General features: G+C 42.5%; 5 protein-coding genes and 1 long non-coding RNA gene across 8 annotated transcripts; 3 read left to right on the top strand and 3 right to left on the bottom strand.

Annotated features, from left to right (window-relative positions):
- On the top strand, positions 61,753-66,317 carry LOC110435151. The gene is made up of 4 exons (XM_021460573.1): positions 61,753-62,246; positions 63,305-63,454; positions 63,559-63,668; positions 65,848-66,317. Exons 1-4 carry the CDS (start codon positions 61,833-61,835, stop codon positions 66,074-66,076), a joined length of 903 nt encoding a protein of 300 aa, XP_021316248.1. The 5' UTR covers positions 61,753-61,832; the 3' UTR covers positions 66,077-66,317.
- On the top strand, positions 73,661-77,879 carry LOC8059054 (50S ribosomal protein L21, chloroplastic). The gene is made up of 5 exons (XM_002453592.2): positions 73,661-73,969; positions 74,364-74,444; positions 77,122-77,223; positions 77,310-77,384; positions 77,517-77,879. The coding sequence occupies exons 1-5, from the start codon at positions 73,682-73,684 to the stop codon at positions 77,598-77,600; spliced, it is 630 nt and encodes a 209-aa protein (XP_002453637.1). The 5' UTR covers positions 73,661-73,681; the 3' UTR covers positions 77,601-77,879.
- LOC110434393 lies at positions 80,699-82,279 on the bottom strand. Its single transcript, XR_002451885.1, has 3 exons — positions 82,138-82,279; positions 81,906-82,059; positions 80,699-80,843 (listed from the first exon to the last, which is right to left on the bottom strand). It is a non-coding gene; the product is annotated as an uncharacterized LOC110434393 (long non-coding RNA).
- On the top strand, positions 85,297-90,632 carry LOC8078359. Of its 2 annotated transcripts, none has more exons than XM_002453591.2 (3): positions 85,297-85,482; positions 86,970-87,039; positions 88,146-90,632. In XM_002453591.2, exon 3 carries the CDS (start codon positions 88,415-88,417, stop codon positions 90,299-90,301), a length of 1,887 nt encoding a protein of 628 aa, XP_002453636.1. In that variant the 5' UTR covers positions 85,297-85,482; positions 86,970-87,039; positions 88,146-88,414; the 3' UTR covers positions 90,302-90,632. The 2 variants fall into 2 exon arrangements, with proteins under 2 accessions (XP_002453636.1, XP_021314981.1); XM_021459306.1 differs by lacking the exon at positions 85,297-85,482 and adding an exon at positions 85,543-85,794.
- LOC8078358 lies at positions 96,844-97,641 on the bottom strand. Its single transcript, XM_021460080.1, has 2 exons — positions 97,230-97,641; positions 96,844-97,203 (listed from the first exon to the last, which is right to left on the bottom strand). The coding sequence occupies exon 1, from the start codon at positions 97,538-97,540 to the stop codon at positions 97,241-97,243; it is 300 nt and encodes a 99-aa protein (XP_021315755.1). The 5' UTR covers positions 97,541-97,641; the 3' UTR covers positions 96,844-97,203; positions 97,230-97,240.
- Positions 101,199-104,392, bottom strand: LOC8059053. 2 transcript variants are annotated; one of them, XM_021458225.1, is made up of 8 exons: positions 104,092-104,392; positions 103,730-104,024; positions 103,578-103,647; positions 103,158-103,213; positions 102,493-102,568; positions 102,389-102,425; positions 101,996-102,110; positions 101,199-101,593 (listed from the first exon to the last, which is right to left on the bottom strand). In XM_021458225.1, the coding sequence occupies exons 2-8, from the start codon at positions 104,011-104,013 to the stop codon at positions 101,392-101,394; spliced, it is 840 nt and encodes a 279-aa protein (XP_021313900.1). In that variant the 5' UTR covers positions 104,014-104,024; positions 104,092-104,392; the 3' UTR covers positions 101,199-101,391. The 2 variants fall into 2 exon arrangements, with proteins under 2 accessions (XP_021313900.1, XP_021313899.1); XM_021458224.1 differs by having other exon boundaries at positions 103,730-104,014; positions 104,092-104,391.

Here is a 144,179-nt window from a genome sequence, read left to right as displayed (position 1 = left end):
TCTTGGTGCTTGCACGCACTATTGTTGTACTTGGCGGGGCTTGTAATCTTACGAGATCACACCAACCGCGCTTGTGGTGTGGCCGCCACTGTGTACCAAAGGAAACAAAGCCCGCGACGATTCAGTCAGAAGCTTGATAGTGAAGACGACAGAGAGCGTTCTAGGAGAGGCTTGGTGGAAGGCACATTGGAGACCCACTTGCGTGTGGGGAATGCCCGAGGCTATCCACAGAGTTACATGACTTGAAGCTTGGCCCTTGCGAGAGATTTCTTGTGAGTGGCTCCAACGAGGACTAAAGAGAAGTTTGAGCGCTTCTCAATACCTCTATAAAAATACTAGTCATCAACGAGAATTTGCAATTCTACATCATCTTTAACTTCTGCACTTACTGAAAGGTCCTTGTTTAGTTTTGGTAATTGAGTGACAACTTAGGTGGACTAATAGTGTTTATGTGAGATACACAGGAGATTAGTCCACAGGTGATTATGTGACGATGGAGGAGCTCATTGCATATGAGACATGACATGGAGTTATGTGACCAAGGTGGAGAAGATCAAGATGAGGCTTGGCTTGATGGACCGGTTGCAAGAGTGAAGGGCAAATCAGAGGCTTTGAAGCGAGGGACCGCGTGTGACGGTGAAGCTTGAGCAAGACTTGGCGCTGATGGACCAAGGCAACGGTGAAGAGCAAGTGAGGTCAAGATCGATGAACCAATACGGTCATGTGATGATATGAAGTGGATCATATCATTTGGTGATTGTTTGGTGCATGTGTTGCATCAACATTAGAGGAGATGGAATGGAAAGCGCAAGGCAAAGGTATAACCTAGGGAATTTCTGTTTCATCGGTCATAGGTGTGTAGAGAAATTTACGACCGGATTTAGGATCGATGACCATACTATCAAGAGGGGCAAACTTGTTTGCATATCAGTCATCTAGTGCCACTTGAGTGATCTAACTTTGCATACGTGTTAAGATCGAGTGGCATGGAAAATTTGAGAGTCTAGCTCCTTCAAAGAAAATGTTTGTGAAAATGCTAACACACTTGCACATGTTGGTACACACATGGTGGTGTTGGCACACTTTAAGAAGGAGGTGGAGTTTGAAGGGTAGAGAGGGGTTTGGGTTCATTCGACGCTTTTGAGAAAATGATATGCATATTTTCTATTGCGCCAATGGAAAGTTTGGAGAAGTCGCGGGAGTGTTTTTCACACCGGACGCTGGCCTCGGAGGCACCGGACGCTGCACCTGCGTGTTCGGTGCGCTCTCGATTTCTAGCACAGGTGAACAGCGAGCATCGGATGTTGGTGTCGGATGCAAGCCAGACACTATTCACGCGTCCGGTGGTGCATAACGTGAGCAGTAAGTTTGCGAGTGTTTCTGATAGAGAGCATCAGACGCCCAGGAGAGTGTCTGGTGGCTGCGTTTGGTGACCCTGGGTGAAATACACCCTCTCTGCATATGGGTCCGGTGTGCACCGCACGCGCCTAGTGTGGACCAGCAGAGCGTCCGGTGCTACTGCTTCAGGCGTGAGTGCGAGTTAGCTATTGGCGGCAACGGTCGAGTTCAAACGGCTAGTGACACGTGGCTGTCGTCTGAGCATCGGACACTGGGTTTGAGCGTCCGGTGGCTCATTGCAACGCGTTCGGTGCCCACGTGTTTTGCCCAGTGAAGGGGCAACGACTATTTTAGCCCTTGGGGCTATAAATAGTAGTGGTGGCTGGCCTTTGGCTGGTGCTTGGCACCCTTGGGACTTAGTATTCATGCTTAGGGAGTGCTAGTGAAGCCTCTAACTCACATATGCTTGATAGTGATCATCCGATTGTGTGAGTGAGTGATTCTAGTGCGAATGCATCAAGAGATTACATCGAGTGGCACTAGGTATTCGTGTTGCAAGCCGGTGGTGCTTGTTACTCTTGGAGGTTGCCACCACCTAGATGGCTTGGTGGCTTGTGACTCCGTCGAAGCACGCAAGGAGATTATGCGGTGCTCCAGAGAAGAGATTGTGAGGGATATGGTGCTCACCCCGCGGGGATCATGAAGAGCAATTCTATTGGATTGTGCGTGTCATTGAGCTACCTCACTTGTGGGTAGGTTCTTGTGGTGTCCTAGTGAGGACGAGGTTCATGTACCTTTTAGCCACCGAACCACCAAGTGTTGGTCGACACAACGGGAATGTAGCTTGGTGGCAACCAAGTGAACCTTGGGAGAAAATCTTTATGTCAACATTGTTCTTCCCTTGGTTTGCAAGTCCCTAACACAAGCTTGTTCTTACATTCATATACTTTTGCTTGTGTAGTTGCTCTTGTAATAAGTTAGCTTGTGTAGCTTTCTAGTTACCTTCTTGCTTGTGTAGCTAGAAGTAGTTCCCCTTGCGTGACTAATTTGGTTTATGTAACCTTGTTAGTCACATTGCTTAGTTTGTGTAGCTATGTAATTTGCGCTCTCTAATTTGGCATTGGTTGCCTTGTTATTGAGCACTGCTAGTGAGCTTAGGAGCTTTGTGCTTTTGCTTACTAGTTGTGTAGGAGCTCCCTGGTTTGCAAAGTACTAGTGTCATAGGTTTATGTGACCTTGCTCCTAAAACTGGTTAGGTGAGCTCTTGCTAAGGTAGCACCTTGTTTGCTTGTTTAGGATCTTTTTTTACAAGGTGATAGAGAATTTAGATAGAGGGGTGTAGTCTTGGCTAGACCGATAGTTTTAATTCCGTATTTGTTTCAGTTAGCCAGTATAAAAAGTTTTTAGAAAGGACTATTCACCCCCCCCTCTAGTCCGCCATCTCGACCCTTCACTTACATTGCTACCTTGGTTGTGTGCTTTACTTTCCTATTTAGATGATAGGCTAGTTGATAGGATTGGAACCTAGGTTGCATAGATAAAGATAGCAACACACCTAGCAAAACCTTAGTTGCACATTTAGATAGACGACTTTCTTGCATAGGTTTTGACTAGGTGGAATTAGAGGCCTTAGTTAGAAGCAAAATTTTAAGTTGCCTAATTCATCCCCCTCTTAAGCGTCAGACATTCCCTACACACACTGTCAAGTACAAGTACAATTACATATGGTTCCCATCTACCACATGTGGGACCCATAATCAACCATACACACATCTTCCGCTTCTGCAACCCCTCATCTTCCTCCAATCTTTCCCATCATATAGCTAGCCATATAGCCTTGCATTGTGATGGAGATGGAATGCTATGCCAACTGGCCTCGCCACACCACCACTATCACACCGCTTCAACCCACATATCCTCGCACGTGTCATGTTGTGTCCATTCTTGCCGACATCGAGCTAAGCCGCCATTAGGTCAGGCCTCCCCTTGCTATGAATGGCTTCATCCTTGCTCCATGTCAGGCATAGTGGCTCGCTCTTACCGGTGTTGCTTGTAGCCACAGTTAGCAAAGGGTTAGCAGATGTGGACGCTGAGGTGGCGAAGGAGTGGTAAGAGGAGTGGAGGTGTGCTGATAGGCAAAGAAGGGGTGATGAGAAGGGGCAAAGAGTAGACAATCACTAACACTATGTGGTGGGGACGATCATGTCCCTTTGATTTCGACTGACCTTTATATAATAATATGTTCTGAAAAGAGATCTTCCTATCCTAGGTGACTCCAAACCACATATCACACCATGCTCATCCTTGTCCATGCCAACCTAAATCGCTCTCAAGTTGGACCTTTCCTTGCTGTGAACAACATCATCTGCACCCCACATCGGGCTATAGCGCAGCTTGCCCTTGCCGGCTCTTTCTTGTGGCTAAAGGCGGTGGAGGGGCTAGGGGCTAAGGCCAAGGAGGAGCAATGAGAGGAATGGAGGCTTGCTGAGAGGTGATGGAGCAGTGTGCAAGAAGGATACAGTCACCACAGTCTATGAAGGGAACAAGCTTATTGGTAAGTCTTGAATCTTTCAAGAATATTCTCTTAAGAGAATGAATGACTCCAAACTAAATAACACAAAAAAATATCACTCCAACACATCTCTTTTCATCCTTGGATACAATCGCATGATTAAGATATAAAAAACAATGTTCTATATTTCACATGGAAAATAACAATGAAGAAACATGGATTGATTGGAGAGGAGTTTTTTTTTCTTTTGGGAGGTTTATTTTTTCTTTGGTTCAGTTGTCCGTGCACAAGAGAATTTTTTTCAAAATATACCTATAGCTTACATGCATTGAAGAAAAAAATGATGAATAACAAGTTCTTTGAAGATTTAGGACGAGATGGGACGTGTTGATTCCAACACTATTATTTTGGATTGTCATCAGGAGTAACAAGTGGTGTCGTAGCTCATAGTAAAAAACTAAGAAAATCTTAAGGGTCACGTGGTGACGGAGCAGCCCATTAACATCTCAGAGATCACACAAGTCATGTCATCTGACATGGAGCGTTGGATTTGGGGTCTGAAAACATCTTCCGAAGACCGCACGCGATTATGTGAGGTTAAGATGAAACTGATGGTAAGAGAGCACAACATGTAAGATATGTATGGTCCTCATCTATCATACTAGTTTTTTAGGTTGAGTTAGGTTCAAGGTCTTATGTTGTGGGCTCTAAGTGGACCTGGACCTAAGGGGCAGCGACTCGTGGGTACTGCAAGTTAGGTCTGATTCACTGTGCACTATAACACGAAGGAGCTATTGGAATAAAGACATGCTTAGAGGCAGCAAAGGAGTGCATGAGAAGAAGATGGCCAACTGATACCATGTGGATAGTGTTAGCGTATGACATATCTGCCCAATGTCTAGGTTCATTGTACCTTGTGTCGTATAAGGTTGTTGCTAGATTGTAGATAGATATGTATAATTATGTTGTAACTTATCCAGGTGTAAGCCACCGTCAAGGGGTTGTTCCTTGACATCTATTTAACATGGAATCGAGTGCCAGGGTGAGGCATCTTGTTAACCCATCTTTACATGGTAATAAGGGCATTCTTCCCAATGAAGTTCATCGATCATGGCGCTTCCGCCTTCCTCCACCGCGCCATTCGCTGCATACTCTCTGCTCAGCTTCCTTCCGGTGACAAAGAAGCTGACCAAGAACAACTTCCCTATGTGGGAAGAGCAGATCATGTCTGCACTACATGGCGCTCAAGTCGCGCACTTCATCAGCTCTGTGTCAAAGCAGCCCGAGCAGTTCCTTGCTCCGAAGGGCGGCAAGAAGTCTGATGGTGACGACGTCGAGCCCCCCGTCGAGAACCTAGAGTTCGAGAAGTGGGTCGCCAAGGACCAACAAGTGCTCAGCTTCTTGCTGACGTCGCTTGGGAAAGAGATTGGATCTCAAGTCACATACGTGAAGACGACGGTCGAGGCATGGAAGGCCATCACGTCGTTGCATGCCTCTTAGTCCAGGGCACGCGTCATCAGTACAAGAATGGCACTCGCCACAGCCTCTAAAGGTTCATCGACCATAAGTGAGTATGTCACCAAGATGAAATCACTTGGAGATAAGATGGCTTCTGCAGGAAGGTGACTAGAAGATGAGGAACTCGTTTCCTACATCTTGACTGGTCTAGACCGCGACTTCGACTCGGTGGTGACTGCGGTCTCTAACCGGGTGGAGCCCATCACCGTCAACAACCTCTACGCTCAACTTGTTGCTCATGAGCAACGCATCGAGGCTCGGAATGCCTCAGAACCCACCGCCAATGCCATCACCAAACATACACGCAACATCTCCAACAATGGTGGGCGTGGTGGCGGGTGTGGCAACCGTGGCGGATTCCATCGAGGGTCCTAGAAGGGGAACCATGAAACACGGTTCTAGGCCGGCGTCTTCTGCTAGCTTTGCGGCAAGGAAGGACATGCCACCATAGATTGCTTCAAGAGGTTCGACCATTCTTTTACAGGGCCTCCACAGAAGAACGCTTCAGCAGCAACTCACTCCTCTGGGGTGGATACAAACTGGTATATGGATACCGGTGCCACGGACCATATTACTGGAGAACTGGATAGGCTGACGGTTCGTGATTGCTATCATGGTGGAGAACAAGTCCATGCCGCCAATAGGACAGGTATGGAGATAGCAAACATTGGTCATAGTTTTTTGCACAACCCTAATCTCCATCTCAAACATGTCCTTCATGTTCCACAAGCTCACAAAAGTCTATGTTCTGTAAATCGTCTCACCCGAGATAACCATGTGTTCCTTGAATTTCACCCTACATATTTTTCCGTCAAGGATCAGGAAACGGAGAAAACACTTCACAGCGCCCGATGTGAAGGAGGTCTGTACCCGTTGCGTCCCCTTTTGAATAAGCACGTTCTGAGTGCCATCAAGCCGTCCGCGTCGCTTTGGCATCATCGACTGGGCCATGCCTCGTCGTGCGTCGTCCAGCAAGTCCTGCTTCGCCATAATCTTCCGTTCAGTCAAGAGTCCAATAATTCTAGGGTGTGTGATGCATGTCAGCAAGGCAAGAGTCACCAATTGCCTTACCCTAGGTCTACCAGTTTGTCAAGTCATCTTATGGATCCTATTTTCTCCAATGTATGGGGACATGTGCCATCTTCTGTTGGCTGTTATAGCTATTATGTTAGTTTTATTGATGATCATTCCATTTTTTTTGTTTTATTTACTTCGACACAAATCTGAGGTGTTCCAGTGCTTCTGTGACTTTCATAACCTAGCTGAACATTAGTGTGGCCACAAGATACGCGCTATTCAGACATAATGGGGAGGGGAATATCAACTATTAAATTCCTTTTTCAAGCGTATAGGCATTGATCATCATGTTTCTTGCCCTCATGCTCATCAGCAAAATGGGTCAGCTGAGCGGAAACATCGCCACATTGCTGAAATGGGCTTACTCTCCTCGCCCATGCCTCCATGCCACTAAAATTTTGGGACGAAGCCTTTAGCACTGTTGTCTTTATTATAAACCGACTCCCTTCCAAGGTCATTAGTAACTCAACACCATTTGAGCGTCTCTTTGGAACTGCACCAGACTATAGCTTTCTTCACACCTTTGGGTGTGCCGTGTGGCTGAATCTCAGACCCTACAACACAAGAGAACTTCAATTTAGGTCTAAATAGTGTGTATTCCTTGGGTACAACAATATGCACAAAGGTTTCAAGTGCCTTGACCCCCAGGAAGGGCGCATCTATGTTTCCTGAGATGTGGTGTTTGATGAATCTCTTTTTCCCTTTGCCAAACTCCACCCAAACGCTGGAGCTCGCCTCAGATCCGAGCTTGACCTCCTTCCTGATATTCTCAAAAATTCTCCTTTCACTACTTTTGGTGATGCCAATTTACATGACCAAAATATGCTGTCTTCTAACGCTACTAATGCTTTGCCAAGTTCTGGTGATGCTGTGCTTGACTCAGGAACAAACACGGATGAAAACACTGCCGACATGCACTTGCATCAGAGGGGCTTCAGGTGTCACCCACGGGGGGACAACTCCGATCCCGAAGCTGCTCCTCCTCGTACCTCTGACGATCAGACCGACAGACCCGGCGTATCTGCTCCGGGTTCTGCGCCCTCGTCGCCGCAACCGCGTGATCCCACGCGCAACTCAGTGCCTTCCTCTGGATCTTCTACACCGCCCTGCGTCTTAGCTTCACCAGCTGCTGCACGCAGCCAGCCACAGACGGATCCCATCGAGGGGGAGTCTGCGCGGGCGCTCCAGCCCATGAAGATTGAGTCTCTGGGATCATCTGCGGCTCATGATCCGGTGGCTCCACCTGTGCAGCGACCGTCTACATGACTACATCATGGGATCTAGAAACCCAAGCAGTACACCGATGGAACAGTATGGTGGTGCATGTCTGCTATGACTAAGACCTTGACTGAGGAACCTGTAACTCTTGCAGATGAAATGGCTGATAAAAATTGGGTTGAGGCGATGAACAGCGAGCATCACGCCTTGATGAGAAACCAGACTTGGCACCTCGTGCCACAGCCACGTGGGAGAAATATAATTGGCTACAAGTGGGTGTATAAAGTGAAGCGCAAGGCAGATGGTTCTATTGATCGGTATAAGGCTCGGTTGGTTGCTAAGGGTTTCAAGCAACAATATGGCATCGACTATGAGGACTTTTAGTCCGGTAGTGAAAGCGACCACAATACGATTGATCTTGTCTTTGCAGTCTCGAGGGGATGGTGTCTTCACCAGTTGGATGTGCAAAATGCGTTCCTTCATGGAGTATTAGAAGAGGAGGTTTATATGCAGCAACCACCTGGGTATGTTGACAAGAGGCGTCCTAATTATGTTTGCAAGTTGGACAAAGTGCTATATGGGCTAAAACAAGCACCGCGGGCATGGTACGCAAGGCTTTGCAACAGATTAGAGCAGCTCAGCTTCACTCCTTCAAAGTCAGATACCTCTCTCTTCTTCTATAACAGAGGTCGACATACTATGTTTGTGTTAGTCTATGTGGACAACATAATTGTTGCCAGCTCTTCGTCTGAGGCTATGACAGCACTACTCAGGGACCTGCAACAAGACTTTGCTCTCAAAGATTTGGGAGAGCTACACTACTTCTTGGGGATTGAGGTCAAGAGGGATGCAGATGGTCTAGTGCTTAGTCAAGGGCGCTATGCAACAGATGTATTGGCCCGATCAGGGATGGATAAGGCAAAAGTGATTGATACCCCCTTGTCAACTTCTGAAAAATTGACTGCCTTGGCTGGATCATGACTTGGAGAAGCAGATTCCACAAAATATCAAAGTGTAGTTGGAGCATTACAATACCTGAACTTGACACGGCCTGATATATGTTTTGCAGTGAACAAAGTATGTCAGTACCTACATGCTCCAACCACTATGCACTGGAGTGCTGTTAAGCGGATTCTGAGGTATGTCTGGGGTACAACAAAGTTTGGACTCAAAATCAGGAAATCAGATTCCATGATGGTTAGTGCTTTTTCGGATGCCTATTGGGCAGGCTGTCTGGATGACCGCCGTTCAACAGGAGGCTTCGCAGTTTTTCTCGGAGGAAATCTCATCTCTTAGACGACACAGAAGCAGGCTACTGTATCACGGTCGAGTACAGAGGCTGAATACAAAGCACTGGCCAATGCCACAACAGAGATGATGTGGGTTCAGAAGTTGTTAACTGAGCTAAAGGTTCATCACCCTCGTGCAGCTCGGCTATGGTGTGACAATCTAGGTGCTAAGTACCTATCAGCCAATCCTATGTTCCATGCCACGACTAAGCACATCGAAATTGATTTTCACTTTGTTAGAGAACAGGTGGCAAACAAGTTACTTGATATTCGCTTCATTAATTCTGGAGATCAGGTAGTAGATGGGTTCAGTAAGGCGATCTCAGCAATGAAGCTTCGGCAATTTAGGCACAATCTTAACCTTGTTAGTGGCTAAGATTGAGGGAGTGTGTTAGCGTATGAAATATCTGCCCAATGTCTAGGTTCATTGTACCTTATGCCGTATAAGGTTGTTGCTAGATTGTAGATAGATATGTATAATTCTGTTGTAACTTATTCAGATGTAAGGCACCGTCAAAGGGCTGTTCCTTGACATCTATTTACACACGGAACCGAGTGCCAGGGTGAGGCATCTCGTTAACCCATCTTTACAGATAGGATGAGCCCATACCTTTGATTTGGTAGATGGATCTGTTTAGACTATTTTGCATTTATTACGTGATATTTCTTTAAGGCCTTGTTTAGTTACCACCTAAAAAATTTTCACCCATCGCATCGAATCTTCAGACATATGCATGGAATATTAAATATAGATAAAAAAATAAACTAATTACACAGTTTAGTTGAAAATCACGAGATAAATCTTTTAAGCCTAGTTAGACCATGATTAGCCTTAAAATGCTACAGTAACCTATATGTGCTAATGATGAATTAATTAGGCTTAATAAATTCGTCTCACAGTTTCCAAGCGAGTCTTGTAATTAGTTTTTTTATTAGTATCCAAATACTCCTTCCGACATCCTACAAAACATTCGATGTGACATCTAAAAACTTTTCATACTCCAACTAAACAAGGCCTAAAGGGTCCTGTCGCAGGTGACTCCAGACCAAACATCATTGGAAAACAGGATCGGCTCAATCCATCTCTTGTTCGTACCTTTTCGTTCTTGGAAACTAACAAATAATCAGAGAGAAAAAAATATGTTATACTTTTCATGGTAAGTATAAACCCCTTTGAAACGACGAATTTTTTTATGTGTTTCTTGCATTTTTTATGTGAGAAGGAATCGATTCCTGTGAAATTTTTTGTTCTAAAGGGGACTAATAATAATGAGCATGGATTAATTAAAGGGCACATGTCCGTTATGCACAGGCACACCCAAAAAAAAATTTCAAATTTCATAGCACTTAACATCTATTTTTGCAGAAAAAAGGAGAGAATAAATAATGGGTCAATGGACACGAAATTGAACTTGTGTTCGGCGTCAGCCTGCTGTACATGTCCATCATCCAAAAACCTCACTGTTGTATCTATCAATAGTCACGCCTCACCACTTTTTACTTTCTTATTAGGGATGTAGATTTTCAGGAAAACGATGTTAAGTACTGTTGACTGATTTTGTTGTAAGAAAAAAATACTGTTAAATAGCTGATAGATTTAGCTGATAAGCGAATAAAACATTTCCCTAGTCGAGGGGGCCAACATCTGCGAAGAATAGCAACGGCCATCCTTGAGTTCAACTGTGCAGACAGAGAAAATACAAATATTCAAATTTAACGCATGAGCAGGTAGAGCAAATATTGAGATAGCAACGGCCATCCTAGAGCAAATAGAGACGAAAGACTCCAAGAATCCAGTTTGGCAGGTAGAGCAAATGGTTTGGAAAATCAACATAACAGTAGTAACGCATGAGCGAAGAAGATGAATGAATTATCAGCACGTAGGCCCTGTTTGGATACTCTAACTAAGTTAGAGGTTAGAGTTATTCTCTAGCTCATGACTAGCTCTCAACTAACTTTAACCAAAGAGATGTTTGGATGCAAGGGTTAGATTGACAATAAATGTACTTTCTCATTCATTTGGCTCCTTCATAGCTAGATTTGGTGTGGCCGACTGTTGTGTGGTATCCCCTCGCTCACAAATGACATTGCTCCACATAGTACCTTGTATGTCGTTTTGCCATTGCTAGCGGCGAGTCATTTTGCCATTGCTCCATATGGTACCTTGCGGGCTGTTTTGCCATTATTGAGAGGTGGCGACACGGTTGGAAGGCGGCGACACAGCTTGGAGGTGGCGGTGCGGTTGAGAGGCGGCGGCAAGGCGAGCTGGGAGGCGGCAGTGCTGGTAACCGGACGGGGTCGTGGCCGGGAGGCATCGCGAGTAGGGATCCCGTGTGACATAGCCGATCCCTTTCCCTGTGTGCCCCGCCTCAAATAGCCCCAAATAGCCCAAATAAGCACCTCTTTGGGGATAGTTTTTTGGGTGAGTTAGATGCAAATAATCTCAATCTAACCCTTGTATTTAGATACTTTAGAGCTTTTAAGTTCTAAATAGCTAAATCTAACTCTAACTCATGGATCGCCATAGAAGATGAATTAATTAATTTTCATAGCCGTACACTTATCCAGATAAACAGATAATCTCGACAACTGCAGCGGTACCAGCAGGCGCTACTTGAGCTGGACTGGAGGGCCTCCACACTTTTGGGAAACCTGGATGATGGTCCACAGGGTTCGGTCAGTTTGGGTATTTTACACTTGTAGCGAGAGCACGCAGGGATGGCATGAATTGCTGACAATGTGCTGATGAGTGTGTTCCAACGACAGGATATCTTATGATTTGGCCATGCCCTCACCATCTTTTCTCAAGTTCCTCTCTGTTTTTTTCCCTATTCATACACATGCTTGCCTGAACCAATAAACAAGATAAGTGCAGACACTGCAGAGACCATCATCATTTGGGTGGTTCTTTTCTCCAGGGAGGTAGTAGGTAGCATGAATGCAGACTTTTGCTTTGACCTGCATCTGCAATCTTGCATGTACTCTGTAGGATGAATTTCAAATACATTTATGTTCAAGTTCTAGGCCCTGCAAAAAGTCGATTGGCCACCTTACTACTAGCCATATACATGATTTAGCGATTAATTGCCGAACCATATACATGATTTAGAGATTAATTGCCATGCTGGCTTGGTGCCTGCCTGGTGGCATGACAATTTACTGAACTACAGGCTGCAGGATGCTAGAGATACATACCCCTTTGGAAACATCTGTAGCACATAGCAAGAATCACTTCAACAGGTCAATTGGCTAAGTATAAGGATATGGCTGAAAAAGACGCACATAGATATAGGCCTTGTTTAGTTCACCCCGAAATCCAAAAAGTTTTCAAAATTTTCTGTCACATCGAATCTTGCGGCACATGCATGAAGCATTAAATATAGACGAAAATAAAAACTAATCACACAGTTTAACTGTAAATCGCGAGACGAATCTTTTGACCTTAGTTAGTCTATGATTGGATAATATTTACCACAAACAAACAAAAGTGCTACGGTAGCGAAATCCAAATTTTTTTCACATCTAAACAAGGCCTAAGAAAATGCAAAACAAGTTGATCAAGTACACAGTAGAACCTAACAAGCCCAGCTGCCACTCCGATGCCGACTTTCCTGCAGAAAGCGAAATGCAGTGAGCAGACAAAATGAAAACAACACACAGAAGCTATATATGCCATTCTTCACCCACATATTGTGGCGTAAGCTACAAACCTCTATATGTAGTAGAACAGGCACTGCGTCCGTGAAGGAGCTTTCTTCATATCTGCACCAGTGCCAAAATCCTCTAGGAAAGCTTTGCACAACACTGCTTGTATCTGTACAATGTAGTGCAACACTAGCACATTATCTCACCAGTTTCAGATTATGCAAATTAATTAAAACCTGATATGTAGATTTGTATACTGACCCTTTAACATTTGTTCCAATCAATTGCCCACAAAACACTAGATCAAGTCGGATGCATTATACACAAACACAAAATACAGAACATGCCACACCTTGTGTTGTCCAAAACAAAGCATAGTGCCATAACATGGCTGTACATGCAAATACAACATGGACACAAGAAGTAACATGGGATCCATACAACATAACCTCAAACCTTAAGATTATCCTTCCTTTCAGTGGACTTTGGCAGTCACATGCCCGGACGGCCTGTGCACCCTCACCTTTGGCCTCTTCTTGCGTGCCAGCTTCCGCTCGAGCGCCTTAACCTTCTCACTTAGGTCTGTGATGACCCCCATCTGATCATTGCCGGATGCGAGAAGCTTTTGAAGAAGCTCTTTCAGCTTCTGGTTTTCTTCTGCCAGCTTCTCCTTGTCACTGACCTTTGGATCTTCAGGAGCTGGGGAGGCAGAAGGCTTGTTGTCTGTCTGCACAGTGATGTCTTCTTTCAGGGAAGCTTCGTCTTCAGCAGGATTTGCTCCTGTTGCATGTGCTGGAGCTTCCTTCGGCATCTCATTGCATTTGTCCATCTCAGACACCTGCACATCAGAATCTTCAGCAGAATTTTCTCCCTGTGTGCCTACTGGAGGGACTTTCTGAGTCTTAGTGCATTCATCTGTCTGAGAGACATCTGAATGGATGTTTTCTTTCTGAGCATCAGTTTGGTTCTCTGATGACACCGTCTCAGATCCCTCGTATACTGTCATGCCACCATCGTGTGGACATGATAAATCACAACTAACTGAATCAGGGAAGACTGTTCCACCTGTTGTGATTGTGACGTCTACCTCTTCTCCAAGGCTAGTGTGACTCTCTTGAATGTCAGGTTCCGTCCTTGATGACTCACAAAGAAGATCCTCGCAGTTTGCAGAACCTCCGGTTACCTTGTCAACAGTAGTTTCGGTTTTCTCATCCACATGTGGTACCTCATCCTTGCCAGAAACACCACATTGCATTTTATCATCAGACTCATCCAAGACAGACAATTCTGGGGCAGAAACAGACTCCAATCTTGGTTCCAGCAAGTTAGGTTGATCATGCTTTTCTACATCTGCAGTACCCAGTTCTAAATCATCATCGGTTGAAGCCTCTATGGTTCCATCTGGTACTTTGCCTGAATCTTCCATGGAATCCACATCTTGTACCTGCAAGCGGATATCCCTGGCTTCTTGTTGATCTTCTGTGTTAGATACGACAAAGTCCTTTGCGGGAGTTAGATCATGCTTTTCTACATCCTTCAAAGGTACTAGTGGATCCTCCAAATGAACAGGGCTGCCCGATTTGTTATGCTCATTTTCAGCACAAGAAACATCATCTTTCAGTTCCACATTTTCTAAAGCTGCAGTTTCATGCACCTGACTGTCAACTGGGCCATCCTGTTTTCATATATACAGCATAAATTTGTTGTTCAAAAAATATAATCACTATAGAGCTTATCATCAAAATAAATAACTTACTTTCTCAGTTGCCACTTCACTTTCCACAGATGCAGTCAGAGCACTTATGTTAATGTCCTCAGTGGATGCAGGAGATTCAGCATAGAGATTCTGATGGGTCGAAGCTGTGTATTGTTTCAGCCCACTCGAATCCTCTAATGAAGCTGCATAATACAATGGTGCCATGGAGTTCACTAATGGCGACTCTTTCACTTCATCCGCTGCTGCTGGTTTCTCCTGTTGACACTGACACAACAGCAATTATGTTAGTACCCATTTGCAAGGTAAGGTATCTTCTTAAACTATGATCAGTAATATGAAAGGAAACTACTTACTTCTTCAGTCACTTGTTCCACTGAATTAACATTTGATTCTCCAATTCCGTGCTCCTGGTTGTCAGTTAGTGACTCTTTTACTTCATCCTCTGCTGCTGGTTTCTCCTGTTGACACAACAGCAATTCTATCAGTACCCATTTGCAAGGTAAGGTATCTTCTTAAACTATGATCGGTAGAATGAAAGGAAAATACTTCTTCAGTCACTTGTTCCACTGAATTAACATTTGATTCTCGAATTCCGTGCTCCTGGTTGTCAGTGGGATGTTCTATAAAAACTTCATCACTTGTCATATCCATTGATGATGCTACCTGAAATTCAATCTGTTCCTCAGCTTTCCCCCGTTGAACATGAATAGTTAAATCCTACTTGTCAATTAAAGTCAATTTTCATGAATAAATCAGATGCAAACAACTAAGACAATGATGATTACTTTACTTTTTCTTTCTTCTGGGTTAGTACTACTTTGAAGGTATTATTACTTCTTTAAACATAGTGGATTACGTCTACACAACACTTCAAAACTAATGCAATTTTATTTTATCCATAACACTTCATAACTAATGCAATTTTCTTTTATCCAACACACAGTCTGCGTACCAATACATTAGGACAAAATAATATAAGAATGCAACACACACACACACACACACAAACCCAAGGAAAAGAAGTTAAAGCACTAGTTATAGACTAAAACGACCCTACAACAAGTTGGCCTAGATCATGCAGCAAGCAGCTGAATCCCCCTGGCACCAGCCAATCCCCACAGCTGTGCCTCTTCTCTAGCAAGCATGAAGCATGAAAGCCCGCTGAACGCCTAATGCAAATTGCTTATAATGGAAAAATGTAAGCACATACTCCCATGCTTAACAAAGCAAACCAAGATTCAGAAGCGAAAGCTGCTAGTCGGAGTTGTACAACTGAGAGCCCCCCCCGCCCCCGCGGCGGCCGGCCCAGATCCGCCGCCGTAGCCCAACCTCCAGCCTCCCCACCGGTCATGCCCACCCTCCCGTGCCACGACGCCTCGCCTCACGGTCCTCGCGACCCTCGAGGCCCCGCCCTTCCTCCCCGCGCCGGTCGGTCGCCGGATGAGCCAGCGCGGCAGCCGCGTCTGAGCTCCATCGTGGTGGGCTCGATCCCCATCCCAATCGACGTGACGGCCTCCCCGCTGCGCCCCTATGCTACTCCGCGTCGCGTCTCCTTCGTCTGCGCCCCCCAGGTCAGCCTCCCCCCTCTGCGACGCCATTACTCCCCTCCTCCAGCTCGCCACCAACCCAGATCCTGCCTCAAATCCCCCTCTGCTGCCTCTGTTGGGGGCAGATCTGGCCGTTGCAGGGCCGTTGCGAGCTCCAGCACCTACAATAATGGCGACATCCCATCCCGAAGCTCTGCTGATAGGACGCCTATTCAAGTCGACGTGCAAGATGAAGCGGGTTGGTCTCCGGTTCGCCCCAAGTACTGGTGGCGCCGCGCGGACTTCACTCCTCAGACAAAGGTACGCCCCCTGCCGTCTCGCGTTCCGTCGCCTCGACCTGCCATGGTAGATCGCCTCCGGGGTAAATGCCTGCGCTGCCTGGCTGGAGGGCACTCCGCAGCTGCTTGCCGAGACCCGGTACGCTGTCTTCGCTGCGGGCGCTCCGGCCATAAATCTTACGAGTGCAAGGCCCCTTCTCAACGACGACACCAGGGTCTGCTAGCCTCGCCCCCTCCGGCTCGGCCTCCGAGGTCCAACTCCTTCTACCCCCACTGCCTACCCAGCTCGGTCATGGCGTTGGCCGGCGATCCGGAGTTGCGCCCCCAGGAGACCTCGGCCGTGGCGGCTTCCAATAGCGCCATGGATGATGCTCTGGCGCACTTCTCCACACACGCCGTGGTGGCGTGTCTGTGCCGGGACAACGACGACATCGGGCCAGATCAAGTCAAGAGGGCCCTCTGTTCGCGGCTGTGCATCCGCGAGGCTGACATCAAGGTGGTTCGCCACAAGCCAGAGGACTTCTTCATCGTGTTCGAGCACCCTCACCACCGCGACGCAGCGTTGGACCTGCATCGCCTTCCCGCAGGCAACATCGTCATCAGGATCCTGCCTTGGCGCGTCCTCCCCTACGGCGACCACTGCGACCTCCGGCACCACGTCCGCATCTGCCTCGAGGGCATCCCCGTCCATGCCTGGAACGAAAGCATCGCCAAGCGTGCGGTGCCAAGATCATGTGACCTCGACTACGTCGACCCGCGCTCGCTGCGACGCGACAGCAGAGCCCTTTGCCCAGATGACACCAGAGCTCTGTGTCTTTGGGCATGGACCTACAATCCGTCCGACATTCCAAAGGTAACATGGCTGACGTTAACTGGCGATGTAGTGACGGCACATGACGGACCGTCTCCACCAAAGGGGCGGCGTGGGCTCACCTTCCGAGTCCTAGTCCACCTCGACCTCATCGAGTCCCCGGTGGACGGCCACGGCACAACCTCGACTCGGGAACTCACGTGGCACTACGGGGTCGTCGACGGCGAACGACGACCTCGGGAGCGGCACGCCTCACCACCACCACCCGACGCCAGGCATAGGCGCCATAGGGATGATGAGGACGACGACGACCACCGTGGACGGCGCCGCGACAGCAGCCGCAACTGGGGGTCCCGACTCCTTCGCAGCCTATCCCGCGCCCCTGCAAGAGAGCGGGAGCGCTCCGAATCAAGGCATGGACGGCGCCATGACGACCGGTCCCATGGGGGCCACCGGAGGCGCGACCTCCTGGAGGTGGCGAATGGGGTCGCCGCCGCACATCTACACCGACCTCGGGACACGAACGACTACGCGGCTTCCCCGACAACGCGCGGCCGCAGCCGTGAGCGCAGCAACCGTCGACGCAAGGAAGGACAGCGCCGCTCCCCGGCACGCCTAGAGCCTAGAGAGCCATCGTCACAGAACCGCCGCCAGACCTGCAACCCAAGGTGCTCTCCTGGAAGCACGAACAGGCACAACGATGGCTCACCGAGCCCGCCGACCGTGACAGAGTCTCCGCCACGCGCGATTCCACCATCACCTGACAATTCTCCGATGCGCAGGGACGTGTTGCTGACTCCTGACGGGACCCTGACGCAGCCGGCGCACCCGCCTCCTCTCGTACAGCCGGCTTTGCCTCAAAGGCCTGCTGTCATCGGATGCTCCCCTGCACGGCGGTTCAGGCCCGGCGTCGTTTACGTCAGACGCCGGCCCAACCAGACTGCGTCGCGCCAGCCGCGTGACACGCAGTCTTCCCCACCAACCGAGCTGGACGGATCGCGCCTGGAAGAGGGGAGCAGCATGGACCCTGCAACACTGACCTTTGTCCGTGCTGTCTCACGCCCTCTCCCTCCGGCGCTGCTGCAAGCGCCCCCACGCACAGCTGCCCAAGCAAGGGGCCTCCCAAGGAGGACAGTACCAGCGACCCGCAAGAGCACACGCATTGCAGCCAAGAACTGGCCTAGGGGAGATGCCCACGCCAAGGCTCGACAGGTCCTGATGAAGAAACTGGGTGTCCCGGAAGACAAGGCGCTGTCCCCAGATGATCGCTTCCTGCAGTACCTGGGCCTCTTCCAGGGTCCCCTGACCAACGAGGCCATCCAAGCGATGACGGCGCTATGCGGTCTCGACGGCGACGACGGCATAGTCACGGCGTCCCAAGCCTAATCAGCTTAAAGTCTCCAAGGGCTCCTCTCCCTACAATTATGTTATGCTGCATGTTGCCCCTGTCTACCTGTAAAAGCTGCAGTGTTCGTTTGTCTCCCTGCTCATCGTTTGTAAGGTCCGTCGGGGTGAAGGCCAGGGGCCCAAAGTCACCACCGCAACCTCCCAATGAGCTGGAGCGTCTAGATGTGAGTCATCCGTCGTCGGGAAGCTTAACTTCCTCGTGTCAACACCTCCTGCTGGCAGCCTTCGGCATTCAGTCAAGCTGGCTAGGAGTCCAACTTTGTATGGGTTTTGCTGCAGCTCAATCTCTTTTGCTATCATCTTTGCAACATGGGCCTTTAGTCGTTTTTTTATGGCACAAATTAATTGTCAGCTTCTGAATTGGAATGTGCGAGGGTTAAACGACGATGCTAGAAAGGATGCTGTGAATGAACTTGTGAGAGACACCCGCGCCACCATAGTCTGCCTCCAAGAAACAAAACTGCAGCTTGTGGACCAGCATACTGTGACCCGCACGATCGGTGCTAAATTCGCCAACTCCTTTACAGTTCTGCCGGCTCAACAGACTAGAGGTGGCATCTTGCTTGCAGTGAACGAGGACTTCTTTGACCTCTCAAATATCCTGCTATCTTCACATGCTGTTACGGCAACAATCACCATGAGAGCTGACGGCCTTCAATGGCAAATTACAGTGGTGTATGGCCCCCAAGGAGATGCCCAGAAACTGCAGTTTTTGCAGGATCTCCAAAACATTCCACGCCCAGATCATGACAGATGGCTCATCCTCGGTGATTTCAATCTAATTTACCAAGCGGAAGATAAAAATAACTCAAATCTTAATCGTCAGCTGATGGGCTCCTTCAAGTCAACATTAGATGTCCTTGGCCTCAAAGAAATTAGATTAAATGGTCGGCGTTTCACCTGGAGTAACGAGCAGGATGCTCCCACCATGACCCGAATTGACCGAGTCTTCTGTACCCCAGATTGGGAGCTGCTGTTTCTGTAGAGTTACGAGGACGCTACGCTAGCCAGAAAATCAAAATTTTCGCCCCATAATCCAGGATCTACTGCTAGAGATAGGTTACGGATATACCACTCGACGTGTAGATGCAGCGGAAGACGACTCGATGTAGTCGAACACGTCGTAGCAGTGCCGTGCAGTTGCGTGGTCGTCCAGCAAGTCCTCCCACCACTTGCGGTTCGTCCTCGTGCTCCAGATGCAGCACCTCCGAGGTGTCCCACACGTACGGGGAAGAAGCGATGCGCCTCCGGACTGCTAGGTCCGCGAGAAGCGAAGGCGCGAGCGTGGAGGGCGACGGCGGCTGCCAAAAGGCGTGGATCAAGTCTGGCCGCGCCCCTCCCTCTACTTATATAGGCGTCCCTAATGTGCTCCCGAGTTGGAGGCCCATTAGTAACCCTAAGCCTTGTCTAATTCGGGTCCAACCCGAATTAGGCTTCCAGCCCCTTAAGCGTGCGACCCTATGGGTTCACGTACACATAGACATGGGCCGAGTACTCCTACTCGCTCAATAGTTGACAGCGGCCTCTAGCAAGGCGTGACAACTCCTATATGCACGCAAATGATCATATCAGACGAACCACTACACCACATACATGTTGCTCCCTTGCCTCATGATATTTGGTTCAACTCGTGGGTTAACACTTAACCCAAGCACGGCCATGCATTTGTTGATCCAATCACTTGAGTGATCCAGTGATATCTCTCTCAATCAAGAGGGGCAAATTCCATCTTGATTGACTATGCCTCGCAGCATGTTTCCTGACAAACCTGAAGACTACCTTTATAGCTACCCAGTTACGGAGTAGCGTTTGATAGTCTCTAAGTAGGTCGTTTCACATCTCGAATGCATACGACAATCTCAGGTCTAAGGACATAACATATATGATGTGAATAGAGACTATAACATCTCACGTTGGGTCTATCCAGCCCTATGTCATACATGTGCCCACAATATTAGTTTGACATCTCTATGTCCATGACCTGTGAAACATGGTCATCAACTAATATTGTGCTGATCTAATATACTTGTATGTCTCACACACATTGATCAGGGACAACTTTAGAATAACCATACAAGTAAAAGAGTTTCACAAAACAATTCACATAATTGTCAATCGATACAAGTTGCCTTTCAATGGATATTCAATATACTCATAATATGTCATGGATATAATGTAATACAATCATCTCTATGATTACCTCTAGGGCATATTACCAACAGTCTCCCACTTGCACTAGAGTTAATCTCTAAGATGTCTAATACCCATAGACCTCTTGTGCGCCTCATGCTTAGGCTGTGGAAGGGCCTTTGTCAACGGATCTGCTACATTCAAATCCGTGTGTATCTTGCACATTTTAATTTCACCTCTTTTGATGAACTGACGAATGAGGTGAAATTTCCGAAGTACATGTTTGTTCTTCTGGTGATTCCTTGGCTCCTTAGCCTGCGCTATGGCCCCATTGTTGTCACAATGTAGATTCAATGGGCTAGCCGCATTAGGAAACACACCAAGCTCAATGAGGAACCGTCTCATCCAAACACCTTCTTTTGCAGCTTCAGAAGCTGCAATGTACTCGGCTTCTGCTGTAGAATCAGACACTGTCTCCTGCTTGGAACTTTTCCAGCTAACTGCACCACCATTTATTGTGAACACAAAACCTGATTGAGATTGTGAATCATCTACATCAGTTTGGAAGCTAGCATCGGTGTAACCATTTACAACGAGCTCCTCCTCACCTCCATAGATTAGGAACTCATCCTTAGTCCTTCTCAAGTACTTAAGAATGTTTTTAACAAGCGTCCAGTGACTCTCACCAGGATTAGCTTGGTACCTGCTCGCAACACTTAGAGCATATGAGACATCTGGGCGAGTACATATCATGGCATACATGATGGAACCAACTGCTGAAGCATATGGAACCTTACTCATGCGTTTGCGCTCTTCATCTGATGAAGGACACTGCTTGTCGCTAAAACGCATACCATGTGACATAGGCAAGAACCCTTTCTTGGACTGCTCCATGTTGAACCGTTTCAACACCTTGTCAATGTACGTATCTTGGCATAATCCTATTAGCCTCTTCGACCTATCTCTATAGATCTTAATACCCAAGATGTATGCTGCATCTCCTAAATCCTTCATAGAAAAACTATTATTCATTGAAGTCTTTACAGATTGCAACATAGAAATGTCATTCCCAATCAATAGTATGTCATCCACATACAAGATCAGAAACACAACAGCGCTCCCACTAGCCTTTTGATAAACGCAAGGCTCTTCTTCATTCTGACGGAAGCCAAACCCTTTGACAACCTCATCAAAACGAATGTTCCAACTCCGAGATGCTTGCTTTAACCCATAAATAGATTTTTTTAGCTTGCATATTTTTCTAGCATTATTTGGATCAACAAAACCTTCGGGCTGTATCATATACACGTCCTCTTCTAAATTTCCATTTAGAAAGGCTGTTTTAACATCCATCTGCCAAATCTCATAATCGAAATAAGCAGCTATTGCTAGAATGATCCGGATAGATTTAAGCATCGCTACTGGAGAGAATGTCTCATCGTAGTCAATTCCTTGAACTTGCCGGAAACCCTTTGCGACAAGTCGAGCTTTATAGACTTGAACATTTCCATCCATATCCCTTTTCTTTTTATAGATCCATTTGCACTCGATGGGTCTAACACCATCAGGTGGATCAACCAAGTTCCAAACTTGATTGGCATCCATGGAATCTATCTCGGATCTCATGGCACTTTGCCATCTCTCAGAATCTGGGCCCATCACTGCTCCCGCATAAGTCGCTGGCTCGTCATTGTCTAACAACAACAGCTCCCCTCGTGCTTCACGAAGTCTTACCGATGGGGTTATGACTCTTGTAGACCTTCGTGGTTGTGGTGGTGCCACAGGTATCTCATCTTGTTCTGCTACATTAGCATCACTTTTGGAGTCGTTTCCTGTCGGCTCATCTTGAACTTCTTCAAGATACACCTTTTGTCCACTTTTCTCTCTTTTGAGAAACTCTTTCTCTAAGAAAACACCATTCCGAGCAACAAACACTTTGCCCTCTGATCGGTTATAGAAGTAATACCCTAAAGTTTCCTTTGGGTATCCCACGAAGAAGCACTTGTCCGATTTGGGTGTTAACTTATCTGACATAAGTCGTTTAACATAAACTTCACAACCCCAAATTTTTAGAAAAGACAAACTGGGACTCTTACCAGTCCACATCTCATATGGTGTCTTAACTACGGACTTAGACGGTACCCTATTTAGTGTGAAAGCGGCTGTTTCTAGAGCGTATCCCCAAAACGATAGTGGAAGGTCTGTCTGGCTCATCATAGACCGAACCATGTCTAACAAAGTCCGATTACGTCGCTCGGACACACCGTTTCTCTGTGGCGTTCCAGGCGGCGTAAGCTGTGGAACAATTCCGCAACTCTTTAGATGATTGCTAAATTCGTGGCTCAAATATTCACCTCCACGATCAGATCGTAAAGCTTTAATTTTCTTGCCACGTTGATTCTCTACTTCGTTCTGAAATTCCTTGAACTTTTCGAAGGTTTCAGACTTGTGTTTCATTAGGTAGACATAACCATATCTACTAAAATCATCAGTGAAGGTTACAAAGTATTCGAATCCGCCTCTAGCTGTCGTGCTCATTGGTCCACACACATCACTATGTATAAGTTCCAACAAGTCAATCGCCCTCTCAGGAAAACCTGTGAAAGGCGTTTTAGTCATCTTTCCAAGCAAGCAAGCCTCACATGTCTCGTAAGATTCGAAATCAAACGAAGTTAGAAGTCCATCATTATGGAGCCTCTTCATGCGATTCTCACTAATATGACCTAAACGACAATGCCACATATAGGTAGGACTTAACTCATTAAGCCGAGGCTTTTTAGCACTTATATTACAGATAGGTGAATCATCAAGATTTAAAATAAATAACCCATTCACAATGGAAGCAGAAGCCACAAACATGCCATTACGAGATATTACACAACCATTGTCTTTACTCGCGAATGTATAACCATCCTCCATCAAACATGAAGGCGACACAATGTTTCGACTCAAGCTAGGAATAAAATAACAATTATTCAACTCCAAAATAAATCCTGAAGGAAGGTGAAGCTGCTTTATCCCGACGTTCAACGCAGCAACTCTTGCATTGTTGCCCACGCGGAAATCAACTTCTCCCTTTTCCACGCTCCTACTTCTTATCATCCCCTGCATCGTATTGCAAATATGAGCAACCGATCCGGTATCAAATACCCAAGAATTGATATAAGATTGAGCGAGAAAAATATCTGTAATATAAACAACAAATGTACGAGTGGAAGTACCTTTACTGCCACGATCCTTTATGGACTCCAAGTACACCTTGCAGTTTCTCTTCCAGTGACCTTCCCCACCACAGTGAAAGCACTTGGTGCTCGCAGTTGGTCCAGCCTTAGGTGCAGGTGGGTTTGGCTTAGAGGTCTCACCTTTAGCCTTGCCCTTTTTCTTCCTCCACGCATTGCCCTTCTTCTTAAAGTTAGGCTTGTTCTGGATTGCCATCACATGGCTACTGCTAGCACCCTTCTTGATGTCTGCCTCTGCTTGCTTAAGCATCCCACACAGCTCATTCAAGCCCTTCTCGGCCCCATGCATATGGTAGTTCGAGATGAAGTTCCCATAGCTAGGCGGAAGCGATGCAAGAATGAAATCAGTGGCTAACTCATCGCCAATTGGGAAGCCTAGCTTCTCCAACCTGTTTGTGTAACCAACTAACTTGATCACGTGTGGTCCAACCGCTGCGCCTTCTGCTAGCTTAGTTTCAACCAAAGCCTTGGAAACATTGAACCTTTCAGTCCTGGCTTGAGTTTGGAACATTTCCTCAAGCGCCACGATCATATCGTTCGCCGAGTGACCATCAAACTGCATTTGTAGGTCTGGTTCCATGGAAGCAAGCATGAGGCAACTCACTTCAAGATCAGCATCAGATGCTTTCTTGTAAGCGTTTCTCTCAGCAGCGGGTGCATTTTCAGCAGGCTCATCAGGAAGTGGGGTGTCTAGAACATCTTCCTTTTTCTCAGCCCTGAGAACAATTCTCAGGTTGCGGATCCAATCCGCGTAGTTTGTTCCATTTAACTTATCTTTCTCAAGAATTGAACGCAATGAAAACGGTTGCTTGTTAGCGGCAGCCATTGATCTACAACAAAAGTATGCAAAATACTAAGACAATATATCCAAGACGGAGTAAAACAAAATAAACAATTTATTAATCTACTCCCACTAAAATCAATATCCCTCTATTGATACTTAGTGATTCAAGATCCACATCTAACATGTCTACTAGTGAGCTTTAGCATCACCGCTAGCAGGCATGGTAAATCGGTAAGCAACTCCTTGCTAATCATATCTCATATGACTCTTGTTGTTGGGTAGCATCTCTATGCCTCACGCCCAACTCTCATGCTTCAAAGTCCCTAACCGTTAGGATGACTTTGTCTAAGCAACCAACCCTTATGCAGTAAGTATCCGATACAAACCTGTCTAGTCAAAGAAAATTAGTGGTACCCTAATTTCATAGACCCACCACCAATTGTACAAGACCGGTGACAGTGCAAGGTTTGGGGAAGCATTTCCACTTAGACATTGCTGAGGGATCGTTCTACTTCACTACCGCGCTTATGTAGACAAAAACATCATCGCATATGAAAGTAGAATGTAGTAAGAACGGCATTAAACACGTATGACTTGGTATAGCCCATGGTTCCTTTTGGGGATCTCTATCTCCATCTTTCTGTTCACCATGGCGATCTCCATCTCCATGATTTACGTATGCCATCCTTCATGTGATGAATCCGCCATGATTAATCAATCACTAACGCAAGGCAGTGAAATAAAATTACATAATCGCGGATTGTATCATCACAGATTGGCACGCAGGCCATTACATTAATTTTGACAATATCAAAAGGCTCCTGCCATATTGTCCTCATGACGTGCAAACCATGAATTAATTACACACATGCATCACATACACATAAGGGCTATACCAGTCATGAATTCCTGCAAAACAGAGTTATGCGATTCTGACACATAAACTTGCAGGGGCAAAAACTCTATTTTCCAAGAGGTTTTTCGCGATTCTAAAATCGGCGATCACGGCGAAGCGGTGCGAAATCCCGACTAAAATTTCGTTTCCTATGCGGCAACGCGGGAATCGTCTCAATCCGAGTTACGGTTTAAGAGTTATGGCTGTTTTACCGAACAGCGGTAACCCGGCGTCCAGCAGTAGATCCCATCTACCACCGCCGCGCATCATATGCGCCCGGCACTTGACCTAGGGTTCAATTCAATCAATCTAATTGATCTCTAACTCGACATGATTGGATTTACATGTATCACTTAACTCGGATGGCGGAATTCCGACCGGTACGAGTAGATCGTTACATGACCAATCACGGCAAGATGATGAACCAAGATCAGAGACTCATCAACGACCGCACAAATCATCATATGAACAAAACCGAACCTATAACGAGGCAGTAATAGCTCTGATACCACTGTAGAGTTACGAGGACGCTACGCTAGCCAGAAAATCAAAATTTTCGCCCCATAATCCAGGATCTACTGCTAGAGATAGGTTACGGATATACCACTCGACGTGTAGATGCAGCGGAAGACGACTCGATGTAGTCGAACACGTCGTAGCAGTGCCGTGCAGTTGCGTGGTCGTCCAGCAAGTCCTCCCACCACTTGCGGTTCGTCCTCGTGCTCCAGATGCAGCACCTCCGAGGTGTCCCACACGTACGGGGAAGAAGCGATGCGCCTCCGGACTGCTAGGTCCGCGAGAAGCGAAGGCGCGAGCGTGGAGGGCGACGGCGGCTGCCAAAAGGCGTGGATCAAGTCTGGCCGCGCCCCTCCCTCTACTTATATAGGCGTCCCTAATGTGCTCCCGAGTTGGAGGCCCATTAGTAACCCTAAGCCTTGTCTAATTCGGGTCCAACCCGAATTAGGCTTCCAGCCCCTTAAGCGTGCGACCCTATGGGTTCACGTACACATAGACATGGGCCGAGTACTCCTACTCGCTCAATAGTTGACAGCGGCCTCTAGCAAGGCGTGACAACTCCTATATGCACGCAAATGATCATATCAGACGAACCACTACACCACATACATGTTGCTCCCTTGCCTCATGATATTTGGTTCAACTCGTGGGTTAACACTTAACCCAAGCACGGCCATGCATTTGTTGATCCAATCACTTGAGTGATCCAGTGATATCTCTCTCAATCAAGAGGGGCAAATTCCATCTTGATTGACTATGCCTCGCAGCATGTTTCCTGACAAACCTGAAGACTACCTTTATAGCTACCCAGTTACGGAGTAGCGTTTGATAGTCTCTAAGTAGGTCGTTTCACATCTCGAATGCATACGACAATCTCAGGTCTAAGGACATAACATATATGATGTGAATAGAGACTATAACATCTCACGTTGGGTCTATCCAGCCCTATGTCATACATGTGCCCACAATATTAGTTTGACATCTCTATGTCCATGACCTGTGAAACATGGTCATCAACTAATATTGTGCTGATCTAATATACTTGTATGTCTCACACACATTGATCAGGGACAACTTTAGAATAACCATACAAGTAAAAGAGTTTCACAAAACAATTCACATAATTGTCAATCGATACAAGTTGCCTTTCAATGGATATTCAATATACTCATAATATGTCATGGATATAATGTAATACAATCATCTCTATGATTACCTCTAGGGCATATTACCAACAGTTTCCCACCTGTTACCTTCACTCCCTTCCTTCCCTAATGTCAGATCACACCCCACTACTTCTCCAAGGCGAGCTTGATTATCGACACGCCCCGTCCTTCAAATTTGAAAATTTCTGGACAGCAATGCAGGGCTTCCAAGAAACAGTCCATGAAGCCTGGAACAAGGAGGTCTTTTCAGCACTGCCTCTAAAGCGCTTGCACATCAAATTGTCTAGAACAGCAAAAGCTATCAATCGATGGCGCAAGGATAAAGTGGGGGACACCAAATTGCAGCTAGCCATAGTTAAAGAAATCTTGTTACAGCTTGAGGCTGCTCAGGAGTTCAGAGCACTCTCGGATCAGGAACTCCAACTTCGGCGTCAGCTAAAAACGCGAAGCATCGGACTGGCTGCCATAGAGAAAGCAAGAATCAGACAAAAATCGAGACTCACCTACATCCGTTGTGGGGACGCAAACACAAAATACTTCCACATACGCGCAAGCTCTCGGCGCAGGAAAAACTATATTCATTGTCTGCACACAGATGAAGGAATGGTCTTCGCTCATGAAGACAAGGAAAAAGTGATCCAAGACTACTTCTCTAGCCATATTGGTTCGTCCATGCCAAGACAGTCAAGCCTGGATTGGCACTCCCTTGGATACACGCCGAGAGACCTCTCGGACCTGGAGCTTCCCTTCACAATGGAGGAGGTCAAGAGCATTATAGATTCTATGCCACCTGATAAGGCGCCAGGGCCTGACGGGTTCACTGGTGCATTCTTCAAAGCCTCCTGGGAGATCATAAAATTCGACATCATGGCCGCCTTAAACAGCCTATATGCAATGAACTCCCAAAGCTTCCACTTACTAAACTCGGCAAACATCGTCCTCCTGCCCAAGAAAAGTGATGCACGCAAGGTCACAGACTACAGACCCATTAGCCTCATCCACAGCATTGCAAAGATCTTCTCCAAACTCCTAGCCAATAGATTGGCAAACAAGCTGGACTCCATGGTCTCTAATTGCCAAAGTGCGTTCATCAGAAAGAGGAGCATTCATGATAATTTCCTATATGTGCAAAACACTGTCAGGAAAATGCACAAGCTCAAAATGCCGGCCCTCTTTCTCAAACTTGACATACATAAGGCCTTTGACACGGTGAATTGGAGCTACCTCTTGGAGGTCATGCAGGCATTGGGCTTTGGACAAAGGTGGCGGGAATGGATGTCTATCCTTTTTAACACAGCCAAATCAGCAGCCTTGCTCAATGGACATCGTGGCCCAACCTTCTGCCATGGCAGAGGGGTTCGCCAAGGTGACCCGCTATCCCCCATGCTCTTCATCCTCGCCATGGACCCCTTGCAACGGCTGCTTGACCTCGCCACCGAGCATGGAGTCCTTTCCCCGCTTCCACCAGCGGCTGCGAGATGGAGAATCTCCATGTATGCGGACGACGCAGCCATTTTCACCAATCCGTCCAGAGATGATATTCAAGCACTCAAAGTGATTCTCCAAATCTTCGGTTCATCCTCAGGATTACACATAAACCTGTAGGTGCAATGAGGTTGACTTGGAGCAAGTTCTCTCCTGCTTCCCTGGGGTCAGAGGCTCCTTCCCCTGCCCTTACCTAGGCTTGCAACTCCACACTAGGAAGCTCCAAAAAGTCCATGTACAACCGCTCATCGAGCGTATTGGCAAAAGACTCCCCGGTTGGAAGGGAAAGTGGCTTAACAGAGCGGGCCGGCTAACGTTGGTTTCCTCCGTCCTATCATCCATGCCAACCTATCACCTCACAGTTTTCCCGCTGGCCGCATGGGCCAAGAAGAAAATTGATAAAATCAGGAGATCTTTTCTTTGGAAAGGGGAGGAAAATGCAAATGGCGGGCACTGCCTAGTCAATTGGCCAACAGTGGCTAGGCCAAAAGACCTAGGTGGCCTAGGAATCCTTGACCTTCAGAAATTTGGAAGGGCTCTCCATCTGCGGTGGCTTTGGCAGGATTGGACCAATGAATCCAAACCATGGGTTGGCTCAGAAATCCCATGTAACGAAGAAGACCGCCTCCTCTTTAAAGCCTCAACCTCGATAACAATTGGGGACGGGGCCAAGGCCCGCTTCTGGCATGATAACTGGCTTGATGGCGAGGCACCCAAAAACCTCGCCCCACACTTGTTTCAGCTAGCTGCAAGAAAAAACAGATCAGTGCAGCAAGAGCTGGACAATGACAGATGGATACACTTCCTAAATAACCGTATCAACACCACGGAGCACTTGGAAGAATTTGTTTCACTTTGGATAAGAATCCAAGCCATACAACTGCAGCCGGGCGTAAAGGACTCCATCATTTGGCGATGGACCGCAGATGGATGCTACTCTACCCGCTCTGCGTACAGGATTCAATTCAGAGGGTCTTATGCCACTTTCAAAAGTGACCTCATTTGGAAAGCCCGAGCAGAAAATAAGTGCAAAGTATACACTTGGATTCTAGTGCAAGGCAAGATACTAACGGCGGATAACCTTCAGAGAAGAGGTTGGCCTCATCAGGATCGCTGCGTTCTGTGCAACGGCCCTTTAGAAACATGCTTACACCTTTCCCTTCTATGCCCGTACGCCAAGGCGGTGTGGAATCATATCCTAAACTGGGAGCACTTCGACACCCAGTTAACCCAATTCCACCAAGACCCTTCTAGCATCAAGTCATGGTGGGAGGATGCTGTAACGAAAATCCCAAGGGAACAAAGAAGGCGCTTCAACGGCTTGGTCATCTATACTTGCTGGAATCTTTGGAAGGAGAGAAATCGTAGAATTTTCAACAATGCATATGAGGCGGCGCTGCAGGTTGCTTCAAAGATTAAAGAGGACATAGCGCAAAGAGAAAGGGCTATTCAGAGAGCAGGCTAGCTTTTTTCTGGTTTTTGTTTCTTCTTCTCTGAGTGCTCTGCTTTTAAGCAGCTGTTTACTCAAGCTGTACATAAAACTTCCTCTTTTCTAACTTAATAGAGAGGCAGAGCTCCTGCCATTCCTTTCAAAAAAAAAAAAAAGCAAACCAAAATCTTACCAAGGTTGCAACAGCAGAGTGCTGACAATAGGAATCAAAATTGACTTACCTCTTCATGTGCTTCGTCCACTGTGGGGCTACATGACTCTTGTTTTTCACTCCTCTCACTGAAGTCTGCATCTGGCCTCACCTCCCAGGAAACTTCAGATGGAACTGTGTTGCATGGCTCCATGCTCACTGAAGATGGTTCTTCTACCTTACCCATTTCAACAGCTCTCTCCTGCTGAGATGTCTTTTAGGTAGAATTAGTACATTAAGAAATTTGTGGCATCATCATGCGCAAATACGGCTTACTGAACAATTGCAAAATAAGGCTGAAAAACCTTATTAATACAAGCAACACTTACTCTATCAGAAGCTTCAGTTGTTACAGTAGGAGCTGCAGTTTGGATAATGCTCTTGGTCCTCTCAGACTCACCATCATCATTACTATTTGTGTGATCCAAGTCCCCAAATGGCGCTTTGCATAGAGTATCAAGCTTCTCCTGCAAGCATATCAGTTCTCGAGCAACAGATTTCCTAGCTTCCCTTACATTTGGATGCAAGCCCTGTGTCAATACTACCAAGGTCTTAGAACCAACCCAACTAGTACCAAAAGAGTTTACCAAAAAAGAAACAGCCTATGCCGTTCATAGAAAAAGCAGGCTGGAATGAAAAACATACCTGGATTGTGTCAAGCTTCAGGAGTAAATTCATGATAGTTTCACCAATGGCCACTTGCTCTTTTTGTGTTGGCTTATTGCAAGAATCTTCAAGGCATTGAAGCTGCTTCTTCACACCTTGCATCTGTTCATGCACATGCCTGATCTTCCGGAGCTTATCCAAAGGTTGCCATCTTCGAACATCATACCCTCTGTATGCAGACTGAATACGAACTGCAGCATCTGGTTCTGACAAATTAACTCTATATGTCCTGGCGTCATCTTTTGCACTTTCAATCACCGTCCCATCTTCATTTTTGCTTTTGTCATCTTTTGCAGCTTCACTTTCAATCACTGTCCCATCTTCATTTTTGCTTTTGTCACATCCATTCAAGCTCCCTGCACCAACATTTTCTTGCACAGCACCTCCCTGTATGCTCTTCGTGCCTGTATTTTCTTGAGTACCCACCATAGTGCTACCAGCTTGGACATTCTGGTGATCTTCACTTGTGGGAGCTTCTTCATCCTGTGAATGTTCAACAGCAGAAGCTTGTACTGTTTCATTTCTAAACCCAATTTCCTTCTTCATTTCATAAGGCGACTTTTCTTTCACCTCTGACACAGCGATATGATTACTTGTACCAGACTGTTTAGGCTCCAGGTTCTGGTTCTGCGGGTTCTTCATGTCCTTTGCGCTGTCAGCATCCTTCCTTGTTGGTGGGCTAGGAGACCTAGAAGAACCATTTCCAGGTTTCTTTCTTGGCAAGGGATCCACACGTAAGCATACTGGGGGCAATTTTGAATGCTTAGCTATTGATGAGTCACTGTGTTTTGTTTTCCTGTTCTCTTCTACCTTTTCAACACTGTTCGTCTCCTTTGCCTCTTTCTTTTCCTTCATGCCAATCTTCTTCTCATCACTTCCTTTCATGACTGGAATGGTTCTGCAAGTACTGGCCTTCTTTTCATTAATCTCTTTCTCTGGCACAACTGGAATGGTCTTGCAGCTTTCCCTTAGAGGTTTCTTCTCATCATTTATGCTCTTGGGCACAGCTGAAGTAGTTTTAGGGTTTCCTTCCAGTGTCATGCTATCTTCATCTTCATTATTAGTAAGCACAGGTTGGTTCTTTACTGCTGATCTTTTGTTGTGGTCTCCAGAGTCATTTTTGGCAGCCAGTTTCTGATCATGATGATGACCATTCTCAAACCAAGACAGGGGAATGATCTTGATCTTGGGTGATTGAGGAGACTCTTCAGAAATCTTTGGGGATTTTGGGGTCCCTTCCGTGTCATTCATCTCTTTAGCTTTTTGCTTCGGCGCATCATATCCTGCTGGCATCCAAACCATTGGCCACTGGAATTGTTTCCCCTTCTGATTATCTTGCTCTTGTTGCTTCACATCCCCTAACCTCTTGCTACTCAATGGAGCCCATTCATTGAAAATCTGAGGTGACAATTCATAATGCTCTCCATTCTCCTTGCCTTTCATATTGCCTGGTGGTAGCCATATGAAAGGATACTTGCTGTTTGGGTGTTGAATTATACTGCCGCTATCAGCATTCTTGTGTTCACTCTCAAGCTTGACATCAGGCCTTTCTTCCTCAATTTTCACATTGCTCTTCTCAGCCCCAGGGCACACATGATTTGGACATCCACAACAATGGCCCTTGAACTTGTCATAACCATATGGTGTATGATCAACAGGGTAGGGATGTGATGGGACAAAGTAAGAAGGCCATGCATTTGGATGCTGTGGAAATGGCCCATGATAATATAAATGAGGGGGTGGAAGTTCTTGAGGGAATGGGGGTCTGAAACTGTAGTAACCAGGAGGATATGTTTGGTTGCAGCAACAATGGAGCTCAGAAGGATGTGAGTGATGCATATCATGATTGTATGGCCAAGTTCCACAGCTTGGTGGCCGATAATAATAAGATGAGTCCATTGCCCGTGGGTGACCGGATGGGATTTCCCATCTAGGAGGAGGATAGTATGGGTAAGGAGCATGATTTCTGTAGTGCGAGTGGTATGGATCCATGTAGTGGTTTGCTGGATACATATTAGGTACTATTAGTCTATCTATAATTCTATATGTACTGGTAGGATAAATGCCTAGACCTGTGAACAGGTATTATGGCTGTGATACCTGCAACAGTGGAGAAGAGACATGTAAGCGTGAATATAGTTTGTGGAGCTACGAATACAACTAGGCAACTGATCAACAGTGAAACAACATGCTATTCGGAAATCATAACTGAAATAACTATTTTTTTGCTAGCATATGTAGGTAGTCAACGTCCACCAATGATGTTAAATTCGTGGACGAACATGGAACATTTCTAGATCAATAAACCAATAGATTCACACTCAGTTTGAACACTGAAGTGGAGTATTATTATTACAAGCAAGTGCCAAGAAATTGAGTTCCTTGTTGTATACCCATAGCAACAGTTTATGGAATAGGAGGCACAAAAGGGGAAGACACTTTGTGAACAATACTAATTTCAGTTGATGCTCTGTTTTGCAATTTTTCTGTGCATGAGCATATTATTGTTTTTCCCTAAACGACTGACATAGGTGCACCCAAAATTCACAATTGTTCACAAAACATCTGGATTATTCCTCTGAAAAAGTATCTTAAGTTTAGAAGGCACTACGCCTAAAAAGTATGCTGTTCCTCCTACAGTACTTAGTAAATGGAGGGCCAAACACACAACTAACACAACCAAAAAATAGGGCAGCTTAATTAGGCAGTGAGTGAATAAAGAACGGGCTTAAGTAGCAGCAGAGCTTTTCAAGACTGCAGGTAAGCATGAACCGCGGACACACGCATTCTGATAGCTTCCATAATCCATACTGTCCTGTGTCCTAAAGAAACGCAGGGAACAGCAACATCGATCACCCGGACCAACCCAGTACAGTACTAGCTACCCTACCCTAACCAGACGCATCAAAACCAGGCAATCTAGAATTTTCCAGAAAGGTGTAAATAGGAGAAGGCTAGGCGAGGAGGGGGGCACACTTACAGTGCGGCGGGCGGAGAAAAAGCAGCAGAGCGCGGATCAGACAGACGAGCCACCACCAGAGCTTGAAAAATCCACGGGGCCGAGTGACGTCAGCTACCGGCGAGCGATGCGGTCCGCAGGTCCCAAGGCCGTCGTCGTCCTCTCTCTCTCTTCCCTTCCTTCTCGCGAGCGCTTCTTTGTTCCTTGCGTGTTCTTCCTTTTCTGAGTGCCGCGGCGCGGGGCAGACGCGCGGTATTTATGCGGAGAACGGCGGCAGAGGGGGACCTCCGAGGAGAGAAGAAGGTGGAAGAGGCCGTTGGGGGTTCGTTCCAGAGGGTTCGCGACGTGGCGCGGTCGCATTTCTTCGGGACGGTTCCACCACTTGCACGAGAGTCTCCCTCCCTCTTCTACTGTTCCCGCGCTAAATGTCTATCGATTAAGGCCCTGTTTAGTTAAAAAAAATTTGCAAAACTTTTTTTAGATTTCTCATTATATTGGATCTTGCGGCATAAAATATTAAATATAGATAAAAAATAACTAATTACATAATTTAGCTGTAATTTACGAGATGAATCTTTTAAGTCTAGTTAGTCTATAATTAGACAATATTTGTTAAATACTAACGGAAGTACAACATTGTTATTTTTTAAAAAAAAAATAGAACTAAGCAAGACCTAACTAATCGTAATCCATGGACTAGAAATATCACTACTACACCACACCGTACTTAATTGCTCCCTTGTTGTAGTAAATCGTAATTGTGTCTTGAAAAAAAAAGACAAAAACAACTTATAATTTAGTTTGATGGAACGTATTTAAACTGGCCAACTAGTTGCAAACTAGATATCGTGTATCAAATTTTAGGCTAGCTAGATTATGTTTGTTTGGTTTGGCAGCAGCAGCGCGTGCCACGACTGATTGTGTAAACACCAAATAGTATAGCTACATTGCTACAATGCTTCTGAAATAGCTAGTCGAATATAACACCCTAAATTTTTCAAGTTTCCACAATAGAAAAATTTGATTTAATTTTATATTTATGTGCTCATGAAAATATAGGAAAATAATATTTTTCATTAAAATAAAATTTATCATATAGGACTTAGCAACTGGTTTGTGCATCCATACTTGTGCATTCGTTTTATTGAGATGAGTGGTTTTGGCTAAAAACTTAAAATGAACTTAAACTAAATTTAAAATGGTTTTCAAATGGCATAGAAACAAAATTGGAAAAGAAAATTAAAAAAAAGAGAAACCATCTCCCTCTCTGTTTTGGGCCAAAGGCCCCAAACTTTTCTCTCTTGGCCCGTTCCTTCACTCTCTCCCGCAGCCCGCACCAGCACCGGTCCAGCAAGCCCATGCGGACGCCCTCTCTTTTCCTCCCTGTAGAAGCCGCACCCTCCCGCCTTTTTCCTTTGGGCTGAAGCCTAGCCTCTTCTCTTTTTCCTTTCGGCCCATCCCACATCCCACGCCCGAGCCGCAAGCAGGCCCATTTCTGCAGTGGATCTTGTCTCCTCCTTTCCCCTCTCACTGACCAACCAGGCCCACTAGTTAGCCACACCCCTTTCTTCTACCTCGCGCCGTGTGGGAGCAAGACTCCATCCAGGCATCAAATCTGCCTAATCCCGATTTTTGCGGGATTCATCACGTGGGAGCGAGCCCAGCTGCCCTTTTAAAGCATCGCGACCCCACTGCATCCTCCTTTTTGTCTACACATCGCCTTGCCCTAGCCCTAGCTGAGTTCACAGCACCGTCGTTGGATCTCGCCGAGCCGTTTTTGTCCACCGCCGTGGGGAACTTTGCTCGTTGCCGTGCCAGCGAATCCGAGACACTACCGAGCTTAGGTAACGAAGCCTTTAAGCCCTCACCTATACTTTTTCTCCTCCTCTTTGATGCTCACGCTCTCGCCAAACTTGACAGGACCTCCATCGCTGCCATCTCGAGCTGCTAGCCAACTTTGGCAATTCCCCGACCCAAAAAAGCCCCGACGTAAGTTCGCAGTGAGTTTCCCTACCTCACTGTGCTTTTGTTTTGAGTTTTGGTGTTCGGAACATCGAAGACGATGAACTCTGGCAAGCCTAATTATAGTTTTATTTGCTTCGTGTATGTTTGGCTCCGATTGCTTGTGTGTTGATGTTTGGTGATCGGGTATATATGGTGATCAGTACTTCGGTGATCAAGACCAGTACCTTGACGACCAGCAAAATCAACAGGAGCAACAAAGAAATTTTGATCAGGGCAAGTATAGTTTGAGTTTTTTCTATAACCATGATCTTATGACTTGATTAATGTTTAAGCAACAAACGATAAAAATAACTTTTTAGTAACTTGAAGACTTAGCTGTACGTGATCACCCAGGATCGACGGTATAACCATGAGGGCTATATGGCTCTGGCTTTAGCTCAGCATAAGGACCTTTTTAGCTTGTTAGCGGTTACCTTAAATGGCGTAAGAATGGCTTGACACATTGGGTATAGTGCAACATTTGTCTTTGTGTATAGGCTGCGTGTTATGTGCCATGGAAGGGGGCTCTATATTTGCCTGTCGAGTGAATCCAATGGTCTTAACTTCTTAGATGAACTTTTGAAAGGCTTCATAGTGAACTCTGCCGACCTTCCTTGGTAGTGGGTTAAGAGGTCGATAGGCCTCAGCCAAAAGGGTAAATCATGACTCATGGGTAAAGATGTACAACCTCTGTAGAGTATTTAATAAACTAGTATACTAGTCGTGCTCACGGACACGAGCGACCTTAGGGACATCTACATTAAAGATGATGATTCTTGTTATGCTAATATGCTCATTGATTACCATTTAGTGCTCTACATTATTTATGTTACATTGATTATGATTTTTTGGGATCTATACAACCTTCTTGCTATATTTGCGGAGTTCAACATGGACTCACTCTTGCTATTTTCCACACGCTTCAGGAGAAACTTTAGGCTTGTGATCAACCAGTCAATTTGGATCCTGTAGAGTGGAGTTAATACTCGAAGTTTAGAGTTATCTTCTGTTGTTTGCTGCCTAAGGTTATCTTTGATATACTAAGTACGTTATATAATTTATATATTGTCTTTTGATATTACCTCTCTTTGTAGCTATATGTGAGATTTGGCTTTTCTAAAACTCATATATGATGCATATCTGGTTTGTCTATAAAATCAGGTATTACATCAAATAGGAGCATCCATGATTGACCAAAAAGTGGCATACAAGATTTGACCAATGAAATTTTTACTATGACCTAAACAATATGCTTGCACACTGTGGTGTCTAAAATAAAACTTTTGCAGTGGTTTAGTAAACTAACGCTAAGATAGGGAGATTGAAAGCCCAAGTTTGGTTTTGGTAATTAATGACACCAAATTGCTAATGCCTTGTGTTTAAGTGATTTGAGTTAGGCATAGCAACACATGTGATGAAGGTGCATGGTGGCATGGAAAGGTGGCCACATTATCACAAAGGGATGAAGCTTGATGTGGAGATCATGATGATAGACGAGGAGCAAAGTTATCAAGACAAAGGTATAAACATAGGGTTTTACTTTTGCCGGTCTAAGTTGAGTAGAGAAGTGATTGACCGGGTTTAGGATAGACAGCCGACTATCAAGAGGGGAAATCACGATTATCTCTCGAATCAAGTGCTACTAGGTCTACATCTTGAGCATATGCATTAGGATCTAGTAAAGTGCTAACTTAACTCCTTTGGTGAAAATGTTTGTGAAAAGCTAACACACATGCACTTTGGTGGTGGACACTTGTTGGTGTTAGCACATTTGCAAAGGAGGTGGAGTTCCTAAGGTTGAGAGGGGTTTGGGTAGCTCGGCGGGATTCAGCGCTTTTGAGAAAAATAAGTGTATATTTTCTATTGCGCCGGTGGGAAATTTGGAGAAGTCGCGGGAGTGTTTTCTCTCTGAGAAACACTCACCGGACGCTGAGTGCGTAGGCACCGGACGCTAGCCCAAGAGTCCGGTGCGCTTGACCTTGCTAGGGTTGAGCACCGGACGCTCTCTGAGTGCGTCCGGTGGTCAGCGTCCGATGTGAAGGCGTTTTGCAACCCTCTATGCGCATGGGTCCGGTGAGCACCGGACGCTACCGGTGCTTAGCGTCCGGTGACCCGCAAGTTTGCGAAACTCTCTGCGCTTGAGTCCGGTGTGCACCGGACGCGTTCGGTGTGGACCTGCAGAGCGTCCGGTGATCCGCAGGTGACCGTTAGGATCTGACACGCGAGATTCAAGAAGGACGCGTGGCCTACCCCTGAGCACCGGACGCTGGGGGTCGAGCGTCCGGTGATCACTTAGTTGCGTCCGGTGCCCCCGATTTCAGCCCAGTGAAAGTGGCCAACGGCTAGTTTCTTTGAGGGGCTTATAAATTGAGGGTGGCCGACTTTGGGAGGCTCACTCTTGCACTTTTGAATACTTGAGGCATACTTTGAGCTAGAGAACACTCCCTCCACTCATCTCCTTGCTTGATTGCTAATCCTAGTGAGATTGAGTGAGATTCAAGTGCATTGCTTTGGGAGTTGCATTTAGTGGCACTTGATTCTTGAGTTTGCTGCGGATTTCTTGTTACTCTTGGGTGTTTCTCGATGCCCTAGACGGCTTGGAGCAGCGGTGGTGTTGAGCTCGTGATTGGAGATTGTTTCGAGCCTCACCAAGTGATTTGTGAGGGGTTCTTGAGCCTTCCCCGCGGGAGATCGCAATTGGCTACTCTAGTGGATTGCTCGTGGCTTGGAGGATCCCCATCTTGTGAGTAGATGTGCGGCACCCACTGAGGGTTTGGCTTTGGATTGCCAATTAGCTCGTGATCCATCAAGTGGGTGTATCGCCACAACGAGGACTAGCTTGCCGGGAAGCAAGTGAACCTCGGTAAAAATTTTGTGTCATCTCTTGCCGAGGATTCTCTTATGATTATGAGTGATTGGTTGGATATATCTCTCTCTACAACGTTGGTATAACAATCACTCTCCACTCCTTACTTACTTGTTTACCTTGATAGTTGTTTAGCTTGCTTAGTTTAGCTTTCTTGTTTAGGAGTGTAACTAGCCTTCTCTTGTTGTTGTGCTTTAGTGTTTAGCCTTGTACTAGTTTGTATAGGTGGCTTGCATAGCTTAGTTGAGCCAGTGCTAGATTTGCTTCGCCATTTGTTTTACTAATCAACTTGTCTAGTTGAAGTTTGTAGTAAATTTAAATAGGCTATTTACCCCCCCTCTAGCCATTTGGACCTTTCAGCATGGCTGTTGGGATTCGTCCAGATTCTCAATAAAAGTAATTTTTGGTATTTCTTGGATTTTATGTTGTGTGTTCTGATTCTCTAAAATCTGTTTCCATGGGATTCTAGGATTTCGAGATTTGTTTATTCAAATTATTCAAAATCTCTAGAGATCAAACATTAGCATAGTGTTATAGCCTGGTATGTTGTCCCCAGTGCAAATTTTCCCCACCATTTATTTAATCCCTAAGAAGGGGACATACAACACAAGTAGTGCTCTCTATGTGTGTTTGAGCTCTAGTGTCTCCTCCCCTCTCATAATATCCTATTCTTCTCTAGCACCTCCTACAGAATAGAAATTAGAATAAAACCAAAGAGAAAAATAGAACCAAGTTGTGGTGTACATTGGGTGATTGATTTTTTCCATATTTTTGTTGCTCCCATAAGATTGGACAAACTCTAGGTGAGATTAATCATCTTTTAATCTTGGTAACTCACATGCTAGATGTTTCTTGGTCTTTGGATTTACCGTTTAGAGGAGGTTACAGCTAAAGTGGTAATGTAGGTTATGTTGTTTGCTAGCCTAACTGGCGTGTATGTCTATGATTTTGATTTTTCCTCCAAAGATGGATAATAAGAATGTTATAGGTAATTTTGGCATCTTTCTTTGCTAAAAGATTTAGGCTCTCGAGCACAATAGATATTCACATATGTAACATTGAATTAGATGATGTATTTGAATATTCAAAATTATTAATGGAAGATATAAACCCTATTTTAATCTTAGTAATGAAATCTCTAAAGAATTACAACTACAAAGTTGTTGTTTACCTAAATATAGATGTTCTAACAAAGTTTTAAAATTTTTTTGGAGAAGTGGTTTAGGAGATATGATTTTTTTTGTCCTTGGTTCCTTCAAATTTTTAAAAAGATTATATAGTTTGTTTTTTCACTATAATTTGCATCTTGTAGCATCTAAAGGCCTATTTGGCAAGGCTCCTCATGAGGGGCTCCTTTACTTTTTACTCAAAAACGGCTTCTCCAGAAAAATATTGGGTAGGGCTCCTTTGGAGGAGCTAGAGCCGGAGCTGAAGAGGAGCCTTGCCAAACAGGCCCAAAAACTTGAATAGAGTATCTAAACAAAAGATGTAGGCTATGTCTATAGATTTCTAATATGTATTTTTCTCTATCATAATTATTAAAAATTATGATAATACACTACCAAAATGGTGGAGTTCTCCTAGTGTTTTTAGTTAGTAATAAAACACTACCACTAGTCAAACACTAGGGAATCCTTACTAGGAGACATTTACTAGGGAAAGTTTATACTAAATTTTAAATGCTAAAACACTAGGAGAACCCCACATTACTAGGAGAAATTAAAAATTCTGGTTGTGAAAAAGCCTTATTGCAATTAGCATAAGTTTCTTGGAGAGATGGGCCGTATGATCGCTTTGGTGTGTTTATATACTTGTTTTATATATGTGTAGTGGTATTGTGGTTAATAATCAGGTAGTGGTACCATGGATTGTGCTTAGTGATTTTCTTGTGTGGCTTCGACATTCGAGTCAAATAGATATTGCAATGGTTTTGTTACAATGTTTGACATGTTATTTTAAATTATCTCTAACCTTCCAATGCAAAACCACACCAACTTTAATTTACTTGTTAGTATATGGACTTGATTGTTGGTATAAATTAACTGTACTCTATTTAAGTAGGATTATCCGCAAGCGCACAGATATCATATCAGTGTCACATTTTACCTGGAGGTTTTAAATATCGAATCCACATAGAACAATTGTGATGATGACATAGTATATAGACTTAACCTACAATTAGGCTAGATCATATCAAGAAAAAGGAAATAATTAATGCACTCTGGTTCCGACTACGGTAAACTTTGTATAATACCATCTTATCGGGCAAGTAACCCGAATAGGGGAAGAATCAGAGTAATCCCTATCAGGCACCTATAAGCCTATCAGTCCTATCAATGGGAAGTGGGCTACAGAGGAATCAACACAGCTATAAAGTCACCTACGCGAACTACCACTGTCCGGCTGATTAGGGGACATTCACAAGTAAACCTAGCCTAGGCACCACGCCTACACTACGAAATACTACTTCAACCAAGTTACGACCAAGACCAAAGCACTCAATATGAGTTGTGAACCAAAGAACAAATAAGAACAAGATGCTTACTTAAATCAGAAGGATAATTACAAAAGTACCTCAGAATGCAGCTCCGGGCGAGGGAACCGAATCCACAAGAATACAGCCACGAAGAAGCACCGATAGCCCGGAACTCCTCCAAAATCTCTACTCCTCTACTTAATCTCTTTAATCTCTAAACAAGACTAGATCTAGAAGAACTAGTCTCTCCTAATTGCTACATCTAAATGAACTAGATCTAGATGAACTAGAACTAGATCAACTAGAGGGACTCTAAACCTAATTATGTGGAGAATATAAAGCTTCGGGGTATATAATGCCTCTTGGGGGGAGCCTTGGGCGTCATTATATAGGCCGAGGTGGAGTAGGGGGCAACGAACCGCCACGTCAGCGATCCGCATCTTCATCTTGTGTGCATCGTCGGATTAAACTGACTTAAAATCGACGGAGGGATACTTTGCTTGGCTTCTAAGGATGCATGAGAGGAAGACTCCAGAAGGCGGCGGTCATTGGGCAAAGTAGGGCGCCGACCGGCCCCAGGGTGGAGCTGGCCGGCCCCACTTTATTTCCTTCACGGTTCTCGTTTCTTTGAGTGTCTTCTAGACCCTTCCTGAGTCTTCTCATGATGTTTTCCAGTGCGGATGAGTTTCGTGGTAAATATGCACTAGAATCCCTCTTTTTAGCTCTCTGTGAAATAAACCCTGGAAAATACAGAATATGCAAAACTCGTGGAAATTGTCAGATTAAACCCTAGACTAATGTGTTTTCATGTGTTCCCTTGTGTCTAAAGTTCTAATAAATATTGACGTTATTGACCGTCAACAATTCCCCCAAACTTACCTTTTGCCAGTCCCTTGGCAAACAACCCAAAGTCTAATTAATAAACTTGGATCAGAAGTTGCTACGATACTTTCATTTCCTTTAAGTACACTTGCTTTTAAACATATATTTTCCTCCTGGTCTAACTTTCAAACTTACCCATTTTACCTTTAACCATGGAGCTTTACAGCTTTTGCATAAGTCTTGAGTAATTGAAAGATAGAACAATCAAGTCAAGCACTATGTCTCAAATTCTTCACAGTACCAATATTCCAGAGTTTTACAAGTTTTTGAAATAAAGCTCAGAGCATGATTGTATGACACCCTCAAGTCTCTTACAATGTAGTATTTATGGATCTCGCTGTGGCATTAATGAGGTTACGCCCTCCTACAACTAAGAATATATATAGTGGAGCTTATAGGAGTGGCAATAACAAGGATGAGCATACTTGCAATTCATATATTGTAAAGTCAAACAATGGATCCACAGAGAATCGAAACATACAATCAAATCAAGATGTGTGTATGTATGGAATATGGTGGATAGGTGTATATATAGTATTTAGTGGCTAATCCTAATTCTACTTTTGCTCTTTGAAAATTACTCCCTCCTTAGAACTTTTCACATGAAAACATGGACTATCTTTATTCTCTCTCTCTCTCTCTCTCTCTCTCTTTTCATTACGGGAGGCGGGCATTGATGTACCCATTGTTTTAATTGCTGGGACACTTGTCCATCTTTTACTCCCTTTTTTTATTTTTATTTTTTTTAAAATACTTTTGCATAGCCACATGCATCCTTTGAATATAAATAATTAGAGAGATAATGATAAGAACTTAGAGCAATTAAATGGGGGCTGTCCTATAGGGTATATTGTTGGGTGTTTACTCCTAGTATAGGAGAAAACATTTTTTTAAAGTGGATCTATTTGAAAATGGAAATAATTGTGCTTACATCCCAGAGTAGGAGTAATGCATATGTGGGTGGAGTGCGTAAGTGATCTTGATTTTAAAAGCATGACAAGACTCTCATAAGGTATACAACAAAGGTTGATAAACTCAATGCAAAGCAAGCAGCATGAATGTGCAAAGGCTTTTCTAACTCTAAATGTATCATATATAGCTTTGGTAGGAATTTAAACTTTATCATACAAGAGCTCATCATGTAAGATTTTGAGTTTTTGAAAATAAATCTCCAGAACTTAGTAATGCTATGAGTAAGATAAACAACAGCTTGATCCTTCATGTATAATATCAATTACCTAGACTTAGCTTAAACATATGCCTCCACAAATTTTAGGTTCAGAGTAAATTCTTAAAGTGGTCATGTCTAAAACTCAGGAGAATTCATGGTTGAAAACTAGGCACTTGAAAGGAATTACTGTAGAGCAACTATTCATCATGTCCAAGATAAAACTTTAGTATTCTCTAATTTTTATTTGACTCTAAACTAGACTAACTGTAGACACACTCTATAATCATACCTTAATATATAGATAAGTATTTTGTTTGTTTTTTATTCATTTCTATTGGACTCAAAAGACTCTAAAGATATGGACCTTCATGTGCCCATATATTTTTGGTATTTTTTTATATTTTCTTATGATACTATTATGAACCTTCTTGTGCTCACATATTTTTGGTATTTTATGACTATATAAAATAGACTCGATAATTGTCTAGGTATAGTTACCTGATAACTAGGGGATGCTCCTCTCCCAAGCTAGATGTTTGCAATAGTTGGTGTTGATGATCTTCAGAGTGAGCTAACCGACAGCGACCATGTGGGTGCCAATAATAGACTCTCTTCTTGTCATAATATTGTTCTTGCATAATTACACTCCAAAAAGAAAACCAAAACTTGAGGCTCGAATTTAATAATGGGTTAGCAGTCATCTAGTAAGTGATTGATTGTTCTTTGAGTTGATTTGAATTGACAGATTCTAGCAGGATTCCCCTTTTTTAGGATTTTCTAGTTTAATTATGTAGAAATTAAATATGTGTGCATGATATATATATATATATATATATATATATATATATATATATATATAACTGTATTTTTGTGCCTCCACAGAGAATATTTATTCTTATGGGGCTTAGGATTTTCATAATGCAAGAAAGTAAATACAGAAGCTATTATTATTGTTATTTATGTCACCACAGTAAATATTCCTACAGGGTTACCATAAGTTTATTTATGTGGAGCTTTTAATATTTTATGATGTAGTAAATGAAGCCATAAAGATTTATTTTATTTTATTTTTTATATTTATGCAGATGAAATTATTAAAGTGAAATTATTAATGTAGACAAGTGTTGGTATAAATTAACTGCACCCTAATAATGATTATAATCAGATTATCTGCAAGCGCACAGATATATATTGATCAACACTTCACCAAGATTAATTCAGTTTTAATATCGAACCTAAAGGAACGGTAGGTGATTTATGACTTAGCCTATAATTTCTTAATCTAAAAGGGGCACAAACAATCTAGAAACTATTGAGGATGAGAAAATACTAATGTACTCTTGTTCCAATAATCGGTAAACTTTGTATAGTATCGTTTTATCGGACAAGTAACCCAAATAGGAGAACTAGAGTAACCCCCTACCAGACCCCTATAAGCCTATCAATCCTACAAACGGGAAGTGGACTACAGAGGAATCAACGCAGCTATAAAGTCACCTACGCGAACTACCACTGTCCGGCTGATCAGGGGACATTCACAAGCAACCATAGCCCAGACACCATGTCTACGCTATGAATCACTACTCCGACCTAGGAGCTACCCAAATCGTAGTACTCAACATAATATGAGTTGCAAACCAAAGAACAAATACAAACAAGTTGCTTACTTGAATCAGAAGTGTAAATAAAAAAGTACCTAAGAACGCGGTTCTAGGCGAGGGAGCCGAATCCCGAAGAATACAACCACGAAGAAGCACTGACAGGCCTGAGGACACATGGCAGCATTCGATAGCTACTGTCAGAGCAGTGTTGGACGTTAGGCTGCGTTTGATGCCCCTGTTTTCACTGTAGTGAGAGAGCCAACAGCTCTATTTGTTGGGGACACTTATAAATACATGTTTGCCGACTTGGGTACTCTCTCTTGGTCATTTTTTCATTGACATAGGAACCTTATGAGCCTAGACAATGTTGACACAAGCTAACACCACTTAAATACTAGGTTGTCATCCCCAGCATGGTGCCAGAGTGTACAAAGGTATTTATAAATGTAAAGGCTCTCTAGAAAATAATCTATTCTATCCACAAGCGCACAGATAAAACACCTCATTGTAGCATTTCACCAGGATAAGTATTCCAGGTATCGTTATTTATAATTTTGCTCAAGGGATCTAAGGAGATTAAATTAAGGGCAAAAATCTATCAAGGCATAGACTAGAGATAAACTTGCAAGAACATGATTACTAATGAGAAACTCGTCACACAGTCACTTACTATGGTAGGGGTAAACCATAAAGATAATGATAATGAATTATAAGTTCAAGGGATAAATAACACAGCGATTAGAAAATAGACTACTCCTCATATATGTAGGTGATGTCAGATTAGCTAGAGAATAGATTCTAAGTTATCTACTAACTACTAAGTCATAATCTACTCTAGTTATCTACAAGATCATGTATAGCATAAAAGACTCTTCATTCATGTATAAGGAACATTGTCAAAGTAAATCAGAGCATCGCACGACTTACTCCACAATACCGGTTCTGCCTGTCCTATCAACGGAGGGTGGACTATATAAGAATCAACGAAGCTGTCACTATCGCGAACTACCACACAACCCGGCCAATAGGATACATTTGCAGATAAATAACATCTAAGCACCACGCTCACATGTGATCTATCACCTAACTCCCTCGCGTCAAGAGCTAAGCGCTTTGCAAACTTATACATAAACTCATTATCAATCATAACTATATCAAATATAGAACTAGAGCAAACTAAGAACATAATAATTAGAGACATAATGCAATTAGAACAATAGAATTAGAGAAAGATATAAATAATACCAATCTTTATTACCGAAGATCCGAATCCAGAGCGTAGTGCTCTACTTCTCTAATTGCTATCTAATCAAACCTCTAAACTTGAAGGATTAGGGAGTAGCTAATTCTAATTCTCTGTGGGAGAGAAGCTCTAAACCCTAACTTTGATGGCTACCTCTGAATAATGATTTCTTCTCTTCTCCTCTCTCTCCTCCAGGGGCCAGGAGGTCTGGTTTTATAGTCCCCTCAAGTGAACGTGAGCCATTGGATCAAACCGACATAGATTGTATGATTTAGATTGATCCTTTAGGTCGGTGGAGTTTAGCCCCGAAGGAGAGTCCTGATTGGACTCCTGGCCTGGGCGGGCGCCCAAGGGGGGTGGGCGGGCGCCCTGCCCTCGAGCCCGATTCCCTTCTTTGTTCCCGTGGCTTCTGGATTCTTCTAGATTGAGGAAAATTGCGCGGCACGTAATTATCTTGTTGTAAACATGACATGTGGGCCTTCTCTCCATATTCTCTGATAACCCCCTGCAGAAATAGATAAACACCAAAGCTCGTGGAATTCTGTCAGATAAAACCCTAATTCTAGATGTTTGTTTCATATTGATCCTTTTTCATGTTTATTTGATTATTAATTTTAGTACTTAAGGACCGTCAACAAACTCCCCCAAGCTTACCCTTTGCTCGTCCCTGAGCAAACAGCTAAACTCAGACGGATCAGGAGTTGCTTCGATGTTTTCTTTCCTAACAGGCACACATACTTTTACATAAAAATTCTTCCAGATTAGAGTGAAGTGTTATGGAGTTTTAGAACCTGCACTTAAGTCTTAAGTAATTGAAAGACAAAATAGTTAAGTCAAGCACTATTCCTCCTGTCTATACTTCACCTTTCTTCCAGAGTTTTTCATAAGTTTTAAAATAAAACTCAGAGTTCCTAGTAATGATTCTCTCAAATCTCTCTATATGTGGTATTTGTGGATCCTTACCAAAATATCACTTACCTATAGCTAATGGAATATTTAAGTGGAGCTCATAGGAGTGAAAAACAGCTCATACATATGTTTTCTAATCGAGCCATGGATCCAAAGGAACTCAGCATATTATTAAATCAAGATGTGCATGTGTGGTGGAGTAAATGATAGTGATGGTGAAGATATATAAGCGATAATAAAACTTAGTTCTCATTGCTCCTCATATTGCTATTTCTCCTCTTCTTTGATCTTTGCTTTGGGAGAACATGGGCTATCTCTTTTTTTTTCAGGTGGGTAGTAGACACCCCTAATTCTACTGTCGGACACTTGTCCATTTTTTCCGCTCAAGTGGGTATCTTTGTACCCCTAATTCTACTCCGGACACTTGTCCATTTTTACCTCTCGTCTCACTCTTTTTTTTCTGAGGTTCCGGGCACTTGCCCCTTTTTATTTCCTCGCATATTTTTGCATAACCCATGCCTCTTCTGCATTAAATCTTTTTAGAGAGAGAATAACAATACTTGGGACAGTGAGTGATAATATTTTTAGCAATTTTAATGAGTGGTGATGGATGGTGTAGTAGATGTGTGCAAGTGAATATCTTAATTTAACCACATGAAAAGCTCCTAAGGGTCTACACAGCTCGATCAAACTCAATGTAAATATAGTAAAAGATGTTATAGCAAGTATGGCTGTGGTAGGTAGTTTGTAATGCTAGAAACTCATCATGTGATTTGCAAGTTTTCAAAATAAATCTCCAGAACTTAGTGTAGTAGGAACAAGATAAACAACAGCTCAAACTTTATATCATGCCTTTCTCCTACCTAGACTTTAGTTTTATGCTTCCCAAAGATAGTAATTTCAGTTTTAATAATTCCTGGAAGAACTCTAATATAAAAGCTAGATACTTATAAGTAAGCAAACAGAGCAACTGTTCATCATTTCCATCATGCATTTTTTTGGTCTTTTTATTTTTCTAGAGATTAAGACTTAGCAGATAAATAAAGCACACTTATCTACACACTCTTTTTATTTTGTTTTCATGTTTATAAAATGCAGTAAATTAAAGCAAGAAAATATTTATTGGGTTTTCTAATTTTTTTTCTTAAGATAAAATACTAAAATAGAAAAGAATAAATAAGAAGTGCAAATAAAAACTTACTTGATAAATTGGGGAGGAACTCCCCCAAGCTGGATGTTGCTGTCGGTCTTACCCGATGTTCCAGAACCGCATCATGGTTGTGATGTTTTCGTTCATTGTTGTTGTATCTTGTCTCAGCTCTTCTACTGCAGCGGCATGGTCCTGGTTTCATTTTTGTTGCTCTTCCAGGAGTCGTCCATGTTCTGCTTGCGTGTTCTGGATGTCGAGGAGGGTATTGTCGGTACGAGTGAAGAAAGCACCGGCCTCTTGATAGTAGCCATTCGTGAAAGCGTAGGAGGCGTCGGAGTATCGTCCTGCATCAAATTGGGGCGGAGGTCTGGATCCTGAAGCTCCATATGGATCAGTGGAGTACCTGCCCGTACGAAAAGGAGGGTTTGTCCACTGGTGATCTTGGCTCTCCGGCCATGTCTCCTCTGTTGGCTCTTGTGGTTGCGCATGTCGAACCCATGGGTCTCGAAGGACTCGGGGGTTCTAATCGCAATAATGCAGGTGCGCTGCTTCTTCTGGTCCAGGATCAGCTCCATACTAGGTGCGTTCTCGATGGGTGGTCATCCTTTCAGATGCCACTCGCTGTGGAGCTCTCTGGTTCACTGGTGTTGCTGCAATCTCAATCAAAAGATTTTGAACAACGTAGAGGCCAAGGTTCGGGTTAGGTAACCGAATCTTGCCTTTATCATCATATAGCATATACATTATGTTCCTCTCTTTCTTTAACATCCGAGCCTGTCTAAATGTGTCATAGCCATGATAAATTCTTAACTCCTCTATGAAATCCAACGATGAGTTTTCTAGTAAGCGAAGATTAAAGGCTAGACGAGTGATAAGTGAAGTGCATCCTACTGGTCCCTGTAGACTGGTACACTAAGCCAATGAGAAATTAAAAGTGTAACAGGTGAAGTAGGTACTTTATTAATAGCAGCATATAAAAGTTGTAAATCTCCTACTCTTACTTTCCTAATATCATCACGATAGAAAAGATTGTACCCAAGCCATTTTGGAACATCCTAAGAGTGGGGTGTTCCATGTCACTGGTTCGGGCTTGACTATAAAAATTATCTCTAGATATTTCTCTCCAAAACTGGTGTCTCTCAAAATTGGGTAGGTCGGAGTCAATGTTTAGGATGCATCTTGAAGAGAAACCAAGATGGTCGCTCAGCTCTCTCCAAGACAACATAATCTCTTGTTTGAACATCCGAAAAACAATTCCCCCCTCATAGTATTGTAAGGTGCAAAGAAATTCGAGGGTGAGAAGACGAGAACCCAGCTCAGTTATGTTCCAAAAATTTATCCAACCTAACATCTAGAAAATTAAGTCAAATTCAGTGTCCATACCTGTTTCTTGTAGTAAGATTGGATCAAGAGTAGGGGTGTGAATAAAATCTTTGTTCTTCAATTGCTGATAAACTTCTTTCTCTCTTCGGGTCTTCAGTCCAAGGTCTCCTACCTTGAGAAGGACCTTGACATGCTGACGTGATGAAGATGACGGAGCTTGTGTGGGCGTCGGGTCGATGCTCATCTCTGATGGCTGTGAGGAGTGTCGGGATGAACTCCTTATACCAATGTTCTTGAGAGCCTTCCCTACATTCTTCACCTTCTTAAACATCCTGTAAACAAAAGTTGGCAAAAACACAACTAGTGGAAGCTGTGAGAGAAAATGTTAGTGGTCAGCTGTCCGGAATGTCAGTAGTCCTAGGGTTAGTCGTTCAAGATAAGTTTCTATTTTGGCAGAACCTCCCCCTAAACAACTTTTACTTCCGCTTAGACAGCGGGATCACTACTTGCTAGGTGATACTCACTCTCTATCAACTTCTTTCCCACTCTTCTCTTTCTCTCTACTCTCTTCTCTCTTCACTACAAGAGCTCTTTCTGGAAACTGATACTTGTGTGGTTTTCTGGAGTGCTTGTGTGGAGAGGATGGAGGTAGAAGGTGGCTATTTATAGGAGGAAGAGGGAGCAGGGCGGGCGCCCTTAGTAGGTGGGCGTGCACCCACTCCTGGTGTCCATCCTAGGTGTGCCTCCTCCACTTGCTTTGATCTCACGCAGAATAATGTTGTGTGGTGGTGGTTGGACGGTGGAAAGATGTCTGGTGAGTGGAAACATATTGGTGGATGAAATTATGTGATGGGATGTATGTGAGGTGTGGTGTATGACATGTGGGACCCAAGGAGTGTGGGTCATGCTTCTAGAAGGTTACTATTATTAAATATAATGCAGGAAAATCTATGAGAATTGAAACTTAATTAAAATGATAATGGAAAATATTTTTGTGCCTCCACAATAATTAATAAATATAGGTTGTTACACATCATAAATATTATTTATATGAGGCTTTTTATTATTATAATAATGCTATAAATATGACTAATGCAAGATTTAATTATGCAAGAATTTAAATATGAGAAATTAATAATGCGGATAAATACCGATTTACCTCCCGGTGAGGGTTTGGGATTTTTAGGTCCCCCAAGCTGGACCTTTAAATCTTTTAATCTTCTGAATTACCTTCCTCCGGAGATGGTGTCTCCAGTGGTTCTTCATGAACTTCCTTCACTGTAGAATCTCTCTCTGGTCTGGGTTTGAATGTGAAGTGTTCTTCTTGTCCGTTTATGTTGAACTTGATTTCTCCTTTCCTGACATCAATGTGGGCATTGGCAGTGCTCAGAAATGGCCTTCCAAGGATGATGGACACTTTTGAGTCAGGACTCATGTCCAGTACCACGAAGTCTACTGGCACAAGGAAATCTCTGATCTTGACTGGAATGTTCTCGGCGATGCCCAGCGGGTGTCGAACCGATTGATCCGCTAGTTGTAGGCACATTGATGTTGGTTCTAGGGTCGCATGCTCAAGCTTTTTGTAGACTGATGCTGGCATCACACTGACACTTGCTCCGAGATCACAAAGTGCATTGTTGAAGTGTTGGTTTCCGATCGAGCAATCAATAGTGGGACATCCTGGATCTTCCTTCTTCCTTGGTGGTATATTGAGGATGGCCGCACTACATTCTTCTGTCAGCTTGATAACCTCAGTGGTGGGCAGTGGCCTCTTCTTGTTAAGAATATCTCTGATGTACTTCGCATATGTAGGTACCTGTATGGCATCCAGCAGAGGTATGTTGACATATAATTTCTGAATGACCTCTACAAACTTACCAAACAGCTCATCCGACTGCAGTCCTCTGTTTCTTCTGGGAAATGGCAAATAGTTGGTGTCGTAAAAATATTTCCTCATTTCTCTAGTTCTTGGTGGTTGGAGCAGATCTTCTGCTTCAATTGGGCTTTCTTCTTCTATCACTGCTGGTTGCACTGGTGCTGATGTTCTTTGTTTCTCTTCTGGGTATGGGGGATCTCTGGTGGCTTTTCCTCCTCTAGTAGTTATATTCTTTACCTGCTCAATGTTAGTAGCAACAGGCAGTGCAGCAGCTATCTTTATTAATTTAAGCTCTACCCTTTTATTAAGAGTATTTTGCTCATCAAAGGCAGTTAGTAGAAAATCCATTTTATTGTGTATATCTTTTAGAGATGATTCATTTGTATCTAGCCTTTGTTTAACTTCATCATTAATTTTGGTTTGTTGAGCAATTATCTCTTTTAATGAAAGTTGCTTGAAAGTATTACCTGAATTCATACCTTTGCTATTGGGTTGACTCGAGGTTGGTTGATATTTGTATGCTGTCTCGATGGCCCTTTGATCTTCTTTGAACTTGGTCCTCTGGTCAATCCAATGGAGCAAATTTTCCATCTTAGTTGATAATGCATTTACTTCTTCTGGTATTTCTTCAGTTTGATGACATTGTTGAACTTTATCTTGGAACCAGCTTTGATTTTCTGCTATCTTATCCAAAAGTATTTCTGCTTTTCCAATTGTAAGCTCCAAGAATGATCCTTTAGCAGATGCATCTAGACACTCACGAGCCTTCTAGGTTAATCCGTGGTAGAAGGTCTGCATAAGTAACCATGTGGCCATTCTATGGTGAGGACAATCTGAAATGTATCCTTGAAAACGCTCCCATGCTTCTGAAATGGCTTCTGTCTTCTGTTGTTGAAAATATTTCCTCTTAAGGCAGTTGTTTTGCCTATAGGGAAAAACTTCGATAGAAAGGCATCTGACAAGTTCGTCCAGTTGTTGATGTTATCTTGATGAGTGTAGAACCACTTCCTCACTTTTCCTTCTAATGAGAATGGAAAAAGGCGAAGCAGTATGACGTCTTTGTCAACTCCGTTGATGTGGATTGTGCTTCCAATCTCTAAGAAATTCTGCAAGTGTGCACTAGCATCTTCATGTGCCTTTCCACTGAATTGTTTAGCTTGCACCAAATTGATGAGGCTTGACTTGAGCTCAAACTCGGGTACTCCTTCTACTGCAAATCTTGGACCAGTTGGAATGTTCTCAAGGCTCGGAGCAGAGAATTCTTGTAGGGTCTTTTGTGCCATAGCTTCAGCAATTGGTAGCTAGCTTCTTCTTCTCTTGATTGCTTTGGTTCTGATGATGAAGAGTTGAATGTACCCAAAGACAATCCTGATATACCCTGTATAAAAATATAAACATAGAAAAACAACAGGGTGAACCTGCCAAAGCAGAGGTGCCTTGTTATGATTTCTCACTTAGTAGCTGTTTTATGCAATTATTTCTCTATAGTCTAGTCTAATATTTTATATGAATAACCTTGACTGATTTTCTGACTTTCCTTACCGTTCCTATAAATTACCCTTTTGTTTCCCCGGCAACGGCGCCAGAAATACTTGTTGACACTAGCTAACACCACTTAAATACTAGGTTGTCATCCCCAGCATGGTGCCAGAGTGTACAAAGGTATTTATAAATGTAAAGGCTCTCTAGAAAATAATCTATTCTATCCGCAAGCGCACAGATAAAACACCTCATTGTAGCATTTCACGAGGATAAGTATTCCAGGTATCGTTATTTATAATTTTGCTCAAGGGATCTAAGGAGATTAAATTAAGGGCAAAAATCTATCAAGGCATAGACTAGAGATAAACTTGCAAGAACATGATTACTAATGAGAAACTCGTCACACAGTCACTTACTATGGCAGGGGGTAAACCATAAAGATAATGATAATGAATTATAAGTTCAAGGGATAAATAACACAGCGATTAGAAAATAGACTACTCCTCATATATGTAGGTGATGTCGGATTAGCTAGAGAATGGATTCTAAGTTATCTACTAACTACTAAGTCATAATCTACTCTAGTTATCTACAAGATCATGTATAGCATAAAAGACTCTTCATTCATGTATAAGGAACATTGTCAAAGTAAATCAGAGCATCGCACGACTTACTCCACAATACCGGTTCTGCCTGTCCTATCAACGGAGGGTGGACTATATAAGAATCAACGAAGCTGTCACTATCGCGAACTACCACACAACCCGGCCAATAGGATACATTTGCAGATAAATAACATCTAAGCACCACGCTCACATGTGATCTATCACCTAACTCCCTCGCGTCAAGAGCTAAGCGCTTTGCAAACTTATACATAAACTCATTATCAATCATAACTATATCAAATATAGAACTAGAGCAAACTAAGAACATAATAATTAGAGACATAATGCAATTAGAACAATAGAATTAGAGAAAGATATGAATAATACCAATATTTATTATCGAAGATCCGAATCCAGAGCGTAGTGCTCTACTTCTCTAATTGCTATCTAATTAAACCTCTAAACATGAAGGATTAGGGAGTAGCTAATTCTAATTCTCTGTGGGAGAGAAGCTCTAAACCCTAACTTTGATGGCTACCTCTGAATAATGATTTCTTCTCTTCTCCTCTCTCCTCCAGGGGCCAGGGGGTCTGGTTTTATAGTCCCCTCAAGTGAACGTGAGCCATTGGATCAAACCGACATAGATTGTATGGTTTAGATTGATCCTTTAGGTCGGTGGAGTTTAGCCCCAAAGCAGAGTCCTGATTGGACTCCTGGCCTGGGCGGGCGCCCAAGGGGGGTGGGCGGGCGCCTGCCCCCGAGCCCGATTCCCTTCTCGTTCGTTCCCGTGGCTTCTGGATTCTTCTAGATTGAGGAAAATTGCGCGGCACGTAATTATCTCGTTGTAAACATGAAATGTGGGCCTTCTCTCCATATTCTCTGATAACCCCCTGCAGAAATAGATAAACACCAAAGCTCGTGGAATTCTGTCACATAAAACCCTAATTCTAGATGTTTGTTGCATATTGATCCTTTTTCATGTTTATTTGATTATTAATTTTAGTACTTAAGGACCGTCAACAGCCAACACCCTTCCACTTAATTGCATCATTGTTTGATCATCTTTGTAGATTGGGAGAGCATTGTTGACACCCGATCCAAGGTCGCAGAAGGCGTTGTGGAAGATTTGCGGTCCGATCTCACAGGTGATGGTCGGCAGGCCTGGGTCGTCCTTCTTGGTGATGAAGGGCGAATCCAGAAGATAGCTCCAGTTGGATTGTACCGGAGGCTTACCGAACCTCGTAGTAACTAGTTTAACTCCTTCAATTGGGTCCTCAGGTTTCCCTGGGATCTTACCTTGCTCGAAGGATGGGACAGCTGCTGCTAATTGAGCTAATTGTGTTTCTAGCATTTTGTTAAAGCTCAACTGATTTTTCATAGCAGAGTTAAAGCTATCCAACTTTTCACTTAAGTTTTCAAGGATCTTATCATTAGCCATCATTTTCTTGTTAATGCTATCATTGATTTTAGATTGGCCTAAGACAAGATCTCTAAGAGAAGGTTGGTTACCAAAAGAATTATTGAAATTTTGATTGTAACTATTACCTTGATTACCTTGGTAGAAGGGGCGCGAGTTCCATTGTTGTTGTTGGGGCCGGTACCCATTGTTGTTGTTGTTGATGAAGCTCACTTCCTCCTTTGTTTCGGGACAATTGTTTCCCGAATGATCATCTCCTCCGCACACTTCGCACCATGAATCAGATTCAATGGCCCGTGCAGTGGCGTAAGGTTGAATGGTCTCTTGCTTGGAACTTTCTTCCATCTTCTTCATTAAGAGGTCCATCTTAGCAGAGAGCATGTCCACCTCATTCAAGGCATGGACACCTCTTCTCTTGGGTTGGAGGCGTTCCTCATTCCATCCTTGGTTTATAACCATCTTTTCAATGAGGTCCTTGGCATCCTTGACATTGTGTTGCAAGAATGCTCCTCCAGCGGCAGCATCAAGGTGACTACGGGCCAAACCGGTCAGGCCATGGTAGAAACCTTGGATTAGGAGCCACTCCTCTATCCCATGATGAGGACAGGCGCGAATGTACTCCTGCAGACGTTCCCATGCTTCGGGAATCGTCTCATCTGCTTGCTGTTGGAAGCTGGAAATCTTTCCACGAAGGGCGCTGGTCTTGCCCATCGGAAAGAACTTCTTGAGAAATGCATTGGCGCACCTCTCCCACGTGGTCACTTCACCCTTGTTGGCGTAGAACCATTGCTTCGCCTTCCCCAATAACGAGAATGGGAAGAGGCGAAGACGGATGGCGTCTGCGGCGACATTCTTGATGGTGAAGGTGCCGCACACCTCCAAGAAGTGTTGGAGATGGGCATTGGCATCCTCGTGTGGCTTTCCACAGAAGGGATTAGCTTGCACCATATTGATAAGCGCAGGCTTCAACTCAAAAGTCGCATCCCCCAAGTTAAGCTGCGGACCCGTGGCGACATTGTCAGCCGACGGCGCAGAGTACTTAGAGATGGTCTTCTGGGCCATAGCTTCTTTGATAACCGGTGCAGATACTCCTTCCTCTAACGGATTCAGGTTCGAGATGAACCTTTGAGGTGGAACTTGACGACGTCTAGTTCTCCTCAACAGTTGCTCAGGATCTTCAACGAAGTTTGACGGCAATTGGAAACCGCTCATACACTGTCAGGCTTCACAATAAAGGAAGACAAGACAAGTGATGGCTTATCCCTATCACTACTTGATAACTAGCAAACTCTGGATTCTCTTTTTGTTAAAACTCTTAGACAGACGCTCTCCCCGGCAACGGCGCCAGAAATGCTTGTTGACACTTCTTAACGCAACCACCGGATATCGGCGACGGCGCCAGAAGTGCCCTGGTAGGGTAACTCTATTTACTATTGGATAATTCCGCAAGCGCACAGAATGTACCGCTGTAGCACTTCACCAAGGAGTATTCCAAGGTATCGTAATTTATATTTTCCCAAGGGAGAGCGGCTAAGTGTGTTTAACAAAAAGGGGAATGAGATTCCTTGAGTTATCTAGTATCAACTAGTGAATAAGGGTGGTAAATAACGAATAGGAAGGGTAGTGGTGAATCCAAGGTCCTATGCTAAAGGTAAATGGTAGAGTTAGCTAGGTGGGAGGACAACGAGTGAGTAAAGGACTCCTATGTATCTAACTTGACTTCTGTGACTTACTTTAATAGATAATTGTCTTAACTACGATAGAGCCTTACTAACTGTGTGCGAGGGATAGCCGAGCTGGTAAGACGCTTAGAAGGTTTTTCACCTAACCCCTTACCGAAAGCGACTATTGGGCTTATGGACGCCTTACCTTTTAAGAACTAGCCTGTACGTGAGGAGAACCTAATGCCGCCCACGATCTGTCACCTACTAGGGAGTGCGCTCCTACTTTCCGTTCAAGCCAGCGGTAATCAAAGGTAATCTTAAGTATGAGCACCACGCTCACACTTAATCCTACAACGCTAACTAGTTGCAGCTAGCTAGAGCTCCTATACAAGATAGGACGATGATGCACACACAGGAGTGGTTACAGGTCACTAACTTCACTAAGACAACTATATTACTAAAGTAAATGCACAACAAGACTAAAAGACTTGCACTAAGTAAGAACTCAGTAAAGTAAAGTAAGAATAATATATTAATAAAAGGAAAGTCTTACAAAAGTAGAAAGGTACAAGAGCTATACCAGACTCTCCAGAAGACGACTCCGGAGACCCCGAGCTTCGCTCGACTCGACTCTAACTCCCACTCTAGACTAACTACTACTCTACTTGTATGCTTGGAACTTGTAATGCACTTGGCCTTGGAATTGCACACTTGAAATGAAGGATGGAGGCTGCCTTTTATAGAGGGAGATGGAGTAGGGGTTACTCCATCGCCACGTCATCGATCCGCGTGAAATCTTCTCTCCACCCTTGGATCAAACCGACCTCACAACCGCCATTTGATCAACGGCAGGGGCAAATCAACATGTGGGACATGTGGGGAAGGTCGGTGGGAGGCCACCGACCCTGGAACCGCCTTTGATGTGGGGTCGGGCGACCCCACTTCTGGGCCTCTGGGCCCACCAGCAGTGTCCACAGGGGTCCCTTATGTCGGTGGACTAGGTGGCACACCTGGGTCCCACCAAAGAGGGGTCGGGCGACCCCCTCCCTGTGGGCCCAGGGTGTCACCTGTTGTCCCCTCGATCTCCTCTTGATGATTCTGATGTTGGCTTTGTCAAATAATGTCTTGAATTTGTTGTTCCTGCATAAACAAGCTAAGAGTACAAGTGGAACTAGTTATGGATAAAATATGTTCATGTCATGTCGTTTCCCCTTGCAACCGAGGCATGTTGACGGTGTTTTGTATGTGGATTTCTATGGTATATCCACCGTCAACAAGCATCCAAGTGTATTGCTTGAGTGTTTGCATCTGAGGCACTTGGTGATTGTATTTCATTATGGGTTTTGCTTGTTACTCTTAAAGTTTGCTGACTCCTAGACAGCTTGGTGTAGTGAGGATTGTCAAGTGAAGGTTAGTGATTATCTCCGGCTCCAATCGTGGTGATTATAAGGGGTTCTTGACCTTTCCCTAGCAAAGAGCCAAAAGGTACTCTAGTGGATTGCTTGTGGCTTGTGTGATCCTCATCTTGTGTTGGTTGAGGGGTACCCTAGTGAGGGTTGGCGTGTGAGACCAATTTGCCCAAAAACCTTTGAGTGAGTGTGGCACCGCAACGAGGACTAGCTAGCCGACAAGCAAGTGAACCATAATAAAAAAAATGTTGTGTTAACATTTGATTCTGAGGTGATTGGTCTTCATTGGCATTCTCTATTGTGATTGATTGGCTCATTTCTCTACACGGTGGTATATCAATCCTAACCCTTCTTTGCATTACTTTGCTAGCTATTTTTGTAGCTATCTTGCTTAGCTTAGCTTATCACCTAGAGGTAATTAGTGACATAGTCTTGGTGTGCTTCCTTACAGACTATAGAAACTAGATTAGGTAGAAGGCTTGCATCACCCTTGTAGAGCTAGTGCCAAATTTGCTTCGCCATCTTATATACTAATCAAGCACTTTTAATGTTGTTGTAGAAATTTTTATTAGACTATTCACCCCCCTCTAGCCATTAGGACCTTTCACCCCCTCTCTAGAGCAGTCTCAACACCCTAATTCATATTCTTCTCTTAGGATCAAGAGAGGGGTCCCATGAATGGATCACCTTCTAGAGCTAGTCATCAAGAGAAGATTAGATTGCCATAGGATCTAATCTTATGAATATAAATAGAGAGGTAGAGAGTGAGGAAAGAGTTTGGAGGAGGTGTTGGCCTGTCAATGCTCCCTCTACGACTTGTACTTTAGTGGATCCAAGTTCTACTTGAGCTTGTCATTGAGATTTTTTTGGTAATCAACTTTTGATCTAAGTTTACTTTGTTTATATTGTTCAATTTGTTTGTGTCTCTTTTGAGTGATTTATTCCTGCACTAGAGGGAGTAGATTATTAATCTTAAGTGTAGGCTTACTGCTTGGTCTTAGGTTAATCATAAAAGTCCCTTATTTTCTAGATTTTGGTGGTAGATCTCTTTTTAACCGTCAACATAGCATAAGAAAGGACTTTAAACAGAATACTATCTAGCTATAGGGGTTATCGCTAATAGAATTCCACAAATTTTGGTGATTATCTATTTCTGTAGGGGGTTATCAAAATAAGAACAAAAGGAGGTCCACATGTCAGATTTACATTGAGAGAATATGTGAAACGTCAACTCAGGAATACTCTAGAAGGCTTGGGAAGACACCACCTGAAAGGTGGGGCCCACCTACCATAGGGCAGGGGCGGGCGCTCCACCCTGTCAGGGGCGGCCGCTCGGGGGGTTCAGCCAATCATGGTGAACCTCGCGAATCTTGCCTCCACCGACTTTGAGGGTTAATCTTAAGCACATGTTTAAGTCGGTTTGATCCAAGGGCTATGGTGCTTCCTAAGGGGCTATAAATAAAGACCCTGACCCCTGGAGAAGAGTTCATTATTCTTTGAGAAGATCAAGAGAAGAAGAATTAGACAAAGAGGGATCCCTCGAATGGATCTGTCTCTATAGGGTTCTTAGCCACCATCTCAATTAGATCTCTATAGTTCTTTAGCATAGCTATATAGGAATAGATCTAGAAGGAGTCAAGTTAATCTTAGAGTCTGGATCAATCTTTAGTTCTTGGTAAACTCTTATTCTCTTTGTTATATTTATTAGTTCTTGCTATTATGAATATGACTTTGACCTATTTGATTATATCAGAATTGACTTTATTCTTTTTGCTTATGTTCTCAATTATATTGTTCTTAGTCTACTTTGATTATATGCTTAGCGTAGTTAGATTAGAATTATGTTTATGCATAGGATCGTATAGCGCTTACTCATTAGGCCTAAGTGATAGATATTGTGTAGGCGAGGTGCCTAGACTGTATTTATCTGCGATTACCCCTTATAGTCTGGAGCTTGAGGTAGATCGTGAGAGTGACAGTCCTATTGAGTCCTTTGTATTCCTTCACCCGATTATAAGGATTGTAGAGCACCATTATTACAAGGAAGTGATTGCTATGTTCATGATCTTTCTTGCTAATATCACTATGCATAGATATAGCCTTTTCTAGTGATGATGCTAGGTGTACTTGCACTAATCATTGTATGCTTTGACAGTATAGTTAGAATACTTAAGATTTATTCTTGTAGATTGTCCTAATACCATGCTAGTGCTATAGACTTAGAGTAATCTAATTGAGATGATTATCATGTTTATCTTATGGCTATGAATTCTTATTTATCCTTTGTCATTTATTATTCGTATTCATATTTTTATCTTATGTGACACTTACTCTGCATGAGACATAGATAAAGACATGGTTAAGGTGTCTATGATTACATGTAGTGCTCATTGCTCATTATCCATTGCAAGTCCCTTCCCAGTGGTAAAAATATAAATAACAATACCTGGAATACTCCTGGTTAAAATATTACATCAGTATTATCTGTGCGCTTGTGGATCCTTTATTTATTTATTTATTTATTTATTTCTAGAAAAGCATATAAATTTAATACCAGCACTTCTACATCATGTTAGGGATGACAACCTAGCTTAAGTGATGATAAGTAATTATGACGTCGTTGCTAGGGATAGGTTTGAAAGTCTATTTTTAGTAGTTGCATTAAGAAGTGTCAACAATCATGGGTGTGACAGACCTGTTGAGTCCTCTATAATCTACCATCCTGTTAATAGGATTGATAGGTTTATTGGTGCTTGTAGAGAAGAAATTTCATATATTTTTTATAAGTCATCTGATCCACTTGTTTTTTATGATTGAAATGCTTTTATGCAAAAATCAAGTATTCCTTGCTACTATCCTAATGCATGATCCTTGTTTACTATATTGGGTAAGTCTTGTGGAGTAATTTGAGTATCACCTTGTATGATCTTGAGTTTTGCATGTAGCGAGCCTCCTATACATGGATTATTCTACGCTCCTGATCCCTCATAGGACTTGGGATGGTGAAGGGTTCATGTTCCCATAGATGTGTGGATGTGGCATGCCATACATCATATCAGTTATCATAAATAAATGTTATGTTGAAAGACTTTCGCTAGACTTTGATGTTGGATTGTAATGTGTGACTTGTTTCATGAACTAAGTATATGAACTATGGCTTGTAAACTTAAGTACTTTGAACTTGTTATGTAACCTATGCGTGGTTGTGATGTAGTCTCTCTTTTTGGTTGATCCCGGATGAAGGTTAGTGACTTGTACATCTTATGGTCGGTGTACTAGGATGACTTGTTAAGGGATGTACCTAGTCTAATAGTCCCTAGTAGACTATGATATTGGGTACACACTTAAGAGGGTGTTGATCCTGACAGTCTTAGGTTCATACAAGTTACTTATTGCCATGAAAGTTTGGTAGATACCATATTGCTAAGAAACTAGTGGTTCATTGCTATAGAAGTATAATAATTATCTTCATTGACACACACTCCAATCGTACATTATGTGCTAAATTAGAGTTTCTAGTCCACATGAGAAAGTATGATTCCTAAAACTTTTGGTCTTGGTGTGCACATGAGATGTTATGTGTTTGGTGGGAGCCATGTTTTTGCATTAAAAGTCACTTAATGAGTGAATACAGCTAGTAGTCACACACTATAGTAAGGTACTGTATGCCAAAAGTTGTTAAGGTGCTTTGGCAGGTATGCTAAAAACAAGGCAGCTTTAATGAGTAAAGCCTACCGTTATCAATATATTTTGCTAGCAAATTATTTCCTTCACTCAACCTTGAACGGTTATATATTATAAAATATCTTGAAAGCATCCTAGAGATGACTTCTTGATGTTTATTTAGTCGGTGAGGGACACCACCTCTAGTAGTACATCACAAGTCTCTCCCCTAGTTCTTTCTTTCCCTAGTATCCATGGCTTCTCATCCCTACCTCAAGAAAGTTCGGTGGTTGTTCTCCCGCATGTTGTTTTCTATTGGAGTTGATCCATTTCTTGCAATATTGATAATCACCTTTTGGATGTATGCTGAAGAAGATGGTTGTGTTGATTACTTTGAATGCATAAATGCATTCAATGAGTCCAACATCTTGGTTATGGTTGACTCTGTGAGAAAGTATCTTGTTGATCTTGTTCATCTTGCATCAAGTGACACAAATAGCAATTCTCCCTATGCGAAAGAAGTTATTGAAAGAATTGATTTCTACCTCGACAATATTTGCTTTGAGGCCTTGGGAGATCTACTTGAAGAATTTGAGATCCATGACTTAATCTATGAATATGCTCAAGATCATGATGAATGTCTCAGGGAAGAAATTTTTGTTAGACTGGTAAGATTACTACACAATCTCAATCTCAACAAATAATCCTAGGTGATGTTTGGGGTTTCATGGGTTAGAGGTTAGTGTTTGCTAATCTCAATCGAAGTTGGATTTATTGGGATATGCGGATATGCCCCTACGATTCTGTAGGTAGGGACAAGATCTAGAATGGCGAAGAATCCACCTCCATCGCCACAAGGGAGATGAAGAGCACATCATTGTGTCCACCAAGGAGCAGAGGAGCCCATCATCTCCATGCCTTCTTCTATTCTGCTACCAAGGAGCGGAGGGCTTGGGAAGAAGTGGATCTGGTGGGTAAACTTGTGGTAGAAGAGGATCTAGCTATTGCTAGACTTAGGAAAGAAGCAGATTTGGTAGTCACACTTGGGGAAGAAGCAGGTGGATGTGGTCATTGTCCATTGAGGACGAAGCAGGTGAGGACTCATGAAAGAAGCTCAAGCACCAATAGCAGGGCGCTAGAGGTGGGCGACCAGTTAGAGGTGAGCGACCATGGATACGACAAGTGTCGAGCTCCACCAACTCAACTCATTATGGAGGGGTTAGGCTCTATATTGGGATAGGCCCCTTCCAGTTATATTCCAATACCATGGAAATGGGTCTCCAATGTTAAATCTCAATTCGACAAACATCCACACACATTAGCATTCAAGAAACACAATTCCAATTAATAATTCTAGGCTCCAATATTGACATCCAACCGGGTATAAGAGCTTTGGGTAAGAGTGGTGAGTGGTGCCAGTAACTAGGGAGCAAAATAAGTGGTGCAATGAATAGTAGTGGTGATAGACCTAATGATAGAGTATGCACCAAAGTTGGAGGTGTGTAGGGTGGGGGAGTAGGATGAGACCTTGCTGGAAGTGGGGAGAAAGGTCTCTAGGAAATAAGATGATAAGAGCAAGAAACATCCTAGCCATGCGATTGCTATAAATATTTCAAATTTGTTGCTGAAAGCCAATGATTTTCTTATTGTATTTAAGGAGATTCTCTTTATATATATATATATATTATATATATATTCATTCATGATTTATCACATCCATGTGCAGGGTATTGTAACGAACTTGGATGAGTCTTCTAGTCAAGCCCAAAACACTCAAGGTCAAGCCACAAGTGCTCTAATGCCTGAAACTACAGAAGAGGCAACAATTTTATCTTGGTCAACTGACTTTCTTGAAGAAATATTAGAGAATGCAGATGTAAGGATGGGAAATTAGTTTTTACATTGTGCCCATGAGGGATCAATAACAATTAATGGTCATACTAAACTCATTGCTATGTTGATTTCTTTCAAATTCTTCAGGAACTCCTATGTCAGCCAAATAACATTCCAAAAGAAGAGAGAACTCTGCTTGTGATTTTCTCTGATGGATATCCATTGACTGAAGATGAACTATATGACTTCTTTAGCTGGTAACATGGTCTTCTCAATCATATTAATCCTATACATGTTCAAAGTTTTACATTCCCAAATATGCATCGTTATTTTGGTGAAATATTTAATATGGAACCATATATAATTAGCTTTATTGGTATTCCTATCAACAACATAGTTAACTACAGCAAGAGAAAACAATAACAAAATGTTAAAGTTTGTAGAATTATGTTCTTAGAAATTAAATAGCATGTTAGAAAAGAGAAGCAGATACAAAGACCAATTGTCATATATAAGGTATTTATGTTTTTTGTGGTGATTATTTTTTAAATGTGTATATTCAACATTGTCTGAAGCAAATAAAAATATTTCTCCTGGTCATACAAATAATTTTAAAACTAATATTATAGAAAACAAGAATATATTTTTGTAGAAAAATAGTATAATAGGGGTTTTGCATAGGGAATAGGTCCTACGATTATGACACTTAGGACTGCAATGCTAAAATATGTAGAATTAGATCTCTACTATTCATAAATAGATTTTCATATGCCATATTTTCCTTGATGACATTGAAATAATACATTCTAATTCCAATGAAGGGTCATGTGCATATTAAAATAACATAAAAGAAAAGAGGATAAAGGCCTTCAGGTTTTAGATAGAAAGTAAGGTTTATACATGTAGACATTCATCAAAATATAAGACAAACAAATAATAATTGTAACATGTTTCTCTAAAATTTCTTCCATACTAGGATTTCATTGTGCTAGGCTCACCACTAAGTTACTCTATAAATTTTTAAAACTCATAGCCTTTTTGAACCATAGGTCCTATTTTGACCAAAATCTTTCCATATTATAACATTTTTCCTCATTCTTTAACAAATCAACATTTTATCTCAAATCAGACTTTTTTAGCATAGTTTGTATGTTTTGAACTTTGGCATTCATGAATGCACTTTATTTCTTAGACAAAACAATACTGAATATTCCTTCTGTTAGTGAAACAAATCAATTCCTATCAACAATGGAGAGAACAATAATTCCATAGTTATTTTTTGTCATATGCATACTTTACATGGACAATTGTGATTTATAAACTTTCATAGAAATTTGGGCCTTCCTTGAAATAACTATATGTGAAACAACACCATCCAACATTTATTTGACATAAGCCACTAAATAAAGCATGCCTTGTCATTGCAACATTTCATTGATTGTTTTGTCTTTTTAAGAAGTAGCATGCATTGTATTCTAATCACCTCAACACCATCTTTTGGGAAAAAATGGTCCATGTGGAATTAAAATATGAACAAAGATATTGTCCAAACAATCCTTAAAATTTAATTCATTACAATTGAATGAAGTTCATAACATGTGACATCTTTATCATCCTCCAAAGATGATATCATGTTGATTCATTTCTTTGTTATTTCCATTTCATAGTATCGTGTATTCACATCCCTCCCTTTATTGATGATTAGTGGTAGCTGGTAGCACCTAATTTAGAATGTTTTTGCTCCTTGGGATTAAGTTATATCCTTAAGTTTTAAAGTTGGCAAATAGTTTGTTCACAGAGAATGAAAACACAATTCATAGGGGTGTTGGATAGTATTACAAACATTATGCCTTTTTAAATACTCCCTTATTTCAAAACAGAAAGTGTGGTTTGACTATTTGCACTAAAACACTATACTTTGACCATTTATATCTCTTATATTGCATCATCCAGTACCTTAAAGTTCTAACCTAGGATATAAAATACTTTTAAGTATTAATGCTACAATTATAAAGTTGTAAGTAATAATCTACAAAGTCTTATTTTGAATGTTGGTTGTAGATTATAGGTTAGAAACTTGAATGTGTGTGCCTTGTAAAAAATAAATGGAGGTATACAACAAAAAGTGGAATGGTTTGTAAGTAGAATGCTTCCCAAGGGAAACACATATGGGGATAAAGGGGTAGGATGACAAAATGGTGATATGTGTGGTACCAAATCATACTTTTTTATTTACTTTGTATCACTTAGATTCATTTTGTTATCAGTATGAAGTAGTCTTTTACTTTGTATTAGCAAGTACATCTTCTTCTTTAAAAGTTTTTCTACCTAACTACATTTCATTTTACTTAATATTAAAGTTTATAAATGTTTTATGCATACATATTACTTATACATTTGTCTAACTTTTAGCAATAAATTTCCCTCACATTATAGGAACTATGGAGAAGTTGAAGAAATTGTTATAGAGGAACCAAGACTAAGGCCTCATCCGCTTTGTGCCCTTATCATATTCTCTTCACCCAATACACTATTTAGTATCCTCAATGGAGATAAGAGGGCCCACTTCATCATAAAAGGGAAAGATTTGTGGGTTCAGCGTAATGTTGAAGATAAGAGGGCCCACTTCACTATAAATGGCAAAGATTTGTTCTATTGGGGATAAGTGGGTTGGCTTTGTCACAAATGGAAAAGGGGGTCAAGGTGTTGTTCCAAAGTGCAAGGGAATAATCTTTGTTGAACCTAGAAACATAAGTATTTGGCACCGTATATCAGAATAAACTCCATGGCATGGAAACTATTTATTCTAGATGGAATGGTTGTAACTGTGTTGACACATGGACATGGTGGTGTTTATGTTGTTAAGATCCAAATAAGGTTTATTATAATGGACCTAATGTTTATTATTGTCTATGGTTAACATTATGCCACCAAGCCTATTTCTCTAAACTTTGAGAAACCACATAATAGGATAATAAGTCACTAAACACCTCATGCATGTGACTACATTTGATTCACCTCTTTGGATATCATGCATGCACTATCCTTGCCCTCCTCGATGGGCAACAATAATAACACACCATAATTTGTGTTGTCTATTTTTTCACCAAGAGAACAAAAAAGAGTAGAGGCACTATAGCAACAAGCCTCTTGAATTTTTGGTGCATTTCATTGGTGACCAAAGCTGCCACAAGCCCATAATTGATCTACCAAAATTTAGCATCATCACTCTTTGGTATCTAGACTAAATGCCCATGAGCGCATAAACAAAATAACTAGAGACCAATAGAACAAAAACCTCAAACAATTGTTTGCAACCAACTGCTAGTTGCAGGACCATTTTTTATAACACCACACTTTGGGTTTCTGTTTTGGCCAATTTAGCCTGGCTATACGACTCCAAGTTTTGCTATGCCTCTTGCTTTACTTCTTTCCTTATCTATATACATGGAAATATGAGCATAAATGGGATTAATAAGGCAAACTAACAAGTTAAGAAACAAGCATGCTGCCCTAAACTAGTACATCCAAATTTTAAATTGTTCTTAGAACTATAGTGAACTCACAAAATTTGACTATAAATAGATGTTTAGCTTTATCAATAATTCATTTGGTGATGAGGACATCCTAACTCATCATGATCCATCAAGTGTCAACCATTCACTATAGAACATAGAAGATACAAACTAAGGATCACTCACACAAAGTCGTGCCAAGAAACTATAACAGAAAGTGAATTCATTCCTAACTGAAATTATCTGTGATATGACTGAGGATGTTATTACCTAAATGATATACATATGTCTTACTAAGGTTGACACAAGGAGCTACTGCTGAACGAGAGGACACGCAAGCTGAACTAGTACACCACCTGGCTAACAGCACAGATCGGCTAAAAGAAACAGTCATAACTCTTGATTCTCTAAAGCTTTGGAGGTCCATAAACATATTTTTTGAAAACCTCATTAAGTCTAGTTTCTGTTGCCTCTAAACTAGACTAATTTGGACATACCAATAATGAGATTTGACTAGTTTATTGTAGATTGGTCATAAGGGCAACAATCTTCTTGAGAAATTATCGTGGTGCATGTTATACATGGTTGGAAAGGTAATCAAGTTAACTTTCCAATTCAACAAACGACTCCTCTTTTGGACTTTCCAATAAAGAGTTATGACTAGATTAGTTGAGATTGCTCAGAAGGCTAGCCGTTGCACAAAATTCCGTAGAATTCCATCTCGTGGAGGACTTTCGCCACCTCAAAAGCTCTAAGTTCGTTTCATACCCATCTAAGAGGGTTGTTTCTAATATAAATATTTTTTTTGCCTCTAAGCTATTAAGTTTAGAATCTTTTTGGGGAATTGATAAACTGTATGTCGAGTGTCTTACTCCGTTACTCACATCTTTGTTATCTTCGGTTCTTTAACCTACCATGAAGATCAGGCCACCCTAAAGGAGATTCCTTATCATTTGGGTAATTAACAGGGTACATGATAAATCTTCATATCCTAAATGAAAACTTCGCATCTTAACGCGACAGTTGTTGCCAATTGATAGGAAAAAATCTATATTAAAATAAATATACATTAATATTCTACTATTTAAAAATGTTATACTAAAATCTTCAAGCCACAGAGAGGCAATGATGCGGCCAGTTCCAGGTGACCAAATATGTTGGTTCTGAACATAAAAGTATGAAACTAGGCTCTGTTTAGTTCCCCATCCAAAATTTTTTCATCCATCCCATCGAATCTTTGGACACATGCATGGAACATTAAATATATATAAAAAATAAACTAATTATACAGTTTGGTTAAAAATCACAAGACGAATCTTTTAAGCCTAGTTAGTCCATGATTAGCCTTAAGTGCTACAGTAACCCACATGTGCTAATGACAGATTAATTATGCTTAATAGATTTTTCTTGCAGTTTCCAGACGAGTTATGTAATTTATTTTTTTATTAGTTTCTAAAAACCCCTCCCGATATTCTTCCGACATATCCGATGTGACATCCAAAAATTTTTCATCTTCACTCTAAACAGGCCCTAGTCATCATGATGATAGTTCGAAATGATGGTTGAGATTATAGGAACACGCATTTGGAGGTGAGCATTGAAGAGATATTCGGATGAGGTTGTAAGTTAGATCACGTATGAGCTCTACTTTTTAGTCATAGAATAGTATTTTTCTCTTATAAATAAATCAGTATCAAAATAGAGATACACCTTAAACGAAAAAAACAAGAAAATTCACGTTTTTAAAATATAGACATTTTTCAAAACATAGAATATAAGAACGGAAATATGGATCATATTCCTCACTGATAAGCATCCTCGTACCCATGAAACCCGACAGGGATGATGTGCCTACCTTTTAGATCTCCATGACGTGAGACCCTCCCTCCTCATCAAAACTACTTGATTTCAGTAATAATATTTCCCTCGTTGCACTTTACTTTAAGATTTGCAAATTTTATTTAAAATATCACTAGAGTTTTTTAAAAAAAAATAGCCTAGAATGTTTCAACATGTAGTTTCAAAGGTCATCACAATGGTCATCAACTATAAACCTAGGACTTGTTTAGTTCAAAAAAATTTACAAAATGGACACTATATAGTACTTTCGTTTGTATTTGACAAATATTATTCAATTATGGACTAACTAGGCTTTAAAGATTTGTCTCGCATATTACAGGTAAACGTGTAATGAGTTATTTTTTATCTATATTTAATGCTTCATGCATGTGCCGCAAGATTCTATGTGACGGGAAATTAAAAAATTTTGCAAAATTTTTTAGGAACTAAACAAGGCCCTGATGAAATTCTGCGAAACTTCTAAGGCCTGTGTTCAGTTTTCAAAAAATTTTAAGATTTTCCGTCACATCGAATCTTTAGTCGTATGCACGAAGCGTTAAATATAGATAAAAGAAATAACTAATTGTATAGTTTGCTTGTAATTTGTGAGACGAATCTTTTGAGCCTAGTCAGGTCATAATTAGATAATAATTACTAAATACAAACAAAAGTGCTACAGTAGCTAAAACCAAAATTTTTCCAAAACTGAACAAGGTCTAAATACTACTCCCTTCATCCCAAAAAAATGATGTTCTAGGATTCAAAATTTATCCCCAAAAAATAATCTTATGGGATTCAAACCTCATGCATGCATAATCTGGCGCGTTAATCTCGTGCATGTATAAGTAAATCGAAATATATTTGATCTACCTTGTGTTGGGAATATGCCCTAGAGGTAATCATAGAGATGATGATATTACGATTGTATCCATGACATATATTATGAGTTCAGTGAATATCCATTATAGACAAACTTGTATTGATTAACAATTATGTGAATTGTTTGTGAAAATCTTTTACTTGTATGGTTATTCTAAAGTTATCCCTGATCAGAGTTCATGTAAGGATACACATGAACACTAGGTTAGCACATGTATTAGTTGATGACTTTGTTTCACAAGTCATAGACATAGAGATGTCAAACTAATAATATGGGCACATGTATGACATGAGGCTGGACTCACCCAACATGAGATGTTCTTATAATCTCTTTATACATCATGTACGTTATGTCCTTAGACCTGAGATTGCCGTATGTTCTCAAGATGTGAAACCACCTACTTAGGGACTATTAAACGCTACTCCCTTACAGGGTAGTTATAAAGGTGGTCTTCGGGTTTATCGGGGAACATGCTGTGAGACATAGATAAACAAGATGAAACTTGCCCCTCTCTATGTGAGAGATATCACTGGATCACTCAAGTGATTGGATCAACAAATGCATGGTCGTGCTTGGGTTAAGTGTAACCCACGAGTTGGACCAAATATCGTGTGGCAAGGGAATAACATGTATATGTATGTAGTGGTTCGTCTGATATGATCTTTGCGTACGTATAGGAGTTGTCACGCCTTGCTAGAGGCCGCTGTCAACTATTGGGCGAGTAGGAGTACTCGGCCCATTTCTATATGCACGTGAACCCATAGGATCGCACGCTTAAGGGGTTGGAAACCTAATTCGGGTTGGACCCGAATTAGACAAGGCTTAGGGTTTCTAATTGGGCCCCCGACTCGGGGCTAATTGGAGGACGCCTATATAAGAGAGGGAGGGGGCGCGGCCAGGGTTAATCCCACGCCATCAGGCAGTCGTCGCCGCTCACCCACGCTCGCGCCTTTTGCTCCTCGCGGACCTAGCAGTCCGGAGGCGTAACGCTTTTTCCCCGCACGTGTGGGATACCTCGGAGGTGCTGCATCTGGAGCACAAGGACGAACCGCGGGAGAGGGATTGGTGTGGTGGACGACCACACAACTGCACGACACTGCCACTACGCGCACAGCTACACCGAGTCGCTTCCGCTGCATCTGCGCGTCTAGTGGTAATCCCGTAATCTATAACTTGCAGTTGATCATTGTTTATGAGGTCGAAATTTTTGTTTCCTAGCTAGCGTAGCGTCCTCATAATCCATCACCTTGTACATGCAACTCAACTATTTATGGGTATATGTGTCTTTTTCATCCATCTTTAACTTGTCACCTTTTTCATCCATCTTTAATTTGTCACAAAATTCCTAGGAAGGGAGGGAGTGCCACTTAGCTCCTCCGTAAAGCAAGCCTAACTAACTAAGAGCACCTTCAAAAGTAACTAATCAGTTTAGCAAGTTAACAAAAGAAATAGCAAACTTAATTCTTTTTTTTCTCCGAACGTCTCCTATAATAACTTTCTAAAGTTACAGTAGAGCCTACATTTAATGATTTTTGGTTTATTATATTGTTCATAATAAATTAAAAAATATATCTTTTGCCGAGACCGCACTAAAATGAGCACTAGCTGCGTATGATCAGCAATGCGTGCCTAGCTTCCATACCTTCCGACCAATAATACAAGTGATGAGCATATATAAAAATAGCAGGCTATGCACATGTAAAGGCAGCATGCCATACTTTTGAACCAAGGCCTTGTTTAGTTCCTAAAATATTTTGCAAAATTTTTCACATTCCTCGTCACATCGAATCTTGCGGCACATGCATAGAACACTAAATATAGATAAAAGAAATAATTAATTACACAATTTACCTGTAATTTACGAGACAAATCTTTTGAGCCTAGTTAGTCCATAATTAGACAATATTTGTCAAATACAAACAAAAATACCACTGTTCATATTTTGCAAAAAAAATTTGAAAGTAAACAAGGCCCAAAGATCAATAACATCCGCAGACGCAAGCACAAAGCGATAGCATTAACGTATAGGGCGGTGGTAATAGAGGCCGGTACATACCAACGACGGTCGGACAAATGATTGTACGAGAAATGACGTGAAAATAGGTCGATGGAGGAGAGATAAAAAGTTCTCTCGACTTTGAAAATTTATGAGTTGAGAAGGTTATCTGACAACTTTTTATTTTTAAAAAGCTATTTTACTAAACTATTGGAGGAAGCTTTTTTTCTCTTTTTATTAAAATACTAGCAAAAGTGCCCGTGCGTTGCAACGGGATAAAACATACTACACAACTATATATCTTTTTCCTTTTTTTATAAAATTTGAGTGATTTAAATCTACGCCAGCGACTTCGCTACACCTCTGCTCTGCATGGTCTCTTACCAGCAACTTTATTCTGTTTATGCTCTTCAAATCGAGGACTGGGACTCATCATATGTTGTGCATTGTGGCATACACCACCATGGACTCTGCATGAAGTCCGCCAAACCACTCGCTGGCACGGAGCAGCTGCCCACCAGAATCTCATATTAGAACGCGCAGGCAACCTCTTTTCTTTGCTCCTCGTTGACCAGCTAAATATACAATAGTTTTTCTCTCGTGCAATGCACGAGCATATTTTGCTAGCCTATACTATAGAATTTGTGGGTGTGGCAGGCTTAGGAAGGCTTATGAGTCCCGATCACCTACGCGACCTAATATGTTTTGGAATTGGACTCTGTATCCCGCTAGACAAGAGCTATTCTAACTCGTATAAGCACAGACTATATATAAAGTCTAGGTGGAAGAAACTTTCCACTATCCGACCAAACAAATGGATGGACGAAAATTAGAACCTGAAATTTTGCCTAAAATTATAATTACAAATCTTTTAAAAAGCATACTAATATTCGTCTCTGTGAATCTTAAAATTATAATTACAAATCTTTTACAAACTATAGAACTTATTTTGATGGGTTTGACCATGTTTTACTGGGCCCCTCTAATCAATTTTTTGGTTCTGCCACTGATGGAGTCCCTGGCCCCTGGGTGTAGTAGTTGTTTAATAAATAAACACAAACGAAAATACGAAAAAAAATTCTTTAGCCACGTCTTCTCCTCCCAAAATTTGAAGTTCCAAAATCAGGCATTATCCACGTGGACCCGGAGTCCAAGAGGCAGGAAATCCACATGCAAAATTCGCTACCAATTTTTTATCTCCTCGACGAAAAAAAACAATGCTTCATTTTCCTTCGGAAAGAAAAACGCCTGGGCCTTGGCCTGACGCGGGAAGCTGGCCGGAACCATCCAACTCCGTCGCGTCGTCGCCTTCGTCTCGCGTGCCCACCAAGAACCAAAACGCGAGCCGGCCCGCCTAGAATGCCACGTCCACGGCCCACCCACCTTCTTTTTCTTTTGGATTCGGTTATCTTGTCCCGTACATATTCAAAGAGGGAGAGACGCTGAAATTTTGCCGGTCTTTTTTCACCGAGGAGATGTACACAGAAGCAGGCTGAGGCAGAAGAAAAAAAACGGCAGACTGAAATTTTGCCTCTTTATTAATAGGTATAGATTAAGATAGGGAATTGTTTTACCAAACTACTGGAGATGCTCGACTTATACTTTTGCTTCCTCCACTTCCCTATTTCGTAGATTTCAGATTTTTTTTAATATTGCAACCACTTCATGTAGCGTTCCAATTTTCAAACATTCACCTTTCATGCAGTGCTGAGGCTCGAGCATTCTTGGTGATGAACATGAGGACGTTAAACTCCCTTTGCTCTCCATGGAAAAAAACCATCATTTGATGCCCTGCGATGCACTCAGTTGACACTCGCTCATGTGTGGAGGAGCGCAAACCAGCCTTAAGTTTGTGCAAATGGTTTTCAAAACGTTGTTTTGCTGTAGTTTTCAAATTAGTTGTAGTTCTACGAATTTTTTTTGTCTCCACTGCTAACCTGGCTGATCTGAACCGTTGGCTTTCAATCGGATCGTCCGCTGTCCCCTGCTATCCACAATATTATCCCCGCCCTCCTCTTCCTCCGAAGGCCACTCGACTCCATGCCTCCCCTCCCCGCCGCGGCCATGGCCACCGCGACGCTGCCCCTCCGCCTCCTCCCCTCCAAAACGCTGACCCTCTCCACTCTCGCCTCCGCGCGCCGCTCCCTCTCCGTCGCCGCCGTGGAGCCCCGGCGCTGGCGCCTCCGAGCGGCCGCTGAGGAGGCGCCTGAGGCCGTGGAGGTTGAGTTCGTGGAGGCCGAGGAGGAACCCGCGGTACCGGAGCCCGTCGAGGCGCAGCTCGCCGCCGCGGGGGCCGGGAAGGACGCCGACATCTTCGCTGTTGTCATGGTGGGTTGGCTCCCTCTGGCACTTCCAACGATGCAATTTTGGACTGGATTACGAGAAAAATGATATATCCTCATTTATGCTGCATTACCTGTAATGTTAGGCATTTCTTACATTGCATGGAAAATGGCTAGGATGGTGGTGTGAGTACTACCAGTAATGCTCGATCACACAGTGCTTGCGTAGTGATGCTGACAATTGCAGGGCTTCAGATTATTTACTAGTAGCCTTGCATTGACTGATTTTTACCATTTTTTTTTTCAAAATGCTGAAATATGCAAGAATGTATCTCGTAACAGGCAATTGTTTGTGTGTTCTTGTCCGAATAAGCAATTTGAAAAAAAGAAATGACTGAAGACATATATTCTGAGTTTCTGACTGCTTTCCTTTATTACAGATTGGTTCAAGACAATACATTGTGATGCCGGGCAGGTACATATACACACAGAGGCTGAAAGGCGCCAATGTCAATGATCAGGTTTGGTGATTCACCTCTCTGCATACTCCAAGCTGATAGTGTAGGTTGTGAGATGTTGTATTGTTTCTGCCGTGGAATTCTTTTGATATGGAAGTCATTTGGAGAATCTTCTGCTTATCTTGATGCATTTGTATCCTTGTAGAAGCGATTGTTCATTAAATATTTCCTTAAGATCTTGCAAAACTATTACCTATACATCCTTCTCTCTAGATGTCTTGCTGTTATGGTGGATAGGGTAATTTCTCATTGCAGATTTTTGTATGTTGGGAGCATACAGAAAAGCCACCATTGTCCTCTAGTCTGTAGTTTTCGTCTGCTCAGTCCTAGATAGTATATCCAAATGATACGATGCATCTGGTGTAAATGACTAAATGCATAGACATTTCCACCATGATGGTACTATCAGCTCTGGTTTTGTTATGGACGAGGTGTATTTGGGATAACTAGGCCTTATGCTTTGCCAAGAGCTTTGGGATAATTAGGCCTTATGCTTTGCCAAGAGCTTGAGAGATTGAGGGAGACTAGAATTGTTTCTTCATAATTCATTGCTTGCTTTCCATTATGCCCCATGGGCTGAATATAAAAGGTACATAGGACTAACACTTCTTGTGCCTAGACAATATGGTACTATTCCTATAGACAAATAACTAAGAGAGACACTAATTAACACTAATGGGCTTGTATTTGGGATAACTAGGACTTATGCTTTGCCAAGAGCTTTGGGATAATTAGGCCTTATGCTTTGCCAAGAGCTTGAGAGATTGAGGGAGACTAGAATTGTTTCTTCATAATTCATTGCTTGCTTTCCATTATGCCCCATGGGCTGAATATAAAAGGTACATAGGACTAACACTTCTTGTGCCTAGACAATATGGTACTATTCCTATAGACAAATAACTAAGAGAGACACTAATTAACACTAATGGGCTTAAGGCCCAACTACGACACTTGCGCCTTACGGCGCCCCTCTTTATGCCCATGACAGGTTTTGTGCATAGTCACATAAAACAGGGTCGAAGGCATCGACCCTCAACCCAGGAATGTCGACCCTGACCCAGGTATGCAGGGTAATTTTTGACCCTGCAGTGTTAAAACCTCTCACAAGTAGCATACCACGTTCTTCAACCTTGTTGACTTGGGAACTTTGTGGCCATGGTTTTATGTTTGTTGCTGGACTGATTACCTGAGTCAATATGATGCAGTATTAGTCATCTGACTAATCATGATTAGTCGGCCTAATCGGTTGTTTGAACTCGATTAGGGGCACTGGGGTGATTAGGTTGACTAGGTTCCTAGTCGTCTGGTCAGTCGACAACAATCATGATTAGTCGTCCGATTATATAAGGGATGACCAGGCTGGTCGATGTCATTGGGTGGGCCTAAGCAATTGGGGTTCAAGGTAAGTTACTGGGCTGCCAATTTGGCCCAGTACACCCAGACAGGAGCAGCCGCCAGAAATCAAGCTGCTACATGCCCTCCACTCCGGGGCTTCAAGCTGCAGCAGCCAGGGGGGCTGGATCCCCTTCCCTGCCTCCACCAGTGTCAAATCCCTTCCTCAGTCTGCTGCTGGTCCCCTTCCCTCCTCTGCTGATGCCATTTTACAAGTACTGCGGCTCGGTGGCTCCCTCATCCAAGCTGCCCCTGGCCTTGTTGTAGCTGCTGTCTCGGCAGCTCCTGCAGTCCTGCTCCAGGGACTACCAAGATGAGCTCGCCCTTCGACATTGAGTGTGTCCCTCAGATCCTCCATCTTCTTGTTGCCTTGTGCAATTGCCCCCTTAGACTATGCTTGTTGCTGTGCTATGCTCTACTCCTGATCTTGTTCTAGTGCCATCAAAACTCACTAGTATCTGCTGCTCTAGTGCTTTTATACTCTTGTTGATTGCTTTTTATAGTGTATCATATATAGTATATAGGTCCTGGAATATGCAGACTATATGGACCGACTAGGCTCGACTAATCAGTCTTGGTCGACAACTAATCGCGACTAATCACCTGTCGTTGCCATGGCTACTAGGGTCGACTAGGCGATTTACAAACATTTATATGATGGCAAGAAGGAAAAAATATTAAGAGTGGAAGATTTTAGGCGGATATTATGTTTTCTTCATTTGACGTTATGTGGAAAAGCGGTATTAGTTTCTAGGATCACTGGCAACTTTTGTATCATTATTTATTTGATACCAAGTCCATATGCAAAGAATGCACGTTATGTTAAGGAAGATCAGCAGAAAGGATAATGAAATAGGTTTGGGGAAGAAAAGGAGCTAATCGTAATCTACTACAACTGCATTAATTTTAACTCTGTGTGCTAGAACAAATTATGTAATGCCAAAACAGTGATACTGATACATATTGTCATAGGACATTTTGTAATCATTTGATGTGATATTCATGTAGTACTAGAAGCAAAAGAATTGTTAATCTGTAATTATAGTAACGTTTTAAATTGCAGGTGCTGTGCAAAATTGTAGTTTTCTCTTTGAATCTTTTTGTATTTGTTTGTGATGCACTTGTATGTTGTAGCAAATACATTACCTATCCTTGATATAAACTAATTAATATGTCCTGGGGAGCCTGTTCGGTGCGTCTGTTCCAGTGTATGTATTAGCCTCATTTAGTCGCCCATTATTTTGTATTTTGTAGAAATTTTCACTCATCAATAATTCTTGATTTACAGATCATATTAAACAAGGTGCTACTGGTGTCAACTAGAGAAAAAGCTTACATTGGCATGCCAGTGGTGACCAATGCTGCTGTTCATGCAGTGGTTGAAGAACAGGTACATCTTCTGCATGTTGTTGGATAAATGATGGACACAGAGTTCTCACTGGTTTCTAAAGTATAAACCCATTATTTGATCCACAGGGACGGGATGATAAAGTTATAGTCTTCAAGTACAAGAAGAAGAAGAAATACCAGAGGAAACTTGGTCATAGACAGGTACACTTGCAGTAACATCCTCAATTCCTAATGAAAGTTGGAAGCAAATGACAGCAACTGAATTGGAATTTACATGTTATATACTTCAAGATGGACTGAATTCTGCATTTACAATTTTCTTTTATTTTGTAGCCAAACACAAGGTTAAGAATCACAGGAATAAGTGGATATGAAGAGTACCCTGCTGATCCAATACTTGACCCTGCTGCAGCTTAAGCTAAATTGTAAGTTATGTAGTTACAAAAACGGCTGGTAGTACAGTAGCATGCAAAATTTTGTTCTTCTTTTTTACTTTTCTTTGGTCGGGAAGGAACACTTTTCAGCAAAATGTACCTTGTTTTTGTGTTCCAAATGCTGCCAGTCAACCAGTGGTTCCATCCTCCATTTGTTCCATCTGCTAGTTCTTTTTCAAATTGTGTATGCTAGCCTATTGTATTACACGACCGCTCCTAAAGAAGAGATTTCTTTTTACTACAAGTTGGACATTTTAGCCTTGATTTGGGCAGTTTGCACGGTACCGTATAAACTTGTTAATTTGGTGGTATTGTATAGATTTGTGCAAACGATGCCATAATACTGAGTGATCATGACAACACGAGTTTAAAGCAATGGGCACAGTTTGTGAAGCAAGCTTGTCCTTAACAAAGGTATCGCTGGCATAAGGAATACTTATAGTTGACACTAGAATCTTTCGACAAGTTTGACTTTTAAATAATTCATAAAATCTCATTGTTGTGTTGGATTTTATTTGGATTTAACTAGCAAAAATGCAATTCCATTTAAGAGTCCGCATTTGAATTTGACTGGCACCAATCCACCATGTTCATTCTGAGGAAGGTTATATACTCTCGTATATATTGTAAAAAAATGAGGGGACCTCATGAGAACGGTGGATAGAGTGCTTGCAGATGTGAAACACTTTTTAAGTAACGAAAGTTTTGCAGACTTGTAGATTTGAGTTCCAAACAAATCAGACATTGTAACTTTGTGAACCGCAGACTATTTGATCAGCGTTTTTAATGATCAAACAGTGCTCGAAACAGATTATGGAAAATATGGTTTATCTTAAGAAAGTAACGCTGCCCAATGGTCTACAGCCCATGAATAAACTATGCAGGCATCTACATCCAGTGGTTGCTTCTACAATCTGTGTTCTATACAATAATCCATCGTCCAACTTCAGACAAATTGGTTCTTGAGAATGCATTTGCCGGAGACCAAAACGCTAGTAGTCAATTTAAGGTCATGGAGGACATCAGCAAGTTACTTTCACTGAATCTACCAGCTCTGGTACATGGTAGATGACTAGATGGTACTACCTGGTTTGTCAAGCGCAGTCAAGCTGGAGTACATCAGAAGTTTTTGGGTAGGTGATTAACCAGACGCCATCAGAAGATTTTTGCTAGGACAGAGTACTAGGGCTCCGTGGGGACTGGGGACATCCATGGGCAACATGGACCCGCGTTTTTTATATCTCTGGAATATCCATGGTAGACCTGGTATATTCTAGCTGCAGGGAAGTACATGAGTGTTTTCTCGTATATTCATTTGGCTCAAAAGTTATGACTGAAAGTATTATTCACTAATTTGTTATGAAAAAAATACTACTAATTGACTGATACGTTTAGCAGATAATATCAAACGAATAGGTATATAGGTCGTCTCTGAAAATTCTGCGTAATCTAAGGCAGAGATCCAGCACCTGCAAGAGTCCAAAGAGCTGTCTGCTCTGCTCTGGACTCTGGACGTCTGGTCTTGCTAGCTGAGTGCGTCTGTAATTTCCGCTGGTTTTTCCTCGTCAGGTCATGGGTAAGAATTTACATTCAACCATTAAACAGTATGTTTCTATCATAATAAATTAGTAAATAGTATTTTTTAATTATGATTTTTGAGTCAAGCAAATAGAGCTCAAAGGCCAATCTTTTTGCCCATGCGCTCGTTTAACCACTCTATATAGTTTACTCGTGGCGACTGCATAGCTCGCGTGGGGATGGTGATGCTACGGCGTGGGTAGATTCCACGTCGGGCGGGAAAACGACAGCGGCCACGGGCCACGGGATCCACTTTTCTTCGTGGACAATTGCGCCGTTGCCGCCCCAACCATTATTGTTTATTATTCGTTGTATAGGTTGAGGCTGTTCATAGCGGCGTGAGTATATTGTCATCATCATCCATTGGCGGTCCTTGTTCTTCTTTTCTATGGTTGATTTGTTCGTTGGTTTTGATACTCTCAGGTCAAATAATGCGCAGCTATCGCAACCTTTTCTCTGAATCTTACTCTCTTCTTATCACTTTTATTCTCAGGCATGCCAACAAATTTAAATTGGATTATTATTAATTTTCATATTAATAACTAGGAATGTAAATGAATCGGATATGGATAAATATCTACAGATATGTAGCTACAATATTCTTGATAAGTCGTACTTTTTTTGCCAGCCAGTAATGTTTTTTCTCTTATAATAAATCAGCCAATGTAAATGAATTGGATATGACTTTTCAGATCAGCGAACAGGCTAGATTCGTATACTGCCAATTGTGTTGAATTTTTTTTTTTGAACCAAGGAGCTTTTTCTCTCTGTTCCCAAGGGATGAAAACGATACGGATATTTTTCCGACCGTATTCGAGACCGAATTCGTTCAGAGGGGTTCAAATCTGTCCATATCCGAGTCCGAATATTCAACATCTGATACCGTATCCGTATCCAAATACTTAAATCGTATGTTTATGATGTCGACGTCCAATCTATCTTATTCGACATGATTGACATTATCCGTATTCGAATCCGAATCCGACCAAAAATATAAAAAAACAAATATAATATCGGTGATAATCGTCTGTATCCGATCTGTTTTCATCCCTATTTCTCATCCACAGTGCATACGAAATACAGCGGACGGCTGGATAGAACCCCGGGGGCCAAGCGCACGGCCTTTGGCTTCATGTTGCTGACCAAATGAGCACACGCTCGTTCCCACCAATTGTGTTGAATTAAATATAACGTAATATCAGTATCATGTATGTCTGAATTTGAGTATTTCGCTACGGATATGGAGCATCATGTATATCTGAATTTGAATATTTCATTTATAGATACGGTACGGATGAATATATGTACCTGAATATGGTAGGTACGGATACTGAAGCATTTCTTCTTTGGTCAGACAGTTGATAATCCAACAATCGTCACCCAAAATACAAGACTCATTTATCTTTTAGGTAGCGTTACAGGTAAAAGGTTTCATACATATTTTTAGTCTTCTCCAACAACAAGACTTAAAAAGACAACACTCTCTGCAAATGAGTCTCGAGGAGAGAGAATACCCAAATTTGGGTTATGCCTATCCTGATACCCAAAATGGATCTTCTGTATGGGTACTCTGTTGGAGACTATAGGTATTGTGCTGCAGACCCATTTTAGATTTGGGTTCCCAAATGAGTCTTCTGTTGGAGATAGCCTAAGAGACATATCCATATAGGTTACACCTCTATCGGTAAGTAAAAATTTAAAAATCTATTTGCTTGAGATTATCTGTTGAATCTATCACTCATAATAAATCATCGAACAATATTTTCAACTATATTTTTTCAGACAAACGAACAAACACTGTCCAAATGCAACGAACCTACCACACAACAAAAGCTTCTTTTTGTGTGTGTGAGAGAGAGAGAGGGAGAGGGGAGGGGGAGGGGAGAGAACACAGCAAAAGCTCCTGCATTTGGCATTTCCGAGCATCTTCATTGCCGGATCCGACCCCAACAGATTAAAGAAAACATCCTCCGGCGACTCAGGCGCCACCATCATCGAAAAGCTCCAAAAATGTCGCACCTCGTCATAGCACTGATCAGCCTCTTTGTTGTAAAAAAAAACAACCTTTGGTGCGCAAGCTAATATAATGCGACGTAACATGGATATCTAGAGTTTATAGACCTAACAGAGCGAATGGTTCAACCCAACTTGGGCCATAAAAGACGCGACGCCGCCATGCTTAGGACTTGTTTAGTTCACCCCGAAAACCAAAAAAAATTTAAAATTTCCCGTCACATCGAATCTTTTAGCATATGCATAAAGCATTAAATATAGACAAAAAATAAAAACTAATTGCACAGTTTACCAGTAAATCGCGAGATGAATCTTTTGATCCTAGTTAGTCCATAATTGAATAATATTTACCACAAACAAACGAAAGTGCTACAATAGCGAAATCCAAAATCTTTTCGCATCTAAACAAGGCCTTAGCGAGACTCGCCGATTCCAACTAGGACGCGATGCATGACAACGTTGTTTAGTTTAGTTTATGTAGTACTACTTAGTAATAGTCGAATCATAGACTAATTAGGTTTAAAAGATTTATCTCGCAAATTTTTATTTTTAACTATATTTAATATTTTATGCATGTGCTATAAAATTTAACGTGACAAGAAATTTTGAAAAAAAAATAGTTTTTATATGAACTAGATAAGGCCAAAATAGTAGTAAATGACATGGAAATGCAACGCAGCAAGCAAAGACAAGACACCTGGTTGGTTGGTGCAGTAATTCCCAATTTTCATCGCTCCCCGGACATTGGACGATTTCTCTACTTGTTTTTCGCGACCACAAGGAGAAGTTTGCTTCCTTCGATTGTTTTGTTTATTTAAATTTAAAAATTGCATTGTTGACGCAGACCGCCCCTGGTGAAAATAAAAATAAAAATAAAAATAAAAATAAAAATAAAAATAAAAATAAAAATAAAAATAAAAATAAAATACCGGAACCCAGCGCTCCTATTGGGCGAGTGAGGTCAGGTGATGATGGAGTCATGGAGATCGTCGGGGACGGGGACGGAGGCCGACACGTCAGCCGGGACCCACTCCGTCCCACTCCTGGCAAAAAAAAAAAAAAAAAAACCAACGGCACCAGGATGGAGACGGCGATGGCGACACGGACGCCGCCGCCGCGGCCGCCGCGACCACACCTCGCTCGCGGCGCCCCCGTGGGGCCCACGCAGGCAGGCCACCGCCCACAGCGGGTGCGGGTGCGGGTCGCGTCACCAGTGACGGGCCGCGTTCCACGTCCTGCTGCCGCGATCCGTCCCGGGTGGATAGACACCCCACTGACGTGCGGGGCAAGGTGGTTCCTTGGACCCACGCGTCCGTGGGTGGGTGCGAGGAGGTGGGCGGTGGCGTGAGGTGTGCCGCCGACCCGCAACAGAGGCATGCGGCGCACGCACTTGCACAGACAGGAAGGCGGCCACGGGGTTCTTCCGAGCGGCTTCGTTTTCGGCGACTCGCCTTTTTTTTTGCTGTGAGATCCCTGACGGGTGTCGGATTTGCGGACCAGGACATCCACAGATTCTCTTTTCTTCTAGCCCCACGCATATTTTTTTTAAAAAAAAAATATTCTCCCTTACTTTCAGTTACAGATTTAACATCAATTAAACATCATGTGTATGGAGTCAACTTGCATTTTGGATATGAATCATTGTTTCGAATCTCCGTCGCCTCGTACAATTTTTGTATGCGGGTATATTATTACATGTTTCACCAATATTTTAGAACATCACCCTTTGCCTTTTCTTATACAACCTAAGCTTAGATTGTAAGAATTTGCAAGTTGTAATTCATAATCTACAAGCTAAAATAATATTACTCTCCTGGATGATGTGTGGGTTGATTTTTTTTCCAATAAAGATACTCAAAATAGTATCTTATATCTATATAATATTTATTAACAAAAAACAATGGCTACTACAAAAGATAGTATACAACTTGATACAAAGTAGCACCATAAAAAGAATAATAAAACCTGAAGAACCAATCTTGTTGGAGCCTGAAAATTGCATTTAATACGCAGCAAGAAAAGATACACCGCCAAACCACCCTCGCTAAACAAGGATCTGAAGACTGCTAAAGTCATTTGTCGCTACTAATGAGATCTAGTACTGACTGAAAGAACATTAGCCGAAGAGATCCCTAAGAAATGCAGGCTGTAGTCCTTCACCACTAGAACATAGGCCTTGTTTAGTTCCCAAAAAATTTTGCAAAATTTTTCAGATTCCCCGTCACATCGAATCTTTAAACGCATGCATGGAGTATTAAATATAGATGAAAATAAAAACTAATTGCACAGTTTGGTCGGAATTGACGAGTCGAATCTTTTGAGCCTAGTTAGTCCATGATTGGACAATTTTTGTCAAATACAAACGAAAGCGCTACAGTATCGATTTTGTAAAAAAATTTAGAACTAAACAAGGCAATAGTGTTAAAAAAATAGACCTTCCATAGAATAAAACAAACGGGTCAAACTCACAATGTTTGAAGAGAACCAACATATACGATTTGAACAAACTCTCACGAATCCTTTGCAAAGTGATAGATTATGCATCATCAAGGTAAGGAGAGGCTGATTAAACTCTAGATGAAACAATCAAGTGAGGCTCGCTTGTCTAGTCATCAATGAGGTGACCTAAGGAGAGAGAGAGAAGGGGAGAGAGAGGAGAGAGCAGCAACCACCACCAAGGGAGCTATGGGCGGGGATCAAGACTTTTTTATATACAGCAAAGATAAGTATGAACCGAATTTGCTATAAAGAAAAATACGAAAAACACGCACACCTATGTGAGACTTGTTTTTCTAAAACCTACTCTTTGTTTCTCTTTCTACTTTTAGTTTCTCCTTAGATTTCAATTCCTATGAATTTCCATGAATAGTTCGTGTCCCTTTTTTTTCCCTATGAGCTTGATGTTAGAAAGGCTTCTTCAAAATGGATCAATGTTCAATTAAAATTATTATGGGGTTATTCCCGCTAAAAGCCAAACAAACTTGGCAACAAGTTTTTTTTAATTTAACTTGGGCAGTTCTTAAATTTTTTTAAGATTCCACGTCACATCAAATCTTGTGGCACATGTATGTAGTATTAAATATAGATAAAAAAGATACTCGTAACTGCACAGTTTACTTATAATTTATGAGACGAATCTTTTAAAATTAATTAATCTTTAATTAAACAATAATTATCAAATAAAAACGAAAATAATACATCAAACCCAAAAAATTTCGTGAACTTACAACAAGGCATTGTTTAGATGCGAAAAGATTTTAGATTTCGCTACTGTAGCACTTTCGTTTGTTTGTGGCAAATATTGTTCAATTATGGACTAACTAGGATCAAAAGATTCGTCTCATGATTTATAGGTAAACTGTGTAATTAGTTTTTATTTTTGTCTATATTTAATGCTTCATGCATGTGTCGAAAGATTCGATGTGACGGGAAATCTTGAAAACTTTTTGGTTTTCGGGGTGAACTAAGGCCTTGTTTAGTTCCTTCCCAAAAAATTTTCGCGGCACTGTAACACTTTCGTTTGTTTGTGGTAATTATTGTCCAATCATACACTAACTAGGTTCAAAAGATTCGTCTCGTAAATTTCGACCAAATTGTGCAATTAGTTTTATTTTCGTTTATATTTAATACTTTATGCATGCGTCTAAAGATATGATGTGACGGAAAATCTTGAAAAGTTTTTAGATTTTGGGTGGAAGTAAGAGCATCCCCAACCGTTTTGCATAATTGGTTTGGCAAATGAGGGAGTTTGGCAAGTCTCCAAAAAAAATATGGCAAAGGTGAAAAGAGGCAATCTCCAATGGTTTGGCATTAATCACTTCGCGCCAATTTTTCAATGCTAAGTGTGAACAGGTTTGGCATATATACCAATTCTTCTTCTCTTTTTACCAAGTTAACAAAATTGTAAAGTCTAAATGTCAAACCGTTAGATAAATATTTTTAAGACTTTTTTTGCAAATAGATGAACGCAAATAGGTTGGATGCTCTAAGTTGTCATCGCGCTGCCCAAGGAGACGAAACAGAAAGCGACTTTTCCATTAAAGACCCTTCAGGAATGCCGCAATTTCCTCTCTCCGATCCGGTTGTCAAGCCAAGGCGCTCCCTCACCTCAGCATCTCTCTGCTCCATTTCTCCTCGTCCCTCCCGGCATCGCATCACCGCCTCTCGCTTTCTCCCCTCCTCCCTCCCTCCTGCGCTCCGCCGCGACGCGGACAGCCGAGGCGCGGACGACGGCGACGACGCGACCCCCCCCCCCCCCCTCCTCCGCCGCCTAGGTATCTCATCCGCTCTCCTCCCCTTCCCTCGTGGCGTGCGCCGCCTCTCGGCCGGCGTCGTCGTATTTTACCGAGTACCGACGATTTCGTTTTCGTCCTCGTATCCAAGTTTGCGCGGAAATTTCTCATCTTGTTGCCCCCGCGGTTTCGTCCGTGCTTGCTTTCACGAATTACGATTATTAACTTTAGTTCTTGTCGCGGCCTCGCGGGGTGGGGGGCGGCACCGCTGGTGCTTCTATTTAAGCCTTCGTTGGGAACAAGTTGATCCTTCCCAGCTCCGGCGCAGTGTTCCGGAGAGGTGCAAGGTGGAAGGTTGGTATGGCCCTCTAGTTATATTGTCTTTGTAGTGAGCCCACCCTTCGTTTGCTGGGTTCGTGCGTTTGCCCCTGGAGAACGAACTTGCGAGATCGTTCAGCTGTTAGCTCAACCCGTGTGCTTTGCGGTTGATGAGGTGCGCACACGAAATTGGACACTTGTTAGTGGAGCTGCGTTGCGTCTTTGTTTTTCCTTTTTAATCCGTGGAACCGTTCTGAGCCAGATCTTTGGTGGTGTCTGGGCCTAGGTGAGGAGGAGAGGATCCTGTGAATCGAGCTAGAGCTTCTGTCTCATTTTGGGGGCTCGTGTATGCACAGAGGAGATTTTCAATTCGTTGTCTTAGTGAAATCACGCATATTCCCTCCTACCTTGGGATAGAGTCTGCTTCTGAACTGTGAATTCCCATCCATTATTTACTTGCTTTGTGTGGCGAAGGTGTAGAAGAGTTGTGCTTGATAAAAAATCTTTGATCTTAATGACTAGAAAGTTGCATCTTTGAATAATATATATCTTTGGAACAAGAATGTTGGTTTCAGCTTAGCTCCCTAGTTGGATCACCTGTAGTCTTGGTATCCACTAATGTTCGTACGTTTTCTGCAATGGAAAGAAAGCTGCAGGATTGGAGGGGATAGAGGGGGATTAATCCCCTACAAGTCAAAACCCCCCATCAAACCCCTCCAATCACTTTGATTTTGGGATCAAACGAACAAGGGAGACTGGTTTCCCTTTGCAAGTTCAATGGAGTAAAAAGCTCTGCTTATTTGACTGTTCCTTTCCAGTGAATATTCTGACCTCCTCTCTCATAATTTAAAATATGTTCAATATCTTTCTTTGCTGTTGCTTTTTCTCACGAAAGGCATACGGCGGGTGTCATTAGGCATCATTTAAAATATTCTTGATGGTTTTGTCTGGTGAACTGAAACCAAGTTCCATTTTGCTTGTTGGGATTGAGATGAACCTAGAATATTGTTGTCCTATATTTAATATTGTTGTCCTATATTTAATATGGTCTGTCTCTAAAAATATAACCCAGCCCTATAGACCCACTTCAGATATATTCTGGTTCTTACTTTTTGCAGTGATCGAGACATGTTAATATTCCCGTTCCTGATCCAAAGTGGCAAAACTGTGGCATGCATGATGAGATTTTGGCTTCTGTGTTCATTTTGCAGGCACATTTGCTGGGAATTTGGGCAATCAGCTTTTAAGTAATTGTGGTCTACTGCTGTTTGATTATTATTGGTAAGGCTCATAAGCTTCAAATTCTGCCACTTTTAGGGAAGAAACTTAGTCCCTACTTAGTATATGCTGTGCAACGGTTTATGGTGCCTGTGGGTTTTGTTTTGTTCTTATCAGGTAGCACTTGGCCACTTCACTTCCTGTAAATTTTTGGAAGTTAAAATTATCTGATCTTAGGTGGAATGGATGAAAGATCTAACCATAACTTGCCATCGGTAGTTGATCTTTACGGTGGCCCATTCTGGACACCAGTGCCTCCTTTTGAACGCTGGTGAGGAAATAGAGATCTCCTGTGGGAGAAAAAAGGAAGTAGAGATCAGCGGCCAATGGTGGTGTTCGCAGTGGCCTTCCTGTCACTTGCAGCACCACTTAGATCGGGTCCTAGGAGATTTGTTAGGCTAGCTAATCCCCTAGGAACATTGATTCCCTTGGGTGTGAGCCGTCCCTCGAATGGCACTGTGTGATGGGGGCCAGCCATCGGTCGGTTCAGGGTGCCCTTGATTGCGGCATATACAGGAGCTATGCGCTCCCCTTGACCGGGCTGGAGCAACAGTCTGAGCATCTGAGCCCGAGATCATTTTTCCAACACAAATTAGCAGTGATTCAACTCTTAGCAGTATGATCTCATATGGAACATTTGTCGTACATTTGGAATTCAGTTGTTTAGCTTTGAACTTTTCTTTGTCATAACATTGCATGCTGTGTTTAAGAGCTCCCAACTATTTAGACCACACTATGGCCGTTGTCTCTTGCTCTATTTTCTGGGCATGATTGAACTCCTCAATCTTGTTAATTATTTTGGCTATGTAGTATGACTTCCATCCTGACCTCTTATTGTTGAACTCTGGTTGAGCAGTAAGAATGTAAGATTGTGTTTTTGCATACAAGATTTTCTCCCTTCTATTCTTGTCAATGACATATATGAAAAATCAACATTGATTACAGATATGGAACTGAATGCACTGTGATACCCAATTTCTTTTCAGCTGTATCACGTGTCTCTGTTTGTTGCATATTTCTTACAGTCTTTATACATTATTTTCTTGTCTTCACAATTATTTTAACTCAATGAGAACTGATCACATCTGTGTTCTGTTCACTTCATGCAGAGATTCACTCATTTGGTTGGATGAGAGTTCTGGCTGGAGACTTACAAGTTTAGCACTGTTGTCGGCTTGTGATTAAATAGCATCACTTCACATACAACACTGGATAATGGATCGTAGGGATACTTCAGGGTTTGTTAGTGGAGGGTGCAAAAATAATGAAGCCTACTAATTTCTCTAGATCTTCTAACTTGGTAGCTTTGTTGACAATTATTTAACCCAGAAGTGAGGCCAGCTGGTACTTCCCATAAAGTTTGGTTACTCTAGGAGCAATGGAACACAGGCACGGGCGTTCAGCATTCAATATAAGTTTCTCAAATCCAAATGGCTTTGCGTATCAGTGCACTGCCATTCCAGCCATCAGTTATCCAGCAGCTGGTTCTAGCCAACTTCATGTGCTAGCTCCTAGAGGTTGCAAGAGAAAGTGGACTGAGTTGGCTCTAGGTCTGGGTGACTCATCAAGCTCAGACAGCAGCAAGCAGAGCATGGGTACTGGCTACACTGTTTCTTCTGCCAAGGGAAGCGATGATGTCTCATGTATGGACTACGACATAAGTTTTCAGTTATCTCTTGGCAATGAAGGTACTTCCAAGCTGCATAAACAGGCTTGTGATTCTAAAAGGACTATGGAGAAGCCTCGGTTGGATCTTAAGTTATCTTTGGCTCCATCTCAGTCCGATGTAACTGATGCAGATCTAATTAGAAGCAGTGCACCTCAGGACATGTTTGTGCACCCGTACTTGGTGTCCTCAGTACCAACAGTTGATGAAGGATCTACATCTGCTCGACATTCATCTGGAGGCATGGTGGGTTCCTTTCTTAACCGGGCAGGGATTTCTCTGAGTCAAGCGTTCCCAGCTAACTCTAATCAGGTTCAAGGTCCAGCTCCTTCAGCACCAACAGTGCTCCAACTGCCAAAAAGTTCAGCTGCCTCTTCTTCTGGGTTTGCCCGTTCACAGCAACGCAACAGTAGCACAAAAATTTGTTCAGAGCCAGGTTGTGCAAAAGGAGCCAGGGGTTCATCTGGGCGGTGCATTGCCCATGGTGGGGGTAGAAGGTGCCAAAAGGAAGGCTGCAACAAAGGAGCTGAGGGCAAGACCATCTTCTGTAAAGCCCACGGAGGGGGGAAGCGCTGTGAACACCTTGGATGTACCAAAAGTGCCGAAGGCCGGACTGATTTCTGCATAGCCCATGGCGGCGGGCGGCGTTGCAGTCACGAAGGGTGCAAAAGGGCAGCACGAGGCAAATCGGGCCTCTGTATCAAGCATGGTGGTGGGAAGAGGTGCCAAAAGCCAAACTGCACAAAGAGCGCCGAAGGGCGGTCAGGCATGTGTATTGCTCATGGTGGCGGGCGGCGCTGTCAGTATGCTGGGTGCGGGAAGGGAGCTCAGGGCAGCACCAATTTCTGCAAAGCCCACGGTGGTGGCAAGAGATGCACACACCCTGACTGTTCCAAGGGTGCCGAGGGAAGCACGCCGTTCTGTAAAGCTCATGGAGGCGGCAAGCGTTGTTCAGCCGACGGCTGCACAAAGAGCGTGCATGGTGGTACCCAGTTCTGCGTCGCGCATGGAGGTGGGAAGAGGTGCGCGGTAGAAGGATGCAGGAAGAGCGCAAGAGGCAGGACGGACCGCTGCGTTGGCCACGGTGGGGGCAAGCGATGCCACTCTGCTGGCTGTGGAAAGAGTGCACAAGGAAGCACCGATTTCTGCAAGTCACACGGTGGAGGCAGGCGCTGCTCATGGGGACATCCGGGCTCAGACCTTGGATCTGGCAGCGCTGCTTGTGACCGTCTGGCAAGAGGCAAAAAGGGTTTATGTGATCGACACAACCCGCTGGTGGATGACAACAGTGTCCATGGGGGTGCGTCTTTTGGTGGTTTCAGCATCGTCAGTGCTGCTCTTTCTGAGGGAGATGGTTCTCCTGTCACCGAAACAAGCATGCGCAGCTTCTTCATGCACACGGTGGAGGCTCCTCGCCATGTGGCGGCCTCAGCCCATGAAGGCCGGGTGCATGGCGGGAACTTTATGCCCATCATGCTTGACGGTGGTGTGGGACTTGGGAAGAAGCCGGCTAACAACGCTGATGCCAGTACCTCTGCTCCTCGCTACTGGAAAAATATGGAGAAAGCGTATGGCTCTGCGCAGCGCAACTGGCTGTAATGGCAGAGTTCATGGCCTGCCCCCGCCATCTCGATATCCTCCTGCGTTCAAGTATCTCCCGTACCCTCTGGTCTGGTGTGAAATCTATTATGCGTGGTATGATCCGTTTGTGTGTACTGATTGGTCAGGACTTGTTTGCTAGTGTGGACGTTGTGGTTGTTTGTGCTTTGTAATATCTGTCTCGTCGAACATACCTAGTAACACAATAGCTGTGTGAATGAATTGTGCGAAAGGAGCCCCTCACCATGATTTATATAAATAAAAGAGGAGGTTGCATCAGTCGGTGTAATCGAAGTGTGGATTATATAGGTACTGCTTTCATGGACTTTTATGCTTTTTTTCCCATTTATATGTATTTTATATGCCTGTTATGAATCGTGGTATGATCCCCGGGAAGTATCGTTCGGTGCTTTCAGTATCATCAACAATGGTCTTTCTAATCATTAAAAAAAAAGGTCTTTCCGAGGGATCGTCCTGCAAGGCCCAAGCACCGAAACAAAGGTTGCGTGTGTTTGTGGGCCTCTGCTGTGTACTCCTTAAAAAAATTGGAAAAGCCTTCTAGCTCTGCACCGCGCAGCGCACGCATGCTGATTGGTTCTCTGAAAAAAAACGCATGCTGATTGGTCAGGACTCAGGAGTCAGGACTAATTTGCTACTGTGGTCAATAGTATAAGCTATTTTTTTAAAACATGAATAGTCTTATGGCATTCTCACATAATCTTGAAATATGTGGTTGCTTGTGCTCGTCTTGTCACTTAACTATTCCATCTATCCTGCTCTGCTTCACGTTTTTCAGCTCCGCTCCATGTTTTTTAACTAAACGGTTTCAACTCCACGCACTCAGTTCGAGAAAAAAGGGTGAAGTTGTGAGAGCACCTAGAGAGGTACTCCACGAACTCCAGTTTTTTTTTTTGGAGCTGCTCTATAGTGGAGTTTGTGGAGCAGAGTTCGTGGAGCAGTGCCAAACACCCCCTAAATTATAAGTTATTGTAACTTTCTTAAAAAGTCAAAGTATCTTTTACCAAATTTATATAATAAAATAGTAATAATATGATAAATAAGTATCATCAGATTCTTTATTGATTATATTTTCACAATATACCTATTTAATACTATAAATCTTCATAATTCTCTCTATAGTTTAAAATGGAGAGAGTATTTATTACAGTACAGGTGTCACCCTGGCCTACTGACTGTATGCAATTTATTTTTCTGTAAAGTATACTCCTCTGTCTCTTTTAATCTGTCGTTCTCACTTTTCAAAAAATCAAACATATTTTTAGTTTGACTAAATATATAAAATGAAAATATTAATATTTATAGTTATAATTATTATTAGATAGATCATTGAATCTATTTTTACAATAAATTAGTTTGAAGATGTAAGTTTTTTTGCTAATATTTTCTATATAATAAATAAACTAGTAGCGCAAGAAATAATCCTTCGTTGTACACTTTCTATGACGAAGGCGCGGAAGATCTACGATGCTGGGACGTCGACGTCCTCGGCCTCGGAATATCCTTTCCTTGTCCCTTTCCTCGCGGCGCCGTGCCTCCTTGTTTTTACAAATAAATTCACAGGGCGGTTTCGTTTTTGTTTCCCTGCGAAGTTTGCATCGACTTTTTTTGGTTTCTTCTCTTCTCTTTCTTCAGCTGTTGCGAGCTACAAAGTCCGTGGGGCGCCGTATGTTGAAAACTCTTTCCCCATTTCCCGGCCTCCGGTTCCAACGCAAAGAAGTGGTTTCAAACGTGGCCCAACCAAGGCTACTAACTTAATTAGGTATGCGTATGCCGTACTCCTTGCATGCTCTTGTTGATTAGATTAGATAGTACCACTCCTATCCTATTATTATTCTACTAGTACTATCTTGTAGAGAGCCTACCCTTTCTGTCGTTAATTTTGTAACGGACATATATACTTTAGCAAGAGGAATGTCACTGAGATACGTTATTATCGACTACACATCAATACATCATTGAATATACCAGTATATATGTAACGAGTACACAGGGACAATGATTTATGTAAGTCTTATCTTATTTTCTTATACTGACTGCATCATCTCACAAAATAGTTTCAATGGGTTATGTGTATGAGCCGGGCAGACATCTGTCATTTATACTCCATCTGTGCCTAAATAAATATCATTCTTTGTTTTAGTGCCGTAAATTTGACTACATTTGTAAAAGAAATGAGCAACACTTGTATCTTCTAATAAATTTATTATGAAAATAAATATAATGATCTATCTAAATATTAATTTTATAACATAAATGTTTTATAAGACCCCTTAGTTAACATTGCATTTAGTACCTTATGAAAAACATTGACACAAGTTGCTAAATTTATTGCTGCTAGACAGGCTTTGGAGCCTATACGTACGTTCATGACGATGTGTACTGCCTAGGAGATATCGTGATATTTTAACTCCATGTTTCCGCTGCACCTTTCTCCCATAAAACAAGTTTTTATTTTAAGTGAATCGTGCTTGAATACGTAATTCATTAAGAACTGCGCTTGCCCTAAGAATGTTCGTTCTTCTTGTGAACTTAACGTGCCCTGAAAATAAAAAACTTAAGGTCTGTTTAAATCTTCTCCTCCTCTAAACTTTAGAGTTCTAAAAACTTTAGAGTACTTTAGCTCAGTTTAGAGATATAAAGCTTTACTATATGAGGTGGGCTAAATTTTAAAGTTGCATAGACTTTAGACCACTTGTTTGGAGACTTTAGCTCTAAAGTTTAGATCTCTAAAGTTTAGAGGAGGGGATCCAAATAGACTCTAACGAGCAAACTATTTGAAAACTATGATATTACTCCTCATCTCAATTTTTAAGTAAACTTTGGATTAATTGTTTATTTGATCTTTGCTTAATACATGTATATTCACTACTAGTTGTAGATGGCTTCGATCACCACCCACAGGTCCAATGGAGACAAAGCAGGAGACTCTCCAAAAATGCTTGGGGAGATGCTACATTAATATCTGGGGCACCAAGAGCGCCCCTTGTACCAGGGCTTCAAGGAGGTGGTGAATGACCGCGAGGAGTGGCGCGTCGAAGTGTTCGGGTTTGTTTGGCACAGCTCAACTTCACTAATAAAGCTGTTTTTTTAGAAAATAGCTTCATGAGTGACTTTCTAGATAAAGCTGAGCTGTTTTGGAAAAAGTGTTTGGCAAAATAGCTTCACCAGCTACTCATACATAGTTGAGAGAGAGAAATGAGGAAGAAGCTGCAATAAGCTACTTTTTTTCTAGCTTCATACAACTTATGTATTTGTGCGAGGAGGGGAAAAACAGCTTCATCCATGAAACTGTTTTGGAAATAAGTGCTTAGCAAAAAAAAAAAACAGCTCACAACAGCTCATGAAGCTGTTGTGAGCTGTACCAAACATGCCCTTCATCGTCACCCAGAAGCACAAAAAGCCTCTGATCATCGAAGCAGCTTGTAGAAGGTCCACCTTTTTCGCTGGGATCCGGGATGCTGCATGCCAGGCCATGTACCGCCTCCGCAACATGTATGCGGACGACTTGTCTGCTACGCCTTATCACTACTTCCCACGTCGCCGCATCTGCAACACCGAGAAGGAAATCCTCCATTGTTACAAGAAGAAGCACCGTCATGATCATGACACTGTGCTGATCCAGCTGCAGATCAGGTTAACCATGGCCCTCGTTGCGGTTTGCGATGATGCCATGGATGAGCTTAGAGAGGCCCGGTGCAAGGTACGGGAGCTTGAGGATGAGTTGAGGAAGCCACAGGCTCCACGGCACAAGCACAACAAGGCTATCACTGCATCGGCATCGTCACCTCCACCACAGCGCCGTCTCACTGTTGTTGGCGACAGGAAACCCTACCAGATCAGTCCAGGGCACAAGGCCGTCACTGCACCGGCACCAACAGCACGCAAACGCACCAGTGTCGTCGTCGTCGGCAACACTAACAGAAGAGCCTACCTGAGTCTACTACAGAGAAAGCCTGCTCCCTCTCGGAGCTGGAGGGGAGCGGCGGCGCCGCCGGCTCCTTGCGGTCGTCGTCTGGCAAGAGGTTTAGTGAACGAAGACAGCGTATCGTCATGTGGAATTGGTGGTTCCAGTGCCCATCATCAGCTTCCTCAGGGTCAGGGAGGAGATGGATATCGTCCTCCAATTGCAAGCACCCCAAAAAGCTTCTTGATGCACCCGGTCCCGGTCCCGGTGGCGCCGGCGGTGGAGGGTGATCCTCGCCGGGATGGCGCGTCGTCAGCCTCATCATCGTCATCCTTTGAGGGCCGGATGCATGGAAGTAACTTGATGGCGGTGGCGGTGGAGGGTCCTCGCCGGGATGGCGCGGCAGTGGCCTCATCGTCATCCTTTGAGCGCCGGATGCATGGAAGAAAATTGATGGCGTTTATCCTTGACGGTGGTGTGGCCCTTGGAAAGAAGCCCGCCAATGCCGCCAACAACTCTGATGATGGGGAAAACATGGAAAAGCCTTGCAGCTCTGCATGGCGGCGCAGGTTGCTGTAATTTCATCTATATACAATGCCAGACAGAGTTGGTTACTCCCTCCGTCTATGAAAGAATCAATTCATAGAATCCGTGCCAGTCAAATTTTTTAAAGTTTGACTAACTTTATAAAAAAGAGTAACAACATCTATAATATAAAATGCACATTATATTAAAATATATTCTATGATGAATCTAATAATACTAATTTGATACTATAAATCTTAGCATTTTTTTCTAGAAATTTAGTCAAAGTTTAAAAAGTTTGACTTAGGACAACTCTAAAAATTGACTCTTTCGTGGACGGAGGGAGTATATTATATTGGCGGCACAGGCCTCCATCTAGCTCGCACGGCACGGGATATATTTGCTAGCTTGCTCCCCCGGTACAGTCCGTATCATGTACCTCCCATGTGTCCTCTGGTGATTGGTGTGAAATAAATCTATATGTATATCATATATGTATCATGTATGGTGTGATTATTTCAACTGTTAGTGTGTGCTGATTGCTCAGGAGTCAGGACTGCTTTGATTTGCTCTCCTGGACCTTGCGGTCGTGTGTGCTTTTGTAACACTGCATTGGTGTGGTCGCGTATGCTCTGTAACAGCACTAGCTAGTCCTCTATGACCTGTGAAATGAATACTCATCATGTTATAAACAGGGGGATGTTCCATTACTATATACAAGGTGAGTGTGAATTATCGGCAGCGACGAAGCTGGGGACTTGTGGCAGGGGGCTCATTTTTCTCCTTCTTTTTCTTCTTTTCCTTTGCAATAATTGGAAAACCGCATTTTTGCCAATCCTGGAGTATGTTCCAGGATTTGATATGTTAGGCCATCGATTCACAATGATTGCAGGAAATGGAATGAATGTCCCTGAAACAGTGATCAGATGGCAATCATACAGCATGCACTGCTGCTGGATACTGTATATTACTACTAATCCTTGCTGTGGGAAACAAGGGAACATGGAACACGTAGCACGGTTTGTTGATTTGATTCGTGAACGCGACCGCACTGACATGGCATTTGTGGCAGCAAGCTTCTGCTAACCCTGCGCGCCACGTATACACCAGCAGTATGTGGTGCATCTGTGCTGTCTTCCTCGCTAAGCGTAACCCCTATCAACCAGAGATTATTGGGGCCAGAAACGTCGACGACACTTGACCAGAAAGCACATAAACAATCTGAGTGAATATTGGATCAGAAACGACGACAGCACATTCGCGGATCAGAAATCCCTAGCAGAAGCGAACAGGACCAAGGTTTTATTTTCTGTACTCGAAATGATTTCCAAATTAATCGCTGATGAATTGCATATGTAGGCATGCATGTATATATGTATAAGCGTATGCAATAAAGAAGATTATATAGAGAGACCAAAAGAAAAAGGCAGAGAAAAGGAAGACCAAGGGTCTGTTTGGTTTCCCTTGTTAAATTTTAGTTAGCTAACATTATTTTAGCTACTCTTGGGTGACTAATGGAACTAAACTATTTTAGCTCCTTTTAGTCAATGTGTTTGAAACTTTAGCTACTAAAGTGACTAAAGTTTAGCTAGCTAAAATTTAGTTGGTGGAACCAAACAAGACCAAAATCTAACATTTGGAACGAAGTTGAATCAGGCGCGGTCAAATTTTACATTGATTACTGACGTATGCTGATGAGTTTGGCATCAACGAGTTGAGCTTTCACACACAATGCCAATTCTAGAATTTTTAGGGGATTACTGACGTATGCTGATGAGTTTACCATAAAGCAAGTTTCTGCTCCTCTGTGCGCATCGAATACATATCAGGTATACTCCAGCAACAGTTTGTCTCACACAATTCTCAAAAAATAAATAAATAAATAAATAAAATCTCGCACACACATACGTATCACACACTACCGGAATTCCTAGCTTTACCGTGAGCCGAAAACTTTGCCGTGTGCTTCCCATCGGGCACACGGCAAAGATAGTATGTTGCCGAGAGCCACAAGTCCGGCTCACGGCATATTGGAAACGCTCGGCATAAAAGGTCTTCACCGTGCGCTAAATTAAAAGCACACGGAAACGTATGCATCCCAGAAGTGGAAGCTAGATCATTCATGTTTATTCCATCATTGATAAAATAGCTAATTAACTTGCACTAATAATACTCCAAGTAGTAAGTAGTATACACTACCCACATGGTAGCGGCACATCATGAGATGGTGTACAGATGCTGATGAATAATCACTGATAGATTCCACGACGATGCAACGCGAGATGAAGAATCATCACTGATAGTGTACAGTAGTTTCACGGAACGATGGAGAAGGAGCTCATGCATACCCACACCACACTCGTATGCATGTCTAGATAGGTGAATGTGGAAGAATCTGGCGGGGAGAATTAATCTCCACTCCATATATGCATATGGTCCTTCAATCTGCATGCTGGGATGGGACTCCAAACGAACGTACAGTTGATCGATCAGTACTGATCGGGCCAGAGGAAGGCGCCCATGGCGAACTCCCGCTTCTCGCGGAGGTCGCCGGCGACGGGGAGGCCGTACTCGCGGAGGAGGCAGTCGACGCGCCACTCCGGCATCGCCTCGTAGTCCGCCTTCTTGTACCGCGGGTAGTGCAGCGGCATCCGGAACGACGACGACGACGACCCGCCGCCGCAGTTGCTGCTCTGCTGCTCATGGTGGCCGCCACCCGCCGCCGCCGGAGGCTTGCCGGCCTTGGGATGCTGCTGCAGGGTCACGACGCTAGGACCCAGGGAGCCCATGCTCACGTTTGGCTTGGCTGCTACGATTCCTGCGCGCGGCTTCTTCTTCCCAATTGGCCGATGGTTTGTTGCAACAAGCCGTTCTCGTCTGTGCTGGGGGCATTTATAGAGGTAGGTAGGAGGGTTCACGAGGTGGGTCTGGTAGGATTTTTTCCCCCCCGTTTCCCGTCGAAATTATAGCCGCTGCCGAATGCCGCAACTCATATGGCTAAATTCAAGATTTAGCCAACCTCTAAAATAAAAAATTATGTTAAAAAATAAAAATCTCTAACAGTCTTTCTATACGACAAATCATATGGCTAGCGGGACATGCAAGCTATATTTACCATGCGAGAACTCAGGGATAGATGACTTGCTATTTTAGCAAACCAAATACAATAGCTGTTGGACTCTCTTTTTTCTAACAAAATAGTCAAATATAGAATACATAACATGGATAGCTCTTCTCTTGGAGTTGCTCTAATGATGTGTTAATATTTTCGGTTGTGGAATTCGGCAGATTTAAAATATTTTGATACTCATATAAAATAAGATAAAAAAAAGTATCAAGCGTTTCTTTTTCTAATTTAACGCATAATAAATACTAGTTTTTTTTTTCCCTGCAAGTAAAAACCACACTTCATCAGTTCCAGATTGCAGGTTGTTTTTCCTTTTCAAAGTTCATATTTTTTATCATGCATATAGGTATACACTATGTTTTAGATACATAGTAAAACGTTGTGTATCTAAAAATATCAAAATAACTTACAGTTTGAAATGGATGGTGTAGTAAAGAAAGCTACGCTCTGTACACAGTTTTAATATTATCATAATCTATATTCATTTTTAATATTGTCACAATCTATATTACGGAACTTTAATAACTACTCCCTCCAGTCTGGTTTATAAAGGCACTTTCAATGCAAAAACCATTATAGTTTCTATAGACATTAATTATACTGTCATCTAAACTTTTTGCTAATGTGGCAAGGTATTTATTCAAGAGAAAGAGCAAAAATCATAGAAATCGGGTCTAAGTTAGAAACTATATCTACATGCGAACAAAGATATAAAGTGATATGATTGTTTGATAACTTAAAGAGAATTAATGTGATTGGATAAAAAAATATTATGTCGAAACTATCTATTCGGACCATGATTTCTATATGTAGTGTCTATGAAAATTAATAGTATGTTTCTAGCATCGGGACTGTCCTAAGACGTACTCAAACATAGCACGGTCACCCAAATTACAAATTAACCATTTATTTATTCTATATTATAATTTTTATATATGATTATAAAATTATGATCACTGGATAGTATATTTGATCATGAATCTAATTATATCAAGTTTGTATTACAATAGTTAAAAATTGTTCATCAAATTATTGGTCAGAGATTATGAAATTTGAATCTTGCTTTACGTTTTCACCTTAAAGCTGCCCGGAGGGAGTAATACTACTATATCTAAAAAAAGCTCCTAGGTGCTTTAGTTGCCCTTTTTCTTGGTTTATTGTTGCTGAAACAGGGTGACTGATCTTGTATTCTTGTACTTTTTTTTCTTTTTTCTTTTTTTGTCTAATATATCGAACGACAAAGCTCTTGTCGCCCTTTGAAAAAAAAACAACTATATCTAAAAAAATGAGTTATCTGAATGTAAAGAGCTATATCTGTTATATGAAAGTATCTGCTTCACGATGGAATTTGATAAAAACTAATCCGTCAGCCTATAAAAAAAATGAGTTATTTGAATGTAGACGTACGACAAGTAAATATAGGCCTGACGATAACAATGAACTGAACTCCAATAATAGACCTATTGCTGTTTCAGACACGAATGATTTGTGTTGATTAATGCGGCATCATATTGCTGGGGACACGTGCAGCCTCTGATGAACATCGTACTCCTTATGAAGGCGCTGGCTGCATGATTGCTCTGGATTATAGGAGTTTTGTGGTGTACGTTCATCAGTATGCATGCTTGTGGGTGTAGGTAACGTGAGAGGAAATCATGCGTGCGTGATCGCAACACGACGGCGGCATCTCCTGCTCTCCCTGCCCAGATTCCGTTATTCCTGGCAGACACGAAAATGCCATGCAATCAGCGGCGCTAAGCCATTCAACCAGAGGCGTCTTCTCCGCCCCAATGCAAGCTAAGCTAAAGGCTTGTCTTCAACAGGAGATTCATTTGGAAATCCAAATCTAAAATAAGTCTCTAATACAATATCTATAGCCTAGAAGATTCGTTTTAGATATCAGGAGAGACATAATCTAAATTAGGTATCATCTCTCCTGGAGACTAAGTGTTGTCTTGTTGGAGAAGACTAAAAATAGGTATGTAATATTTTACATGTAGTGTTACCCAAAGGCTTGTATTTTGAGTGACGATTGTTGGAGATAGTTTGCGCGCGAAACACACAGCCTATAGTCTTTTTTTTTTTTGGTCGTTGCTGGCTGATCATTGGACATAGCGTTGGCTATATTCATTGATGGTCGCTTCGGCGCTTCCTAAGTTGAGCATTTGAGGGTTTAAATTAGTTCGATAGCCATAGCTGACGTGAAGCCTGAAATGCATGTGCACCCAGTCACTGGCGTACACTTTTGCTTCCACAAACAAGGAATGGAGGAAATGTTTCGTCCTATGCTCAGCTCTACGCGTACCAGACGTGTCTGTGTCTTCCTTATTTCCAGGACATGTCGTGTTCATGGTCATGGCCTCTCTCGTGTTCTTTCTTGCTTTGCTTCTCCTAATGATGCATTTGACTATCTGGCAGCGAGCGAGCCTTCTAGATGCTACTGATGTCTGCTGACAAGAATTGTTGTACAGGCTCTGTGTTTCTGTTTCAAGATGACTTGTGGCTGAGACGTAGTACGATCGACTTCTTAAAAGTAATAATGAGGGGCATGTTATACTCAAATCCTTTTTCAAATATATAACACAAATAGAGCAATGTTTTTCTAAGTTTCAAAATGAGTAACTTATATACTCTACCAAATCACAAACTAATGGAATTATTTTATCTGAGCCATATTGGTACAAGGTTTTTAAGTATGTCCTTGTTTAGTTCCAAAAAAAAATTGCAAATTTTTTCAAATTCCCCGTCATATCAAATTTTGCGGCACATGCATGAAGCATTAAATATAGATAAAAAAGATAACTAATTACACAGTTTGCATGTAATTTGCGAGACGAATCTTTTAAGCCTACTTAGAGCATCTCCAACAACTTGGTAAAATTCACTTGTCAAATCTTGAGTTATAGCAAGTTGCTAATTTGTTTAGCAAAAGAAAAAAGGATGTGTCTCTAATAAGTTGCTATTCTCACTTGGTAAAAATAGAGGATGATAGATGGGACCCACTCACTTGGTAAAAGAATATGTGTCTCCAACAAATTGCGCTCGGGATAGCAACTTGACAAATCTCGGCAGTAGAAACCTCTGGATAGCAACTTGGAAAATTAGCAAGTTGAGATAAGGAGTTGTTGGAGGAGGATTTTTATGCTTTTAGCAAATTTGGTAGGATAGTATGTTAAAATACCAAGTTGTTGGAGATGCTCTTAGCCTATAATTGGACAATATTTGTTAAATACAAACGAAAGTAACACTGTTCACATTTTGCAAAAATTTTGCAAGTAAACAAGCAGAATGAGCAGAAATTCAGTCCAGACTCCGGAGACTACTTCTCAAGTGAGGCAACTGGTCTCACCAGTGGAGAGTATCTTCCGAAACTCACTAGCATACCTCCGTAACCAAAACATATTTCAATTTCAAATGGATAACAGGTCGGTACATGTTCACTGCGGACTGTAGACAAAATCTCAATGGCAACTTGCAAAACTATTACCTTAACAAAACAGAAGACAAAATAAATCACAGTTCATCGTAAATGGGAGCAGGGACATTTGCTGGGGCAGGGACATGTTGGGCTTTCGCTACGATGTCCGCAGCTGATAATGAACCGGATCTGATGGCGTTGGCCAGTTTCCTTTGCAGCGTCAACAGACCAATACGTCTTGAGACAACATAAAGAACCGCCAAGGAGAAAATGATAAAGCCGATGGTCAGGATGATCCTGGGAAACAAATCTGATTAGCAACGGGCCATGACATCCAGAAACTCAGATTTGTTTAGACAGCATTAATTGCAGAGCACCAAGGCACCAAGCACATTTACTTCAAAACATTTCTTTTTTCCTCCTAAGCATTTTGGTATGACATCTAAACTGCTAGGAATGAGGGAACAAAATAGTCATGCCAGCACTAATGTTCCTTCAAACAAGGATAATATGCATCCTTCACCACAAACACACTCTTGTAGATGCAAAGAACAAGTAATAGTAGTATAGGACTGATGATTAGAGTTGTTAGCTCCATTCATGATCCACAAGAAACAATTTGTGACCCTATTGAAGGGAGTTTACAAGCTCGCCTTTTATACAATTTGTGACCCTATTGAAAGGAGTGAGAGTACCTACCTATCAAGAACATCTTGCCGTTGCATCGTGGAGAGCAAACCACGGGTACGCATCAGCAAAGAGCGGTGTCCTTGATATTCACCTTCAGCCTTCCGGAGAACACTTGTTGATTCATCTGCATAACTAAATAAATTAGTTTGCATGATTCAATTTGACTATGATGATCCTAAAAATGCAGGCAAATAAGAAAAAAAGCATATAAACATGCAGAACAACCACATGTCTACAACCGAGCAGTTCAATTCTCCCCATTGCAACCCATCACATGAATAATTACAGTTAAGAAGATCAAGCCATAATGTACAAGAGAAATTTTAAGAAACAAACAGAACTCAATCACTCTGGAACTATAAAAATTGTGAATAAGATATTGGTTTAATCAAGAATACATACCAAATGTTGCCAAGGTACTTGCACTCCTTTCCACTTCCTGTAACAATTTATATCACTTAGCTCAAGTTTAACAAGCTAACAATTGGACAAGGGGACATGCTAACCTGAACCATCATCTGGCGAGACCGTCGGAGGCTCTCGGTGATACTTTCAGCAGCAGAGGTCATCCCAGCCTTTGTCCTACGCCGTCAGAAATCACATTATACAACAAAACTAGATGTTTCTTGGACTACATAATGTAGATGGGTGATACATTCATTACTGTGATGCAAGAGAACTGATCTGAGTGTGAATCTAAAAGGATGACCCATTCAGTAGTGAAATGCATTAACACAGCAACTCCTAATTGTTACTTCATCCTTTCCAAAAAAGTAAGCCATTTAGTTTATCTATGTCAAACTCCTCTAACTTTGACCAAGCATCACGATTCCAAATAAATGTACTACCAATACATATTACACGGCAAATTTTATGAAACTACGTTGTAGATGTTCCTGCATTTTTCTATAAACTTGGCCAAAGTTAGATAAGTTTGACTTAGGACAAAACTAAAATGAATTACATGTTGGATTGAAAGGAGTATTCCGCTATTCTTAGCTTAAATTTAGAAAATTAGAATTCACAAGTGATAGCCTTTATCTGGTTCTCAAATTTTAAGTGACCCAGATGGAAGGGATGCCCATGTAACTGACTAAATTATAAAATAAAACTCCTTAAATATCCCATACATTGTCTTAAAAGAAAGATGAACTCATCGAAATCAACTTACTGGAGATTACGCCTACGGATCGTTGACTCTTCTCCACCCCCTAGAAGAAGCTCCCTCTAGAGAAAAGACAATTAGAAACTGATAGCTTTTAATTATAAGGGCACCTAGAATGCTCTCAATAGTCAAAAGGTAGCAGGATTCCTACAGGTAGTTTTCTTGCCAATTTTGCAAGAGAAGTTTCGAAAACTAAAGCAATAATAGTATCAATGGTGCTTCTGAACTTACATGTGAGTACATAAACAACTACATCAAGAGATACTTGCATATTATAGAGAACAGGTTCTTAACATGAGTTCTTTATTATGTGGCATAATCTTTCACATTTAAACATCACTTGCATTGGTCAGCTCTAAAGAAGCATGTTCTGGTCAGACAGCAAATCAATTGGATTGATATCATGAAATCGAGGCAAAACCACACCTCCTCCTGAGCAGCTTTTCTAATGTTCTCTTTCGCTTGTAAGTTAGCATTCCTCAGGCTAGCACGCAGCCTGCAAACACAATCAAAATTGTTGTAAAAAGAAACAGGCTAAAAGAAGGATAACGAAAGAAAAAATTCCAAGACTATCTCACTTCTTGTATTGTTCATCCCATGACTCTAAGGTTGCTTGCCCAGACTGCACTTCATCAAAAGTGGGTAGCTGCTGAGCTAGAAGATCAAGCCGGAACTGCAGTGACTTGAGCAACTGCAGAGCATCCTGTGCAGAACCATTCAACCTTGGAAGAGAAGTTGCTTCCTCTGTTCCTTTCCCTGTTTTTCCACATGTCTCAATTGCAGCAATGCTCTCCTCAAGCTGTGAAACCGCTTGGCTCCATTCTTTCTTCAGATCTTCAACAGCTTGTGTGACTTCGTCCATCCTAATAATATCTGAATAGATGGAAGGAAGAACCACACAAGCCACATGAACCGGACGGGATCGGCTAGTGCTTTTTACCTTTGGGAGGGGCGGCGCCGGCTCTTCGTACAGGCAGGTGGAGAGGATCGGCCCTGCTTCACGGCGGTCGGCGGATGGGGGAGGGGGGCGGCGCTGCTTCCCGGCGCGACGGCGCGACTCTTCCCTGCGTTGGAGGCGAGGAGCCAGGAGGGAGCTGGCGGCAGATGGGGACTGGGGACGGTGGAGCAGCGGCAGCCGGCAAGGGATGGAGTGAGCTCGGGGCGACGGACGATGGCCTGGGAACGGACGGACGGACGGACACGGAGGGGAGCCCCGGTGACGTCGTGAGATCCGGGGGGCGAGGGTGAGCAGACCAACGTTTCGTATTGGAGGCCCAAAGATAAATGGGGCTCTTTGCTGAGGCCCAAAGTAGAGGGCCGAATGGACTGGAATGGAATTTTCAGGGAGAAGAAGAAGTAGAAACAAACACCAATGCGTTGACAGGAAAGTAGTTGTAGCAGCACAGCACTGGCGTTCATTTCAGGCCTTTTTGTTCTGTGCTATATTCTCCGCTTAGGCCTTGTTTACTTCCCAGAAAATTTTGCAAAATTTTTCACATTCTTCGTCACATTGAATCTTTAGACGCATGCATGGAGTATTAAATATAGATAAAAATAAAAACTAATTGCACAGTTTGGTCGAAATTGACGAGACGAATCTTTTGAGTCTAGTTAGTCCATGATTGGACAATATTTGTCAAATACAAACGAAAGTACTACAGTGTCCATTTCCCAAAAATTTTCGGAACTAAACAAGGCCTTAACTTGTATGGACCGCTCAAAATCTGTCGGCATGGCCATGGGTGATACAGTAGATTCCTTTTCTGTTTGAGCACAGATCAATCACTCCTGGTCCTTCTCTTCATCCTGGGCCACTGTTTAGTTTCTTCTCAAAACCAAAATTTTTTCAAGATTCTATATCGAATCTTTGGACACATGCATGAACCATTAAATATAGATGAAATTAAAAACTAATTACACAATTTATCTGTAATTTGCGAGATGAATCTTTTAAACCTAGTTAGTCTATAACTAGACAATATTTGTCACATACGAACGAAAGTGCAATAGTAGCCATTTCCAAAAAAAAATTGTAACAAGGTCTCTTGGACGTGCAGTGCATTCAAGACACAACACCCCCCCCCCTCCCCCACCCCCACACAAGTGTTGACAATTTAGCTGCCACTATAGTACTAGTACTCGTGCTCTTACATACTCCCTCCGTCCACGAAAGAATCAATTCATAAGATCCGTGCCAGTCAAACTTTTTAAAGTTTAACTAACTTTATAGAAAAGAGTAACAACATCTATATTATAAAATACACATTATATGAAAATATATTCTATGATGAATCTAATAATACTAATTGATACTATAAATCTTAGCATTTTTTTCTAGAAATTTGGTCAAAGTTTAAAAAGTTTGACTTAGGACAACTCTAGAAATTGACTCTTTCGTGGACGGAGGGAGTATAACATAGGATCCTGCTCTCCAAGACCAAGAGCAAGACTGCATCGCCCTCGGATAATTTTGGATTTAACCCTGACGATTTGGATCCCAATCCCCCTTTTCGAAACGAACATTTTCTTGTGCTGGTAAAATGATGCAGCACCTAAATACAGTTACATGAGACTTGAAAACTGACGGGTTATTACCTTATTAGATCATGGATATGAGTTAATTTCTTTACCCATGGGTTTGTTAATGGACAAAAGTGAGACCCAGTGAGTTTGTGGGCATAGATCTAGGCACGTGTCAACTACGGAGTACCACCACAAAACTCAAAAACTTTTCAAAATTTCTCCGTCACATCAAATCTTGTGGCACATGCATGGAGCATTAGATATATACGAAAACAAAAAATAATTGCATAGTTTGTCTGTAATTTATGTGACGAATCTTTTGAGCCTAGTTAATGTATAGTTGAATAATAACAAAAGAAGTGCTACAATGTCCAAATCAAAAAAAATTCACAACTAAACAATGCCCAACTTAGGTAGAGTCATAGGTGGAAATGTTGGTCTCCTCTATCCTGCTCCCTCCCTAATGTACTCTCTCTCTCTACTCATTAAGGCCTTGTTTAGTTCCTAATTTTTTGTTTTGAGTACTATAACACTTTCGTTTTTATTTTATAATTATTGTCTAATCATAGACTGAATAGGCTTAAAAGATTCATCTCGCAATTTACAGTCAAACTGTGTAATTAGTTTTGTTTCGATTATATTTATTGCTTCACGCATGTGCCGCAAGATTCGATGTGACGGAAAATCTTAAAAAGTTTTTGGTTTTTGGGGTCAACTAAACAAGGCCTAACATGCTGCTACACACACAAACATATAGTTGTTGTCTATTTCTTTCACAATTTCTTTTTAAGTGGATGTAACATGTTAATGAGTAGATTGCAAGTTTGGTGGTACAGCAACACGAAGTTGTCTCATCTAGCCGATTATATATATATATATATATATATTAGCAACGCCATTTGACGCAAATCAATCAATCAACCGGCACCTATAGCTATAGAGAGGACTGAAGACGGGGAGATCTAAGGAGATGCCCACTTTATTCAGCCAAAGGTTATAAAGCCACAACAGAAACCATCTTTGTGAGGCAAATAGTAAAGGCTCGCAAAACATGGGTGTCGGTGCAAAGCTTAAGAAACGGTAAAGGTAACCCCAAGGTAAACCAACCCCACCTTAGAGGTGCCACGTAGGAATGAGATTTTATTATTATTCTCACAAATTCGTACTCGTGTCTACGGAATTCCAAAAATACATTGTACTATCGTCCCTCCGTCCGTAGAGAATTTTTGAAAAATCTAAAACGATAACTTGGGAGACCACCTAAGCGCTGGAAGCACATTTTTTTGTATGCTCAAACTCTTCTACCTCAATCTTTTTTGAAACTTAGGTGGCTCTACGGCCTTTCATTACCATCACTAGATTCCGCTAAATCGCAGATTACTTGCACATTTAGATCAGGAAGAGGACCAGTTCATATGCATGACTTTTCCGAGTCCCAAGCTAAACCTAAACTAGCAAGCTCTCTTCTACCTCAATCTTAATGATGCACAAAGTTTTTACGTATTTGGGAATAAAAATCTAAAATGATTTTGGGTAAAGACGTACTCCGTTGAAAGGAAATCAATGGATTTCATTTTACAAGAAACGATTTCATTTTCGCAAACATAAAAAATGGTTTCTGTAAATCCTCATATGGGTGAACTATTTTCAAAAAGCCTTTAGAAGTCCATCGGTCTGCAGTTCTTTTCTGGATCTTCCTTTGTTGATTTAGAAAAAAAAAGACTTGGGAATCTTCAAACATCTTGTACTTTCTCAAGTAAATGCTAAAAATAAAGTATGGCCCATTTTGTTTGGATCTGTCATCATAGATTTTATAGTTTTGAAATCAAAATTATTTTAAGAATTCTATATTTGAGTTTCTGCTAAACTGGTTGCCCTCAAAATGGCTAGGAAAAAACATGTAAATTCATGGTTCAGAAAAGCCATTTTTTCATCTTTTTTTTTGTTTACAAAATTCCTGACTACAACTTTACCTCAATCATGTTACGGTGGAATTATTTTCGAAGGTCGCTCCACCTGTAGAGAAAAATATTTTTTTAAGAATTTGAATAACATGGGCTATGTTTTTATAATTTTATAACAATAAAAAAATCGTAGGCAGTGAATATTGTAAAACTTTATCAGTCATCACTCGTCACTACATCAGTCATCAGAAGACTAGTAGTCGTTTTTTATATAGCTTCATTAGGAAGTGTTTCTGTACAAATGAAAACAAAAACATATAGATTAAGACATTGTTTAGTTTCAAAACATTTTTCAAAATGGACACGGTAGCACCTTCGTTTGTATACGATAAATATTATCCAATTATAAGTGAAACAAAAACCGATGGTGATGGCTGATGAGCAGGCAGTGAACAATCATCATGCATCCATGCACGGAGGCCGATGCATGGCACTGTTGGCAGCCTCTGCCCTGTACCTGTACTTAGCTTTTGGCTTTGATAGCTTTTGGTGCATGCAATTGCAAGGGCCTTGCCTTTAGCTTGGACTTTAGCTTTACCTCCCATCTGGCCCGCTTTAAAGGCCTTGTTTAGACTGTTTTGGATTCTAAAGCTGCCAAGGAGATATATGGCCATACACTACTGTTCTCTGCTTCCTGCGGCCTTTTTTTCACCTTTGGATACAGCAGCAACTACCAAGGAAATTGCGAGAAACCCCGGCCGTGCAAATACTCTATTATTTCTGCAAGAGGAGCAGCCGAGCAGGACAATAATATATGCTCAGTTTCCAAGTGAAGCTGTGGTGATGGTTATGCATGGTAATAGTGTCACCGTGTGCGTGTCTTTGCCGGTGGTTTCGGTTTCACGGGGGGAACGACAAGAGCAAGGTTTTGGATTTGTTTGGATGCATATGCAGGCAAGGAGATCCTGATGCATTTTGCTTGGCCTTGCCCTTGGGCCTTGGCCATTTTCAATCATGTGTCCCCCTTTGTCACATCACATGTCCTCCTAAAACAAACACAGCATTATTAATAGCACCAGGGTGGGTGTTTTGTCTCCCTTTTCTTGTTGTGTTGACAGATAATGCATGTTCTGGAGCAAAACATGTCTGTGTGGCAGTGACTGAGAATTATCAGCATGAACATTGGGTTATCCCTGGAACTGGAAGGAACGGTGGAGCTGTAACTGTGATGCTTGTGCTGAAACAGGGGCAGGAATCTATTAGCCCCTAGCCGACAGTTTTGATCGGTTCAGATTCGTGTCCAAGCCCGAATCATCATGGCAAGGATACGGGTTCAAGAAAAATATTGACAAACATCAAATCTGGCAGACAGAACAGACAGTACTATGCTGCTACTGTATGCAGAGTAGTTGCTACTGTTGGAGGAGTTGTGCTAGACTTCGCTAATTACACACTCTTAGGCCTTGTTTAGTACTATGCTGCTACTGTTGGAGTAGTTGCTATTGTAAACCCTCATGTACTATGGCGTTGTTTAGTTCTGAAATTTTTTTAGTTTTCGGGTCTGTAGCACTTTCGTTTTTATTTGACAAACATTGTTTAATCATAGAGTAATTAGACTTAAAAGATTTATCTCGCGATTTATAGGTAAACTGTGCAATTAGGTTTTATTTTCATCTATATTTAGTGCTTTATGCATGTGCCGCAAGATTCGATGTGACGAAGAATCTTAAAAAAATTTTGGTTTTTTTGATGAACTAAACAAGGTCTATATATATCTATCTACCTACCTATCTATCTATCTATCTATCTATCTATCTAAAGAACCACCCATCAACCATCATACGATACGAGTTGAAGCATGCACGTAGGCCTTGTTTAGTTCCGGAAAGTGAAAAGTTTTCGGTATTGTAGTATTTTCGTTTGTTTGTGACAAATATTATCCAATCATAAACTAACTAGGATCAAAAGATTCGTCTCGTGATTTACAGCTAAACTGTGTAATTAGTTTTTATTTTTATCTATATTTAATGTTTCATGCATGTGCCACAAGATTCGATGTGACGGAGAATCTTGAAAACTTTTTGGTTTTCAGCGTGAACTAAACAACACCGTAGTATGCATAAGTACATACGTGTCCATGAAACAGATACTGTGCTGAAATCATTAGAGATCTTTTGCCTGGTGTACGAGAATGTGCAGTCGTTTCAGAATGGCCAATTATCCTGCTACAGTACAGACGGCAACACGCGTACGTACGTACGTACTACAGCATCAATCAAAGGCGCATGTCCCTGGACCCTGCTGCTTCGCTCATCTCTTGTGTGTGTCATCACTTGTGTTTCACCCATCCCAATCCCTTTGGCTTCCCCTCCTTTTCAGGCGGATTGGGATGTCGACCATCGCCAACTTTGGCTGTGCAGTAGTGCTGGTGCAGCACCACCCATCCGCGATCCGCTGGATTGCTGAATGCTGAGGAGTCTGATTGCTTATCTGAAAAAGCTATTGTTAAAAATATTATTCGTCAATTTATTAAAAGGGAAAAAACACGCAGAAAAAATGCACCATGGTTCCTTGGAAGTGCAAAAAAATATTTGAGTTCCTTGGAGTTGCAAGAAAATATTTGAGCTTAGGGCAGCTGTAATGGACAAGTCATAAGCTAACTTTAAGCATTTTTTTATAGAGAAGAAAGAGAAAAACTAGTTCTTAATCAAAAGCTAGGCTCATATACATTCCAAGAATATGTGAGAACAACATGTGGACCTAATCATACTATAAGCTATTGCTAAAAACTAACACTAAGCTTAGAACTAGTAGCTGACGCTAACTGTTGTGGGTGCTCTTACAACTAGCATAGTTCGATATAGCGGGGGCCAAACACATAATGCAAGCCCGTTTTGTGTATTTATTTGTTCTAATTTGTTGATTCACATATTGGATACGTTTATTAAAAAAAAGTTGGTATTGTACAATTGTCGGTTGAATGAGTAGAAACTCTGAAACTATGGTGGATCAGGCCTTGTTTAGTTCAGAATTTTTTTGGATTTAGCTACAGTAGTATTTTTATTTTATTTAACAATTAGTGTTTAATTATGGAATAATTAGGCTCAAAAGATTCATCTCGCAAATTACATGCAAACTAGGGGCTTGTTTAGTTCCTAAAAAATTTTGCAAATTTTTTCAGATTCTCCGTCACATCGAATCTTTAGATGTATGCATGAAGTATTAAATATAGACAAAAATAAAAAATAATTACACAGTTTGGTCGAAATTGACGAGACGAATTTTTTGAATCTAGTTAGTTTGTGATTGGACAATATTTGTCAAATACTATAGCATGTGTTGGATTCATGCTAAACAGGGCCTTAGTGATTCATGCTAAATATTACTGTTGATTGATTTATTATGAGAGAAAAACACTGCTGGCTGATAGAAAAAAATACGGCTGAAAAGAAAAGAGAATAGGTATGTGTGTGAGTAAAAACTCCTATACCCTCATGGGCCTATATGGGCCGCACCATCAGAGGTGGCTCGGCTCACAGGATGAAGACGTGTGGCGCACGACTGGTCGGCGTGCACCGCAAGGCTACAAGATATTGTACCAAATATGATACTTTGCTTGTAACTTTGTCCCTTCAGGATATATAAGGAGGGGCAGGGGTCCCCTAGAGGACAGATCATAGACACATTATTCTCTCAATCCAATACAATCAGACGCAGGACGTAGGTATTACACCCACACGACAGCCGAACGTGGATAAAAACCTTGTCTGTGTCTTGCGTCACCATCAAGTTCGTAGCTTGCGCACCGTCTACCGATAAACTAGTACCGTGGGTATACCCCAAGGTAGACTGCCGACTAGCTTCCGCCGACAGTGGCGCGCCAGGTAGGGGGTGTGCGTACAGCTCTCCCGACGAACAAGATGGCCATCATCCCCGACTTCGCGGCCATGGCGGGCGACTTCACGTTCACCGTCAGCTTCAGCAGCTTCACCGCCACGACCACGGAGGAGGCGTAGATCCGATCTACGCCAATCACTTCTACATCGACGTCGGTCGCGACTCCAACCACGCTGGCTACGACTCCGACTACTCCAGCAACGTTTCCGACCACGCCGACAACGTGTCACCCGCTGAAAGGTCCTTGTTTGGTTTTGGTAATTGAGTGACAACTTAGGTGGACTAATAGTGTTTATGTGAGATACACAGGAGATTAGTCCACAGGTGATTATATGATGTTGGAGGAGCTCATTGCATATGAGACATGACATGGAGTCATGTGACCAAGGTGGAGAAGATCAAGATGAGGCTTGGCTTGATGGACCGGTTGCAAGAGTGAAGGGCAAGTCAGAGGCTTTGAAGCGAGGGACCGCGTGTGACGGTGAAGCTTGAGCAAGACTTGGCGCCGATGGACCGAGGCAACGGTGAAGAGCAAGTGAGGTCAAGATCGATGAACCAATACGGTCACGTGATGATATGAAGTGGATCATATCATTTGGTGATTGGTTGGTGCATGTGTTGCATCAACATTGGAGGAGATGGAATGGAAAGCGCAAGGCAAAGGTATAACCTAGGGCTTTTCCATTTCACCGGTCATAGGTGTGTAGAGAAGTTTATGACCAGATTTAGAATAGATGGCCGTACTATCAAGAGGGGCAAACTTGTTTGCATATCGGTCATCTAGTGCCACTTGAGCGATCTAACTTTGCATACGTGTTAGGATCGAGTGGTGTGGCAAGTTGAGAGGCTAACTCCTTTGGGAATTGTTTGTGAAAATGCTAACACACATACACATGGAGGTGTACACTTGTTGGTGTTGGCACACTTTACAAAGGAGGTGGAGTTCCTAGGGTTGAGAGGGGTGTGGGTTCCTCTCTCCCTCCCGCCGAGCTTGCGAGGCGGGATTCGGCGCTTTTGAGAAAAATAAGTGTATATTTTCTATTGCGCCGGTGGGAAATTTAGAGAAGTCGCGGGAGTGTTTTCTCACTGAGAAACACTCACCGGACGCTGAGTGCGGAGGCACCGGACGCTGGCCTCAGCGTCCGGTGAGCTTGACCCTGCTAGGGTTAAGCACCGGACGCACTCTGAGAGCGTCCGGTGGTTAGCGTCCGGTGTGAGGGGTTTTTGCAACCCTCTCTGCGCACGAGTCCGGTGAGCACCGGACCGTCCGGTGCCTAGCGTCTGGTGAGGTCGCGAGTCTGACAAACTCTCTGCGCACGAGTCCGGTGAGCACCGGACCGTCCGGTGCCCATCGTCCGGTGTGTTGCAGGTAGCCGTTAGAAACTGACACGCGAAATCGAGGAAGGACACGTGGCCAACTCTAGTGCACCGGACGCAGGGTGTCGAGCGTCCGGTGCTCACTTAGTAGCGTCCGGTGCCCACGTGTTTTGCCTAGTGAAGGGGCAACGGCTAGTTTAGCCCTTGGGGCTATAAATAGAAGTGGTGGCCGGCCTTGGCCGGTTTTGAGCACCCTTGGGACTTAGTGTCCATGCTTGGGGAGTGCTAGTGAAGCCTCTAACTCACATATGCTTGATAGTGATCATCCGATTGTGTGAGTGAGCGATTCTAGTGCGTTGCATTGAGAGATTGCATCGAGTGGCACTAGGTGTTCGTGTTGCAAGCCGGTGGTGCTTGTTACTCTTGGAGGTTGCCACCTCCTAGACGGCTTGGTGGCTTATGACTCTGTCGAAGCACGCAAGGAGATTGTGCGGTGCTCCGGAGAAGAGATTGTGAGGGGTACGGTGCTCACCCCGCGGGGATCGCGAAGAGCAACTCTAGTTGAGCGAGACGTGAAGAGCAACAAGTGGTCCGGCCGGGTCAAGTGCTAGAATTTGTGGTAAGCACTCCACGTGGGAGAGTGTGACTTGCGGGTCACCACTAGCAAGAGGACCGGCGGCAACCTTGGAGCTTGTCTCAACGGGGACGTAGCTTGGTGGCAACCAAGTGAACCTCGGGAGAAAATCATCGTGTCAACTTTGTTCTTCCCATTGGTTTGCAATTCCCTAACACAAGCTTGTTTTTACATTCATATACTTGTGCTTGTGAAGTTGCTCTTGTAATTAGTTAGCTTGTGTAGCTTGCTAGTTACCTTCTTGCTTGTGTAGCTAGAAGTAGTTCCCTTGCGTGACTAATTTGGTTTGTGTAACCTTGTTAGTCACATTGCTTAGTTTGTGTAGCTAAGTAAGTTGTGCTCTCTAATTTGGCATTAGTTGCCTTATTATTGAGCTTGCTAGTGAGCTTAGGCTTTGTGCGCTTTGCCTCACTAGTTTGTGTAGGAGCTCCCTCGGTTTGTAAAGTACTAGTTGCATAGGTTTGTGTGACCTTGCTTCTAGATTTGATTAGGTGAGCTCTTGCTAAGGTAGCACCTTGCTTGCTTGTTTAGGATCTTTTCAAGGTGCTAGAGAACTTAGATAGAGGGGTGTAGTCTTGGCTAGACCGATAGTTTTAATTCCGCATTTGTTTCGGTTAGCCGGCGTAATAATTTTTAGAAAGGACTATTCACCCCCCCTCTAGTCCGCCATCTCGACCCTTCAAGTGGTATCAAAGCTAGGTCTCTCATTTGTGGTCTTCGCCGACCCGAGAGGATGGCGTCTAGTGGGATAGATGATTGTGAGACACACATTTTTGATGGTACAAACTTTGCACTTTGGAAAAATCAAATGCTTGATCATTTTCGTGCAAATGGACCTAAATTTTGGTGGATTGTTACTAATGGTCTCACACACAACTTGGACCATAAGAATCTCACCAAAGCTCAAAAGGTTCTCTTTGAACTTGATTGTGAAGCTTATTGTTATCTAATGAAATCTTTGAGCTTTGAGTTGTTTGATAAGATAAACTCCAAAGGAACCGCATATGAAATGTGGGAGTCTATCAAACACACCTTCGGTGATTCCTCCACATGGGATGATGGCAAGTTCAAAAAGGAGGAACCAAAGGTGGACATACATGAGGATGTTGAGCATGACCACAACAAGGTGGTTGTGGAGGATTGCTCCACCTCATGGTCAAGTGAGGATGAAGATGATGGCTATGAGAGTGATGCTTCTACAAGCTCATCCACTTCATCACATTCCTCCATGTTTCATGGTGATGGCAAGGTATCTATTGGAGGTGTGATTGTTGATTGTGATGATCCAAATTTTGAGCTTGTATGTAGACTCACCAAAGCTTTAAGAAATGAGATGGCTAAAACAAGTAAATTGAAAAATGAAAACTCATTTCTAAAGACCACATGTGAACAACAAAAGCATCTACTTTATGTTACTACTTGTTCACATGAGGAGCTAAAATTAGTTCATGAGGAACTTTGTGTTGCTCATGACAACTTGATAAAAGATCATGCTTTTCTCACTAAGAAGCTTTCTAATGAAGAAATTAAAACTAGTGAGAGCTCATCACTTGGATCAAATGATCAATCACATATTGTTACTAACCCTTGTGATGTAGGCAAGAAGCATGTATCCACCTCTTGTGATGATTTATTGTTTATGCCATGTTCTTCACATACAAATGCTTGTTCTACCTCTTTGTCTTGTGAGACTAACCTTTTGAAGGAGAACAATGAGCTCAAAAGTGAAGTGAAGAATTTGAGCAACAAGTTAGAGAGGTGCTACTACTCAAAAGTCACCTTTGAGAACATATTGAAGACTCAAAGAATCTATGGTGACAAGTGTGGCCTTGGCTTCAAGAAGAAGATGACAAAGGGCAAAAGAAAGCAAGAGAGAGAAAAGCTTTCTCATTTCATGTGCTATCGATGCCATGAAGTGGGACATCTTGCTAATGGTTGCCCAAACAAAGAGAAGCTCAAGAAGATGAAAGAAGAAGAGAGGCTAAAGCATGTCAAGTGCTTCAAGTGCCGCACTTGGGGTCATCTCACCTCAATGTGCCCAACCAAGCAATTGGTGAAGCAACAAGAAGAGCCTCAACCTAAGCCACAAGTTGAGCAAGAAAAGAAGCCCCAAGCTCAAGTCAAGATCAACCATCATGATGATGACTTGATAATGAACAAGAAGAAAACAAGAAGGGGTGGAAGAGCAAGGCATCCAATGCAAATCCAAGATGCCAAGATGATGAGCAAGAATCAAGACAAGAAGAAATCTTATGCTCACATCATGTATTTTGAGTGCAAGAATGAGGGACACTTTGCCTCGAGGTGTCCTACCAAGCTTGAGAAGAAGGCTCAAGCAACCCTCAAGAGGCAAGGCAATAAGGAGCAACACATGAGCAAGGAAGAAAAGGCTCAATCAAAGAGAAGTTGCTACTTATGCCGGGAAAGGGAACACATGGCTTATTCATGTCCCCTAGGTACTAATTCTAAGCCCATTTCAATTGATGATAATACTATGCTTAGAAAGGATGGAAATGGTACCTCTATGGTTGCTATTGCAAAACATCCCGCTACTCATACTAAGGCTATGCCTAAGTATGTTGCACCTAACTTGAGAGGACCCAAACTAGTTTGGGTACCATCAAAAAGTGGATGATTGTTTGTAGGTACCATCGGCATTGGAGACTTGATTCAATTGATCATATAATTGGTCATCATATGTTTGAGTCAAGTATTGAAGCTTAGTGCTTATCCTATCCCAATGCCAAGTCAAATAAGTGAAGTCCAAGTGCTATAACATACAAGTGCAAATATTCAAGTTGTGGTAATCTATTGGATTATTTGATGGCTTGCAAATACATGAGTTGAAGCTTGCAAATTGGATGATCATGAGCTAACCAAGGTATATCTTTATTGATCACATTCGTTTGGGTGCATATAAGTTGATTGAATTGGATATATATGCAATGTTGCTTGCTATAAGATGTTTGAATGAATTAAATGCTTTGTAATCAAGTTTGGATTGGTTTGAGATGAATAAGTTCATAAGATAACATTTATTAAGTGGATTGAATGGATATATGTCTTGTGAAAGTATTCAATCAAGTTGATTTCAAGTTTGATTCAATTTGAACAAGTATAGCTCAATTGCTTGAAATCTGTCCAATATTGAAAATCTGAGCTAGCTGAGATCAAGTCTGCGTTTGAGTGATCACATCTTATTGGAATGGCTTGAAATTTGGTACATATTCTGTACACTTATCATAGAAGATGCTGTAGAAATTTCATGAAGATTGGATAAGGAATACTTCGGTTTTGAAGTGGATCTTATCAGCTATAGTGCAGCAGATTTCAGCATGTAGCAGTGGTGGAAGAAATGAAATCTGGTAGCAATCTATAAGTCAAATGAAGCTCAAATTTTTACAGCTGCTAGATGACTTAGTAAAGCACATCTCCACCAAATTGCGTGATGTTTGGATCTGTACATTGTGATATATGGATATTTCTTTAAAGGATACAGAATGTGTCGGAAATGTGACAAATATTGGATTGATCTAGAGTCACTTAAATTGAAAGGTCCTCAAGTTGGAAACATGATTATAAGTGTTTGAGGCACCTAAGTTTGGTTTTGAATTGATCTAGAAGCATGACAAGTAGTGAGTACAAGGTCATTTGATTGTGGAATGTACTTGGTGTACACATTTTAGTACTCAAATTGAACACCAAGATCAAACTCAAGATGATAATGAAGTTTAAGTTCTAGTAACTATTGGAAATCTTTTGGTAGAAAGAAAAGGACTTAAAGAAGGATTAATGGTTACTCATCACATTAAGTCCATCACTTGAATCAATCAATCAAAGTAATTCAAGTGAGTATCAAGAATAGTTCTTTGGAGAGAGGTCACTTCTCCCTATGTGAGGGGCGTGCCGCCCGAGGAGTGGGTAAACCAAGTGTGGTGCTTGGATGGCTAACATGGAAGTGGTGATCTAAAGGACATTTGAGATGCTTAGTTGAAGCAATCAAAAGGATTGATCAAGAGAGCAAGCAACACCCAAAAGAGAGTTAGTCATGATGTTCAAGTGATATTCTTATTAGTTCTCTCATGCAAGCAATGGTCAAAAGAACAAGCAAGCCAACCACAACAAGATAGTGCACTTGATCAAGAAGTGGTTCTCCATTCATATGGGTGAAGATTTGATCTATCAATTGGCATTTATAACTGGTCTTCACCAAGCTTATAGTTGGACTTCACATTGCTATTTGGAGCTAAATTGGAATCTTATTGACTATCCTCTACTCCAAGATAGCAAAGGTATCATTGTAATGTGCATGATCATTTCATCCCTTACTAGTATGCGGTTAGTGCATATAGTACATGCTTAATAGGATCATGCATAACAAATGAAAAGTTTTCAGTTCATAACCTACCACTATTACTTGAATGATTAATTGATCTAGTGGTATGTGTATGAGTTTGTTCATGAGCTAGTGAACCCCAAGTACTTGATCTATTTTGGATTGTTAACAAGTGACAAGTACAACATTGGCAAGATAACCCTTAATGTGAGGTGTGAAAAAGCTTGTCATTGGTTCAAACCGGACTTGGAAGCTTTAGCAAATCAACTTAGTTCAAGTCAACAATTAGAAGCTCATGATGATTGGAGTACAAGAACAAGACAACAATGCAAATGGATATCTAAACTCAAATGTTTCCTCAATTGGTATCCTACAATTGGTACTCAAGATAGCAAATGTTCAAGATAACAAACAAGTGGTTCCATACTAGAAGACCTTAATTGGTAGAAGAATCCCACATGGTATCAGACAAGATATTTCAAAATATCACATTCATACATATGGTATCTATCATACAAGAAGGTGGTTCCACAAGTGATCCTCAACTTTAAGTGATCATCAAGCGAAACAAGTTCCCTCACCAACAAGATTGACAAGTGAATGACCCATGCTATGACATAGGGGGAGTGCCCCACCAAATGGTATCAAGGTCAAAGATACTATGTGGTATCTCAAGAGCAATACAATAAATGTCATTCCAATACATATGGTGATGTCCATCAAAATTGCAAGATTCAAGCCTCAACCATCTATCCCAATGCAATCCTTTGTCACAATGAGATTCACACTTTTTCAATTGATACCAAGTGATTTGATTGGTATCGCATACCTTTTATGGAAATTGATGACAAAGGGGGAGAAGTTGGAACAAAGATATGAGCATGGGATAAGTTGGACAACAAAAGAAATGTTTCAAGGGGGAAGACCAAAGATGGACATGGACAAGGGAGCAACATTGAAGAAAAAGATGGATCAAAATTCTTGAACATAAGAAGCACACAAGTAGGGGGAGCAAGCTCATGAACATTGATTGATTGCATTTGATTTGTGCATATTCATGTGCTTGCTTGCATTGCATAAGTTTCTAAAATCAATATGCATGCTTGTGTGGTGTATGCTAGTTACAGAACTTGATTGATGATATGATAACTAGCATGCATAGGTTGGTAGCTAGACTTGTGTTCTTCAAGTAAAAACTAGACCCTTGCTTATAATGTTGATCTCACGGGGTTTCTAGTGTTTTTGTTGTCTAGCTACACATGGTGCTAAGGATGGTGTACAATTGAATGCTTCAAATGCTATCGATTTTGGTATCGAGCTACAAAGGTTTACTCTATACACCTTAGCACTTAGTAGGGTTTTGTGGTGCTTATCCAAATTTTGACATAGAGCTTAAATGTTGGATAAGTAGCATAAAATCCAAAACAAGTTAGCAATTTACACTTGTGTGAAGTGCTAGCTTGAAAAAGCTTAATTTCTATATCTTTGTAGAGTTGTCATCAATTACCAAAAAGGGGGAGATTGAAAGGTCCTTGTTTGGTTTTGGTAATTGAGTGACAACTTAGGTGGACTAATAGTGTTTATGTGAGATACACAGGAGATTAGTCCACATGTGATTATATGATGATGGAGGAGCTCATTGCATATGAGACATGACATGGAGTCATGTGACCAAGGTGGAGAAGATCAAGATGAGGCTTGGCTGGATGGACCGGTTGCAAAAGTGAAGGGCAAGTCGGAGGCTTTGAAGCGAGGGACCGCGTGTGACGGTGAAGCTTGAGCAAGACTTGGCGCCGATGGACCGAGGCAACGGTGAAGAGCAAGTGAGGTCAAGATCGATGAACCAATACGGTCACGTGATGATATGAAGTGGATCATATCATTTGGTGATTGGTTGGTGCATGTGTTGCATCAACATTGGAGGAGATGGAATGGAAAGCGCAAGGCAAAGGTATAACCTAGGGCTTTTCCATTTCACCGGTCATAGGTGTGTAGAGAAGTTTATGACCGGATTTAGGATAGATGGCCGTACTATCAAGAGGGGCAAACTTGTTTGCATATCGGTCATCTAGTGCCACTTGAGCGATCTAACTTTGCATACGTGTTAGGATCGAGTGGCGTGGCAAGTTGAGTGGCGTGGCGCTTTTGAGAAAAATAAGTGTATATTTTCTATTGCGCCGGTGGGAAATTTAGAGAAGTCGCGGGAGTGTTTTCTCACTGAGAAACACTCACCGGACGCTGAGTGCGGAGGCACCGGACGCTGGCCTCAGCGTCCGGTGAGCTTGACCCTGCTAGGGTTAAGCACCGGACGCACTCTGAGAGCGTCCGGTGGTTAGCGTCCGGTGTGACGGGTTTTTGCAACCCTCTCTGCGCATGAGTCCGGTGAGCACCGGACCGTCCGGTGCCTAGCGTCTGGTGAGGTCGCGAGTCTGACAAACTCTCTGCGCACGAGTCCGGTGAGCACCGGACCGTCCGGTGCCCATCGTCCGGTGTGTTGCAGGTAGCCGTTAGAAACTGACACGCGAAATCGAGGAAGGACACGTGGCCAACTCTAGTGCACCGGACGCAGGGTGTCGAGCGTCCGGTGCTCACTTAATAGCGTCCGGTGCCCACGTGTTTTGCCCAGTGAAGGGGCAACGGCTAGTTTAGCCCTTGGGGCTATAAATAGAAGTGGTGGCCGGCCTTGGCCGGTTCTGAGCACCCTTGGGACTTAGTGTCCATGCTTGGGGAGTGCTAGTGAAGCCTCTAACTCACATATGCTTGATAGTGATCATCCGATTGTGTGAGTGAGCGATTCTAGTGCGTTGCATTGAGAGATTGCATCGAGTGGCACTAGGTGTTCGTGTTGCAAGCCGGTGGTGCTTGTTACTCTTGGAGGTTGCCACCTTCTAGACGGCTTGGTGGCTTGTGACTCCGTCGAAGCACGCAAGGAGATTGTGCGGTGCTCCGGAGAAGAGATTGTGAGGGGTACGGTGCTCACCCCGCGGGGATCGCGAAGAGCAACTCTAGTTGAGCGAGACGTGAAGAGCAACAAGTGGTCCGGCCGGGTCAAGTGCTGGAGCTTGTGGTAAGCACTCCACATGGGAGAGTGTGACTTGCGGGTCACCACTAGCAAGAGGACCGGCGGCAACCTTGGAGCTTGTCTCAACGGGGACGTAGCTTGGTGGCAACCAAGTGAACCTCGGGAGAAAATCATCGTGTCAACTTTGTTCTTCCCATTGGTTTGCAAGTCCCTAACACAAGCTTGTTTTTACATTCATATACTTGTGCTTGTGAAGTTGCTCTTGTAATTAGTTAGCTTGTGTAGCTTGCTAGTTACCTTCTTGCTTGTGTAGCTAGAAGTAGTTCCCTTGCGTGACTAATTTGGTTTGTGTAACCTTGTTAGTCACATTGCTTAGTTTGTGTAGCTAAGTAAGTTGTGCTCTCTAATTTGGCATTAGTTGCCTTATTATTGAGCTTGCTAGTGAGCTTAGGCTTTGTGCGCTTTGCCTCACTAGTTTGTGTAGGAGCTCCCTCGGTTTGTAAAGTACTAGTTGCATAGGTTTGTGTGACCTTGCTTCTAGATTTGATTAGGTGAGCTCTTGCTAAGGTAGCACCTTGCTTGCTTGTTTAGAATCTTTTCAAGGTGCTAGAGAACTTAGATAGAGGGGTGTAGTCTTAGCTAGACCGATAGTTTTAATTCCGCATTTGTTTCGGTTAGCCGGCGTAATAATTTTTAGAAAGGACTATTCACCCCCCCTCTAGTCCGCCATCTCGACCCTTCACCCGCTTCCCTGCTACAAAGGAAGGCAGATCGACAACACCGACCTGCTCGGGCTATCGACCAAATTGTTTGATCTACTTGCTCTGACCACCAGTCGCAATAATAATCACCGCAAAGAACGACGCTATGACAACAGCGACCACCGTCATGATAAGTCGAAAAGCTCGAGGGCCGGACAATTTTGTCGTCACCGACTAGACTTTCGTCCAAAGATAAGTGCACTTCTAATATTTTATTTATTTTTGGCATAATATTTTTTATTATTCTTCAAAACAACTTTTTGGTTAGCCGACTAGTTTTTTTCTCCAACACGAGTTTTCCAGAGCCGGTACTGTCTCCGACTCCTCCCTACACGTGCATGAGATCCGCCCTCTGCGTTCCGGGTGGTCGGCAGTAGCTCTCTGGCGAGGCTGGCAATCCCACGCATGTCTAGGTTCCGCACCTCATGCTGATTGTTGTCTAGACCAGAGCTGGTACAAGCTCTAGGATGAACTAACTACTCGTGCTAATTTTATAACAAAAAATCTAAAACTTATATTAGTACTGATTTTTTATCTAAAGTTTATTTATACATCATGTACTACCAATTCTTTATATTTATTTTTCAGGAGTTTGGCCCAGTCGACAAGCTACGCTCGGGGACTCGTCGACTATTTCCTACGCTGTGTCCGGGGACTGCTCCGACCACCGAGCACGTTTACGTTTCCAACCACGCTCGGGGACTTGTCGACTACTCTCTATGCTGTGCTTGAAGACTGTGCCGACCACCGAGCACGTTTACGTTCCCCACCACGCTCGGGGACTTGTCCACCGGTCCCTACGCCGTGCTCGGGGACTGTGCCGACCACCGAGCACTATACGCTCGGGGACTGTTCGACCAGCTCACCAATTTGAGAGTTTGGGGACTGCACCGACCACCGAGCACTATACGCTTGGGGACTGGTCGACCAGCCCACCAATTTGAGAATTCGGGGACTGTACCGACCACCGAGCGTTATATACTCGGGTACCGGTCGATTAGTCTATTCAATTGCAGGCGAGCATGATATGCTCGGAGACTGGTAAATTCAATTTTTTAGACCTTGCTACAAGGCTCATACTTCGCCTTCCAGCAAGCTCGGGGACTACATCGGTACGATGCATCTGGCGATGTCGACGAAAGCTAGTCGGCAATCTACCTTGGGGTATACCCACGGTAGTAGTTTATCGGTAGACGGTGCGCAAGCTACGAACTTGATAGTGACGCAAGACACAGACAAGGTTTTTATCCAGGTTCGGCCGCCGTGTGGGCGTAATATCTACGTCCTGTGTCTGATTGTATTGGATTGAGAGAATAATGTGTCTATGACCTGTCCTCTAGGGGACCCCTGCCCCTCCTTATATATCTTGAAGGGACAGAGTTACAAGCAAAGTATCCTATTTGGTACAATATCTTGTAGCTTTGCGATGCACGCCGACCAGTCGTGCGCCGCACGTCTTCATCCTGTGGGCCGAGCCACCTCTGATGGTGCGGCCCATATAGGCCCATGAGGGTATAGGGGTTTATACCCCCACAGCTAGTCCCCGAGCACCATGTATTGTGATGTAACACGCCGTCTTGAGCTTCTTCGATCAGTGAGGCTTGACGTCTTCAATAAGCAGGAAAGTCGTCCAAACAGTTGCAACGGTATTTTGACCAACTCAAAAGACAGTTGATCAACATTGACATGGAAGAAGTATGTTATTCGAAGAATGCATGGTGCTCTTAATTAAAAAAGATTTCTTTTCTCGTGAAGTGTGCCCACTTTACTTTTCTGAAAAGTATAGACCTTAAAAAAGCAAGCATATTCACCGCAAGGTGAAGTGTGCCCACTTAGTCCCCGAGCCTGGTAGTAGGTGACGTAGGCACGTGGTGCCAGGGTCTAAAAAAAATCATAGAAATTCTAAAACTGAGATGCATCGCCAGATGCATCGTACCGATGTAGTCCCCGAGCTTGCTGGAAGGCGAAGTATGAGCCTTGTAGCAAGGTCTAAAAAATTGAATTTACCAGTCCGCGAGCATATCATGCTCGTCTATAATTAAATAGACTAATCGACCAGTCCCTGAGTATATAACGCTCGGTGGTCGGTACAGTCTCCGAATTCTCAAATTGGTGGGCTGGTCGACCAGTCCCCAAGCGTATAGTGCTCGGTGGTCGGTGCAGTCCCCAAACTCTCAAATTGGTGAGCTGGTCGAACAGTCCCCGAGCGTATAGTGCTCGGTGGTCGGCACAGTCCCCGAGCACGGCGTAGGGACCGGTGGACAAGTCCCCGAGCGTGGTGGGGAACGTAAACGTGCTCGGTAGTCGGCATAGTCTTCGAGCACAGCATAGAGAGTAGTCGACAAGTCCCCGAGCATGGTTGGGAACGTAAACGTGCTCGGTGGTCGGAGCAGTCCTCGGGTACAACGTAGGGAATAGTCGACGAGTCCCCGAGCGTAGCTTGTCGACTGGGCCACGCTCCTGAAAAATAAATATAAAGAATTGGTAGTACATGATGTATAAATAAACTTTAGATAAAAAATCAGTACTAATATAAGTTTTAGATTTTTTGTTATAAAATTAGCACGAGTAGTTAGTTCATTCTAGAGCTTGTACCAGCTCTGGTCTAGCCAACAATCAGCATGAGGTGCGGAACCTAGACATGCGTGGGATTGCCAGCCTCGCCAGAGAGCTACTGCCGACCACCCGGAACGCAGAGGGCGTATCTCATTCACGTGTAGGGAGGAGTCGGAGACAGTACCGGCTCTGGAAAACTCGTGTAGGAGAAAAAACTTGAAATTGGTAATATTCACATTTTGCAAAATAGTTTGCAAGTAAACAAGGCCTAGAGCATGTGTTGGATTCATGCTAAACAGGGCCTTAGTGATTCATGCTAAATATTATTGTTGATTGATTTATTACGAGAGAAAAACACTGCTGGCTGATAGAAAAAATACGGCTGAAAAGAAAAGAGAATAGGTATGTGGTATTGATTCATGCTACATTGCTACTAATAGTTACTTGTAGCAACTAAATCCAAACAGGTCTTACTGATAGTCCGATTCCGAAAACTGGAAAATTGTACGCCGAAGTATGCAGGCCGTAGCAAAGCACAGGCAAGATCGCTATTACTAGTTGCTACAGGCTACAGCCGTCCAGTCCAATCGTCGAGGGAAGAATGCATGATGCAAGGCAAGGTGCTTTTTGCATGCATGCAAACCGGCCCCTCCCTACGCTACGCATGCAAGAGAATTCAGAAAAAAAAAACCTGGTTGATGTGAGCTGACTTGGACAGATAGATATAACGGCATACACTACGCCGTGACTGTACTGCCCAGGCCCCCAGGGTCCCCGGCTTTGTCAAGGCTGAACCTTCATCATCTCTTCACCCACCACGCCCTGTCTCCCCCGGGGGCCAAATTTCCTTCCAGGACTACATTGACACTGTAAAGGTGCAGCCATTTGTTGGACCTTCTGGCTAGTAAAAAAAATGATATGGTTCTTGACAAATGTCAATGAAAATCTTTTTTTTAGGTTTTATTTCAAAAAACGCACTAGCTACGACATTAGTCATAGTTGCAAATATATGTGATGGAATAAGTATCGATTCTCCCAGGTATGTCGATCGCTAGAAGCTAGAAACAGTGGCTATGCAATTCTTTGCTTTTTTTTGGATAGCCAGATGATGTTAGGGTTGGTTTTTAATTAAGTGGGTTTGGTTTTAAATATTCCTCAACTTTTGTAAAAATTGGAATGAATCACTTGGGTTAAAAAATGAAGCCGGACCCTTTTCATTATTAAACAAGTGAAATTTTACAGTGCTTGGAAAAAATTAGAGCCATCCATTCGGATAGATCAGATGGCTATAAAATAAGAAGAACCAATGTAGAAGAACTTAAGTTGTCGGCCGGAACTTAAGATATGTGGGCCAGAAACCAAAAAATATATGAGCAAAAAAATATTTATAAAATAAATTCAAAGGGTAGAATAGTACTTTCGTAGCTGCTCATCTCCTAGCAAGCTCTCTTCTCTGCTTTTGGGCATGTTTAGGACCTTTGCCGCCGCTAGCTTCGCCTGGATCGCTCGCCTTGCCTAGCCTGGCACGCTCGCAAGGCAAACATTCAAGCATTTGCTTCTTCTTGCCGTGCTCACCTTGCCCTCGCTTCATACTACCTCGGGCGGAAGTTGCTACGATGGCCGCAGAGATTGATTTAACGAGTACCTCAACGCAAGGTAGTGGAAGCTGATTGGGTTCTGCCAGAGTCTGATTTCCGCGGCAGGGAACAAGTTGAACCTTGAACCAGTAGCGAGGCCGCCGATTCAGCAGCGGCGAAGTCTGATTCAGTGACGACGGAGGTTGATTCGGTGGCAGGTGAGTCCAATTTCTCGACGGCGGAGTTTGATTCGGTGGCGGAGGAAGCTGATTTGTCGAGTTTAAAGACTGCAAACGCGAGCGCATCAGTGAGCCGAGACTCCTTGCCGATGGACGTAGCAGACTCCTTCGGTGCCTGTATTATAAATTTATGCTAGTCTCACTGGATCGAGACGATAAGCTACGCATGCGGTACGTAGCGGCACCTGCAGAGCCTTCTAACAGACGAAGTGACGACGTGATTGCCGGCGAGGCGGCGAGATCCCATGAGGCACGAGTAGTGACTTGTTCCCATCGGTGGAACTGGGTTAGAGATTGTGTACTAAACTGCCCTTAAACATAATTAATTATTTTGTTTAATTAATAGCCACGGTAAATATTTTTTTTTCAAAGGAACCACCGGTTCCTCCCAAGCACTGTAACAAAGCTCTGAAAACAAATATATAATCCTAGTGTACTAGTACTATGTATAACATGTATAATGTAGGCTGGGGTCTAAGCCTATAATGGTGTCAAAAGAATCATGCACGGCTCTTTCAATCATCAGGGTGGGAGCTAGCTCTTTTGCTTTTGTTCTACAATCATGGGATCTCGTCAACTCATGTAGTATATAACATGTCTCTCGATTGGTTTCTAGGATGGCGAAAAATCACCGTCTTTTGCTTTTTGAGTGTCGGAATGATGCACACATGCTAGACGTTGTACGACGTGGCTCAGCGGCACGCTATAGTGTCACCACACACATTTTTAGCATCGGCGACATATTTAGCTTTTCTCATCCTCCTATACACTTACACCAGTTCGTAAAGGCAATTTTTTAAACCAAACAAAAAGACTAATCCATCCATCTCATCTCAAAATAAATAATTTTCTAAAATTTAATTTTTTTTTCCTTAAAAAAACATTCTACAAAGTTATGTGATACCGCTTCTAATCACGGGTGTATGTAAACAATATCTGCAAATCTAGAAGATGTCGTCCGAGAAAAGGATACAACCTAATGTGTGCCGCCATGCAACCACTTGTCTATGTGTAAAGAGCATACCAATTTCCATGGGTTAAAAGATGGTTCCGTGATAAATCACATATCAATGGCAATATGGCAATTCATACTAAATTTTAATTTAGCACTGTCGGACAATTGACCTACAGGTTTAGATACTGTGATTGCGCATGTAGAAGGTGATGAGGAAAACACGTAGGGTTTGAACTTATAATGAAACAAAAACATATTTATTTTTATCTTTATTTAGTAAAAGTAAAATAGGTAGATGGAATTATATGAAGCCAAAATAGAGGTTCATGAAGTCGAAGACAGAGATGTGGTCATAGAAGAGCTAACATAGTTATAGCTAACAAGATTGCCATCAATTAAATTAGGTCTTGTTTAGTTCACCCCAAAAACCAAAAAGTTTTCAAGATTCCTGTCACATCAAATTTTTCGGCACATGCATTAAGCATTAAATATAGATGAAAATAAAAACTAATTGCGCATTTTAACCGTAAATCGCGAGCCGAATCTTTTGATCCTAGTTAGTCCATGATTGGACAATATTTACCACAAACAAACGAAAGTGCTAAAACGAAAGTGCTACAGTAACGAAATCTAAAAATTTTTCGCATCTAAACAAGGCCTTAGATAAAACAAACAAAGTACAAAGAACGTGGAGATACGACGGAAAGGAGAGAAGCTACAAATGAGGAGGGAGAAAATGTATAGATAGATCGATCGTACCTAAAATTTATCAGATCATGGTACAGGTTTTAGAGCATGTATGATTTATATGATTATTGTTGTTGTTGTTATGAAACTAAGAAATAGGGAAAAGAAGGAACCATTACGTAGAAACTTAGGCCTTGTTTAAAGATTTTGGATTTCGGTACTGTAGCACTTTCGTTTGTTTGTGACAAATATTATCCAATTATGGACTAACTAGGATCAAAAGATTTGTCTCGTGATTTCCAGTTAAACTGTGTAATTAGTTTTTGCTTTTGTTTATATTTAATGCTTCATGCATGTGCCGCAAGATTTGATGTGACGGAGAATCTTGAAAATTTTTTGCTTTTTGGGGTGAACTAAACAAGGCCTTATTAGTCAGACGTGTATCTGAATTTATATTGGGAAAAGAAAACACTGGTAGTCCGGACACGAATATGGGTTGATGGACCACTGTTGAAACCTATTAGGCCTTGTTTAGTTTGAGAAAATTTTTGGATTTCGCTACTGTAGCACTTTCGTTTGTTTGTGGCAAATATTTTCCAATCATAGACTAACTAAGATCAAAAGATTCATCTCGCGATTTACAGGTAAACTGCGTAATTAGTTTTTGTTTTTTGTCTATATTTGATGCTTCATACATGTGCAGCAAGATTCGATGTGACGGGAAATCTTGAAAAAATGTTGGAAACTAAACCAAGCCTTAGAATGGAAGGACGAGAGCGCGGATCGTGCGCGGGCAGCTTGGTCCCGTGTACCGTGAACCAACCAGCCTGCGTCTCTCCTCCTGGCGCCTGCACATGGCTGATGAGCCTGCCTGCCTGCCTGCCTGCCTGCCTGATCCCATCCATCCCAAGAGGATGGAAGACGTGGACGCGACGATCCGATTGTTACAGTGATTGATCAAAAATCTCTCTGGTCCGTCAATGGGCGAAGCGAAGCGAGGCGTGACGTGCATCATCATCAACCTGTGATCGGGACATCACGCCAGATATCGCAGGGCGCAATCTATTGCACTGGGCCCTCGTCGTCGCGCTCACATCACCTGCTCTGCTTTCTCTGCTCCGCAGCTGCTGCATACTACTCAACTCTACTAGTAGCAGCGTAGAGTTTGGACCGCGCCCCAACGCTGCTACCCGTGCAGCCCGTGTGCCTGGGCTATGCGCCTACCATGCCTATGCATGAATCGATGATGGCTGAACACCGAACCTGAATGCTGCTGCTGCGTCGTCCTCAAGCGGATTCTTTTGTTCACACATGCGCAACAATCGCCGGCCCATGCATGTCACTGCTCCCTACTGCCTGCTGCTTTGGATTCATATGTGCACAGCACAGCACTGTGCACATCCAGCTTGGGTTTCCTACAAAATTGCTAAGGCCTTGTTTAGGCATTGTTTAGTTCCCAAATGAAAAAATTTCGAGATATTGTAGCACTTTCGTTTGTTTGTGGTAATTATTGTCCAATCATGAACTAACTAGGCTCAAAAGATTCGTCTCGTCAAATTGAACCAAACTGTGCAATTAGTTTTTATTTTCATCTATATTTAATACTTCATGCATGCGTCTAAAGATTCAATGTGACGGAAAATCTTTAAAATTTTTGCGTTTTTGGTGGAAGTAAACAAGGCTTTTAGTTCCTAAAAAATTTTGCAAAAATTTTCAGATTCATCGTCACATCGAATCTTTAGACGTATGCATGAAGTATTAAATATAGACGAAAATAAAAACTAATTGCACAGTTTGGTCGGAATTGACGAGACGAATCTTTTGAGCCTAGTTAGTCCATGATTGGACAATATTTGTCAAATACAAACGAAAGTGCTACATTTGGCAAAAAAATTTTGGATTTTGACACTGTAGCACTTCCGTTTTTATTTGACAAACATTGTCCAATCATAGAGTAACTAGGCTTAAAAGATTCGTCTCGCAATTTACAGATGAACTATGCAACTAGTTTTTAATTTCATGTATATTTAATGCACCATGCATGTGCCGCAAGATTTGATGTGACGGAGAATCTTGAAAATTTTTGGGAACTAAACAATGCCTAAAATACAGGCTATTCGTTTGAGCTTATGAGCCGGTCAGTCATTTAATAATATTTTTCTCTCACAACAAATTAGCATGCCTAGTCAAACGCAAAACAATAAACTTTGCTATTATAAGACTCCAATCCTTGACTTTGCTAAAACGACTCTTCAAAATATTGATATTTTGTTATACATGACATTTGGTCTTTTGAATCTTTTTTTCCTCAACTAAAATATATGTACTTTGCCATGACGTGACCATATCGCCCTTCTCCCTCATTCATATAAGAGATCAACCTTTTGTATTCTTCCTACGCCGTTTCATTTCCTCAACCGACTTCGACTATTCGTCCGCGCCACCCTCGACATAGAGCCCTAGCCTGGTGATCCACCGGCGCCGACCAGCAATCCCTCGACGGTGCTCTCCCCTAGCCTGGTCACACAGGTCGACGAAGCCTCGACAGCGGCCAACCATGGCGGCGCACTAGGGCTGGCCACGCTAGACACCCAGCACATGACGTCGGGTAGCCAAAGGGAGGACATGGAGCAACCCCGATGTTCAGGCTGCCCTAGGCATGGACGCCCTAGCCGGTCGGGGTTAGGGCCTCACCGCGGCGCCTAGCGCCATAGTCGCACCGCCTAGTGGGACAATATTATGATGTAAGATGAATTCATGTATACTTAATATTATCTTATATGTTTAGAATTTTACTCTGAATTTTTAACAATTTTTACTGTATATTTTGTGAATTTTAATAATATGTGACATGCCCTGGTGTACGAGCCCACGCCTAGCCTTTGCCCTCCAAACACATAAAGGCGCAAATATCATCCCAAGGCTAAATACATATATTTTAGTTGAAAAACATGATTAAAAAGATCAAATGTTATGTATAACAAAGTACTAATATTTTAAGGATTATTTTTATTGACGAAGCTCATAGTTTCATGTGCTATAATAGTAAGAGGGTGTTTGGTTGGCGTTGTTAAAGTTTAATGTGTACTGTAGTATTTTAGTTTTATTTGATAATTAATGTCTAACCATGAACTAATTAGACTCAAAAGATTCGTCTCACAAATTACTCTTTAGTTTTGTTTTTAATTTCGTAAATAGTCTATATTTATTACTATATTATATGTCCAAATATTCAATGTGATAGATGTTACGTAAACTTAACATGTGCCATAAAGGGGGCCTCGTTTCTGGTGGACTAATCACTGGAGGACGCACCAAGGCCGGGCGCCCGGTTTCAAATAAGTACGAGGAGGGTGCTTCAAATAAATAGCTACAGTTTTTCTCTAGTGTAATTAAATAAACTAAATGAAAAAAACAAAAAAATATCTATTTAATTCATTTAATTACACTAAGGCTTTGTTTAGTTATGAAAATTTTTTAGATTTTGCTACTGCAGCATTTTTACTTGTATATGGTAAATATTATTCAATTATATACTAACTAGATCTAAAAAATTCGTTTCGCGATTTACAGATAAACTATACAATTAGTTATTTTTTCATTTATATTTAATGCTCCATGCATATGACACAAAATTTGATGTGACAGAAAATTTTTAAAAACATTTTGAATTTTGATAGAAACTAAATAAGACCTAAAGAAAAACTACGGGTATCCATTTGGAGTACCAAGGCCTTGTTTAGATGCAAAAAGTTTTTAGATTTTGATAATATAGCATTTTCGTTTTTATTTGACAAATATTATCTAATTATAGAGTAACTAGGCTTAAAAGATTCATCTTGTGATTTACAGGTAAACTGTGCAATTAGTTATTCTTTTTATCAATATTTAATACTTCATGCGTGTGCCGCAAGATTCAATGTGACGGGGAATCTTGTAAAGTTTTGGGTTTTTGATGTATCTAAACAAGGCCTTATTTACTTCCACCCAAAATCTAAAATCTTTTCAAGATTCTTTGTCACATCGAATCTTTAGACGCATGCATGGAGTATTAAATATAAACGAAAATAAAAACTAATTGCACAGTTTGGTCGAAATTTACAAGACAAATCTTTTAAGCCTAGTTAATTCATGATTAGATAATAATTATCACAAATAAACAAAAGTGCTACCGCGTCAAGAAAAAATTTCGTCATGGAACTAAACAAGGCCCAACTCATCCTCAGTGCGCGAGTTTCAAATCCACACCAGTCCAACACCACGCGGCCGCCGTGATAATCCTCTACAGTATACTAGTACAGTGCGCTCTTTTTCACTGCAATGCAAGCAGAGCAGTACAACACTGCCGCTGATGGGTGCAGTGCAGCCGTGCCAGCGTCATCGTCATCCTGCATGCGGCAGGTGGCACCACGTATCCTACCACCGTAGGAGTACGACGTATTGGAGATCACTTCCATCAGACGCAGATCCATGTAGCCTGAGCCCGGATCTGTTTGGATCCAAGTGAAATACTGCTCCGAATTAGTTTGGATCTGAATTTTTTTAAAAAATTTGACATTATTTTTATTTGACAAATATTATTCTCTTATAGAATAACTAGGCTTAAAATATTTGTCTCACGATTTACAGATAAACTATACAATTAATTTTGGTTTTCATCTATATTTAATACTCCATGCATGTACCGCAATATTCGATGTGATAGAGAATTTTGAAAAGTTTTTGGTTTTGAGGTGAACTAAACAATGCCAATGCATTATTTAGTTGCATTTTTTAAAAAAATAGACACTATAACATTTTTTATATTTAACAAATATTGTCTAATCATAGACTAACTAGGCTTAATAGATTCATCTCGTAAATTACAGATAAATTGTACAATTAATTATTTTTAAATCTATATTTAATGTTCTATACATGTGCCGCAAGATTTGATACGACGAGGAATCTGAATTTTTTTTTAAAATTTCCCTGGAAGCCTTTACTAGCTATTGAGTTCGTTTCTACTTAAAAACTTTTCGTCTCATCACAACGAATATTTGACACATGCATAGAGTATTAATGCCGGTTTCAATGAAGGTTTTATAAAAGTTTCATACACATTAAATATGCTGACATTGTACTATATTGATGAAAAAGAGATGATGAGTTTGATAGGAGTAGAGATAGTTTCATGGGAATAAAACTCTTCTATACTATTTTCAAAATACAAGTGTTTTGGGCTTTGTTTACTTCCCAAAAATTTTGCAATTTTTTCCAAGATTTTCCGTCAAATCGAATCTTGTGGCACATGTATAAAGCATTAAATATAGATAAAAAAACTAATTGCACAATTTTTGTGTAATTTGCGAGACAATTTTTGGATCCTAGATATTCCATGATTGGACAATATTTATCAAATACAAACGAAAATGCTACAATGTCCATTTTGTAAAATTTTGTTTAGTTCCAAACTTATTTGCAAAATGGACAATGTAGCACTTTTACCTGTAATTGCACAGTTTGCTTGAAATAAGCGGGACGAATCTTTTGAGCTAGTTAGTCTATGATTGAACAATATTTGTCAAATATAAACGAAAGTGCTTCAGTAACCAAAAACAAAAAACAAATTCACGAACTAAACAAGGCCTTAAGGGGCTTGCTTGGTTGCCAAGCTAACTCTTGGACAGGCCAGCTGGAGCTAATATTGGATTGTTTGGTTTCCTGGCTTTGGGCTTTAGCCAGGCTCCCGCTGGCCGCCATATAGGCCTTGGCCAGGCTCCCAGAAAACGGATGCAGGGTCCATTTTTCTGGAGCTAAAACGGATGGAGGGTCTATTTTTCTGGAGCTAGGCTTGGGCGAGCTCGCTTGCGCTTCTCGTCACCCTCTCCACACCTCTTCTCTGCTCGCCTCCTCCGCTTCCCTTCTTCTGCCACGCTTCTCCTCGCCCCTCTCCATGGACCGCTGATGGAGGATGAATCATCGATGGAGGACGAATCGCCCCTTTCCGGTCGAGTAGGAACACGCTGATGGAGGACGCTTCTCCTCTCCCTCTCCGGTCGAGCAGGAACACGCTGATGGAGGACGAATCATCGAGGCAGCTCCAGCTAGGCGACGTGATGAACGCGAGGTCGCAGGGGCGGTGGTGCGCGAGGTACGCCGCGCCCGCGAAGCTCGCAGTGACCGCTAGGAACAGCACGAGGTTGAGCGCGCAGCCGAAGCGTGCCCGGACGTGCAGCAGATGCATGGCGACGGCGGTCGCGGAATCTATGAGCAACGACAGTACAGCTGTGGATGAAGCGAACGCTTTCGCTGGTGGTTGGGATCTCTAGCAGGCACCAGCTCATGGTGGAGGCAGATGAGAGGAGGACGAGGATGAACGGATGGCGACAGTAGAGGTGTCTACTGTGCTTAGAAGGTGTTCGATGAATTGCTTCTTTGTGGGTAAACTCACTAGTGTTTAGTAGGGATGAAAACGGATCGGATACGAACGGATATCATTAATATCATATTTATTTTTATATTTCTGGTCGGATTCGGATTCGAATACGGATAATGTCAATCATGTTGGATAAGATACGATTGGATGTCGACATCATAAATATACGATTTAAGTATTCGGATATGGATACGGTATCGGATGTTGGATATTCGGACTCGGATACGGACAGATCTGAACCCCTCTAAACGAATTCAGTCTCAAATACGGTCGGAAAATATTCGTACCGTTTTCATCCCTAGTGTTTAGATATGGTGATTCTATCGAAAAAACACAACCAACCAAACACACGCTCGACTTAGCCATCTTCATCTTTGTACGTAACCGAACACACGCTGGTTGCCTCCCTAGGAGCAGGCCTGGGCTGCCTAGGCTACATTTGCTAGCCAGGCTCTATCAGACCAACTAACCAAACATATCCAAGATGTGTCTACTCAAGCCTTATTTAATTCCCACTAAAAAACTTTCCAACTTGTCTCATCTAATGTTTAAACATATGAAGCATTAAATATAGATAAAAAATAACTAATTACACAGGTTACATAAAAATCAGGAGACGAATCTTTTAAGCCTAATTAGTCTATAATTAGCCATAATTGCTATAATAACATATATATACTAATGACGGATTAATTAAACTTAATAAATTTGTCTAGTGATTTCTAAATGAGTTATATAATTAATTTTTTTAATTAGTATACGGACATCTTTTCTAATAATTCCATGAAACATCGATATGACGCCAAAAATAAACTAAAAATAAGACCAAGGCACAGAAAAGTGATGCGGTAGCCGTATCGGACGCCGGCTCTACTGTATGTACTGTACTAGGATGATGATGGTTAAATCGTCCTGGTCTTCTTTCTTGTCGGTCATCTCCTTCTTTTCTGCTTTGGCCAGTGGCATTGCACTACACATTTGGGTTGCTGCTTTGCTCACCAACGTCCTTCGTAAAAAAAAAAGCCCAAAGGGCGTGAAAGGCAAAAACCACTCTCATCCGATTTGCTTTGTTCCCTTTTCATTTTTCTCTTTCCCTTTTTCTCTATCAGACCTTTGAACTCCTCCCTCTTTTCTCCATTTCCAGTAATTTCGTTCTTGGACCGGACCACTTCTTCCTTTCCAGCAGCACGCCAGACGGCAGTTGCAGTCACAGATATCACATAGTAAGGTGTAGGACTAATTATTAGCTGATCGAAGGTTAAAGTACTCCTACTCCTATTAGTTAGTTGATTACAATTAGCTAGAGCATGTTCGGGGGTAATATATAGGAATTACGGTAAGGAGCCGTTTGGACCCCTTCATCATTTTTTTTAAGAATTGGAATCTACTTAATGGAATAGGCTAAAAGGCTTGAAATTTGAGATTCCATGGTTTTCTAAAGTTCACATATAAGTCTATGTCAAATTTATAGAGTGGGAGATGGAAATATTCTATAGATCAAATTTATGTTATGTTTCTACTTTACAACTTATACCACACTCTTCAACTCACTTTACAAATGCAACGTATAAGCATATCTCTTGCATGGCTAAAAATAATATACAAATATATTTCTTACAACCATATTAGCTTAATTTGTGTTCTATCTCTCTGCAAGATTCATTGGTGTTCTAGATAGTCTTATTGATCCTAGAATAACCCTAGGCGTGTTCCTCCCTGACGGGTCCTCTTGGGAGGTGTTTCCTGGCTTTGTGGCGAAGGATGGGCTCTAGATCGGCCTAATCAAACTCTAGATTAGTTTAGTTGATCCCAAGAATTACTTGTTGTGTGTGATATAGTCCTTTTTAGATGCACTCAAAAACCTAAAAGTTTACAAGATTCTCCATCACATCGAATCTTGCGGCATATGCATGGAGCATTAAAGATAGATAAAAAAATAACTAATTGTACAGTTTACCTGTAAATCACGAAACAAATCTTTTAAGCCTAGTTAGTCTATGATTAAATAATGTTTGTCAAATATAAAACAAAAGTGCTACAGTGTCAAAATCCAAAAAGATTTTACATATAAACAAGGCCATATTGTGTGCAATCTAGTCATGCTAGGCCTTGATGGTCTATGATTTGGATCTCAATGCAACGTCAAGAAAACTGAGTTAAAGTTTAACTAATTTTATATAAAAAGATACTAATATTTATCATACTAAATAAATATTAATTAGTATATTCATCATTGAAATATTTTTATAGTAAATATATTTGAATTTATGATTGTTGATAATATTTTTTATAAACATAGTTAAAGTTAAGGTACCTTCACTTTTATCAGACCTAATTAAAGTTTTTTTAGATGGAGAGGTAGATTGTGCTGGCATGCAGTTCTGAGAAATATTCAGGAACACCAGTGCAACATCCATCGATCCCCAGCCATTGGCAAGATTAGGCCTTGTTTAGTTTCTAAAAATTTTTGCTAAAAAATTTAGATTTCTCATCACATCGAATCTTGCAGCACATGTATGAAATATTAAATATAAACAAAAACAAAAACTAATTATATAGTTTATCTATAATTTGTAAGATGAATCTTTTAAGTCTAGTTAATCTATGATAGAATAATATTTGTTAATTAAAAATGAAAATGATATAATACATGAAATCCTAAAATTTTGCCAACCAAACAATGCCACGATTCGCTGAGCGGGCTGGCTATGCATGTTCATGTTCTCCAGCAAGGAACACCAACAGCGCAGTGATGTGCGCAACAGCGCAAGTTGCAACGTGGGGTGTCGTCGTATGCGTGTGCTGGAGAGGATGCACCTCTGCCGTCGATGATCATTGCTCGGCTAGTCACTCGCTCGTCGTATGCATGCATCGTGCACAGATAAATATGTACCATCTAGGTGCATGAGACGTGACTGGCCGGTACTGAAGCTACACGTACAGTAGGCGATAGAGGTTTGCATACTACTGTAGTTACGGCGTACAGTATATATAATAGATGTCAGATGTGTGCAAGACATCGGCCGAGCGAGAACAATTTTCAGACACAAGTAACTTTACAAGATAGTACTCAAATATTAACAGAGACAGTTACAAAATTTGATTGTCTTCAAAAATACTAGACAATTAGTAGAGACGGTTGTTTTCATTTACAGATGCAGTCAAACTTGCTCGCCTCATAAAATCGATTAATGGAGGCGGTCAAGAAATAACCACCTCCTAAAATTGGTTTACGTAGACGGGCCTCTTTAGACAACCGCCTCCAAAAAGGTTGAGCCCATTAGGCCCTTGTGAGGCCTGATAACCGTTTCGACTATAAATGCAGACACTTAGGGTTTCTTATTTTCATTATCTTTCTCATCCACTCAGACCGAGCGAACCGAGTGGCGCCCCTCCTCGGGCACGACCTCCCTCGCTCCGAGAATGAGCCGCCTTCCTATCCCTCTCCACTCCAGCCTCCATCTCCCTCTCCATCTGGTCTCCATCTCCCTCTCGATGGCACGTGGGGCGCGAGGGCAGCAACGCGGGGGGCACAGGGTGGCAGTGACTGGGTGGCCCCACCTACTACGGCACACCCTCCCTCCTTTGTCGCACAACCTGCGGAGGGCATGGCACGGTGGAGGGCTCTGGCAGCGGAGAGGCCATGGCGTCGGTAACCTTGGTCGTGGATTTGCCGCGGCCACTCGGGAGGGCCCTCCTGGCGGCAAATCTGATGCTAGAGCATGGCATAGAGGCCGCACCGACAACGGAGGCGGTGGATATGCGCGAGGAGGTGGATCCAACGTGAGGCCTCACCGTCTCCACCAAAATCCAGCTGCAGGGGCTCCACTAATGGCGGCGGCGGTAGCAGCTCGTGTGGCCCGCCTCCCTTCTCCGACAACGTGACATCGGCTCCCTCCTCCCTCGTCCTCCCGACGGCGCTCGTGGGGCCTGACTTCCTCCTCCAGGCGATGCATGCAGTGCTAGGGTGGCGGGCCCTCGGCTCCCTCCTCCTAGCGGTGGTCACGACGCTGGGGCAGCAGATCCGTGGTCACGACGCTGGGGCAGCAGATCCAAGCGAGCAAATCGACGGCAGCGGCACGAGATCTAGGCTCGTGCATAGTCCAGATCTAGGTCCGCAGGCTTTTTCTTTTTTTGTTTATTTTAATCGATTTATAGAGACGAGCAAAGCAACCGTCTTCATTAATCTGCATTTACCATGACCATTGATTGAAGACAATTACCATGCCTGCTGAAGGGTCGAGATGGCGGACTAGAGGGGAGGTGAATAGTCCTTTCTAAAACTTTAACACGCCGGCTAACCGAAATAAGTGCGGAATTAAAACTATCGGTCTAGCCAAGACTACACCCCTCTATCTAAGTTCTCTAGCACCATAAACAGATCCTAAACAAGCAAGCGAAGTGCTACCTTAGCAAGAGCTCACCTAAACAATTCTAGAAGCAAGGTCACACAAACCTATGCCACTAGTACTTTGCAAACCGGAGAGCTCCTACACAACTAGTAAGGCAAAGCGCGCAAAGCCTAAGCTCACTAGCAAGCTCAATAACAAGGCAACTAATGCCAAATTAGAGAGCGCAACTTACTTAGCTACACAAACTAAGTAATGTGACTAACAAGGTTACACAAACCAAATTAGTCACAAGGGAACTACTTCTAGCTACACAAGCAAGAAGGTAACTAGAAAGCTACACAAGCTAACTAATTACAAGAGCAACTACACAAGCACAATTATATGAATGTAAGAACAAGCTTGTGTTAGGGACTTGCAAACCAACGGGAAGAACAAATGTTGACACGATGATTTTCTCTCGAGGTTCACTTGGTTGCCACTAAGCTACGTCCCCGTTGAGACAAGCTCCAAGGTTGCCGCCGGTCCTCTTGCTAGTGGCGACCCGCAAGTCACACTCTCCCACGTGGAGTGCTTACCACAAGTTCTAGCACTTGACCCGGTCGCACCACTTGTTGCTCTTCACGTCTCGCTCAACTAGAGTTGCTCTTCGCGATCCCCGCGGGGTGAGCACCGTACCCCTCACAATCTCTTCTCCGGAGCACCGCACAATCTCCTTGCGTGCTTCGATGGAGTCACAAGCCACCAAGCCGTCTAGGAGGTGGCAACCCCCAAGAGTAACAAGCACCACCGGCTTGCAACACGAACACCTAGTGCCACTCGATGCAAACTCTCAATGCAACGCACTGGAATCACTCACTCGCTATTGATTCGCACTCTTGTAAGCACAAGTGAGTTAGAGGCTTTCCTAACACTACCCAAGCATGGACACTAAGTCCCAAAGGTGCTCAGCACTAGCCAAGGCTGGCCACTTGAAAGGTCCTAATATGGCTAGAGGGGGGTGAATAGCCTATTAAAAGATTCTACAAATTCACTAGAGCAAGAGGTTAGTAAATAACAAAGCGAAGCTTTTTGCTCTAGCTCTAAGGGGTGTTTGCAAGCCACCTATCCAACAATTCTAGTTGATATAATCACTAGGCACACAAGAGCTATGTCACTACTTACACTAGAAAGCTACCTAAAGTTTCTATACAAGTAAGTAAGCTACTCTAGTTTGCGGGAATGTAAAAGAGACGGTTTGAACTTTATACCGCCGCGTAGGGGGGATGAACCAATCAATAATATGAAGTCCAATCACCGGGAGAAAGCCAATGAACAATTACAAAGGAGACACACAATTTTTCTCCTGAGGTTCACGTGCTTGCCGGCACGCTACGTCCCCGTTGTGTCGACCAACACTTGGTGGTTCGGTGGCTAAGAGGTGTAGCACGAACCTCGTCCTCACTAGGACACCAAAAGAACCTACCCACAAGTGAGGTAACTCAATGACACGAGCACTTTACTAGAGTTACCTTTCGGCTCTCCGCCGGGGAAGGTACAAGACCCCTCACAATCACCGGGAGATGGCCATGAACAATCACCAACTCGTGCCAATCCTCCTCCACTGCTCCAAGCCATCTAGGTGGTGGCAACCACCAAGAGTAACAAGAAAACCGCTGCCAAATCGATCCCCAAGTGCCACTAGATGCAATCACTCAAGCAAATACACTTGGAATCACTCCCAATCTCACAAAGATGTTTAATCTATAAAGGAGATGAGTGGGAGGTGTTTGCTTAGGCTCACAAGGATATCAAGTATGTTAGAACGCCAAGAGAGTAAGCCCCAAGCCGGCCAAACACGTATTTATAAGCCCCTCAAGCAAATAGAGCCGTTAGCTCTTTTCACTGGGCAAACTACGGGGTCACCGGACACTCTTAAAGGGGCACCGGACGCTCAACACCTGCGTCCGGTGCTCCAACAACAGCCACGTGTCACCTTTTGAACTTCTCGTGTTAGAGTCTAACGGTCACCTGCAGTGCACCGGACGCTGAGCAAGTTGGCACCGGACGCGTCCGGTGCACACCGGACTCATGCGCAGAGAGTTCCGCAAACCTGCAGGTCACCGGACGCTAAGCACCGGTAGCGTCCGGTGCTCACCGGACCCATGCGTAGAGAGGGTTGCAAAACGCCCGCACACCGGAAGCTAACCACCGGACGCTCCCTGAGCGTCCGATGCTTCCAGTTAGACACTCCGACCGAAGTCAGATAGCACCGGACGCATGAATAGGAGCTCCCCAGCGTCCGGTGTTCACCGTCCGGTGCTTAACCCTAGCAACACAGCACACCGGACGCTCAGCCTCAGCGTCCGGTGCCTCAAAGGCCAGCGTCCGGTGAGTGTTTCTCTGCGAGGAACACTCCCGCGACTTCTCCAAATTTCCCATCGGCGCAATAGAAAATATGCACTTTATTTTCTCGAAAAGCGCCGAATCCCGCCGAGAGGAACCCATCCTATCTCTACCCTTCAAACTCCACCTCCTTCTCAAAGTGTGCCAACAGCACAACGCGTGTACCAATAAGTGTGCACGTGTGTTAGCATTTTCACAAACAATTTCTTTGAAGGAGTTAAGTTAGCTCACTAGATTCTAAATGCATGCACATGAACAATGACACCTAGTGGCACTTGATAACCGCTTTAGCCAAAGAATTCCCCTCTTTATAGTACGGCTATCTATCCTAAATGTGATCACACCCTCTATGGTGTCTTGATCACCAAAACCAAAACCCTAAGCCACGTGTCAGCTAATTAAATCTCGCGCGTTGATCTCCAACGGTAATATTCAAACCACCGGACACGGTCAAGTAGATACCAGACGCGTCCAGTGCACACCGGTCACGTACGCAAAGAGTTTTGCAAAAATGCAGGAGTACCAGACTCACACCACCGGACTCACTCCGAGTGTCTGGTGCTCACAGTCAATCTCACTACTGAAAACAAGCCACACCGGATGCAAGAACAGGGTCTAGCCCGCGTCTGGTGCTTGGCGTCCAGTGCACGCTGCTAACTTGCCAAAGACAAACAACACACCGGAATCGTAGGCTCAGCGTCCGGTGCCTGCGGTCAGAGCGTCTGGTGAGTATTTTTCAGTGAGAAACACTCCAGTGACTTCTTCAAACTTTCCATTGGCGTAATAGAAAATATGCATTTCATTTCTCAAACCCAAACCCCTCTCTACCCTTTACACTCCATCTCCTTCTTAAAGTGTGCCAACACCACTAAGTGTGTACCAACAAGTGCAAGTGTGTTAGCTTTTTCACAATCATTTTCTTCGAAGGGGTTAAGTTAGCTCACTAGGTTCTAAATGCATGCACATGAACAATGACACCTAGTGGCACTTGATAACCGCTTTAGCCAAAGAATTCGCCTCTTTATAGTACGACTATCTATCCTAAATGTGATCACACCCTCTATGGTGTCTTGATCACCAAAACCAAAACCTTAAGCAATACCTTTGCCTTGATCTCCATAGGGTTTTGTTTTTCTCTTTCTTCTTTTCCAAGTTGAGCACTTGATCATCTTGTGGTCATCACTATCATCACCATGATCATCACTTGCTCCATCACTTGGCATGTACCAACCTCATTAAGTCTACACACACTTAGTATAGAGGTTAGTACTAGGGTTTCATCAATTATCCAAAACCAAACTAGGGCTTTCACCACCACTTCTATTTGTAGCCCCAAGGGCTAAACTAGCCGTTGCCCCTTCACTGGGCAAAACACGTGGGCACCGGACGCTCACAGGGAGCCACCGGACGCTCAACTCCCAGCGTCTGGTGCACAGGCGTCAGCCACGTGTCACTAGCCGTTTGAACTCGACCGTTGCCGCCAACGGCTACTGCGCACGCGCGCCTGCACAGCACCACCGGACGCTCTACTGCGTCACACCGGACGCGTCCGGTGCACACCGGACCCGTGCGCAAAGAGCTCCGCAAACTCGCGCGGTCACCGGACGCACCCTAAGTGTCCGGTGCTCATCGGACTTAAGCGCAAAGAAGGTCGCCAAACCGTCCGCACACCGAACGCTAAGCACCGGACTCACTCCGGTGCGTCCGGTGCACACCTGCGCCACAGACACCACACCGGACGCTCTGGACTAGCGTCCGGTACTGCCAACATCAGCGTCCAGTGAGTGTTTCTCAGCGAATTTCCCACCGGCGCAATAGAAAATATTTACCGTCACACGCGGTCCCTCGCTTCAAAGCCTCCGACTTGCCCTTCACTCTTGCAACCGGTCCATCAAGTCAAGCCTCATCTTGATCTTCTCCATCTTGGTCACATGACTCCATGTCATGTCTCATATGCAATGAGCTCCTTCATCATATCATCACCCGTGGACTAATCTCCTGTGTATCTCACATAAACACTATTAGTCCACCTAAGTTGTTACTCAATTACCAAAACCAAACAACTTTCACCTGCCACCGAAAATGGATAATGACCGCCTCTATCTTAAGTTTTCGGTGTGTCCTTTTTCTTTTTTTCATCCAGCCTGGGTGCCCCCCACTGGTCTGTTTCTGTTCCCTATCCACGTTCTACACGGACACATTATGCAGCCACGCTTGGACCCCAATAAAATCCAAGGCTTGGCAAGTCTCCGACACGCACCGTGATGCATGTCCCAGATGTACTCCCGTCGCACTTGCCGCCGGTCCTCCGGCTGCCCGGCCGTCATTATTCAACGACATATATGCTGATTGCAGGCATTTACGGGAGAAGAAAATTACGTGGAGAACTGTGTATCCAAAGTTACGCCATGCATACATGGTGTGGATGATGGGTGTCGTCGGCCTTCATCATCCAACGCTGCGCCAAGGAGAGATCTCGTCCGCCCGAACACATGCTAATTTGGTAAAACTTTGAACAACGCTGATAATTGCTCGTGATATTACAATGAAGTGCTTGCGCATTATGTCATGGATTATATACGAGTCAGACGATGCGTCGTGAGCTCTTGATGACTCGATACCAAAATTTCAGGCGCCATTCTTGGGCACAATCCCGGGCTCAGTTTCGATACTGTAGTGTTTTCGTTTGTATGTGATAATTATTGTTTAATCATAAATTAACTAGGTTTAAAAGATTCGTTTCATAAATTATATAATTAATTAATTTTTATTTATATTTAATAATTTATATATGAGCCACAAGATTTGATATAATATAAAATCTTAAGAAGTTTTTGGACTAGGCCTCAATCGGCCGAAACTTGCATTTAAGTTGGGGCATGATCACGTAAGTCCATAATTACGCTAGGTAGTTGTGCCAACAACTGGTCGTTGCGTGTACAGTGGACGTGCTCTTGCAACACTAGTACCCTTGTCTTGGTAGGACCATTTGCTAGATTCTGATTAGGTCATAAACCCTGTTTTTTTTTCAGCACGGTATGCATGAATTACCGGCACAATCTATTCACTAGTCTGAAAAGTCATGGTTGAAATTATTATTTAGCTAATTTATTATGAGAAAAAAATATTGCTAACTAGCAGAAAATATGGCTGAAAAGAAAAGAGAACATGTTCAATAGACAGCCACATATTGCTAATGGTCGAACCACAACGACCTTGAAACAGAGAACAAGAGGATGCATGCTATTTCACAGAGCTTGAAATGTATTACCTGGATCTGCCTAAGTTTAACCTAAACCAAATGTCGTCCTCTCTCAACTGATTCAATTTAAGCTAAACAACCTCGAGAATCCCTGAGATGCAACACATACACCTCATTAGCACATTTCGGCAACACGTACACCTCCTTAGCACATTTAATTCACGGGACTGGAAGGTTGAAAACCCATACTCATCACGGACACCATA

The sequence above is a fragment of the Sorghum bicolor genome, chromosome 4 (genome assembly GCF_000003195.3).
Source record: "Sorghum bicolor cultivar BTx623 chromosome 4, Sorghum_bicolor_NCBIv3, whole genome shotgun sequence".
Lineage (NCBI taxonomy): Eukaryota > Viridiplantae > Streptophyta > Magnoliopsida > Poales > Poaceae > Sorghum > Sorghum bicolor.
The sequence above is the reverse complement of the archived record's forward strand: the minus strand, read 5'-3'. Positions and strand labels throughout refer to the sequence as shown.

Coding starts and splice junctions, on each gene's coding strand:
- LOC8078359 (XM_002453591.2), top strand. CDS start 88,415: ATGGAACACAGGCACGGGCGTTCAGCATTCAATATAAGTTTCTCAAAT.
- LOC8059054 (XM_002453592.2), top strand. CDS start 73,682: ATGCCTCCCCTCCCCGCCGCGGCCATGGCCACCGCGACGCTGCCCCTC. Junction 73,970..74,363: donor ACATCTTCGCTGTTGTCATG/GTGGGTTGGCTC, acceptor CCTTTATTACAG/ATTGGTTCAAGACAATACAT. Junction 77,224..77,309: donor ATGCAGTGGTTGAAGAACAG/GTACATCTTCTG, acceptor TTTGATCCACAG/GGACGGGATGATAAAGTTAT.
- LOC8078358 (XM_021460080.1), bottom strand. CDS start 97,540: ATGGGCTCCCTGGGTCCTAGCGTCGTGACCCTGCAGCAGCATCCCAAG.
- LOC110435151 (XM_021460573.1), top strand. CDS start 61,833: ATGGCTTCTCATCCCTACCTCAAGAAAGTTCGGTGGTTGTTCTCCCGC. Junction 63,455..63,558: donor AAATATTAGAGAATGCAGAT/GTAAGGATGGGA, acceptor CAAATTCTTCAG/GAACTCCTATGTCAGCCAAA. Junction 63,669..65,847: donor CTATATGACTTCTTTAGCTG/GTAACATGGTCT, acceptor CTCACATTATAG/GAACTATGGAGAAGTTGAAG.
- LOC8059053 (XM_021458225.1), bottom strand. CDS start 104,013: ATGGACGAAGTCACACAAGCTGTTGAAGATCTGAAGAAAGAATGGAGC. Junction 103,648..103,729: donor TGGGATGAACAATACAAGAA/GTGAGATAGTCT, acceptor TTGTGTTTGCAG/GCTGCGTGCTAGCCTGAGGA. Junction 102,569..103,157: donor ATCCGTAGGCGTAATCTCCA/GTAAGTTGATTT, acceptor CTGACGGCGTAG/GACAAAGGCTGGGATGACCT.